Source organism: Melozone crissalis, unplaced genomic scaffold (assembly GCF_028551555.1).
Source record: "Melozone crissalis strain CALT ecotype California unplaced genomic scaffold, PUWL_Pcris_2 ptg000140l_1, whole genome shotgun sequence".
Classification (NCBI taxonomy): Eukaryota; Metazoa; Chordata; class Aves; order Passeriformes; family Passerellidae; genus Melozone; species Melozone crissalis.
In genome coordinates, this window is record NW_026535913.1 from 682,678 (window position 1) to 825,660 (window position 142,983).

The 142,983-nt window shown below is 51.1% G+C and overlaps 1 protein-coding gene and 1 pseudogene across 1 annotated transcript; both read right to left on the minus strand.

The window, feature by feature from the left end:
* Window positions 1-5,782: 5,782 nt before the first annotated feature.
* Window positions 5,783-9,347, minus strand: LOC128948636 (olfactory receptor 14J1-like; annotated as a pseudogene).
* Window positions 9,348-27,666: 18,319 nt separating this feature from the next.
* On the minus strand, window positions 27,667-84,698 carry LOC128948637 (olfactory receptor 14J1-like; the record flags this gene model as incomplete). The annotated part of the gene is made up of 2 exons (XM_054293401.1): window positions 27,667-27,705; window positions 83,979-84,698. Coding segments are annotated over 2 exons (759 nt in total), but the record flags the coding sequence as incomplete, so codon positions are not given.
* Between the last annotated feature and the right edge of the window lie 58,285 nt (window positions 84,699-142,983).

Below are 142,983 nucleotides of genomic sequence, written 5' to 3' on the forward strand. Positions count from 1 at the left end.
ATGTGTGGTAAAGGTGGTAATGAAGGCTGAGATAGAGATATGACGAACCGAAAATGGGAGGAGATGGTATTGACACATGGCATATAAGGGGTGATTTTCACTTTGCAAGCTCGTATGTGATGTTGCAAGGGTCCCAGAACCCTGCTCTCTGTACCCCGTGGTTATCTTTTGCTTATGCACTATTATTGGAACCAAATTATCCCTTATTTTAATTGAATTATATTGTATCAAATTTTATAATTTTTTTTTTATTTTAACTATTCAATTAAAATTGTTACTACTTTTAATATTGTTTGGCTTTTTTTATGATAGGATAATTGGGCAAACATAACAATTTTGGTGCCGACATCCGTGACTCTCTCAACTCCGGGGAGGTGGATAGTTTCTGGGAAGGAGCTCCCCACCAGACTTTTAAGTGGTCCCAAGGCTAGACCACTCTCCCTTGGGAAAAGAGAGGCTTTATTACAATAACACATAAGCAAATTAGTTTTTAATAGCGTGCAAGAGAGGATCCCATCAGAGTGCCGGCTTATAGGAGAGAGAGTACCCATAGAAAACTGCTTTGTGCACGAAGACCCTCGTGAGAAGATCAGGCTGTGAGTATCACGGGGTTTTGGGTCAGGGGGCGGCTGTATGCATGTGTGAGTGTGTGTGGAGTGTCTGAGACGGGGGCTGGGCAGTCCCGGACCCCTGAAGCAAGTGGGACCTCCCTGTACCGCGTTTTCGTGTTCTCCGCGAGGAGACCGGCCGGAAAAGGAGGGAAGTGCAAAGTGAATGAGTGGGGACCCTGGGAGGGTTTGACCCAGGGGGGAAGGAGGGGATCCCTGGTCCAGGCACCTGTGGGAGGGTCCTTGAGCAGGAGGGATTGACTCAGTAGGGAGACTGAGAAAGAGAGTGAATGAATAGGTTCAATTTCCTTGGAGGGGTTGGTAGCAGGCAATTTAGTATGTGATTAGATGGTGAGAGATCGGGGCTAATAAATTGAGAAAGAGGGAGAGATAGGAGTGGAACAAGTAGATTGCAGAGGGAGAGATAGAAGTGGAACAGGTAGATTGAAAAGGCAGTGTGACAGTGTAATAAGTGAGGCAGTTGAGCCACGAGGTGAGTGTGGGAAACTAAGACTTTCCTGGTACTGGGGATTTCTTAGTTTGTTGCCGCCAGAAATGGGTCAGGGAAAAAGTAAGTTCCTTGACCCAGGGGCTGCAGATTGTAGGAAAAATTCGCAGAAGTTTGAGGTATCTGGGAACCTTGAGGGGGGTTCTCAGGGAAGGAGCATTCCTCAGGACAGCCCACTGGGGATGATAATACAGTTTTGGGATGAATGGAAATCACAAAGGGAAGAAAATCAAGGAATTCAGAGGGCAGTGCCTAAGGGACATAATATAGGAAAAGCTTTGAGTGAGCATCAGAAAAAATATGAGTCCCCAGCAGAATGATTAAAAAGATTAAAAAGAGACTTGCAATTATATTCAGGTATAGATACTGATACTGCAGTAGGGCAGGTTCTGTTAAAAATTCAGTTTGTGACCAGATCTTGCAGTGACATCAGGAAAAAGCTGGAAAAATTAGAAGACTGGCAGGACAGGGGACTTCAAGTGTTACTGAGAGAAGCACAAAGGGCGTTTGTAAAGAGAAATGAGAAAAAGCAGAAAGCAGATGCCAGAATTTTGGTTGCGGCGTTCAAGAAATGCAGGCAGCTTTGAATACAGAAGAATCTGCAGGGAAAAACAAACGGCGGATGTCAGGATCTATTTTTAGGAACACAAGACCTGTGCATTTTTCCCGCCACAAGAAAAGATACTTAAAACATTCTTGTCCTACTTTAAAGGATGCGGGACCTACCTGTTTTTATTGTCATAAAAAGGGGCACCTGCAAAAAAATTGCAGAAAGAAACAGCAAGATGAGAAAACTACTCAGGAGAATGAGAGAGGTCAAGAGTTTTGTTTAATGAAGAGGACCGAAATACAACCAGAAGAGGCCTTGATAACAAAACTAAAAGTAGGTCCTCAGAGTGAAGAAGTTGTATTTTTAGTCAATACAGGAGTTTCTCAGTCGACAGTGACAAAATTACCCCAGGGATGTGAGATAAGTCGTGAGTGAGTTTCAGTAATCGGAATTACGGGAGGTGGTTTCCCTTTTCCTGTAATAAAAGGAGTGCAAATTGAAACAGATGGCAAATTTGGAGTAAATGATTTATTGTTGATACCAGAGGCCGAGAATAATTTGTTAGGCAGAGATCTAATAATAGCCTTAAATTTATGGATAAAACCCTGTGAAGGAAAACTTAAAATTTATTCTTTAACTGAAGAAGATAATCTAGAAATTAATGACACGGGTTGGCGTTCAGGTGAAATGGGAAAAGTTTAGGGTAAAGGAGTCTGGTCCCCTTAGTCCCTCCTGGTCAGCACAAGCCTGTGAATTTTATGCATTACTCTGTGCATTATTAATACTAAAAGGGCAAGGAGGGACTATTTATACAGACTCCAAATATGCTTTTAGTGTAGTACATACTTTTAGAAAAATTTGGAAGGAAAGGGGACTTATAAACTCTCAAGGGAAAAGGTTAATACACGGGGAATTGATAATTCAGATACTTGAAGCTTTAAAAGGCTCAAAGAAAATAGCAGTAGTTCATGTAAAGGAATGCCAGAGAGGGAGGGACATTAGAGTCCGAGAAATAATTTGGCTGATGAAGAAGCAAAAAAGAGCAACCTTAAGGAAAAGAGATACTGAAATCATGACCTTACAAAAAATAGAAATTCAGCAGGAGACACTTTCCCTTCCGCTAGCAGAACTGGCAGCTATAAGGAAATTAGGAGCAACATTCAAGGAGGGAAAGTGAGTTTTTCCTGATGGCAGGATTATGATGCCAAAACCAGTGGCATATTAGATCTTAGATAACTTGCATAGACAGACACACTGGGGAACAAGAGCCTTTTGTGATCACTTTTTAAAATTTTATGGGTGCATAAGGATATTTGAAATTGGAAAACAAATTACCCAGGTGTGTCTTACCTGTCAAAAGGTAGATAAGAAAGTGTTAAAGAGCCCTCCCTCTGGACGACAAAAAAGAAGCCTACAGGCTATTTGAAAAGATTCAGGTTGATTTTGTAGACTTGCTTTAAGTGGCTCGGTGGAATATTTGTTAGTTATAATAGATGAATTAACTCAGTGAGTTGAAGCATTTCCAGCAACTCGGGCTACAGTTTAAACGGTAGCTAAAATATTGTTGGAACATGAAATTCCAAGAATGTGAAAATATGGTGGGATTTAAGTAGATTTATATTAACCCTGATTTATTAAGAAGGAACTAAGCATCCTGGAATGGCTGCGAACCGCAATTCCCTTGAGCTCAGAGGCAGAAGAACACCGGTGGAAAAAGAATAAAAGACTTTCTGAATAGGTGGGAACGGCCTAAAAAGATCGAAGATCTCCTCCAGGATCACCCACCAGCAACATTATTAGAATTGATTACAGAACTGCAATTCCAGAAACTGAGATTGATAACACCTGTTGCTAAAAGAGCTCAGAGACAAGTAAAATGTTGGGAGTGCAGTAAACATGGTTTAGGGTGTCATCCCTGGATATGTATTGTTTGCACACTTTGCTTTAACTCGTGGTGGAAAGTAAGAGGGAAGAGAAAGAGAGACAATTGATTTGCTTGTTTTGCTATGGTTATGTATTTAGCCAGCTAACTATAGAACTCATTGCTATTGATTTCTTTGAAATACCTTTGAGACTGGGAGACGGGACTCTTCAAGCAGCAATTGGATTAATAGAGAACTTAGATCAATTGGTTCTTGCTATATTGGCAATAGCACAAATAAGAGAATGAGCAACTCATAATATTATAGACCAGTGTCTCATAATTGATAGTTGTTGTGGAGAAGAAGTCTATATATCACATCATAGGCATGTTTTTGGGGCATATTGGCCCCGGAATTGGAGGCAGAGACTTAATGCACTCCCCGCCCTTGAAGAAAATTTAAAAAAAAAAAATTAATTAAGTCTTAGTGTGGTTGGCATATCTCTGAAATTTTGGAAAATATAAATTTATAGTGTTCCTGCCTAACCTTTTCCCTGTTCTTTTCATTGTAATTATTTCTTCTTAACTAGCCAGAACAGAGAAATGGAATTTAAAAGGGGACAAGCAAACCCTGTGGGGCTATGGGTACCAAGGAAACAAAAAGCACCAGTGACTAGATCCCAGAATATTACCTTTGCTCCCGAGAAGACTGGCATCTCGGCCCTTGGTTGCAACCCAAGGGGCTTTGAGAAAGGTAGAAAGGTAGATTTCCTGAGGATTATTTTCGCTGTGATCATTATGGTACCCTGGACGGTTGGCCAAAGTCAGAGAGCCGCACTAGACCGAGTTTCGGCAATGAAAAAGCAAACAAGGCAAAACCCAAGTCCCAGTAATTTCAACATTTGTGACTATTGCAATCACCCTGTGTAGATTAAGGACAAGATGAAATCTGTGTTTGTGATACACCTATATGTTAGTTCTGCTTGCTACAATCACAGCAGTTTTATAGATGTTTGTATTAAGGAAAGAAAGATGTATTGGGTAAGGAAAAATTTGAGATATAATAGACAAGCTCCTTATCCCCATGATGATCAAATTTGCCCTCAATATGGAAGATTCTTTTGTTTTGAAAGAGATGATAATGGAAACGATCCAAGTACAGGGAAACCAGGCACTAAAAGAAAAATGGAAAGAGAAAAAAAAAAAGAAGAAAAAGAAACAAAGGGGAATAGAGGAAAAAACAGGAGAAAAGAGTCAACAGAATTGGCTGAACTGTATAAACAACTAAAACAGCACTACAAAGATTGGGATTTGCCAGCCTCGAATAAGAATCTGTTTGTGGGATTGATACAAGAGATTGCTACAGAATTGGGATTATCCAAATGTTGGATTTGTAGAGGTCTAAAAATGGCTGAAAGACGGCTGTGGAAAAGTGAGAACTTACCTCCAGAGCAATTTTTAAAGTAGAATCGCACCCAAATTTCTGGAACATTGAAGTGACCTGAAGGATGGATTTTAAGCCATCAAGTAATTAGAATCATTTGTGTAACTCGAGAAAGAAGGAAATTTAATAAAGTAGTGGGGCATACTCTTTGTAAATCCACATTAGTAGTCAATATGGATAATTGTTCAAAAGTTTGGTGACCTGAAACCCCTATAAGATATTGAGGATCAATAAAAAAAAAAATTGTGAATGGGATGAACAGATTAATTTATGCTAGTACAGAAGTCCTGGAGCTAACCCCTACCAATCCATCGACAGCCTGAGGTCATATTGAGAACAACTGGAGAAAACTGATAAGAAATGGAAAGCCTCAGATGGGATATATTGGATTTGTGGGCAACGAGCATACAGTGAGTCACCTCAAAAATGGGGAGGAACCTGTACGTTCAGAGTAATACAACCCTCCTTCTTTGCTCTACCGAGGTCTAGGAGCAATGTGTTAAGAACTCCTCTGTATGAAACCCTGCAGCAGAGTAAAAGGGATTTGAATTTCAACTTTCCAACAGCAGGAGGGAACCAAAAAGGATGGGAGGACGAGTGGCCTGCAGAATGAATTATAGCATATTATGAACCAGCAAGATGGGCTCAGGATGGGTCATAGGGATATAGGACCCCAGTTTACCTGTTGAATCGATTAATAAGGCTCCAAGCAGCAGTAGGGGTAGTGTCAAATCACACCTCCAGTGCTTTAAAAATGTTAGCCAGGCAATATACACAAATGCGGGCATTTGTGTACCAAAATAGGATTGCCCTAGACTATCTGTTAGCAGAAAAAGGGAGAGTTTGTGGGAGATTGAATGAATCTGAGTGCTGTGTAGAAATTGATGATTATGGGGAAGCTATCACAGAACTTGCAGAAGAAATTAAAAGAGTGGCTCATGTGCCCGGTACAAAAGTGGAATTCAATCTTGAAAGCAGATTGGTGGGATAACCTCTTTGGAAGCGTTTGGAAAAAAAAGTTAGAGTTCATGTTGTTATGCTCAATTCTGGGACTTCTGTTTCTGCTTTGTATGATTTTGTGTTTTATTAAGCTAATTCACTCAGTGATTCAGGGGATGCAGATTACAACAATGTCTCTAGATTCAGAATCAGCAGAAAAAGGAAAACCAAGATCTATAATCGAAAAGCTGAATCGACCCCTGTTAAAGAACAAAGACCTAAAAAGATTGAAATAGAACAAGAAATGCTAACTAAACTTGAAAGAGAGTGTGAAAGACTAGAGGCAGTAATAGAAATGCTAGAAAAGTTTGAAGCTGAAAAGAGACAACAAGAAAACCAAAATTCTGAAAAAATACAAAAGATATCAGAGCATAGCTTTATAATAAAGCACAAATCATAATGATCAAGAAGATAAATGGGGGATTTGTGATAAATAGGTATGATTCGTGCTGATAAAAATTGAAACAGTAATTGATATTGATACAGTAATTAATATTTGGGAATAATAAAATAGTTAGAAGTTGTAATGCAAAAGAAGAGAGGGAGAGGAGGGGCTCCACCCTCCCCCTCCTGGCAGATGTTTTCAAGGATCACAGGAAAGAAGCCAAAGATGTCATTGCTAAAAATGAGCAAAAACCTGGTTGGGTCCCAGAAAATGCTAATTATAAGGGATTTAATGCCTTGATATGTAGACATAGCGATATGTTAGTCTTGGCTTACATTGTACTGGCTTGGTGCGCATGTGTAACCCAAAGGTGAATTAAAGGACACAGAGGAAGACTACAGAGCCTTCATCAGTGACGACCCCCAAAGACTTGTGCGACCACCAAACCGAGTGGTGGCGCACGGGTGGTAAAGGTGGTAATGAAAGCGGAGATAGAGATATGACCAACCGAAAATGGGAGGAGATGGTATTGACACATGGCATATAAGGGATGATTTTCACTTAGCAAGCTTGTACGTGAGGTGGCAAGGGTCCCAGAACCCTGCCCTCCATACCCCGTGGTTATCTTTTGCTTATGCGCTATTATTGGAACCAAATTATCCCTTATTTTATTGAATTATATTGTATCCAATTTATAGTTTTTTATTTTAACTATTCATTTAAAATTGCTGCTACTTTTAATATTGTTTGGTTATTTTTATGATGGGATACTTGAGCAAACATAACAAAATTCAATCTGCTATCTTAAAAAAAAAAAAGCAGAGAGAACTTTTTGTCCTATTTTCTTTTCCTTTTTATTGTTTGATAACTACAATCCCCAGTTGATATTGACCCCCAGCACCTTCTAATGCAGTCGGAATATATACAAATATCAGGACCCTTCATGGCTGACAATCAATTGCACTTTATTCCCACCCCCTCTCCACCATTTCTTTTATCCAACCCCTGGCACTCCTATGGATCAAGAATGGTATGGCCAGCAGGAGCAGGGCAGGGATTCTTCCCCTGTGCTCAGCACTGGTTGGGCAGCATCTCGAGTGCTGTGTCCAGTTCTGGGTCCCCCAATTTAGGAAGGACCTGGAGGGGCTGGAGTGTGTCCCAGAAAAGGGCAAAAAGGCTGGGGAGAGGAGACGAAAGGGCAAACAGGGATGGGCTATTTGCCCTTTTCCAGGGCAGGAACAGGGGTGGGCAAAAGGAAGAAATTACTACCAGGGAAGAGTAAAGAAAGCAAAGGTGAAGGCAAGGAAATGCTCAGGGCAGTTTCAGGGTGGCTGCCAGGCAGCCCTGGCTCTGAGCAACAGCGTCTACAGTGGGACAGGAAACTCCCAGCTGATGGGAACAAACTTTCTGGCTGACTGCAGAGGCCAGGACAAAGCTGAGTGGTTTCCCTGGTGTCCCCCAGCCCTTGCTGGCCCCAGGGGCTGATGGCATTTGTGCTCCCTCAGGTTCATGTCCCCACACCAACAGCATGGGGGTGCTCCCGCCTGCTGTGTGCAATGCAAAGAGGGGCTGCTGAGCCAGTGCTGCCGTGTCTGTGCCTGCAAGAATGGGGCACCTGTGTGAGCTGGGGGAGAGGCCAGGGCTGCAGAGGGGGGATGTTGTTGGCAGCTGCATGAGGATGCTCTGGGACGCTGCCCTGGGCAGTCCAGCCCACTGGGGATGGATCAGCCCCTGCTCTGCTGCTCCTTCCTTCCCATCTGCCCCAGGGCCCTTGCAGAGCCCCAGCCATGCTGTTTGCCCCCAGCCTGCCCACGGCCAGCCTGGGGCTGCTCACGGGGGTTTTGTGTGCTGAGCATTGGCCTGGCCGTGTTCTTGAGAGAGCCTGGGCAAGGAGCCTGGAGCCCCCAGGCCCTGGGCTGAGGCGTCAGCACTGCCCCAGCAGTGCCCATGGCCTGTCCCTGCTTCAGCCCCGGCACTGCCACACCCAGGACTGCACCCGGCCCCGAGAGCACTCAGGCCCTGCAGCAACACCAGGGCCACCAGGGCAGCGGGGCAGGGCCACGGCAGCAGCACTGGCAACACCAAGTGCTGCTGCTGCTGCTGGGCACAGCTGCTGGGCCAGCACTGATCTGCCCCCAGCTCTGCACACAGACATTGCTGCTGCAGCTCCAGAGAAGGAACAAAAGGGCATCTCTGCAAAAAACTTTCCTGGGAGATCCTTTAGTTCACTTACAGCCACTGAGAGCACAGCTCCTCATAGAAACAGGTTGTGGGTCACAGTAAAGGAGAAGGGAAACAAAATGAGAAATGGCACAATGACATCACTTTGTAGACAATACTTTAAAATTAAAACAAAGGTAAAGAACCTGCAAAGTGAAACTAACAAAAAGTATTGAAGATTACTTTTATTACAAGTGATTGGCAGAAATAGGCCAGTAGTTTAATGTTTCTGAAAGCATCCAGTCATCAGTGCCCACATGGAAGCCTTGAGCTCCTGGTTCCTCAGGCTGTAAATGAGAGGGTTCAGGGCTGGAGGCACCAACGAGTACAGAACTGACAGGGCCAGATCCAGGGATGCGGAAGAGATGGAGGGGGGCTTCAGGTAGGTAAAAATGGCAGTGCTGAGAAACAGGGAGAGCACGGCCAGGTGAGGGAGGCAGGTGGAAAAGGCTTTGTGTCATCCCTGCTCAGAGGGGATCCTCAGCACAGCCCTGAAGATCTGCACATAAGAGAAAACAATGAACACAAAGCAGCTTGAGGCTACAGAGACACTTACAGCAAGAAGCCCAAGTTCCCTGAGGTAGGATTTGGAGCAGGAGAGCTTGAGGATCTGGGGGATTTCACAGAAGAACTGGCCCAGGGCATTGCCATGGCACAGAGGCAGGGAAAATGTATTGGCTGTGTGCATCAGAGCATAGAGAAAGGCACTGGCCCAGGCAGCTGCTGCCATGTGGGCACAAGCTCTGCTGCCCAGGAGGGTCCCGTAGTGCAGGGGTTTGCAGATGGACACGTAGCGGTCGTAGCTCATGATGGTCAGAAGGGAAACCTCTAATGACATGAAAAACACACAAAAAAAGAGCTGTGCAGCACATCCTGCATAGGAGATGTTCCTGGTGTCCCAGAGGGAATTGTGCATGGCTTTGGGGACAGTGGTACAGATGCAGCCCAGGTCACTGAGGGCCAGGTTGAGCAGGAAGAAGAACATGGGCGTGTGCAGGTGGTGGCCGCAGGCTACGGCGCTGATGATGAGGCCGTTGCCCAGAAGGGCAGCCAGGGAGATGCCCAGCAAGAGGCAGAAGTGCAGGAGCTGCAGCTGCCGCGTGTCTGCCAACGCCAGCAGGAGGAAGTGCCTGATGGAGCTGCTGTTGGACATTTCTTCATTATGGACATTGTGAGCTTTTTAAAGACACATTGACAATTTGGACAAATTACCTTGAGTCAGTTCTATGCTATTTTCTTACACAAGCAATAAAAATTCCTTTTCTTTCTTTGTGGAAATTTCATTTACTTTTTTTTTTTGAGTTAAGAATTCGGCTGCTAAGTAACTGTGTGTTTTTAAGAACGGACAGAAATCCTGTTCTTGGCATTGCTCTCACCCTGAACACTGGGGAGCCCAGAGGGAAAACAGGCCTCCCTGTGCCCCAGAACAGTCAGAGCTGCTCATCCTAAACAGCTGCCCGTTGCTCATTTCACCTCCCTCTAGTACAGAATGGAAAAATTATTAACTGTAGTTATAAAAAACGTAGCCTTTTTGAACACTCCAGTTTCAAAATCAATCTCTCCAAACCCTACACTCTTCCCTGATGCTGTTGGCTGGAGGGATACCAAGGGTTGGCCTGGCTCTCTGCTGCCTCGAGTTGTGCCTACTGGGAGCAGTTTCTCTTTACCCAAGCCTTGTCCCTGCCAGTGCTGCCAGAGCCCAGCCCAGCCCTGGGGGCTCAGCTCTGCCCTGCAGACCGCTCCCAGCACAGGGCACTGCCCAGGGGCATCTCCCTGGCAGCAGGGCCTTAAGGGCAGGCCAGACAAACAGAGATGCTGCAAGCCAAGGTGCTGCTGCTGCTGTCTGTAGGGAGAGAAGGCTGAGGAGGCACTTTCTGAGGGAGATCTGAGGCCCATCTGCTGATGCCCAGGGTGACAGTGCAGGAGTCTCAGTGACACAGGCAAAGCTGACAGCCCCTTTCCCTTCCCTTTAGGAGAAAGCTGAGATCAGCCCTGGCCATGCAGCACCATCTCCACAGCAGGAGGAATCTGCCCTGATGGGGGTGGCTCCTTCCACCTCCAACTTCTCCCCAGCAGCGTCCATGGGAAGCTGCCAGGCAGGCTGAGAGCTGCCCCTGGCAGGTGGCACATGCCCTGGGCTGGCCAAGAGCCCTGAGGGCTGCAGGAGCTGCTCTGCAGGACAACCCTGGCTGCACATGCAGTGCATGTTCATGTCCCAGTCATGCTGTGCTATGGCTGCTTTTCAAGTCTGCTTTGAGCCAAATAAATAGGAGCGATAATATCAGGAAGGGGAAATTCTGAGCTGGCCCTGTTGTGCCTTCTCCTCCTGCTGCCTTTGCTGATCCAATTCTTGGCCAGCCCCCTGGCCTGTTGGCTCAAGATGCTGATCCCCTGGAAAACCTTTTTGTTCCAATGGGCTTCCAACACAGCCAGAGCTCTGAGCCAGGTCCTGGCAGGGCCATGTGCAGGCAGGACCTGGGGGCTGCAGCTGTTTGTTCCATCCCTTACCTGCTTGACTACCTGAGCAGAGTTAAGGACAGTGCAAATCTGGAGAAGATCTGGGTATTTCTGAGAGCTGAAAAGTTCTGGATGTGTCCCAGGCATGTCTGGAATCACTCTGTCTCCAGTGGTTTCCTCCTGTGTTAAACACTTGTCTACAGACAAGGCCAAACTCCCTCTTCCAGACTGAGCTGTGCCAGGAGTTACTGACCTCCTGTGCCAGGCTCTGGAGCTGCTCTCTCATCATGCCCAGATTTCCCTCTGGGAATGTTTGCCTGGCTTGAAACCACTGGCCTGAGCCAGCCTGGCTGAAGAGACCTGGGAGGTGGCCACAGACCCATTTGGTGAGCAGCAGACCATTGCCTCTTCCCAGGCTCAGCATCCAGCAGAGGATCTGACACCAGCCCCAGGCACACAAGCACAGAGCAGATCATGTCCCTGCAGCCCAGCGAGCTGTGATACCTCTGGGAATTTACTGGAAATCCCTACCACCTCTCTAAGGCTCTCAGGAACAACCATGAGGGAAGGAAATAAAAAACAAGCCCTCAGAAAAAACACAAAATGCTGTGTGAAGTACCTGAAATGCCCCCAACAGTTTAACTAGAGCATGGAGTAAGCTGAGAAAATGTATGAACAAACGAATTAAACAAGTGAGCACACAGCAGACAAGTTGGCATGTAGGTGTCTACTGAGAAAGCTTAAGCACAGCAAGGGGAGAAAAAGCAAACTCAAACCAAGGCATAATATCCCTCACATTTTGGAGCAGAGCTCTCAGACCATGTATCAGCCAAACCACTCCAAATTACCATCTGCCAGAATGTCCTTCAAAGAAAACAGGTCCACAAGTTTGCAAAGCAGCAGTTTAATGTTGTCCTATCAGATGAGAGGCTCTCTCCAAAGAAGATTTTTGCACTTGAGTAAGAAACACTACACAAAAGTGTGACTCTCGTGGCCACTGCTACACTGTCAGGTACCATGAGACAATGAATTTTTGGAGTCCTGGCCATGTCATGGCAGGTACATCTGGAAAGAAGCTCTTTAGCAGCCCCTGTCATTTCATAAGTTACCTGCAAATGTTTCCAGATCCTCTGCATGATCTTCTCTGTATGCAGAAAGAGTCTACATAAAGAACCTGAGCAAACCACTCTGGTATTGTTTCAGAGACAAAGATACACCAGAATATGAAGAGCAGGTTTTGTTTCTCATGTATCTTCCTGTCATCCCTAAATCAGGCTCTGTTTCAGACTAGAAGCTGGATCCTTCCCTGGTATAAACCTGGGTACCTGCTCCTGTCCATGAGGCCCATCACTCCACACACGCTGAGGCCCAACTGCATTGCATATGAGATTGCCAAGTAAATGCAGGTCTGTGCATGCACCATGTGTTAGACTAGGCCATAAATAATTTATGATGCTGGAGAAGGTGACTGTATTTTTAGGTGTAGAAATATGCAGATGAAACAGTCCTGACATTCAATTTTCACTCTGCACTTCTGATCCTGAATTTGAGTCCATCCAAAGCATTTCTAAAGCCTCTGCACCTCTGAATGAGCAACACATCCCCTGCAAAGCCCCAAAACCCATAAATCAAAAAAGGGGCACCAGGAAAACCCATGGAGCCCACAGGATACCTCCTGCAGCCAGCACTACACAGGATGCCCCAGCATAAGGAAGAGCAGGCTCCTTCCCCTGAACCTCAAACATTCTGCAGGTCAGTCTCCTCTGGATTCTGGCTGCTGACCCTTATTCCTGACCCCACATCTAATCAACATGCCTTTGATGTCAGAGGCACGTGTTCATGGGGCCCAAATCTCTCTCTAAAGACCACGGGAGCTGCTCAAATCAGCACCTTGCCATCCTGAGGCAGCCCAGGAGCAAGGATGAGGAAGGACAAAGGTGCTCACTGGGGTGCTTGTAACTGTACCCTCTGTTACATCTTCCCCCAGAGAGAGCTGTCAGTGGGACAGAAGGAGAATTATTCCTTCCTTGGACTTTGTAGAAACAGGGAGCCTAGGGAAACCAAGAAACAATCATAGATTCGACACCACATTACTTCTGGATGTGTCCAATGAGCAAGATAAGGACACACTGAGGAGAAGGGGAAACAGATGTTGCAAGGGCAAGGAAGGGGACAAGACAGTTTTGTGGTGTGTCACAACACAGCTTTTGGTCTCTGCTATCAGAAATAAACCAAGGGAGGTGGAGAGAGGCACAGAGCCCAGGTGAGGGCAGGTCTCACCTTGACAGGGCAGCTCCCAGGACAAAGGCAGTGTGTTCCTTCAGCGAGGCCTCGCTGCTGTTCAACCCCTCGATCACCAGCCGGAGCCCACCCATGGACAGGAAATCCTTGGCATTGTCCACCTGGGAGAGAGCAGCTTCCATCAGCACAAAGCCCTAGCCCCTGGAGAACACCTCCCTCCACACCCACAGCATCCCTTCCCTCCTGCTCTGACCAGCAGGGAGTTTTACAAGGGATTAAAAATTCCGAGGGAATGGCTGTGGCTGAGCTTAGCACAGCCCTGCCCATGAGCAGAGATGTCACAGCTGCCCAGGCACAGTGTCCTCATGGGAGGACATTGTCACACTCAGAAGGCATCACTGGAAACTCAAATACTTTGATTATAGCTATCAAAACTGCTCTTGACATGTACTTTGGCAATTCAGGTGGTGTCAAAAACTCAATATATCTGCTGATGTCAAAAAACTCCAGCTCTTTGCTCTCCCCTGAGCAAGCCTTTACTAGGGATCCAGGGAATTGCATGTTTAGCAAATGAAGTTAATTAATTGATGCTGTAATTGTAGCACCAGGAGTCAGGGATGTTTAGGAGCCTGTCAGCATCAACAGGGTGCAAAGGGGGCATGGGAGCGAGTAGCATGGGCATTTCTGGGAGTTCTCCATGAGTTCCATCAACAACTTCCCATGGACAAGGAAGGAAAAAGCCAGTCCCAGCTTGGAGGGGTCATCCAGGAGCTTCCCCAGGGAGCAGCCCCACAATGACTTTTCTAAGCAAACAATAATGGATTAACTGCCAGTAGGGAAAACTTTGCACATTAGTGGGAATTCATCAGCCTCTGGCTCTAAGTGGATCAGGGGCTAGCCAGGCACAGTCCCAGCGGGCATCTGCTCTTGGAGAGGAGATCAGAAAAGGCTCTGAGTGCTCACAGACAAAATTTAGAGAAACAGCACAAACTACTTCAAGTACAAAATTCAGTCCAAAGTCAAATCAATGCATTTTGGTATTCAATGATTTTTTTTTCAGTTTAAAAGAGGATCTGATGAATGCTCAGAACTGCCTGCACAGAAAAATCAGTTTCTGCCTGCACAGAAAAATCAGGTTTAGAAATTCAACATATCTCTCTGAAAGACAGGGACACAACAGCAATCGTTGACTGATGCAAACAGAATATAAAAATGAGTTATCAGCAGGGCAAGCCGACCCCCTGATGAGGTGGAACAGGACCACAAGCCATGCAGGGCATGTGGGACCCTCTTCTAGTCAATGACTTCATGCTCAGTGTTATATGTATCTCAACCATGTACCTTCATCAAAATTGGCCCTAAGTCAGATATTTCAGGTACCCAGGAGAAGAAGAAGCTTTGTGTCCTACAGGTCTGTTGTTACCAACCAAAGCAGGACCTGGGGAGCTCCAGCTCATCTCTGCTCCCCAGTGGGACAATACCCACCTGTCCCTCTGCAAAGCTGCTCTCTGCAGGTCTGCTGGGGCTGATTCAGGATTTGCAGCAGCTTTTGTATCCTTTCAGATGCTGTTCTTTTAACTGTCCCTATAAACCAGGCCTGCCAGAGCTCTCACTTTTCTGCAGACCCATCTTTATCTACAACGAAATCTATGCAGCAACCCAATTTCAGCTGCCAGTGGGTCCTTTTATTACTCAGCCTCTGTAAAAACTGGTTTAGTGCTGGAATCAGACATTGACTTCTGCATGAGAGGGAATATATGGACAGGCAGGAATTTGCATCCAGCAGCTGGAGTGGTAAAACCATCCCCTGCTGTAACCTCAGCAGCACCAGAGTCCTTTGTGCTGCCCCAGCATCAGTGAGACACCACAACAGCAGAATGTAAATTGTGCTGTTGTGCTGTAAAGCTTATTCTGAAGATGTGCTTATCTTTTTTAACCAGAGTCTGTTGTGAGAGCTCCAGTTCTAAAACTAACAAAATCCCCAAACTTAACAACTTGAAGGTATTAACCTCTCTGGGGAGCAGTGTATGCTGCAAGGCAGCAGCTTCTACCTCACTTCAGTCCACTGAAATCAGAACAGAAGAAAAACCAAAGATCAAAAGAGCTCTTGAGTAAAGTACACAGGCAAAGCAGGCGATGGGAGGGATGGGAGAAGAGCAAATATGACAGCAGTTATTCAGGGAGCAGGTTTGAATTGGAGGAGAAAGAAAATAGGGAGGGAAGGTGAGAGAGAAAATGTTAGAAAACAAGAGTGAGGGAAAGCAGCATTTCAACTGCACACGATGGAGAGGAAATTAGCAGAGAGAGATGGTGTAGCATGTCAGAGCAGAGGAGAGGGGAAGATAAGCAGAGTGAATAATTGAGAGAAAGAGCCTGCAATGCCTGAGAATGGGCCTTGGCTCCACACACTGCTGTGCAAGCACCGTGAATGCTGTTTATGAGTTACGCTCTGCCCTCTTCACATTTGCATTTGGGTTTTATGCGTTACAGATAACCCAGCAAGCCAAACCTTCCTACTCCTTCTCCAAGACAGGCTCCCGAACATGCCAAGCTGAATCGTGGCTGAGGAGAAGCAAACTAGAGCTGGCAACCAAAAGCTGAGCAAAGTCAGAGCCCTTGGGCTGACTCTTCAAAGGCAGGAGAGAGCATCTCCCCGGGCTGGGCACCAGCCATGGCTCCCACGGCACGCTCCGAGGCACGAGCTGCCCCGCACCCACTGCTCCAGGGTGACCATGGCAAAAAGCAGGGAGCAGCCTTTGCTTGCACGCCCTCCAGGGCATGGCATTTTCCACTCCACAGGGCATCCTGTGTCCCGGAGACAGCAGCAGGATGGCCGGGAGCTGAACAGTTCGGAAAAGCCACGACACGGCATGGTACTGCTCTGATGGAGGCTGGGGAAGGTGGGACTTGCAAAGTGGCCCTACACAAGTCCTTGGCCACCCACATCTGCAAGGATCCCCTGCTCCCACAGCAGGGCTGTGACTCGCTGCAGAGGAGTCCTGGCAGTTCAGCCCTTCCAGAGTTATGCAGCACCAGCGTCCTTTGGCTGCTGTTCAGTAATTACATTAAGCCACTGCTGCTAAAGTCAGTCCCAAGCAGAGATAATGCTCTGGACGCATTCAACTGACTGGAAGAAGAAAGAGGAGGAAAAGCCATGCTGGCTTAGAGACAAGTCATATTTCTTCTCAGCTTCCTGCCTGACGAGAAGGTGCTGCCCAGCCATCTGCCCCGACAGCGCGGGCACAGAGCAGCGCTGTGATCGGCGCACAAAGGAGCCCCTGTGCTCCTGCCAGCCTCCTGCCATTCCCCCTCTCTGACCCCTTTGATGCTGCATGTGTTTCCCTTTGATGCTCCAGTCCCTGCTCCTCTGCCATTCTGAAATTGTTTGCCCCATCCTGTGCTGCAGGGATTTTCTGCTGGAATAGTCCAGATTGCTATGCTGGAATTCAAGGCATGCCAAGGCATTTGGGGGTTGCTTTTTAGCACAATGGCCTGATGCTCTGGCACCCTTAATCAGGCAAGATTAGCCCTGAGTACAAATATGAAGCTCTTTGGGTGCCCATTGTTCACAGTTATTCTCTGAGTCACACAGATGCTGTCAGTGACACAAAAGCAGGGAGAACAAACAGCAAGGAAGCCTCTGCATGCCCACAATGACAATTCAGAGTGGAAATTCAAGACAAAGAGCCCTGGAAATAACACTTGTATCAGCTGGCACATGGACTCTCTCTCTCACAGCAGCAACACTTCAGCTGCCTGCCTCCAAATACCACATTTGGTTCAACAAGTGCTGTTCCAGTGAAAGGGCTTGCACTGGCACCTCCCAAGAGTTGTCCTATTCACCCTCTGAAATGACAAAGTGCCATTGGAAACTCTCCCAGTGCACTCCAGACTCTCCCCAGTCACTGGGGAGGGAGAAGCCAAGTCCCTTCCCACACGGCAGAGCAGAGGCTGGATGCCCAGACACCCTCCCAGGGGTGGCACCAAGGCAGGCACCAAGCCCAGGGCAGCAGAGCTCTGTGCCTGCAGCTGCATCCAAGGGGAGGTAGGAATGTGTGAGCTGAAAGCAGAGCAAGAGAGATCAGAGAGAGGGGGGAAAAGTGTGAGCACAAACCCCAGGAAGCGAGATGCCAGGAAATATGTTCACCCTCACACAGAGCTAATTAGCACAGCGAGGCTCTGCTTGCCACTGCTTACTCACACCAATGCAAAACAGGGGGTTTTGGGTGGCTGTCACCTTTCCTGGTACAAAGACGTTCTCTGTGAACTGATATAAAGGCACCTACCATCAACCACGGCAGCTTTCCATGGAAGCAGAGAGAAAGTAATTATTTTCGGAGCAACCACCACTCTACTTACCCAAAAATGGCAGCTAAAACACCATTTTGAAACATTAAGGAGATAAAAAAGGAAAAAGAGAAGATAAGAAAACCAGCCTGAGAACAGACAACAAATCAGGCAACCACCAGGATACTGCTGGCTCCTGGCCCAAGGGATGATTAATTCCAACCTGGATATAAAATAAGCCTGCACTAGTCCTCTGCTGTCTGTTATTGTCCCAGGATTATGGTAATTAAGCAATTTGTATTACCTGATACTGATAAGAAAAATAAAGCCCCGTTTATGACACCGTATCCCCTGGATTTTACACGGTAGTTACTGAGGCATTCTTGCTACCTGGTGAACATAACATTCGAGATCATAAAGCGCCGCGACTTTCTCATCCAGCGTGGAGGCAGAGCTGTTGAATTTGCTGATTAATTTAACCATAATTTCATAATCTGTTTCTATCTTCATGTTCAGCTTTTCAAACTCCTCCTTCAGCTGATCTATGGGCCAGAACTTCTTCCTCACCTCTTCCTCTCAGGCCTTGGAAACAAAAGGAGGAAAAACCAGATGTGAGATAACAAGATAGGAGATGAAGAGAGACAAGACAGACACAGAAAGGAATGCCAGCCCCAACATTCACAAAGGGTACCTGGCTGTCTGTGCCAATGGATTTATTGCTCTACATCAGAGGTGCAGGGGCAGGGTCCTTCTGAGAAGCCCAGGAACCCAGTTAGCTGTGATATACCCAAAACATGAGAGAACAGTAGAGCTCTGTGCACCACTTCTACATCTCTACAGCATTTGTGCACTATTTCTACATCCCATTTCCATCCAATTCAACATCAAGCCCACAGGCAGCAGTACTGCTGTTCTCTGCTTGCCTGCAAGTGGATCTTCTCAAAACCTGGCTGCAAAAAGCCCTGAGGCACCTCCCTGATCTTACAGCTGAACCTCTCTGGAACTGGACATGAGGCTGGAGAGCTCCAGAGGTCCCATCCAGCCCAAAGTGCCCAGTGACTCCAATGAGTTCTCAGACACAGACAAAGATGCTTTTGCCTTTCCAAGTGTTGAGCAAATTCCTGGAAGGGTCTATCTCCTAGGGAGAGGTGTGAGGACAGAAGCTGTCAGAAAGGGAGGCAGAAGGAGCAGTGATAAGCTGGGGGCAGCTGACGTGCTGTGCCATGGGGCTTGGCCAGCACACAGCCTGTCCTGAGCTCATCTCCCTCGCAGTAACAGCACCCCAAGGGCTGCCCTGAACAGAGAGCTGACACAAAACATGTGGTGAGGAGGAAAGGCTCTGTCAGAGATCTCAGAGAGCCCCAGAGGTGCAGGAACATCAGCACTGGTGGCACTGGGGACAGAGCCTGCTGCTGCAGGGGACAGAAGCAGCAGAGAGGCCATGCTGGAGCTGGGCTGCTCCAAAGACAGGAGAAAGGCAGAAAGCCCCTTTTGGAAGGCATTTGTCACAAATGCCAAGATGTGTTTGTATGCGGAGTGAGCCTCAGCTGGAGGGTTTGCACTGTCCTGCTCCCCATGAGGGATCAGAGAGGGCTGGAGGAAAACCAAGTGAGCAATGGAGGTGAAAGCTGTGTCAATGGAATGGTAAATTACCAGAGGTACCACACCCAACACATCCCTCCCCGAGCTGCCTCTGCCGGAGCACAGAGGTCCTCAGTGTAACTCCATTTCCTCTGACACTGAGCCTTCAGGGATGGATTTGCTCTCTGCAGGAGTGACTGCAAATGGAATACTTCAGGTTCATTAGATGTAGCTGCTTTTAGCCTAGTTGCTGGGACAAAAGCTATTCTAACAGGGGGTTTTAAAATATGGCTTATTTTCCCCTAATAGAGTATCACTAATTTTTGCATTTCAATGATTCTCATTTCCAGCAGCCCTTTTCAGCAGCCCTGCAATCAATCAGCAATGCTACTATGGAAATAATCTCCAGCAAATGAAATCATGCCCTGCTGCCACATAAGGGAAGAAAAAGCCTTTCTGTGACACCAGAACTTTAGAGCCTTGACTCCTCTTTCAGTTTTTGTTTGAGTGAGCCAAGACCAAGGCAGCAGGAGGAGCGAGGGTTAAAGAAATACTGCTGAGGGGGAGAAGGGAAAGAGGCTCTGATGTACCTGATGAGTCACACATCTTCCCACCTATTTACTTCAGGTAGTGGGTTGTTTTGTAACTAAATGGACAACTTGGAGCTTGTGTAAGGAAATGTCAGCCCCTGCTTCCCCATGGCCACTTGAGTTTTGCTATCCAGAGCACAAGGTTGGAAACCCAAAGCAAGGAGAGTAAAGGGAAATACCCTCTGTAAATACCATCAGCTGCAATCCAGTTCCCTTTGGGGTCTGCAGACATTTTTGTGAATTGAGCTGCAGTGAAACAGATAAATTACATTGTTCAGAGCAGCTGTGGCTGCCCCTGGATCCCTGGAAATGTTGAAGGCCAGCTTGAATGGGGCTTGGAGCAACCTGAGATAGTGGAAGGTGTCCCTGCCAATGGCAGGGGTGGGACTGGATCACCTTTAAGGTCGTATCCAACCCAAACCACTCACAGAATCTTCGAGTCATACAGAAAAGTCAGGGAACCATATCACTAACAGGTTAATAAAGGTATTTTAGGTCCATATTCACTACAAAATTAGTTTGCATAGTGTTTTCCAAGCAATCATTTTAACCATTGTGTTTCAGCAGAGTGTAACAGGGTGTTTTCAGATCCCTGCAATGTGCATTGCTTTAGAAATGGGAAACTCACCTTCCTTTCTGCCTTCTCACTTTCCTTCATTTTAGCCAAGGCCTTTTTAAGCTCCTCAGATGTGAATGAATTTGCATCGAGATCAACCTTGCCCAGCCTTGCAGAAGAAACAAAACAAACAAGAACATGTAATGAGTGAAAAACGGCATCAATTCTATTTTCACTGTGACATTCTAGCAATGGCTAAGGGCAGGAGGAAAGGAATGAAAAAACCTACCATACTCAAGAAAAGATTAGTCTGAGTGCTGGATTCTGTGTCAGGCTCACAGACACCACCCCCTGACAATAAAGGGCTCTGCTGACCCAAATTCTCAGATCCCACCACAATAAAAACAGCTGATGAATTGATACCTCAGAATTTCGTGTTGCCATTGAGGAACCACCCCAGCGCCACTATATAACTGCAGAGGGCCTACAAGCTTCAACTTGCAGATTTCAGCTTATGAACATTGTACAGAGAATCACAGGAGACTTCAGCACCTTTCCAGTGAGGGAAGGGACTACAGAGAAGTGGGAGAGGACTCTTGGTCAGGAACTTTAGTGACAGGACAAGGAGGAATGGGATCAAACTGCAAGAGATGGAAGAGATTTGATGATGGGAAGAAGTTCTTTACTCTCAGAGTGCTTGTCCCCGACACAGGGACCAGTGCAGAGAGGCTGTGGATGCCCCATCCGCAGCAACATCCAAGGCCAGGTGTGACAGGGGCTGCAGCAACCTGCTGTGCTAGGAGCTTGCTCAGCTTGGAACCAGATCATCTTGAGGGTCCCTTCCAAGCCAAACCATTCAAGGATTTGATCAATCTAACATCCCCATCTCCCACTGAGCAGCGGCCCTGAAACTTCAGTGACATCACAGCTCCCAGAGGGTTCCAGGTGGAATATCCAGGACCTGGAAACGAGCACAGCAGACACTTCACTGGTTGCCAAGGGTCAGTTGCTGCCCGCCCTGCACTCTGACCCTCAGCGCTGAGGTGCTGCTGCTGCCTGGGCTTTTCCTGCAGCCAGATCTGGAGCGCTAATCCCAGCAGGACATGCTCTGCTGTGCCCATGGAGGTACAGTGCCATTCCAGGCAGGGGGCACCCGGCTTGGGCAGGCTGCAGCCATGTGGGAATGGATGGTGTGGGACAAGAAGCCCACTGGGAGATTGTGCTGCCCCTTGCAGAATGACAGAGACACTGTGAAGGAAATGGAAGTGGACCAGGGGCTGGATAAGGAAGAAATGATGGAGGTGGACTCCTCCTCTACTTCCATATCCAACCTGGTTGAGGACATGGAAGTAGAGGAGGACGACAACATCGACAAGATGGAGGTCGATGAGGAGGATAACATCAAGGACATGGAAGTAGATGAGGAGGATGAAAACGAGCCCATGGTCCTTGGATGAAGATGCAGCCCCACAGGTAAGACAGGCAGATGCTTCCCACATCCTGCCCACACACACACTGGGTCCCCTGACGCCAGGCTGGGGCTGGGCTGGATGGCCCCGCTCAGGGACACGGTGCCCGCAGGGGGCCTGACTTGTGCTGCCACAAGCACCAGCCCCGGCCTGCCCTGCGCTTGCCTGGGGCCACGCCAGCCCTGCCAGCCCCAGCCCAGCCCCTGGGGCCCAGCTCCCAGCCCTGCTGGGCCCTGTGCTGCCAGCTGAGTCCAGCTCTGCTGCTTCCTTTCTTCCAGGACTCATGCACATGATGGCACAGATCTGATGCCTTTGTAAATACGATCGAAGTTTAGAAGTTCCTTGTAAATATGTTTACTACGTTGGAAGTTTTTTGTAAATACATTTTGAAGATTGTTAGCCCATCAGATCCCATGTCAATATGTTCTGTATGTTTTTGTGGTTGTTGTTATAACAATTGTTATAATGACACATGTTCTGTAAATCCTAGGTTTGCTGATCTTCGGCAAATAAATACTGTTTCTTTTTAAAACCTCACTTCTTTTGGCCATTCCTTTGGGCACAGGCAGCCTTTGCACACTTGTAGGTTCCACTTGTTCCGCCTTCCCGGGGCTGGAGGTCCCTGGGGGTGTTGGAAAAGAAATGAAATTTAGCAAAATGTGTAATTATAGTTTAGTTATGAGTTGTGTGTGAATTGGTTTGTTAAAAGCAGTTTTGCAGTTTTGTAGCCGTTGATAGTGTGTGTGTTGGGTTTGTGCGTAACCTAGCAGGTAGTCTTAGGAATTTAATAAATAATTAAACTAGTGCAGGAAAGTAAGAATGCTAACCTGTCTGGAGGCAGCATACAATGCTCTTAGAATAAGATAAGCAGAAGATTTATGATCTTGCTTGTGAACTAAGGAATGTATTACAAGGGGACCGTGACTAGGCAAGGGGAACTGTTTCTTGGAGACTTTGTTATGAATCGCATGTATAAGAGGGAAGCACCCATACGTGAAATCGGGGGCTCGGGTTTTTTTTGGGACGTGAGTCCCCCCAGCTCCCCGGGCCCTTAATAAAGCACCCACAAAACTTATTCAAGTTTTGTGTCATTTATCAATCGGGCAACAGTTTTTATGGCGACCGCGGCAGGACTCTGAGGGCAGCCGGGGCAGTTCCGCGTCTCGATCCACTCCGAGCCGGCACCGAGCATTTCTCGGGGAGTCATTGGTCGTGTCCGACCCCCGCGCCTGTTGGACAAACTGCATCAAGGTAAGCCCAAAGATGCTTTATATTGGAAAAAGGTGATAATTGGATTTGGATTTAGTGGTTGGTAAAAAAGCCTAGGCTCCGGCCATAAGACGTCTAAGGACGCAGGACCGGAACTCGCCTCCTGTTTTTTTTTTTTTGGGGGAAGGACGGCGAGAAGGTATATTGGTTTAAGGTGTATTGGTTTACTGGGACTAAAGGTGGAATTAAAGGTTGTAATATGATGTCTTGTAAAACTTTTAAAACCTTACTGCAAGCCAATGGTAAAATACCTGGAAATACGCCATTAGGTTGTATATTGAAACGGTGGAAAAGTGAGGGGTATTATCAAGAATTGGATAAAAGTAAAATGATAGATTATTGTAATCATTGGTGGCCTGAATATGAGATTGGGCAAGCAGGATGGCTGGTGAATGGTACACTGGAATTGGGGATAATAGAATCTTTGATGCAATTTTTAAGGAGAAATGAGAAATGGGATGAAATACCATATTTGGATTTGTTTTTCGTTTTGTACTGGAAAGATGAATGGCAAAAGGAGTGTGGTATTTTGGTTTTAGAAGTGAATGATGAGAGGGAGTGAGTGGGATGTAAAGAAAGAAAGGAGCGTAATTTGTATCCTTCAGTTGAGGAAGATTTGTCTTATTGTATAGCACGCCCGAGGGCTCTGGTTGCTCCTAATCTGCCCCCTGCTCCCCCTGCGGATATAGCTATAAAAATGGGATCTAGTGAGAGTGATAGTGATGGTGATAGTGAAAAGAATGAGAGTGTTAAAAGAACTCCGTTAGCAGGGCGGACTTGCAAGGGGAGGAAGGGGGCAGAAGGGGCCACAGTTAATTGTGCCGTTAAGGGAAGCTGTGGGACTACAGGGAGAAAGGATACTTATAAAGGTGCCTTTCTCCCCCGGGGATTTGGTAATATGGAAGCAATCAGCGGGGAGTTATCGGGAGGATCCTGAAAGGGTGGCAAGGGTGGTTAAAATGGTAATAAAGACTCAGAATCCGGACTGGAATGATTTACAGGTATTATTAGATACTATAATGGATTCCACGGAAAAGGAAATGGTTATTAGAGCCACTAGAGAAAAGGCTCGTGAGGAAATTCGGTTGAGACAACTAAATGAAACAGTTGATGAATTGGTACCTAGTGAGGAACCAAGGTGGGACCCAAACTCTACGGGAGGAATAAGGGCTGTAAAACGATATCAGGAATTGTTGGTGGAAGGAATTAGAACAGGAATACCTAAGACTATGAATTGGTCCAAGTTGTATTCGGTCAAGCAGGACAAGAATGAGTCTCCGTCTGCCTTTTTAGAACGATTAAAAGACATGGCTCGGAAGTTTACTAATTTACATGTAGAGGATCAATCAGGAAAACTTCAATGGGCATTGTTGTTTATGGGGCAATCACAAGAGGATATTAGGAAAAAGTTACAAAAGCTGGAAGGAGAGGACACTCGGAGTTTGGATAAAATGTTGGAGGTAGCGTGGAAGGTGTACAACAACAGGGAAAAAGAAACTGCAAAAAGACAACAAGCTAGTATTCTGGCTGTAATGCAACAGACAGGGGCAGGAGGAAGACCCATTAGGGGTCGAGGTCGGGGAGGAGCTAGTCACGGACAGAGGGGGCTGGCAAGAGGTCAGGGAGGATTTGGGTTTGCACCTAACATGGGGAGGTTGGATCCAAACCAGTGTGTGTTTTGCCGACAATTGGGACACTGGAAAAATGAATGCCCGGTTAGAGGAGGTATGGGCATGGGAAACATAGGATTAAGGACAGGTCCAATGGGGAATGCTCCTGTGGGAGGATTCACGGGAGGACCAACAGAAGTCGCTCAAGCACTAGTTTTGGGAAACTATCAGAATCAAAGCTGACTAGAAAAGGATCTTAGGGTAGTTTTAGAGATAGATGGAAAGGATCAAGAATTTATGGTAGACACTGGAGCAACATATTCTGTTCTTAATAGACGATTGGGACCTTTGAGTGACACAACAGTACAGGTGGTGGGGGCAACAGGGAAGCTAGAGGAACAACCATTTTTAAAACCTTTAAATCTTAGGTTTGGGGGGAAAGAATTAGATCACCAATTTTTGTATATGCCAAATTGCCCCACACCCCTTCTTGGCAGAGACCTGTTGTCCCGACTTAATGTGAAAATAATATTTGAGGGAGGAAGGGTGAAATTGGAAATACCTGAGGAACAAATAGCAGGCATTTTTGTGATCAAGGAAGTGGATGCCTCTCCTATTCCAGAAGAAATTGAGCAGGCTGTAATACCCTGGGTATGGGAGTCAGGGGTCCCCGGAAAATCTAAAGCTGCACAGCCAGTAAAGGTGGAACTAAAGGAAGGGGCCCAACCAGTGAGGGTAAAGCAATACCCCTTGAAGCTTGAGGCAAGGAGGGGAGTAGCCCCGTTAATTAAACAATTTTTGGCTCAAGGAATATTACAGGAATGTGAATCGGAGTATAATACTCCAATTTTTCCAGTAAAGAAACCTAATGGTAAGTACCGTTTGGTACAGGACTTAAGGGCTATTAATGAAATAGTGAAAGACATACATCCAGTTGTTGCTAATCCTTATACCTTGTTAACATCTGTATCGGAGGAGTTTAAATGGTTCTCAGTGATTGACCTTAAAGATGCCTTCTTCTGCATCCCACTGGCAGTAGAGAGTAGGAAATATTTTGCCTTCGAGTGGGAGAGTCCTGATTTTGGGAGAAAGAAGCAGCTTACGTGGACGAGACTCCCACAGGGATTTAAATGCTACCCTACTATTTTTGGAAATCAACTGGCCAAGGAGCTGGAGGAATGGAAGATAACCCAGGTAACAATATCCCCATCCTTGTATGTAGTCCTGCAGTAGGTGGACGACGTTTTTCTGGCTACTAAGGAAAGGGAAATGTGTGTGGAATTAACAATTAAATGACTCAACATGCTGGGCCAAGCAGGGTATCGGGTTTCTAAGGAAAAAGCTCAATTGGTCAAAAATAGCGTTAGTTATCTCGGTTGTAAGATCACACAAGGGCAGAGACGTTTGGGAGTAAACAGAATAGAGGCTGTGGGATCTCAGCCTCTCAGAACTGGGGGGCAGAGTGAACGAGACCACCCCTGGGGGGCTCGGGAGTCCTGGAATGTTGCCAGAAATGTCTGGTGGCTGGACTTGGATCCCACATGGGAGATGACATCAGTATGAGGATGGGAGGATTTCACCGGGGTGAACGGTGAAGGGACAGGTTAATTGGAGTGTGAGATACAGGGTTTAAAATTTCTGTACAGGGGGGTCGAGAGAGGTAAGATGGAGGAATTGGGGCGTGCCCTTCTCCTTCTTCTTCTTCCTTTAGGCCTCCATTTTCTGTGGTGATGTTGGCACTCCGGGATTGGACCTTACTAGGGGAACACTGGTTAATAAGGGTAGAGGGTATTGGAGAAAAATGATAAATATTGTGTACGTAACTCCGGGTATAAAGATAGGTGGCCGCCCCAGGGGCTCTCAGTGTGTGCCCATGGCTGACTGCTGAGCAGAACTCTGTCAGGCCAAGAGAAAATCTTTTAGATAAGCATTTAATAAACACCGAGACCGAGAAAAAATCTGAAGTTTCCTCTCGTCCTTTCGAACCCGGGGGCCCAAGGCCATCTTTGGGCTTTTTCCAGACCATCTAAACAGCCCCAAAATCCGACAACTGGAATCCCTGGGCGGGCTATCTCCCACCAAACCTTTCGGGGGGGGGAAAAGCCCTGAAGAGCTGAAGAGCCAAGAGGACAGCACTGATAACTCCTGAGGAGAGAAGCCTGAAGAAAGAAAGAAGAAAAAGAAAAAACCGGCCAGGAGGAACTGCAAAAATCAGCAGTCACTGAGAACTCCATCTCTCAGCTTCTGCTGAAGACAGTTCGTAGCAGAGCGGCCTGGACTGGGACCAGAAAGGTGCCTCTGGACCCATCTCTCGTGATCTGCTGGACGGAGACTGAGGGCTTTCAGACCACTCTGACGACAGATTCGGTAAGAAGGCCAAAATAAGATCATGAGGGCCACACTCTCCCAGGAACAACGGGAAATCTTATCCACCTTACAAAGTGTAGCAGAATTATATACAGAAGGGATCCCAAAGAAAGAATTAAAACAGCTGTTACTATGGGCAAGGCTCAATTATCCACTTGCAGAGACATGTTTGTTGTTCGAAGTGGGGTTTTGGCAAGAAATTAATAGGCATTTATATATTTTAGCAACAAAAAAAGATGAGACAGTGTTAAAGCTACTCTCACCGGCAAGAATCATGTTACAAGGTATCTCAGTGCAGTCTAAAAGACTGGAAAAGCAGCGAGAAGCTGCGGTACCCTCAGAGGTGGGGGCGGAGCGGAGCTCCGGGAAAAAATTAGCTCTGGCTTTAAAAAGCCAGGGGGAAAGGGCTCTCGAAAAAAGAGAGCAGGAAAAAATATTAAACCCCCCGATCAAAAAATGCAACAAACCCCAAGGGCGTCCTGAAACTCCAGAGAGTGTGGAGGAGTCAGGAGCGGAAGGGGGGGAGCAGGAAGATAAGGGATCGGGGGGGGCGCTTGTTCGCGGCGAAAGCGGCGACGCGGCGGCAGCGGCAAACGCGGGCAGCGCGGGTGAAGATGAGGAGACGCGCGCGGAGGGCGAAATTCGCAAAAACCGGGGTGTAGACTCACATACGAGCGCGGGGGCGGCGAAGGCGGGAGGCGGACTAGGGGTAAATGTGCAGCCTCAGAGGGCCACCGTGGTGAGACGCAGGAGGCGCGCGGTTGTGACGTCAGACCCGGTGCGGAGGTCGGCTCGGATAGCGGCGCGAGCTGGGGTGCTGGAGGGAAAGGTGAACACAACGTCAGAGGAGGAGGAGGTGGACTCAGGGACAGACCGAGGGGCGGGGACCTCGGAGGTGAAACGGGGGGGAGACGATGACGTCAGCTTGGGGGACACAGGGAGCGGCTCGGAGAGCACGCATGCGCAGAAAGTAGGGCGCGGGCGAACCCGAGCCCGGTCCCCTGTGACGTCGCGGGTGAGGAGGGGCCGTGTTAGGGATTCTACGTCCCGGGGCTCCACACCATCTCCAGATCCGGTGCCTTTGGTTCAGACCCTCGGAGTCCTAGTCCCTTCCCTTCCCGGGAGACGCCGAGCCGGAAGATGAAGTGGGGCAGTCGAGCTTGCTCCGTCATCCGAGCCAGGGAGGCCGGTGACAGCGCCACCTAGTGGCAGGAGGGCAGAAGTGCACCACATGCCGGGTCGGCTCGGCGGAGCCACAGCGCCATCTCGTGGCGAGACTGCAACAATGCAGCAATTTTTTTCCAACAATATATAAAAAGAAAAGCACCTCGAAGAAGAAAATGTTAACACGACAAAGGGATTATCCATCCACTTCGGAATTTCATGAAGATGATGAAAGCTCAGATGAAGAACAGCTACAAGGGGAAGATGTCATAAGGATCACAGCATCGGAAGGTGTCCCAACATGGATGCTATCAGCAGCAGAAGCAGCAAAAAGCTTCTTGCATTCATTCGATACAGTAAAGAAGAAATATCAACAGGATCCTCGAGTTTCCTTTTCGGATTTAGGAGCAAGGCCAAAAACCTCAAGGCGAAAAATGAGACACCATGAATCACCGATGACATCCACAACACCATTATTCATGCAAATCCCAATGGAGTCTGATGAAGAGGGGTTTCAAGAGCCGGTGAAGACGATGGATTGGAGGCAAATCAGAAAAGCATTGGAAAAGGAAAAGCATTTATTCCCGGGATCAGGGGATTTGACAATGCCAGTGACATATGATGCCCAGGGACAGAATCCAAGGTGGGAAAGGATGGGTCATGAGACACTCAAAGACTTAGGGAAGGCGGCTCAAACTTTTGGGCTGAACTCACAATACTTCAAACAGCTATTAAGAGGGACATTCTCTATATATGATCTCACACCATATGATATTCGAAGTATTGTGGCAATGATCCTCACTGACACACAGAGTCTTATCTGGGAAAAAAGGTGGAGAAAATATCTTGCTGAGTTGCGGAACAGATACCAAGGTGGGCCAAATGCGAACCTCACAGAAGGGCAATTAGCAGGGGATCCTCCAGATGACAATCCAAGGGAACAAGCAGCGCGGCTTCCACGAAGAGTGTTAAGCGACATCAAAGAAGCAGCGCGATTGGCAATCATACAAATTACGCCGACAGGAGCTCCGGATGTTCCGTTCTCTTGCATCAGGCAAGGTCCCACAGAGCCATTCATGTCATTCATCGACCGACTCACGCAAGCCGTGGATCGACAGGTGACAACAGAAGAAGTGAAGAGGCCTCTCTTGGAGAATTTAGCTTTCGGCAATGCCAACCCGGATTGTCAACGGGTGATTAGCACCATGCCAGGACGGCCATCCTTGGCAGAGATGGTGGAGGCATGCAGCAAGGTGGGGACGCCTCAGCACATCGCAGCGATTGTGAAGAATGAATTAAAAGATGAATGGGAAGAACAGCTGAAGGGACGCTCAGAAGGGCAATCAGAGAACAAGACATTGGAGAAGATGTTCGAGAAATTACTCCATCAACAGGACGAAAACATCAACAAAGTTCTTGCGGCAATGCAGAAAGAGAACAACCCCCAAGGAGGACAGTGCTACAGATGCGAGGGAGATCATTAGTGCTTGTCCAGACTGTCAGCTTGTGCAGCCACCTTCTTCTACCGGGGCCATCAATCCGCGGGGGCTGCAAAGTCTTCAGTTGTGGCAAGCTGATGTCACAAAATACCCATCTTTTGGGAGGCTCAAAAATGTTCATGTTTCTGTAGATACATTCTCAGGTGCAGTCTTTGCTTCAGCACATGCTGGGGAAACAGCAGACCATGCTTGCCGACACTTTCTGCAGGCATTTGCAGCCTTAGGTGTGCCTCAGGAGATAAAAACAGATAATGGTCCAACATACACAGGCAGGGTGCTTGACAGATTCCTGAAAAGATGGGGTGTCAGACACACGTTTGGTATTCCGCATTCACCCACAGGTCAGGCAATCATTGAGAGAACACATCACACCCTAAAATCCCTTCTGGACAGACAGAGAAGGGGTGAGCCAGAGGCAACACCTCACATGAAATTAAATAAGGCACTGTATGTGCTGAATTTCCTAAATAGCTCATCCTCGGAACCTGATCCACCGATCGTGAGACATTTTCTAAACAACACACAGGCAAAGCTAAGGGAAAATCCTTTAGTTTTGATCAGAAACCCAGAAACAGGACAAATAGAGGGTCTTTTCAAACTAATCACTTGGGGCAAGGGTTTTGCTTGTATTTCCACAGATCAAGGTCTGAAGTGGGTGTCGGCGCGGCACGTGAAGCCCTTCCGGACGCGAGAGCACGAGAACACTGATCCGAGAAACAAAGAGACGAGTACTCAGACAGAAGTCGAGACTCAGACTGCGAAAAGCGACCCGGAAGAGAAATAAAAAGAAACTAAGAACTTTGGGGGGTTTTCACATAAAAACAAAAAAGATCTTTTTGGTGCAAACAGAAGGGGGAGATGTGGGATCTCAGCCTCTCAGAACTGGGGGGCAGAGTGAACGAGACCACCCCTGGGGGGCTCGGGAGTCCTGGAATGTTGCCAGAAATGTCTGGTGGCTGGACTTGGATCCCACATGGGAGATGACATCAGTATGAGGATGGGAGGATTTCACCGGGGTGAACGGTGAAGGGACAGGTTAATTGGAGTGTGAGATACAGGGTTTAAAATTTCTGTACAGGGGGGTCGAGAGAGGTAAGATGGAGGAATTGGGGCGTGCCCTTCTCCTTCTTCTTCTTCCTTTAGGCCTCCATTTTCTGTGGTGATGTTGGCACTCCGGGATTGGACCTTACTAGGGGAACACTGGTTAATAAGGGTAGAGGGTATTGGAGAAAAATGATAAATATTGTGTACGTAACTCCGGGTATAAAGATAGGTGGCCGCCCCAGGGGCTCTCAGTGTGTGCCCATGGCTGACTGCTGAGCAGAACTCTGTCAGGCCAAGAGAAAATCTTTTAGATAAGCATTTAATAAACACCGAGATCGAGAAAAAATCTGAAGTTTCCTCTTGTCCTTTCGAACCTGGGGGCCCAAGGCCATCTTTGGGCTTTTTCCAGACCATCTAAACAGCCCCAAAATCCGACAGAGGCAATATGTGCTATTCCTTTGCCTCGTAACCATCAGGAATTGAGATCTTTTCTAGGAATGGTGGGATGGTGTCGACTGTGGATCATGAATTTCGGTCTCCTAGCCAAGCCACTGTATGAGGCCTTGAAGCAGCATCGACTGGAGTGGACAACACAGCAAAAGAAGGCCTTCCAGGAATTGAAGCAGGCACTAAAGGAGGCCCCAGCCCTAGGACTCCCTGACCTGACCAAGGAATTCCAGTTGTACGTGAATGAGAGGCAAAAACTGGCATTGAGGGTCCTCACCCAGAAGGTGGGATCCTGGAAGAGGCCAGTGGGATACTTCTCTAAACAACTGGATTCGGTAAGTTCCGGGTGGCCCTCAGGTTTACGAGCCGTGGCGGCAACAATAATTCTTATTCAAGAGGCCCGGAAATTGACTTTGGGGGCAAAAATGAAAGTGTTTGTTCCCCATATGGTCATGGCCATTTTGGAGCCAAAGGGGGGTCACTGGCTATCATCCAGTCGAATGTTGCAATACCAGGCCATCCTGAGAGAACAGGATGATATTGAAATAAGGACTACTAATCATGTTAATCCAGCAGAATTTTTAGGCAGTGATCAGGAGGCTGGGGGACTGGTGCACGATTGCGTAGAGGTAATTGAACAAGTATATGCCAGCAGACCCGACCTAAAGGATGAACCATTGGAAGACCCTGAATGGGAACTATACACTGATGGATCCAGTTTTGTCGAGAATGGGACTCGCTATGCCGGGTATGCAGTGGTAACATTGGATCAGGTAATAGAGGCAAAGGCTTTGTTACCTGAAACTTCGGCCCAGAAGGCAGAGGTGATTGGACTCACCAGAGCCCTGTATTTGAGCAAGGACAAAAGGGTTAATATCTGGACGGATTCTAAATATGCCTTTGGTGTGGTTCATGTACATGGGGCGTTATGGAAGGAAAGGGGGCTTTTGAATTCACAGGGAACTAACATCAAGCACCGGGAAGAAGTGCTACAGCTACTGGATGCAGTACATAGTCCCAAAGCAGTTGCAGTTATGCATGTTAGAGGACATCAGACTGCGGCAGGAGACGTTTACAGAGGAAACCGATTTGCTGATGCTACAGCACGGCAAGTGGCATGGGAAATATGGATTCAAATGGCATTGGTACCGGTAAGAACGAATCCGGCTACCCCATACCTGAATCAGGAGTCCAAATATTCAATAGAAGATGGAAAACTAATAAACTTGCTAGGGGCACAGAGGAATCAACTTGGGTGGTATGTTACACCAATGGGACAAATAGTGGTACCAACCCGCATAATGAAATTTATTTTGGAATCAGAACATAACAAATGTCATTGGGGGGCAGAAGTATTGGTAAAATTTTTGAAGAATGAGATAATCTCTAATCAGATGTTAACAATGGCAAAAAGAGTTAATGCAATGTGCCCGGTATGTTTGAAAAATAATCCAGTAGTTAGGAGACAAATACAAATGGGAAAGCTGCAAGTCGGGTCACAACCGGGAGATTACTGGCAGGTTGATTTTTCTGAATTGCCTAGGGCACAGGGATACAGATATTTGTTAGTGTACGTATGTATGTTCTCAGGGTGGCCAGAAGCTTTTCCATGTAGAACTAATCAGGCTAAGGAGGTGGTAAAAACCTTGTTAAAAGAAATAATACCAAGATTTGGAGTACCTTTAGGATTGTCATCAGATAGGGGTCCGCATTTTATAGCCGGGGTAGTGCAGGAATTAGCACGACTGTTAGATATAACCTGGAATTTGCATACCCCCTGGAGACCTCAGTCTAGTGGGCAGGTGGAAAGCATGAATCAAACCCTGAAAGGACAAATCAAAAAGATTTGCCAGGAAGCTAAACTGCACTGGCCTCAAGCTTTGCCTTTGGCCCTACTCAGGATTTGAATTAAGCCAAGGGAAAAGGTAGGCGTAAGTCCATATGAGATACTATATGGCAAACCATATCATGCAACTGTATTAAAAGGGGAGGTACATGTGAGTGGGGACCAGGCAATTGCAGAGTATGTTATGTCACTTAATAAGATCTTAAATTCTTTAAGAAATACCTTACAGTGGAATAGACTGCTCACGCTGGAGAATTCTGTCCACGACATCCAGCCTGGGGACCAGGTGTACGTCAAGAAGTGGATCACGGATCCGCTATGGGAATCATGGAGCGGACCCCACCAGGTGATGATGATGACCTACACGGCGGTGAAGGTCCAGGGGATGGATGCTTGGATCCATTACACCAGGGTAAAGAAGGCACCGTTCCAATGGGAAACCCAGATGGTGTCTCCAACCCGGATGATCTTCCGCGCAAAGCCGCCTTCTTAATTATATTACTGCTAGTGATCATGAGACTATTACCCGTTCAAGGGTCTACTCTAGTACAGGTTGAAGAAACAAAGGTTACAGTCATGGAAGGGATGGATGTTCAATCAACTTGTGTTATATTTGACAGCCAGAGAGTTGAGGCCGATGAAGTTATTGCAATATGGCAACGGGGGGCTGAAAGAAGCCGAGGCAAGATGGGAGTCGGTTGGGATCAGGATAAACAACAAGGAAACACAGTACTGAATCTTACTAAGGTAACCACAAACGATATGGGAGAATATGTATGTTTGATCAAGATACAGGATAGTGTTGATTAAAAAAGAGTGAGTATGAGGGTTTTGCCAGGGACAGGGGATCGTGCTGAAAACATAAAGGTTGATCCAGTATCAATGACAGCGAACATGTGGGATGGGCCACCCCTTAGAATAAATTGTTCCTTCCTAGTAAGATCAAGATATCAAAGGAACCTACGGGTCAAATGGTGGAAGCAAAATAGGGAACTGACCTGGGACAGAATAGAGGATGGGACCAGTTGGTGGGAGAAGGAAGGCAAAGGTTGTGGGTGGTTGAATGTCACTAATCCCAGAATAGGAAATGCATGGTGGAGGCATGACAGAATGATGTTATCCTTACAGAGACACGGTAGAAGGAGTAGACGGGAGGCTAATGATACAATAGAACGGAATACTGAGCAGGAAAACTTAGTGGTAGGATTAATTAGAGATTTTGGGATCATGCAGAACGTGACTAAAATAACAGCTTGCCTACCATTACCACAGGCTGCAGGTGAACCAATTCCCTGGGGAATAATACCGGTAACCAAAATGCCTGAAACATTCAAGAATGTTTCATGGTCCTGCCAGTCAGTTCCCAAACCAGTAGATGTATGGAGGGATTTGTGTATGACCTTTCGGGCTATGACTAGAGAGGAATGTGAAAAGAAACCCAATCATTACGGTTGGATTCAAAATACCAGGAGGTGTTTGATTGCAACCCCAATAGATGAGCCATGCAATACAGTACGAATAAGAACGAAATCCCACCGAAATGAGATGAGTTGTCAGAATGTCACACAGAATTTTGACACCTGGAATAGTTGGAAGACATTATGGGGACCTAGTGTTTTGGAACACTATAATTACCTTGGGGAAGTACAATGGTGCATCCAATGATCAGGAGTAAAGAATCAGTCACATTGTAGGGCCCTTATCACATCTACATCTTCCCGAGAGTTCAGACCGCAGAAAGAGGATTGGAATTGTACTGAGGTTTTTACATGTGATACACCAGAAGACCGAATTGGATTGGTACCGGTGAAAATGGCATTAAAGTGGGGATGCGAGTGTAGGGGATATGATCATACGGTTAGCAGAGAGTCCATGGAGGGACCTATAGATTGCAGATATACTACTGTGCATAGCCCTGGAAATCTAGTCTGGGTGTTGGGACATGGACAGTGGACCACACATTTACCTCTAGATGGAACAGTAACACAAATCACCCTAGGGGTTCCCACATTGTGTCCATACTGGAAACAGAATAGATTGATCCAAAGGAAAGGACTCAGAAAGAGGGAAGAATCCCTAGAGGAGCAGTGGCGTGAACCTGGCTCAGGAGTACACTTTGGATGGATACTAGTCATTATTCCCTCTGGTAGCAACATATTGAAATAGGGAGATGCTCAACAACTTGTTAGGACAGAAAGGTTGGCAGCAGCTACTAAGAAGGGTTTTAAAGATCTAAATTTGCAATTGCAAGCTACATCAAGAATGACCCTACAAAACAGAATGGCACTGGACTTGCTACTGTTAAAAGAACATGGAGTTTGTGGTTACCTGAGTAGGAGAATAGATCATTGCTGTGTACACATTCCAAATGTTACACTTGAAGTTGAGAAAGATATTTCTCAACTGGCAGAAGTGGAAACAAAAACCAAGGAAATTGAAAAGGAAGCACAGCATAACTGGATAGGAGCAGTATTTGATTCTTTGGGGCTTCACCTGTATGGCTGGATTACGTCTGCTATACAGTATACACTAATGTTTTTAGTATTTTTAGTGACTGTATGGATTGTATATAGATGCCGCTTAGGTGTGATCGAAAAGGAAAAGAAACGATCTCTCCGGTTGCTGAAGGCGATGACCCGCGGGCGGCAGAATGAAGAACACTCCCTACCTCGTTATGAAGATGTTACTGTCAATACTGTTGATTGAGCATCCTTGCAGCAGGACTGAAGGATGCTCAAAAGGGGGGAAATGTTGGAAAAGAAATGAAATTTAGCAAAATGTGTAATTATAGTTTAGTTATGAGTTGTGTGTGAATTGGTTTGTTAAAAGCAGTTTTGCAGTTTTGTAGCCGTTGATAGTGTGTGTGTTGGGTTTGTGCGTAACCTAGCAGGTAGTCTTAGGAATTTAATAAATAATTAAACTAGTGCAGGAAAGTAAGAATGCTAACCTGTCTGGAGGCAGCATACAATGCTCTTAGAATAAGATAAGCAGAAGATTTATGATCTTGCTTGTGAACTAAGGAATGTATTACAAGGGGACCGTGACTAGGCAAGGGGAACTGTTTCTTGGAGACTTTGTTATGAATCGCATGTATAAGAGGGAAGCACCCATACGTGAAATCGGGGGCTCGGGTTTTTTTTGGGACGTGAGTCCCCCCAGCTCCCCGGGCCCTTAATAAAGCACCCACAAAACTTATTCGAGTTTTGTGTCTTTTTTCAATCAGGTAACAGGGGTGCTGGCACGGCGACCCCGGGGCTGGGGATCCCTGTGCACAGGGGCTCCCACTGACACCACTCCTGGCACTGGGCACTGCTGCTCTTCCTGGCCTGGGGCACAGCGCTGCCCCCAAGAGCTCAGCTCTCACCAGCTCTTACACAGGAGGCTCTCCCAGCACTGGCCCTGGCAGCCAGGCCACCAAAGCAGGCAGCAAACCTTCAGCCACCCTTCCTGCTGCAGCCACAGGGACTCCTGGGCCCAGAGCCGCCAGAAGGCCACAGCCATGCAAAATCCACCTGCACGCTCTCAAGGCCACCACAGCCTTGGCAACTGGGCCACCTGCATCTGGGCTGCTGCAGGGGCTGATCTTTAAGCCTTGCAGCCTCCAAAGGCCCTGGGCTCTGCTTCCCAGCCTGCTCTGCACTGCCCTGAGCCCGCTTTGTTCCAGAGACAAAAACCAAGCCAGGGCATCCTCACCCTGCCCGCATTCCTGCTGCTTCCAGCGGCCACTGGCCCCTGGGCCCCACTCAGGTGACAGCTGCAGGGACAGGGCAGCCTGTGCTGGGCAGGGGGAATGGAGCTTTAGGCCCAGGGGCCGCTGCTGCTGCTGCTGCTGCTGGGGGCCATGGGCCAGACAGGGCCCCGAGCTCAGCCCCTTCCCGGGCTGCTGCCCCCAAAGCCCCACACTCCCCAAGCATCCCCATCACATCTGCCAGGGGGAAATCCCACGGGCTTCAGGAAAGAAATTCCCCATAGTGACTAAACCAAGGGGTCCAAGGGGAAAGTCAGCACCAGCTGATGTTTACAGCACCTTGACAGTGGTGGCTGCAGGGTAGGTGAGATCTCCAGCGCCTTTGGCAGTGCCTGCTCTGCACGTGAGGCTGTGGGGCTGCTCCCAGTGGGACACAGCACTGGGCTCAGGACAGCCCTCAGCCCCTCACAGCTGATCCCAAGGAGCAGGCTCACAAAGCAGTTTCAGACCACTGCCTGCAGATATTTCAAAGGACTACATGTCATTCAAAAACCCAAACTGCTGATTTATTTTTGGTGTCGTGGCATGAGAAGCCATGAAGGTGCGTCTAAATGTGCACTCAGGGCACTTCCACTGCCATCCCAAATGGATCACAAAGGACAGGCCTGTGCTTTCAGCACTGCTGAGTTCCTCACCCAGCAAAGAAATCTCAGGAAGATGCAGGAACAAAGTTCACCAGAGAACCTGGCCTCTAATAAAAGGCATGCATCCAGTTGCCGACCCAAACCAATGCCTTACGTTTTCCTACATTTTCCGTCTTCTCTCATCTCTCGTGTCACTTTCCCCATTTTCTCTGACTGGGAACTTGGCTTCCCTGTCCTGTCTGCAGGTCCAGCCACATGTGTGACCCTGCAGGAACAGCCTGAGCCACAGGGAAGTGGAAGAGGACTCTTGGTCAGGAACTGTTGAGACAGGATAAGGAGGAATGGGATCAAACTGCAAGAGGCGGAAGAGATTTGATGATGGGAAGAAGTTCTTTACTCTCAGGGTGATTGCCCCCGACACAGGGACCAGTGCAGAGAGGCTGTGGATGCCCCATCCGCAGCAACATCCAAGGCCAGGTGGGACAGGGGCCGCAGCAACCTGCTGTGCTGGGAGCTTGCTCAGCTTGGAACCAGATCATCTTGAGGGTCCCTTCCAAGCCAAACCATTCAAGGATTTGATCATTCTGCCATCCCCATCTCCCACTGCACAGCAGCCCTGAAACTTCAGTGACATCACAGCTCCCAGAGGGTTCCAGGAATGTCCAGGACCTGGAAACGAGCACAGCAGACACCTCACCGGCTGCCAAGGGTCAGTTGCCACTCGCTCTGCGCTCTGACCCTCAGCGCTGAGGTGCTGCTGCTGCCTGGGCTTTTCCTGCCACCTTCTCTGGAGCGCTAATCCCAGCAGGACATGCTCTGATGTGCCCGTGGAGGTACAGTGCCAAGCCAGGCAGGGGGCACCCGGCTTGGGCAGGCTGCAGCCATGTGGGAATGGATGGTGTGGGACAAGAAGCCCACTGGGAGATTGTGCTGCCCCTTGCAGAATGACAGAGACACTGTGAAGGAAATGGAAGTGGACCAGGGGCTGGATAAGGAAGAAATGATGGAGGTGGACTCCTCCTCTACTTCCATGTCCAACCTGGTTGAGGACATGGAAGTAGAGGAGGACGACAACATCGACAAGATGGAGGTCGATGAGGAGGATAACATCAAGGACATGGAAGTAGATGAGGAGGATGAAAACGAGCCCATGGTCCTTGGATGAAGATGCAGCCCCACAGGTAAGACAGGCAGATGCTTCCCACATCCTGCCCACACACACACTGGGTCCCCTGACGCCAGGCTGGGGCTGGGCTGGATGGCCCCGCTCAGGGACACGGTGCCCGCAGGGGGCCTGGCTTGTGCTGCCACAAGCACCAGCCTCGGCCTGCCCTGCGCTTGCCTGGGGCCACGCCAGCCCTGCCAGCCCCGGCCCAGACCCTGGGGCCCAGCTGCCAGCACTGCTGGGCCCAGTGCTGCCAGCTGAGTCCAGCTCTGCTGCTTCCTTTCTTCCAAGGCTCATGCACATGATGGCACAGATCCGATGCATATGTAAATACATTTGAAAGTTTTGAAGTTCCTTGTAAATATGTTCACTACGTTCCGAGTTTCCTGTAAATATGTTCACGACGTTCGAAGTTTTCTGTAAATACGTTTTGAAGATTGTTAGTCCATCGGATCCCATGTCAATATGTTCTGTACATTGTTGTTCTTGTTGTTATAACAATTGTTATAACGACGCATGTTCTGTAAATCCTAGATTTGCCAATCTTCGGCAAATAAATACTGTTTCTTTTTAAAACCTGACTTCTCTTGGCCATTCCTTTGAGCACAGGCAGCTTTTGCACAATTGTGGGTTCCACTTGTTCCACGTTCCTGGGGCTGGAGGTCCCTGGGGGTGCTGGCACGGCCACCCTGGGGCTGGGGGTCCCTGTGCACAGGGGCTCCCACTGACACCACTCCTGGCACTGAGCACTGCTGCTCTTCCTGGCCTGGGGCACAGCGCTGTCCCCAAGAGCTCAGCTCTCACCAGCTGTCACACAGGGGGCTCTCACAGCACTGGCCCCGGCAGCCAGGCCACCAAAGCAGGCAGCAAACCTTCAGCCACCCTTCCTGCTGACGCCACAGGGACTCCTGGGCCCAGAGCCGCCAGCAGGCCACAGCAATGCAAAATTCACCTGCACACTCTCAAGGCCACCACAGCCTTGGCAACTGGGGCAGCTGCATCTGGGCTGCTGCAGGGACTGATCTTTAAGCCTTGCAGCCTCCAAAGGCTTTGGGCTCTTCTTCCCAGCCTGCTCTGCACTGCCCTGAGCCCACATTGTTCCAGAGACACAAGCCAAGCCAGGGCATCCTCACCCTGCCCGCATTCCTGCTGTTTCCAGCGGCCACTCGTCTCCCTGGGCCCCACTCGGGTGACAGCTGCAGAGACAGGGCAGCCTGTGCTGGGCAGGGGGCACGGGTCTTCGGGCCCTGGGGCTGCTGCTGCTGCCGCTGGGGGCCATGGGCCTAACAGGGCCCCGAGCTCCGCCCCTGCCCGGGCAGCTGCCCCCAAAGCCCCACACTCCCCGAGCATCCCCATCACAGCTGCCAGGGGAAATCCCACGGGATTCAGGAACGCAATTTCCCATAGTGACTACACCACAGGGTCCAAGGGGAAAGTCAGCACCAGCTGAGGTTTACAGCACCTTGACAAAGGTAGCTGCAGGGCAGGTGAGATCTCCAGCGCCTCTGGCAGTGCCTGCTCTTCACGGGAGCCTGTGGGGCTGCTCCCACTGGGACACAGCACCAGGATTAGGCCAGCCCTCAGCCCCTTACAGATGATCCCAAGGAGCAGGCTCACAAAGCAGTTTCAGACCACTGCAGATATTTCAAAGGACCACATGTCATTGAAGGAAGCCACCTTGCATATTTATTTTTGGTGTCGTGGCATGAGAAGCCATGAAGGTGCCTCTGAATGTGCACTCAGGGCTCTTTCACTGCCATCCCAAAGGGAACACAAAGGACAGGCCTCTGCTTTCAGCACTGCTGAGCTCCTCACTACAATGATATCTCAGTAGGACGCAAGGTTTTGGAGGTCCAGGGGCCTATTACAGGAATTATAATACCGCACGACAAAAATGATAAATTACAATAAAGTGAGGCAGCCCTTTTAATGCAATGTTTTATCAGTTTTACCTGGGTATACTAAATGCAGCGTTGACACCCTGAAGCAGCAACAGGGCCCTCTCAGCTGGTGAAGCCCAGGGGATATTTTGAAACATCTGCATCCAGCACCACCAGAGCAGGGTATGTGGGGACAGGCACTTGCAGTGCAGGATCCTTGGGTGATTTTTTAGTCCTGTGGATGGGCCACCCTTTACATCAGTGGCAGCTCTGAGTAACAAATTATCCAAAGCTGAGAGGGACATTTATGTTCCAGTTAGGTAGTCTCTCCTTGCAGAGTGGAAGACTTTTACTACAGGAAGTTGGAAGTCATTTGTTCATTGGCTTTTTACGGAGTTCCCAGACATTTCTGTGTATTCTTTTTGTCTTATAGCATTCTGGGACTGAGTCAGAGAAAGTCTCTATTTTTAGAAAATTCAGGGAGTGATAAGAGTCACAAAATTTTTTCCCAACTTTTCATATGATATATGGAGTTTTCTCAAGGGTTCAAAGTTCTTATATTCAATCCAGTCTTCCAGTTCTTCCCCCCGCATTCCTGAACCGTCTGACACCATTAGGATGAGAGATGGAAACTGCTGTAAAGCACAGACAAGCCACCTTCTGTCTGACATCTCCCCTCCTTCTCTACCCCCTTCCCACCTCTGTAGTGATCACACAGGACTGGATTCTACCCTAACCTATTCTCCAGTACCTCTCCTCCCTGGATCCCCCTCAGATAGCTCACAAAATGGAGTCCCTCCTCTGGAAGGGGTTGTCAATGTCAAACTCCCTCCCACCCCCAGCTCTCTCATCGTGTCATGCCCCTGTGTTGGGTCCCAGCTCTGTGTCAGGTACCACCCCTGCATTGGGATCCAGCGCTTCCTTGCCTACTCCCGCTGGCCTACCCCCTCCAACTCAGCCCCTTGTGGATCCCACACTGTTGGAGCTGGAAGTGTGAGGGGCCGTTACCGGAAGGCCGCCATCTTGGCTACCAAAGGCCCACAACACCGGGCCTGGCCAGTCACACCAAGGCCCCGCTCCTCTGCCAAAGAACAAGTTCCCTCTTCTGGAGAGGAGAGGGAAGGTTCATCTGACGTTCAGCATGAGCCTGAGGATTCTTGGCAGAGGATGCGGAAGCTGGCGGCTGAAGAGGGGGACTGGGAATTGGTAGCTAAAATACAAGCAGCACCGGTGCAGTACCAGAGTGGGGCTAACCCCCAATGGGAAGCTGTCACACACGGGAGATGAAAGACCTTTGTAAAGCAGCGAAAGACCATGGGAGGGGGTCACTGTATTTTAATAATTTGTTAAATGCCACCTTCACTGCACATGTTATGGTGCCTCACGATCTGCTCCATTTTATGCACATCCTACTTTCTCCCACTGAAATTATTCTGTGGGAAGAAATGGGGAAAAAACTAATAAAACAATTATTAAAAGACTATACTAGCGAAGACAGGTGGGCACACCTAACACTAGTCCATCTAGCCAGTGAGGAAGATTTCACAAAACCTCATTCAATAGACCTTCCCAGAGCTCTGTTAGAAGAGATAGAAGTGCTTCAAAGACAGCTCTCATGCAGACACACAATGGAACAACACCTACTCTAGATTTCACAGACATTCTGCAGGGACCTGGGCAAACCTTTCTAAAATTAATTGACCACCTTCCACAAGCAATAGAGAAGCAAGGTGAAAATCCAAAAGCCAGGAAGGTACTCCTTACTAAACTTGCTGAAACAAATGCTAACAAGACTTGTAAAGACATTTTACCTTCTCTACCAGTCACCACAAAGCCTAGCATTGCGCAAATGGTCGAGGCATGCACACTTAGGGCATCCTTACTTTGTCACGCCAGCCTAGCTAAGGCTACCAGTCAGGGTGTGGTAGAGTTGCTAGTAGCCTCCCAAGTTATTCTCTGGCATACACATGAAAAAGGACCTGGCTTTAAGTCTAGGGAGATGGGGCATTTTCAACAGAATTATAAAAATAAAGGCTATTACCAGGGACCTTCTAGCTGTTACAGCCACTGTCCTCACTGCCCCCCTCGTCTACATGCTTTTAAACACCGGCAAAACCAGTGGCCTGCGGGAAAACCCACACAGACACAGAAAGGGCCTGTGCAATGACACCAAACGCAAGGCTGTTCCGCCCTACTCTCCCCAACACTGTGGAGAATCAGCAAAGCGACCTTCTCAGATCCAGCAGGACACCTCGATCACTGCAGAAAACGCGACAAAAGACTGTTCTGCCCTGAAGCCGAAAGACAGCTGGTAGGGGCCTTTTCATTTCTAATCCATGATATTTATGTTCATCATATTCCAACAGGCAAACACAGGCCTGAAGAACGGCCCAGAGACATTTTGATTTTAACCAACACCAGGGAAGGGATGGAGACACTCAGTATACTACCTGAGGTAGTCACCTTGATATCTTTGCAGGAGATAACTGTCCAGGAGTTATGCTTAGACTCTCCCCTTTTCATTCCAAAAGGAACATTTACAGCCAGACCCATCCTCCTACGGGACATGATCACCACACCATCTCATCCAATGGTGATGTGGGCACAGACAACATGCAGAAATAGACCTGTTCTAAAGTGTGCTTGGTCATTTAAAGCGAGAAAGAGATGTCTTTCAGGACTATTAGATACAGGAGATGACATCACCATAATTTCCCACTCTGATTGGCTAAAACAATGGCCCCTGGTTCCAGCTGCTGGGGTAGTTATTAGGTACCAGGGGAGCCACTACCAGCTTCTGGAGTCAAGGTACCATCTGCATGGAAGGTCCTGAGGGCACAGTGGTACACCCGGGCACCAATAACAATTTGAGGAAAAGATTTCTTGTCCCAAAGGGGGACAAGGCTAGAGATCCTATCAACACCTCAGGATTTCTAGACAGGGCCACTGAGCTGCGTGCCACCCTTCAGTCAACCTGGAAGTTCCAAAACCCCATATGGGTGGATCAGTGGCCCCTCCCAGGCAGAAAGTTAAAGGCCCTGCAATCCCTCGTACAGGAGCAGCTGTCTGTGGGACACATTTTTTTTTGTACCATCTACTAGCCCCTGCAATGCGCCTTTGCTTGAAATACGAAAGCCTGGCAAAGAAAAGTGGCAGCTCCTGAGGTCCTCAGGAAAATCAACGAGGTCATTGAGGACATTGGTGCCCTCCAGTCCAGCCAGCCCTCAGCCTCCATGTTACATCGAGTTTGGCAGATGGTTGTTATACAGCTAAATTACTGCTTTTTTGACACCCCCTTGCACCCCAATGAAAACCCCTTGCTCGCCTTTTAATCCATAAGTGGACAAGCACCTTTTACAGAGGTACGAGTAGACCGTATTGCCTCAAAGAATGAAGAAGAACCCAAATACTGATCAATACCTTGGAGCCCAAATTCTCTTGCCCCACTGGAAAAGACAGTCTAATGCTATAATTTTTCATTACATGGACAATACAGTTGTTTGTGCAGAAGCTCAAATAGTTTTGGATGTTGCAGTACAAGATGTCATCACGGTTGTACAGCAGAAAAGTTTTAAGATTACAGCACATAAAGTCCAAAGACAGCGCCCTGGAAGTAGCAAGGCCTAAAAAGCACAGAGAAAACCATCACACCCCAAACACTGCACATCAAGGACAAGCCAAAGACTCTGCAGAGACTCCACCAGCTCTGTGGAAGCATCAGTTGTGTACGTTCACTGCTGGGAATCACCACAGAAGATCTCACGCCACTATTCCTGCTTCTCCTTGAAGGCCGTGAAGGACTCGATTCCTGTTATCACTGACACCAGAGGCCAAAGCAGCTGTACAAAAGGTATCCTGGGTGATTCAAACTAAACAGGTACACAGATACCACCCTAATTTTCCTTTCTCCCTGGCAATCCTTGGTGTAAGTCCAAAATTCCATGCATTATTCTTTCAGTGGGACTATACTATCTCAGATCCTGATAATATTTGAATGCGTTTTCAGAGCACACCAACCTACTAAAACGATTACAATCCAACAAAAAGTTATTGCAGAACTATTGCAGGAAACCTAGAGTGCGTCTGTGCACTCTTGCAGGAATAGACCTTGTGAATATTTACTTACTTCTCACTCCAGAGCACCTCAATTGCCTACTTCAAACATCTGAGCCAGTGCAATACGCCTCAAATCAAATTTACACAGACTAGGATCAGCCAAAAATTCTACCACCAAAATATTCCTGCGCTGCTCAGGATGTTCAAAATTACCTGAGACCTGGCAAGGTCCATTGTAGCCACCTGCCCAAATTGTCAGGAACATGGCCTTGCTTCTGTCAGAGCAGGAGTCAGTCCAAGAGGATTAGAGAGTCTCCACATCTGGCAATCAGACACCACACACTAAGCCCCTTTGGGCACACTAAAATTCATCCACTTCTAAATCAATGTCTTTTCCAGTGTGATTTTTGCCTCTGCCCATGCTGTTAAAAAATCAGAAGATGCTATAAAACATTACTTTTTCGTTTTTTCCACCTTAGCAATCCCACAGGAAATTAAAACTGCTAATGCTCTTGCTTATACCTTGCACTGATTCCAACAAGCTTCTGACCACTGGGGTATAAAACATGTCACAGGCATACCACACTCTGCCACAGGACAGTCCATAGCCGAGAGGGCCCACTGATCCATCAAAAGGATCCTTGATCAGCTGAGCTGGGGAGTCCAGATATTATCTTCCATTGAGAGACTGGCCAAGGCCTTTTACGTATTCAACTTTTTGAACAACCCATTTATGGAGACAACTCCCCCAGTCATCAGGCAGTTTACTAATTCAACTGCAGCCCAATTACAACACCAGCAACCTGTGCTGAGCAAAGAACCTGATTCTAAACAAATTATGGGCCCTTTTCCATTAATTACTTGGGAAAGAAAAGATGCCCTTGTCTCTACAGCAACATTCCTAAGATGGATCCCAGCAAAATACATAAAAACTCTTTCTGGGAACTGTGAGGCAAACACCAGAGCCACCATCAGAAGAACAGAATGAAAGCCTAAGAGAGACAGCAGCAGCCTGGAAAAGAAGAAGGAGAAGGACAGAAGAAGATCTCCTAAGCAGCGTTGACCACACACACCAAGACCAAGATAGCTCAGACACCACTAACTAGGATCTATGTCTTAACATTTGTAAAAACTATATTTTAGCATTGCTCTATGATTGTTGTAATAAGCTGTGTTCACACCCTTGCCTTACAGAAGAGAAAGTTTAGTGGGAACACAACTTACGTTTCACTTTCTACTCGCTTTATCTGTTTACTTTTAGGCCATCAAAGCCTCCAGATAACAAATTATCAAAGTCAGAGGATGCTGCCATTGGTTGCTGCTGCAGCAGGAATCTGGATGCTCTTCACTGAGCCGCATGCTTTCAGCTGGTTGCTTGCACAGACAAGCCACAATTTCTTGTCCATGGCCATGCCTGTCAGGCTTTTGATGGCATGTGTTTTTTCTACCTGCTATCATATAGGGAGTCAGTATACCAGGGCATCCAGCTGCTAAAAGATCAAGGAAACAAGATCCAGATGGAAGGCAACAACGACTGGTTCACTGGACTTTTCAAATATTGGGGGATGAAAGGCTGGCTTCCATCTTTAGTTAAGACCGTTTTGTGGACTTGGTTTATTGTATTCATTGTGTTGGTTATTTTATCCATTTTTGCTAAATGCCTGCAAAATTCTATGGCAGAAGCCTTGTTTATAGGCAACAAAAAGGGGGGAGTTGTGAGGGCCCCGGGGCCTACCATTGGAGCTGTAATATCTCAGGGCAAAGTGACCATGGTAAAAGAGAGACATGGCTCTGAATGCAATGGTGTCGCCCATGGGCATTTGCAGGTTCATGTTGATGCAGCACGTTTTCTCCATATCACCCAGTTCAACTGCTGTATTTTCCATATATGTGTTCCCCTAGACTGTTCCAACTCTCTTTACCGTTTTGCTCCTGGCTTACTGTAATGATCCTGCACTGTTCACCCCCATATTGTGTGCCCAGCCCCATTTTGGTCTCCCTCCCAGGACCCTCCTAATTGCAATCCACATTGGTTAGAGTTCCACAAAAATCCCACACTCACCTTGTTAACAAGCAGTTAAACAAGCGTGCTCCCAGCTCTGGGAGTGCAGGTCCCTCACACAGGCTGGCTGTGGACAGGCTGCAACACAGGAACTGAGTGCACAAGGGAACGTGGCCTCTAATGAAAGGCACGAATCCCACATACCACACAACCCAAACCAATGCTTGCATGTCTCTACTTTTTCCGTCTTCGCTCAGTTCTCAAGCCACTTTCCCCATTTTCTCTGACTGGGTACGTGGCTTTTCTCTCTCCTGTCTGCAAGTTAAGCTACATGCGTAACCCTGCAGGAACAGCCTGACCCACAGGGAAGTGGGAGAGGATACTTTGTCAGGATATGCAGGGGGAGGAAACGGAGGAATGGGATCAAACTGAAGGAAGTGGATCAGATTTAATGATGGGAAGTTCTTTACTCTCAGGGTGCTTGTCCCTGACACAGGGACCAGTGCAGAGAGGCTGTGGATGCCCTATCCCCAGCAACATCCAAGGCCAGGTGGGACAGGGGCCGCAGCAACCTGAGACGTTGCTCAGCTTGGAACCAGATCATCTTCAGGGTCCCTTCCAAGCCAAACCATTCACGGATTTGATCATTCTGCCATGCCCATCTCCCACGGTGGTGTGGCCCTGAAACTTCAGTGACATCACAGCACCCAGAGGGTTCCAGGTGGAATATCCAGGACCTGGAAACGAGCACAGCAGACACTTCAGTGGCTGCCAAGGGTCAGTTGCTGCTCACCCTGCACTCTGACCCTCAGCACAGAGCTGCTGCTGCTGCCTGGGCTTTTCCTGCAGCCAGATCTGGAGCGCCAATCACAGCACAATGTGCTCTGCTCTGCCCGTGGAGGTACAGTGCAATTCCAGGCAGGGGGCACCTGGCCTGGGCAGGCTGCAGCCATGTGGGAATGGATGGTGTGGGACAGGAAGCCCACTGGGAGATTGTGCTGCCCCTTACAGACTGACAGAGACACTGTGGAGGAGATGGAAGTTGACCTGGGCCTGGATGAGGAAGAGATGATGGAGGTGGACTCCTCCTCTACTTCCATGTCCTCCACTGTGGAGGACATGGAAGTAGACGAGGAGGAGACCATTGAGGTGATGGACGTAGATGCGGAGGGCAACATCGAGGATATGGAAGTTGATGAGAAAGATGAGGATAAGTCCATGGTCCTTGGATGAAGATGCAGCCCCACAGGTAAGACAGGCAGATGCTTCCCACGCCCTGCCCACACACACACAGGGTCCCCTGACGCCAGGCTGGGGCTGGGCTGGATGGCCCCCCTCAGGGACACGGTGCCCGCAGGGGGCCTGGCTTGTGCTGCCACAAGCACCAGCCCCGGCCTGCCCTGCGCTTGCCTGGGGCCACGCCAGCCCTGCCAGCCCCGGCCCAGCCCCTGGGGCCCAGCTCCCAGCCCTGCTGGGCCCAGTGCTGCCAGCTGAGTCCAGCTCTGCTTCTTCCTTTCTTCCAGGACTCATGCACATGATGGCGCAGATCTGATACCTTTGTAAATACGTTTGAAAGTTTTGAAGTTCCTGTAAATATGTTGACTACATTAGAAGTTTCCTGTAAATACGTTTTGAAGATTGTTAGCCCCTCAGATCCCATGTAAATATGTTCTGTACATTGTCATTGTTGTTGTTATAACAATTGTTATGACACATGTTCTGTAAATCCTAGATTTGCAGATCTTTGGCAAATAAATACTGTTTCTTTTGAAAACCTCACTTCTCTTGGTCATTCCTTTGGGCACAGGCAGCCTTTGCGCACTTGTAGGTTCCACTTGTTCCGCGTTCTCGGGGCTGGGGGTCCCTGGGGATGCTGGCCCGGCCACCCCGGGGCTGGGGGTCCCTGTGCACAGGGGCTCCCACTAACACCACTCCTGCCACTGGGCACTGCTGCTCTTCCTGGCCTGGGGCACAGCACTGTCCCCAAGAGCTCAGCTCTCACTAGCTCTCACACATGGGGCTCTCCCTACACTGGCCCCGGCAGCCAGGCCACCAAAGCAGGCAGCAAACCTTCAGCCACCCTTCCTGCTGACGCCACAGGGACTCCTGGGCCCAGAGCCGCCAGCAGGCCACAGCCATGCAAAATCCACCTGCACACTCGCAAGGCCCCCACAGCCTTGGCAACTGGGCCAGCTACATCTGGGCTGCTGCAGGGGCTGATCTTTAAGCCTTGCAGCCTCCAAAGGCCCTGGGCTCTGCTTCCCAGCCTGCTCTGCACTGCCCTGAGCCCGCTTTGTTCCAGAACCAAAAGCCAAGGAAGGGCATCCTCACCCTGCCCGCATTCCTGCTGCTTCCAGCGGCCACTGGCCCCCAGGCCCCACTTCGGTGACAGCTGCAGGGACAGGGCAGATTGTGCTGGGCAGGGGCCACGGGGCTTTGGGCCCTGGGGCTGCTGCTGCTGCTGCTGCTGCTGGGGGCCATGGGCCCAACAGGGCCCCGAGCTCAGCCCCTGCCCGGGCAGCTGCCCCCAAAGCCCCACACTCCCCAAGCATCCCTATCACAGCTGCCAGGAGGAAATACCACAGGCTTCAGGAAAGAAATTCCCCATAGTGACTAAACCAAGGGGTCCAAGGGGAAAGTCAGCACCATCTTAGGTTTACAGCTCCTTTACAATGGTGGCTGCAGGGCAGGTGAGATCTCCAGCGCCTCTGGCAGTGCCTGCTCTGCACGTGAGGCTGTGGGGCTGCTCCCACTGGGACACAGCACCGGGCTCAGGCCAGCCCTCAGCCTCTCACTGATGATCCCAAGGAGCAGGCTCACAAAGCAGTTTCAGACCACTGCCTGCAGATATTTCAAAGGACTACATGTCATTCTAGGAAGCCACCTTGCACATTTAGTTTTGGTGTCATGGCATGAGAAGCCATGAAAGTGCCTATCAATGTGCACTTAGGGCACTTCCACTGCCATCCCAACACAGGGAACACAAAGGACAGGCCTCAGCTTTCAGGACTGCAGAGCTCCTCACTAGCAATAAAGTCTCAGGACAGGCAGGAACTGAGTGCACCGGGGAACCTGGCCTCTAATAAAAGGCATGAATCCAACAGCCCATCCAAACCAATGCCTTGCATGTCTCTACATTTTCCGTCTTCTCTCATCTCTCGTGTCACTTTCCCCATTTTCTCTTACTGGGAATTGGCTTCTCTCTCTCCTGTCTGCAGGTTAGGCCACACGTGTGACCCTGCAGGAACAGCCTGAGCCAAAGGAGAGTGGGAGAGGACTCTTGGTCAAGAACTGTAGAGACAGGACAAGGGAGAATGGGATCAAACTGCAAGAGTTGGAAGAGATTTGATGATGGGAAGAAGTTCTTTACTCTCAGGGTACTTGTCCCTGACACAGGGACCAGTGCAGAGAGGCTGTGGATGCCCCATCCGCAGCAACATCCAAGGCCAGGTGGGACAGGGGCCGCAGCAACCTGCTGTGCTGGGAGCTTGCTCAGCTTGGAACCACATCATCTTGAGGGTTCCTTCCAAGCCAAACCATTCACGGATTTGATCATTCTGCCATCCCCATCTCCCAATGCACAGCGCCCTGCAACATCAGTGACATCATAGCTCCCAGAGGGTTCCAGGTGGAATATCCAGGACCTGGAAACGAGCACAGCAGACACTTCACCGGCTGCCGAGGGTCAGTTTCTGCTCACTCTGCGCTCTGACCCTCAGCGTTGAGGTGCTGCTGCTGCCTGGGCTTTGCCTGCCGCCTGCTCTGGAGCACCAATCACAGCACAATGTGCTCTGCTCTGCCCGTGGAGGTACAGTGCCATGCCAGGCAGGGGGCACCCGGCTTGGGCAGGCTGCAGCCATGTGGGAATGGATGGTGTGGGACAGGAAGCCCACTGGGAGATTGTGCTGCCCCTTGCAGACTGACAGAGAAACAGTGGAGGACATAGAAGTTGACCTGGGCCTGGATGAGGAAGAGATGATGGAGGTGGACTCCTCCTCTACTTCCACGTCCTCCACTGTGGAGGACGTGGAAGTAGACGAGGAGGACAACATCGAAGAGATGGAGGTGGATGAGGAGGATAACACCGAGGAGATGGAAGTTGACGAGAAGGATGAGGAGGAGCCCATGGTCCTTGGATGAAGATGCAGCCCCACAGGTAAGACAGGCAGATGCTTCCCACACCCTTCCCACACACACACTGGGTCCCCTGACGCCAGGCTGGGGCTGGGCTGGATGGCCCCGCTCAGGGACACGGTGCCCGCAGGGGGCCTGGCTTGTGCTGCCACAAGCACCAGCCCCGGCCTGCCCTGCGCTTGCCTGGGGCCACGCCAGCCCTGCCAGCCCCGGCCCAGCCCCTGGGGCCCAGCTCCCAGCCCTGCTGGGCCCAGTGCTGCCAGCTGAGTCCAGCTCTGCTTCTTCCTTTCTTCCAGGACTCATGCACATCATGGCAATGATGCCACGCCTTTGTAAATACATTTGAATGTTTTGAAGATTTCTGTAAATACGTTTGAAACTTTAGAAGATTTCTGTAAATACGTTCACTACTTTTGAAGTTCTCTGTAAATACATTTTGAGGATTGTTAGCCCATCGGATCCCATGTAAATATGTTCTGTACATTGTTGTTTTTGTTGTTATAACAATTGTTATAATGACACATGTTCTGTAAATCCTAGATTTGCCAATCTTTGGAAAATATATCCTGTTGCTTTTTAAAACCTGACTTTTCTTGGTCATTCCTTTGGGCAAAGGCAGCCTTTGCACACTTGTGGGTTCCATGTGTTCCACCTTCTCGGGGCTGGGGGTCCCTGGGGGTGCTGGCACGGCCACCCTGGGGCTGGGAGTCCCTGTGCACAGGGGCTCCCACTGACACCACTCCTGGCACTGAGCACTGCTGCTCTTCCTGGCCTGGGGCACAGCGCTGTCCCCAAGAGCTCAGCTCTCACCAGCTCTCACACAGGAGGCTCTCCCAGCACTGGCCCCGGCAGCCAGGCCACCAAAGCAGGCAGCAAACCTTCAGCCACCCTTCCTGCTGACGCCACAGGGACTCCTGGGCCCAGAGCCACCAGCAGGCCAGTGCCATGCAAAATCCACCTGCACACTCTCAAGGCCCCCACAGCCTTGGCAACTGGGCCAGCTACATCTGGGCTGCTGCAGGGGCTGATCTTTAAGCCTTGCAGCCTCCAAAGGCCCTGGGCTCTGCTTCCCAGCCTGCTCTGCACTGCCCTGAGCCCGCTTTGTTCCAGAACCAAAAGCCAAGGAAGGGCATCCTCACCCTGCCCGCATTCCTGCTGCTGCCAGCGGCCACTGGCCCCCGGGCCCCACTTCGGTGACAGCTGCAGGGACAGGGCAGCCTGTGCTGGGCAGGGGCCACAGGGCTTTGGGCCCTGGGGCTGCTGCTGCTGCTGGGGGCCATGGGCCCAACAGGGCCCCGAGCTCAGCCCCTTCCTGGGCAGCTGCCCCCAAAGCCCCACACTCCCCAAGCATCCCCATCACAGCTGCCAGGAGGAAATACCACAGGCTTCAGGAAAGAAATTCCCCATAGTGACTAAACCAAGGGGTCCAAGGGGAAAGTCAGCACCATCTTAGGTTTACAGCTCCTTTACAATGGTGGCTGCAGGGCAGGTGAGATCTCCAGCGCCTCTGGCAGTGCCTGCTCTGCACGTGAGGCTGTGGGGCTGCTCCCACTGGGACACAGCACCGGGCTCAGGCCAGCCCTCAGCCCCTCACTGATGATCCCAAGGAGCAGGCTCACAAAGCAGTTTCAGACCACTGCCTGCAGATATTTCAAAGGACTACATGTCATTCTAGGAAGCCACCTTGCACATTTAGTTTTGGTGTCGTGGCAGGAGAAGCCATGAAGGCGCCTCTGAATGTGCACTCAGGGCACTTCCACTGCCGTCCCAAAGGGATCACAAAGGACAGGCCTCAGCTTTCAGCACTGCTTAGCTCCTCATTAGCAATGATATCTCAGGAGGACGCAGGGTTTTGCAGGCCCAGGGGCCTCTTACTGGAACTATAATACCTCATGACAAAAATGATAAATTAAAGTGAGGCATCCCTTTGAATGCAATGTTTTATCAGTTTCATCAGGGCTTGCTGATTGCAGCGTCGGCACCCTATGGCAGCATGAGGGATGAGGGCTGGCTCAGCTGCTGAAGCCCAGGGGACATTTTTAACACCTGCATCCAGAGCAACCAGAGCAGTGAGCTGGGGGATGGCAGCCTGCACTTCAGGATCCTTGGTTAATTTTTTAGTCCTGTGAGTGGGCCACCCTTTACATCAGGGGCAGCTCTGGGTAACAAATTATCCAAAGTTGAGAGGGACATATATGTTCCAGTTAGGGAGGTTCTCCTTTCATGGGGCAAGAGTTTTATTAAGGGAACTTGGAAGTCATTTGTTCATTGGCTTTTAAAGGAGTTCCCAGATATTGCTGTTGATTCAATTCGTCATGTAGCTTTTTGGGACTAAGTTCGGGAAAGGTTCTTTCTTTTGAAAACTCAGGGAGGGATAAGAGTCGCAAAATTTTACCTAATTTTTCACATGATTTATACAGTTTTCTCAAGGGTTCAATGTTCTAATACTCAAATCATATTTTGAGTTCTGCCCCTGGCATTCCTGAACCCACTGATACCAAGATAAGGGTGAGAGACAGGAACTGCTGTAAAGCACAGACAAGCCACCTGCTGTCTGACATCTCCCCTCCTTCTCTACCCCCTGCCCAGGTCACACAGGCCTGGATTTTACCCTAACCCATTCTCAAGTACCTCTCCTCACTGGATCCCCCTCAGATAGCCCATAAAATGGAGTCCCTCCTCTGGAAGGGGTCGTCAATGTCAAACTCCCTCCCACCCCCAGCTCTCTCATCGTGTCATGCCCCTGTGTTGGGTCCCAGCTCTGTGTCAGGTACCACCCCTGCATTGGGATCCAGCGCTTCCTTGCCTACTCCCGTTGGCCTACCCCCTCCAACTCAGCCCCTTGTGGATCCCACACTGTTGGAGCTGGAAGTGTGAGGGGCCGTTACCGGAAGGCCGCCATCTTGGCTACCAAAGGCCCACAACACCGGGCCTGGCCAGTCACACCAAGGCCCCGCTCCTCTGCCAAAGAACAAGTTCCCTCTTCTGGAGAGGAGAGGGAAGGTTCATCTGACGTTCAGCATGAGCCTGAGGATTCTTGGCAGAGGATGCGGAAGCTGGCGGCTGAAGAGGGGGACTGGGAATTGGTAGCTGAAATACAAGCAGCACCGGTGCAGTACCAGAGTGGGGCTAACCCCCAATGGGAAGCTGTCACACACAGGGAGATGAAAGACCCTTGTAAAGAAGCGAAAGACCATGGGAGGGGGTCACTGTATTTTTATAATTTGTTAAATGCCACCTTCACTGCACATGTTATGGTGCCTCACGATCTGCTCCATTTTATGCACATCCTACTTTCTCCCACTGAAATTATTCTGTGGGAAGAAATGGGGAAAAAACTAACAGAACAACTATTAAAAGACTATGCTAGGGAAGACAGGTGGGCACACCTAACACTAGTCCATCTAGCCAGGGAGGAAGATTTCACTAAACCTCATTCAATAGACTTTCCCAGAGCTCTGTTAGAAGAGATATAAGTGCTGCAAACACAGCTCTCAAGCAGACAGCCAATGGAACAACACTTACTCTAGATTTCACAGACATTCTGCAGGGACCTGGGCAATCCTTTCTAAAATTAATTGACCACCTTCCACAAGCAATAGAGAAGCAAGGTGAACATCCAAAAGCCAGGAAGGTGCTTCTTACTAAACTTGCTGAAACAAATGCTAATAACACCTGTAAAGACATTTTACCTTCTCTACCCCTTAACCCAAAGCCTACCACTGCACAAATGGTAGAGGCATGCACACTTAGGGCATCCTTACACTGTGATGCCAGCCTAGCTAAGGCTACCAGTCAGGCTATAGTTGAGGTGCTAGTACCCTCCCAAGTTATTCGCTGACATACACATGAAAAAGGACCTGGCTTTAAGTGTAGGGAGATGGGGCATTTTCAACAAAATTTATAAATAAAGGCTATTACCAGGGACCTTCTAGCTGTCACAGCTACTGTCCTCACTGCCCCCCTCGTCTACATGCTTTCAAACACCAGCAAAACCAGTGGCCTGCGGGAAACCCCACACAGACACAGAAAGGGCCTGCGCAATGACACCAAACGCGTGGCCGTTCCACCCCACTCTCCCCAACATCGTGGAGAACCAGCACAGCAACCTCCTCAGATCCAGCGGGACAGCTCGATCACTGCGGAAAACTCGACAGAAGACAGCTCTGCCCTGGAACCCAAAGGCAGCTGGTAAGAGCCTTTTCAATTCCAATCCTCGATATTTATGTTCACCATATTCCAACAGGCAAATACAGGCCTGAAGAACAGGCCAGAGACATTTTGATTTTAACCAACACCAGGGAAGGGATGGAGACACTCACTCTACTACCTGAGGTACTCGCCTTGATGTCTTTGCAGGAGATAACTGTCCAGGCTCTATGCTTAGACCCTCCCCTTTTCATTCCAAAAGGAACAGTTACAGTCAGAGCCATCCTCCTACGGGACATGATCACCACACCAGCTGATCCAATCGTGATGTGGGCACAGACAACAGGCAGAAACAGACCCATTCTAAAGTGTGCTTTATCATGTAATGGGAGAAAGAGGTGTCTTTCAGGACTATTAGCTACAAGAGCTGATGTCACCGTAATTTCCTGCTCTGATAGGCTAAAACAATGGCTCCTGGTTCCAGCTGCTGGGGTAATTATTAGCTACCAGGGAGTCACTACCAGCTTCTGGAGTCACAGTAACCTCTGCAGGGAAGGTCCTGAGGGCACAGTTTCTACAGTAAGATCTTTTGTCACCCGGGCACCAATAACAATTTGAGAAAAAGAGACCTCTTGTCCCAAAGGGGGACAAGGCTAGAGATCCTATCAACACCTCAGGATTTCTAGACAGGGCCACTGAGCTGCGTGCCACCCTTCAGTCAACCTGGAAGACCAACGATGCCATATGGGTGGATAAGTGGCCCCTCCCAGGCAGAAAGTTAAAGGCCCTGCAGTCCCTCTTGCAGGAGCAGCTGTCTGTGGGCCACATTGTACCATCTACTAGCCCCTGCAATGTGCCTGTCATTATCATATGAAAGCCTGGCAAGGACAAGAGGCGGCTCCTGCAGGACCTCAGGAAAATCAATGAGGTCATCGAGGACAGTGGTTCCCTCCAGTCCAGCCTGCCCTCAGCCTCCATGTTACCTTGAGATTGCTGATGGTGCACCATGCTGTAGTTGTGGGTAGCAGTTTTTGTAGTCCTCCTATTTTTCGGATATCTTGTTCGACATTTAGGCTGTGATTGATGGAGCCTGAGCATAGGAAGAGCATTGCTTTGAAGATTGCATGGGTAAGATCTGAAGGAAGGCTAGTTCAGGGAGGTTTAATCCAATTGTACCTATGATTACACTGTTATTGGCAGATGGTTGATATAGATCTTAATGACTACTTTTTTGACACCCCCATGCAGCCCAATGACACCCTCCTGGGTTGCCTTTTCCATCACTAAATCGACAAGCACCTTTACAGAGGTACCAGTGGACTGTATTGCCTCAACGACTGAAGAGTAGACCAAATATTTGTCAATTGCTTGATGTCCAAATTCTCTCGCCCTAATGGTAATCGCTTTTCATTATATGGACCATTAAATGAACATCCTAATGCTATCATTTTTCATTACATGGACGACACAGTCGTTTGTGCAGGAGCTCAAATCATTTTGGATGTTGCAGTACAAGATGTCATCACTGCGGTACAGGAGAAAGGTTTTAAGATTGCAGCAGATAAAGTTTGAAGGACAGCCCCTTCGAAGTGTCCTGGCCTAAAAACTGCAGAGAGAACCATCACACCACAAGCACTGCACATCAAGGACAACCCAAAGACTCTGCCAGAACCCCAAATGCTCTGTGGAAGCATCAGTTGGGTACATTCACTGATGGGAATCACCACAGAAGACCTCACGCCGCTGCTCCTGCTCCTTAAAGGCAGTGAAGGACTCGATTCCAGTGATCACTGACACCGGAGGCTTAAGCAACTGTACATAAGGCATCCTGGGTGATTCAAACTAAACAGGCACACAGATACCACCCTAATTTTCCTTTCTCCCTGGCAATCTTTGGTCTAAGTCCAAAATTCCATGCATTATTGTTTCAGGGGGACTCAACTATCTCAGATCCCCTCAAAGAAATTGAATGCGTTTTCAGAGAACACCAACCTAGTAAAATGATAACAACCAAACAGAAAGTTATTGCACAACTAATCAGGAAAGCTAGAGAGCATCTGTGCTCCCTTGCAGGTACAGACCTTGTGAATATATACTTACTTCTCACTCAAGAGCACCTCAATTGCCTACTTCAAACATCTGAACCACTGCAATACGCCTTAGATCATTTTTACACAGGCTAGGATCAGCCAAAAATTCTACCACCAAAATATTCCTGCCCTGCTCAGGATGTTCAAAAACACCCAAGACCCGTCAAGATCCCTTGTAGCCACCTGCCCCAATTGTCAGGAACATGGCCTTGCTTCTGTCAGAGCTGGAGTCAATCCAAGAGGACTAGAGAGTCTCCACATCTGGCAATCACACATCACACATTAGGCCCCTTTTGGCAGACTAAAGTACATCCACGTCTCAATCGACACCTTTTACAGTGTGATTTTCATCTCTGCCCATGCTGGTGAAAAATCAGAAGATGCTACAAAACATTACTTTTTAGTTTTTTTCCACCTTCGCAGTTCTACAGGAAATTAAGTTTGATAGTGCTCTTGCTTATACCTTGCACTGATTCCAACAAGTTTCTGACCACTGGGGTATAAAACATATCACTGGCATACCACACTCCACCACTGGAAAGTCCACAGCGGAGAGGGCCCACTGATCAATCAAAAGGATCCTTGATCAACTGAGAGGGGTAATCCAGATATTATCTTCCACTGACAGACTGGCCAAGGCCTTTTACGTATTCAACTTTTTGAACAACCCATTTATGGAGACAACTCCCCCAGTCATCAGGCAGTTTACTAATTCAACTGCAGCCCAATTCCAACATCAGCCACCTGTGTTGAGCAAAGAACCTGAATCTAAACAAATTATGGGCCCTTTTCCATTAATTACTTGGGAAAGAAAAGATGCCCTTGTCTCTACAGCAACATTCCTAAGATGGATCCCAGCAAAATACATAAAAACTCTTTCTGGGAACTGTGAGGCAAACACCAGAGCCACCATCAGAAGAACAGAATGAAAGCCTAAGAGAGACAGCAGCAGCCTGGAAAAGAAGAAGGAGAAGGACAGAAGATCTCCTAAGCAGCGTTGACCACACACACCAAGACCAAGATAGCTCAGACACCACTTACCAGGATATATGTCTTAACATTTGTAAAAATTATATTTTAGCATTGCTCTATGATTGTTGTAATAAGCTGTGTTCACACCCTTGCCTTACAGAAGAGAAAGTTTAGTGGGAACACAACTTACGTTTCACTTTCTACTCGCTTTATCTGTTTACTTTTAGGCCATCAAAGCCTCCAGATAACAAATTATCAAAGTCAGAGGATGCTGCCATTGGTTGCTGCTGCAGCAGGAATCTGGATGCTCCTCACTGAGCCGCATGCTTTCAACTGGTTGCTTGCACAGACAAGCCACAATTTCTTGTCCATAACCATGCCTGTCAGGCATTTGAAGGCATGTGTTTTTTCTACCTGTTGTCACATAGCGAGTCAGTATACCAGGGCATCCAGCTGCTAAAAGATCAAGGAAACAAGATCCAGATGGAAGGCAACAACGACTGGTTAACTGGACTTTCCAAACACAGGGGTTTGCGAGGATGGCTTTCATCTTTAGTTAAGACCGTTTTGTGGGCTTTGTATTTTGTATTCATTGTGTTGGTTATTTTATCCTTTTTTGCTAAATATCTCCAAAAGTCTATGGCAGAAGCCTTCTTTATAGATAACAAAAAGGGGGAGATGTGAGGGCCCAGGGGCCTTCCACTGGAACTGTAATACCTCAGGGCAAAGCGACCAAGGTAAAAAAAGTCACCGCTCTGAATGCAATGTTGTCGCCCATGGGCATTTGAAGGCTCATGTTGATGCAGCACATTTTGATGGCATCACCCAGTTCAACTGCTGCACTTTTCTTATATGTACTGGCTCGGAATGTTCCAACTCTCTTGTATCAATTTGGTCCTGGCTTACTGTAATGATCCTGCACTGTTCACCCCCATATTGTGTGCCCAGTCCCATTTTGTCTCCATTCCTGGACCCTCTTCAGCGCAATCCACACTATTTGGATTTCCACACAACGATCCCTCTCTTGCCTCATCCATCAGCCATCCAAGCAAGCCAGCTCCCACCTCTGCTAGTGCAGGTCCCTCACAGAGGTTTCTGTGGGCAGGCTGCAACACAGGAACTGAGTGCACCAGGGAACGGCCCTCTAATAAAAGGCATGAATTCCACAGCCCATGCAACAAAAAGCCTTGCATGTCTTTTCTTTTTCCTTATTCTCTCAGTTCTCAAGCCACATTCCGCATTTTTCCTGACTCGGAACTTGGCTTCTCTCTCTCCTGTCTGCAGGTCCAGCCACAGGTATGACCCTGCAGGAACAGCCTGAGCCAAAGGGAAGTGGAGGAGCACAATTCGTCAGGAACTTTAGAGAAAGGATAAGGAAAAATGGGATCAAACTGCAAGAGGTGGAAGATATTTGATGATGGGAAGAAGTTCTTTACTCTCAGGGTGCTTGACCCTGACACAGGGACCAGTGCAGAGAGGCTGTGGATGCCCCATTCCCAGCCACATCCAAGGCCAGGTGGGACAGGGGCCACATCCACCTGGTGTGCTGGGAGGTTGATAAGCCTGGAACCACATCATCTTGAGGGTTCCTTCCAAGCTAAACCATTCACGGATTTGATCATTCTGCCATCCCCATCTCCCATGGCGGAGTGGCCCTGAAACTTCAGTGACATCACAGCACCCAGAGGGTTCCAGGTGGAACATCCAGGACCTGGAAACGAGCACAGCAGACACTTCAGCGGCTGCCAAGGGTCAGTTGCTGCTCACCCTGCACTCTGACCCTCAGCACAGACCTGCTGCTGCTGCCTGGGCTTTTCCTGCAGCCAGATCTGGAGCGCCAATCACAGCACAATGTGCTCTGATGTGCCAATGGAGGTACAGTGCAATTCCAGGCAGGGGGCACCTGGCCTGGGCAGGCTGCAGCCATGTGGGAATGGATGGTGTGGGACAGGAAGCCCACTGGGAGATTGTGCTGCCCCTTGAAGACTGACAGAGACACTGTGGAGGACATGGAAGTGGACCTGGGCCTGGATGAGGAAGAGATGATGGAGGTGGACTCCTCCTCTACTTCCATGTCCTCCACTGTTGAAGACATGGAAGTAGACGAGGAGGACAACATCGAAGAGATGGAGGTGGATGAGGAGGACAACATCGAGGATATGGAAGTTGATGAGAAAGACGAGGAGGAGCCCATGGTCCTTGGATGAAGATGCAGCCCCACAGGTAAGACAGGCAGATGCTTCCCACGCCCTGCCCACACACACACTGGGTCCCCTGATGCCAGGCTGGGGCTGGGCTGGATGGCCCCGCTCAGGGACATGGTGCCCGCAGGGGGCCTGGCTTGTGCTGCCACAAGCACCAGCCCCGGCCTGCCCTGCGCTTGCCTGGGGCCACGCCAGCCCTGCCAGCCCCAGCCCAGCCCCTGGGGCCCAGCTCCCAGCCCTGCTGGGCCCTGTGCTGCCAGCTGAGTCCAGCTCTGCTGCTTCCTTTCTTCCAGGACTCATGCACATGATGGCGCAGATCTGATACCTTTGTAAATACGTTTGAAAGTTGTGAAGTTCCTGTAAATATGTTGACTACATTAGAAGTTTCCTGTAAATACGTTTTGAAGATTGTTAGCCCCTCAGATCCCATGTAAATATGTTCTGTATATTGTTGTTGTTGTTGTTATAACAATTGTATAATGACACATGTTCTGTAAATCCTAGATTTGCCAATCTTTGGCAAATAAATACTGTTTCATTTTAAAACCTGACTTCTCTTGGCCATTCCTTTGGGAACAGGCAGCCTTTGCACAATTGTGAGTTCCACTTGTTCCACGTTCCTGGGGCTGGAGGTCCCTGGGGGTGCTGGCACGGCCACCCTGGGGCTGGGGGTCCCTGTGCACAGGGGCTCCCACTGACACCACTCCTGGCACTGGGCACTGCTGCTCTTCCTGGCCTGGGGCACAGCGCTGCCCCCAAGAGCTCAGCTCTCACCAGCTGTCACACAGGGGGCTCTCACAGCATTGGCCTCTGCAGCCAGGCCACCAAAGCAGGCAGCAAACCTTCAGCCACCCTTCCTGCTGACGCCACAGGCACTCCTGCGCCCAGAGCCACCAGCAGGCCACAGCCATCCAAAATCCACCTGCACGCTCTCAAGGCCCCCACAGCCTTGGCAACTGGGCCAGCTACATCTGGGCTTCTGCAGGGGCTGATCTTTAAGCCTTGCAGCCTCCAAAGGCCCTGGGCTCTGCTTCCCAGCCTGCTCTGCACTGCCCTGAGCCCGCTTTGTTCCAGAGACAAAAGCCAGGCTAGGGCATCCTCACCCTGCCCGCATTCCTGCTGCTGCCAGCAGCCAGTGGCCCCTGGGGCCCGCTCGGGTGACAGCTGCAGGGCAGCCTGTGCTGGGCAGGGGGCACGGGGCTTTGGGCCCTGGGGATGCTGCTGCTGCTGCTGCTGCTGCTTCTGGGGGCCATGGGCCCAACAGGGCCCCGAGCTCAGCCCCTGCCCGGGCAGCATTCCCCCAAAGCCCCACACTCCCCAAGCATCCCCATCACAGCTGCCAGGGGCAAATCCCACGGGCTTCAGGAAAGAAATTCCCCATAGTGCCTAAACCAAGGGGTCCAAGAGGAAAGTCAGCACCAGCTGATGCTTACAGCACCTTGACAATGGTGGATGCAGGGCAGATGAGATCTCCAGGGCCTCTGGCAATGCCTGCTCTGCACGTGAGCCTGTGCGGCTGCTCCCACTGGGACACAGCACCGGGCTCAGGCCAGCCCTCAGCCCCTCACTGATGATCCCAAGGAGCAGGCTCACAAAGCAGTTTCAGACCACTGCCTGCAGATATTTCAAAGGACTACATGCCATTCTAGGAAGTCACCTTGCACATTTAGTTTTGGTGTCATGGTATGAGAAGCCCTGAAGGTGCCTCTGAATGTGCACTCAGGGCACTTCCACTGCCATCCCAAAGGGATCAAAAAGGACAGGCCTCAGCTTTCAGCACTGCTGAGCTCCTCACCCAGCAATGAAATCTCAGGAAGAGGCAGGAATTATGTGCTTGTCCTGGTTTAGGACAAATTAGGGGAAATCTCCAAAAGGGTGTCCCCCCAAAAAAATAAACCTCCAACCACCCCTCCCCCCAATACCGGGTTCGGGAAGGAATTTCTTGGAGGAGCAAAGTGGAAAACAAAACCTGTTTATTGACAAATGACAAAAGAACACTCCCCAACACAAGAAAAGGAGAGAAACCAGTCAGCGTTGTGGAGGGCTCTGAGCTTCTCTCGCAGACTCCGGGGATCCCGGACATCCCAGGTCAGGTCCGGAGCTGGTCCAGTATCTTCAGGGTAGGGTAAGAAAGAGAGGACGAAAGAGAAGGAAAAAAAACAGCACAGAAAGCAGAAAGCAGCAAAGGGATAAAAGGCAGCTATCAGCTAGGGCTAAGGCAGTAGCAAGCAAGCAAAGCGTCAAGCCAAGCAAGCAGGCCAGCCAGCAAGCAAGCAGCAAGCAAAGCCAAACAGCCGAAAGCGAATGTGCCCCAGTCCCCCTCACTCCTCCCTCCCCGCCTCACCGCGGTAAGACGGCCGGGGGGTGGGGGGGAGAGAGAGAGAGAGAGAGAGAGAAAAAACACAGCTGCCAGACCAATACACGATACTGGGATAAAGGCTGTCACCCCATGACACTCCACCCCTTATCCCATATCGTGAACATACAATAAAAAACTTTCATTTTACTTACTCACACCTTTGACACTTACGCATTCCTCTCATCTTACTTGCTCAGACCTTTGACACTTACAGTTTCCTTCTGTCTCACATTCAACAAACAATGACATTCATATATGAGTCTCACCCCACAATCGGGTCTCTCTGAGGTACACACCATGTTGTTCCATCTTTCTGCATTATCCACCATGTATAACCTGGTCCTTGAGGAAAAACAATCCCACGGATGGGTTTGTCTGTACTCGAGGCAGGGTTGATCCATACTGTCTTTCCCAACAAACCTCTGACATGGGCCACTGGGGCTTTATCCCCATCTACTATATTAAGGAGCTCAGACTGAGCAGGACCCGCTCGGTTGGTGGAACCTCGAGTGTTAACTAACCAGGTAGCCTTTGCCAAATGCTGCTCCCAGTTTTTTAAAGACCCCCCACCCAATGCTTTTAAGGTGGTTTTTAACAATCCATTATACCTTTCCACTTTCCCTGCAGCAGGTGCATGATAGGGGATATGGTATACCCACTCGATGCCATGTTCCAGTATGTCCGGTACAGCCGCACTCAGTGGTGGAGTCACTTCATTCAAGGCACGATAGTCCACAGTCAATCTCCATTCTCCGTCAGATTTTCGCACGGGCCAGATAGGGCTGTTAAAGGGTGAGTGGGTTTTACTGACCACCCCTTGGCTCTCCAGCTCTCGGATCATCTTGTGGATGGGGATCACGGCATCTCGATTCATCCGGTATTGCCTGCGGTGCACTGTTGAGGTGGCAATTGGTACTCGTTGCTCCTCTACCTTCAAGAGTCCTACTGTAGATGGGTTCTCTGATAGTCCAGACAAGGTATTCAATTGTTTAATAGCCTCTATCTCCACTGCAGCTATTCCAAAAGCCCACCTGAATCCCTTAGGATCTTTGTAATAGCCATTCCGGAGGAAGTCTATGCCCAAAATACACGGATCCTCTGGACCAGTCACAATCGGATGTTCCTGCCACTCCTTCCCAGTCAAGCTCACCTCAGCTTCCAATAAAGTCAACTGTTGTGATCCCCCCGTCACTCCAGCAATGGAAACAGGTTCTGTCCCCACGTGTTCCGATGGCATTAAGGTACACTGTGATCCATTGTCAACCAATGCTTCATAGTCTTGTGGCTCTGATGTGCCAGGCCATCTGATCCACACCTTCCAAAAAACCCGGTTTTCCCGTGCCTCTTCCTGGCTAGAGGCAGGGCCCCTCTAAGCCAGACTGTCCTTCTTTCCTTGGGCGTATGCCTTAGAAGTTCCTTCAAGGGGATCGGACATGTCATCGTCATACTCAACATCTCAGCTACGAGCAACCAGAGCTGCTCTCTTTTTGGTGATACTTCCTCTTTTCTTCAAATCACGCACCCGTTGTGCCAAAGCAGCGGTGGGTTTTCCATCCCATCTCCTCATGTCTTCTCCAGACTCACGCAGAAAGACCCATAACTCAGCCCATGGGGTGTACCTTCTCTCCCCATCAAAGGAGCGCCAGCGTTGGATACCAGGGCCTCTAATTTGCACAGCTGAGATTTGAATAAGGTCCTCCTTAATCTCTTCCCGGAGTTTCTTATGATTCTCCTCTATTTTGTCCTCTAGTTTCTGCAGTCGGGTTTCCACTGCTGCAATTCTGGCATGAGTTGGTCCATGCACAGCATCTGCATACACTCGAAGCTTCTTCGCCATATCGAGCACAGTCTCATATGTATCATCCCGCTTCATTATTGCTAGGACAGAAGCGTATTCAGGTGGCCCAAGTCGCACAAGTTTCCTCCACATTACGGGTGTGCATGGTACCAGGTCCGGATTCTTAGTTGTTATATCATCTGAGAAAATGAGCTCTGCCACCGCCATCTCTCTCAGGCATTGGATCCCCTGTTCTATGGTTTTCCACCGTGTCTGTTCTATATAGAGATCATCTGCACATAAGTATCTTTGTGCTACACTATCCAGGACCCGTTCCCAGAGGCTGTGAGGGCTAGCCCTGCTCATCATACCTTGATCGATGACAGGATCATGTGACAGGGATCCCAAATGCCTCGCTTCAATACCATCCAAAATCGTAACCTCCCCTGCAGCATCCCAAAGGCGGACTAACCAACTAATTATAGATTCGTCAGGTTGTCGTCTGTAATCCTTTCTTAGGCCTCTGAGGTCCTTCAGAGAAAAGGAGTCAATATTAGCTCCAGAATCTGTGCCCTTTGATGTGGCCTCTGATTTTGGTGAGGGTCCTTCTCCTGCATCATCATCATCATCTTCCACCTTTCGATCGGTCTTGCCTTTACACTTTCCACCTCTTGTATTAGCTGCGACAGCCATGGGTTGAGGCCTATTGTCTGATTCAGCTGCTAGCCTGGAGCCTGGGATGTTAGCTGCAGCCTGGGTCACTGGGATAGTAACTAACTTATCTCCCTGTTCCCTTTCTGCTATCTGCTGCTCCACAGTATCTAGCAGAGTACGGTAAACAAGCGCCAAGACCCAGCTCGCTGCAGTAATCCTTTCCTCCTTAGTATTACCATGGCACTTCTCCCTCAAATACTTTGCCACCTCGACTGGGTTCTGAATTTGATCAGATGGAAAGTCCCAGTCTATAGGATCAGAAAATTCCTTTAAAGTCTGGCCCATATCCTCCCATTTCCCACTCCAGTCAAGATTTTTCCTGCTTTGTTTTACTCCTGAATCAGGAGTCTCTCTAACCCCTCTAGAAATCTCGGCTTTCATTTTATATACACTCCAGACAGTATAGAAAAGGCTTAATAAATTAAATGCCAGAAAGATGGTTTCTTTTAAACTCAGGGGAAATTCAATATTTTCTAATAGAGATGTCAACAATTTGGAGGAGAAGAAGGAAGACAAAAGCTGAGAAGCCCCTTCCCCTTCTTCTCCCCAAACAAACTGAGTACACAGCCATGACAGCAATCCATACATTCCTGAAACAAAGTCTTTCATAAACCTCCGACAAATCAGCAAACATACGACCAGCCCAATGACTATTCTGGTTAGTGCCCCCCGCTTACAATGGTTACTTATTAGGGACAACACCAGAGCTATTTCTGGGTAAGGAAATAACCCTAGGGACCACAAAGGTATTAAAGCTTCAAAAACCCCAAGGGACCAGAAATACCGGCAAGCTTTCACCCCAAATGACATTATGAATTACCAATATGCCCACAAAACAACCAAAACCAAAATATTATTGTTATAGGTTTTTTTCCACTGGCTTTGGCCTCTGTTTCCTGGCCAACGCACCAAAAAGATTGTCCTGGTTAGGACAAATTAGGGGAAATCTCCAAAAGGGAGCCCCCGCAAAAGACAAACCTTCGACCACCCCTCCCCCAATACCGTGTTCGGGAAGGAATTTCTCGGAGGAGCAAAGTGGAAAAGAAAACCTCTTTATTGACAAGTAACAAAAGAACACTCCCCAACACAAGAAAAGAAAAGAAACCAGTCAGTGTTGTGGAGGGCTCTGAGCTTCTCTCGCTGACTCCGGAGATCCCGCCGGACGTCCCAGGTCAGGTCTGGAGCCAGTCCAGTATCTTCAGGGGCGGGTAAGAAAGAGAGGACGAAAGAAAAGAAAAAAAACAGCGCAGAAAGCAGCAAAGGGGAAAAAAAAAAGGCAGCTATCAGCTAGGGCTAAGGCAGAAGCAAGCAAGCAAGCAGGCACGCAAGCAGGCCAGCAAGCCAAAAGCGAAAGTGCCCCAGCCCCACTCACTCCTCCCTCCCCGCCCCGCCAGGCAAGACTGCCGGGGGCGGGGGGGGGACCAGGCAGTGCCACTTGTGCCCTGAGGTGCCCAGCTGGGATTGGATCTCTCCGAAAGCACCTGAGGGAGAGCAGAGCACCTTGCAAGCTGCAGGTCCCTGACAGCCCCGCAGGGCTCCTGTCCCATCAACATCTGCTCTGCTGCAGTCTGAAACAGGGCCGAGCATGGTGCTGGAATCATCAGAGAGCTGAGGTGTGTGCTGGAATTCAATGCCCTCCCCATCCTGCAGCAGCCCTGCATTTCCCTCCTGCAGCCTTGGTCTCCAGCACAGCCATGGAGGCTCTTTGGGCTCTGGACTGTTGCTGCAGCCCCCAAGGGCAGCTGAGCTCTGCCTTTGGCACAGTCAGGTCTGGTCAGCACAGGCCATGCTCAGCAATGTCTTGTGTGAGCCTGGCCTTGCTGTCAGCCCCAGCAGCGGCTGGGCCTGTGCTGGCCCAGCCATGGTGGCCCAGCCCCTGTGCAGGCCCAGCCCAGGCCAGGAGCATTGCGGCTGGGAACGGCCCCTGTGCGGTGGTGCCCACAGCAGCCTTGGGGCTCTGTGCCCCATGGCCTCCCTGCTGGGCAGCCTCTGCCAGCTCCTGCAAAGCCCGTGGCACCTGTGGGGCTGCACAGACAGCTCTGCCCCGGGCTCTGCCAGCCTCTGGGCCAGCAGAGAGGCAGCCAGGGCTGGCCATGACTGGGAACAGGCCCTGAGCCTGCAGGAGGATGGAGCTGGGCCACAGCCAAACTCAGCCCAGGCAGAAGCTGGGCTCAGCAGCCAGGGCTGCAAAGGCCTGGGCACAGAGGCTGGTGCTGACAAATGTTCTGGACCCCCTCCCTCCTCCATCCCTGCCATCAAGGGCACAGAGCAGCCTCCTCTCTGGGCCACTTGCCTGTTTGCAATGCCTTGCACAGGCTCTGGCCCTACCTCACAAGGCCTGGCCTGAGTTCTGCCCCTGCACGCTCAGTCAGGCTGAGATGGACACTGATGTTTTCTAGGCCAGGCTGTCTGAGCCCAGCCCAGCTCCCTGCAAGCTCTGCCAGCTGCCCTGAGCTCTGGGCAGCACCAAGGGCCTCTCCCCAGCCCAGCCCAGCTGGCTCTGGCCCCACAGCTCTGCTCAAGCCAGGCTGCTCTGGGCACTGCCCCACGGCCTCAGCCCCTGGCAAGGGCACAGCAGCAGCCACAGGACTCGGCTCCAGCCATGAGGGAAGGTGCTTGGCCAAGGCCAAAGGAGGCTCCCTGGCTGCCCTGCTCCCCTCGGCCTGAGGTGCTGAGAGCTCTGCAGCCCCTGCTGCCATCCCATCTACCCAGGGCAGCACAAGAGCCCCGGCCTTGGGGACCTCAAGAGCTGCTCTTGCTCCAGGCCCAGGGCCCATGCCAAAGCTGGGGCAGCCACAAAGCTGTGCCCATTTCTGTTCATTGCTGCTCTGATGGAGATGGAGCCTCAGCCACTTGGAGGGTGCTGATGAATTTTACTACTCCAGAGGCCTCTTCTTTCTTGAGCTACTCAGTTGAGGAATTCAGTGAAAAAGGCTATTAAACATTTGTTTAAAACATTTCAACAAGAAAACCCCGTGGGAAATATTGAAGTTTTCAATTGTTCTGTGGTTAATTAGTCAGATTTCAGAGGTGTATTTAAAGTGAATATGGTATATTGAAAACTAAACAGAGAGAACTGGTTTTGTCCAGTTTTCTTTTCTTGTTTATAGATTGGTATCTTGTTTATAGATTGGTATCCAGTTGATATGGATCCCCAGCACCTCTGGACTTCAGGAATTAAGTAAGAAAAGCTCATAAACATTTGTTCAAAACACCCAAAACAAGAAAATCCCATGGGAATAATCTAAGTTTTCAGATCTTCTGTGGTTAATTAGACAGATTTCAGAAGGCTATTCAAAGTGAATATACCATATTGAAAACAATGCAGAGAGAACTCTTTTGTCCTGTTTTATTTTCTTCTTTATAGATTGATATCAGCAATCCCCAGTTGATATTGATCCCCAGCACCTCCTAATGCAGTTTGAGCAGATATGAAAATCAAGACCCTTCATGGCTGACAGTCAATCACACTTTGTTCCTACCCCAACACCACCATTTCTCTCATCCAACCCCTGGCAGTCAGAGCAGCTGAGGAATGGGGTCACATCCAGGGATGTCCCCAGGGCTCAGGATTGGGGCCAGGTCAGCGAAATCTCTTTATTGCTGATCTGGATGAGGCCATTGAGGGTACCCTCAGTCAGTTCCCAGGTGAGCCCAAGCTGGGTGGGAGTGTGGCTGTGCTGGGGGGCAGGAAGCTCTGCAGAGGGATCTGGCCAGGCTGGAGCCATGGGCCCAGGACAATTGGATGAGGTTCACCAAGGCCAAGGTCTGAGTCCTGCCCTCGGCTCACAACAGCCTCCAAATCCCTGACTGTGCCCTGCCCCTGATCCCCAGAGCCTGTCCTGTTTCCTTCATCCCTGCATTGCCAAGAACTTTCTGGGACAAGGGAGCTCTGCTCTGGCTATGGAGGGAGGTGCAAGTGCAGCCACTGGAGTGGGAAACACAACTCATCGGGTTTGTGTCCTTTGGGGGTCAGGAACTGGTGAGACTCAGAGGCACAGAAATTTTCCCTTCATGGCCAACAGACCACAGTTGAACAGGAAACAATTTATTAACAATTATTAAGGGCAGACTTTGGCTTATTTAGGATGCAGATTTGGGGAGTAATGAATCAGGCACTGATTTCTTTTTAAGGAAAATATCCCTTACAAACAAAGGGGTCCAGGAAGGATGGACACATTTCAAGGAAGTAATCTTAAGGGGGAAGGAGCAGCCTGTCCCAGTGTGGCAAAAGATGAGCTAGTGAGGAAAATGACTGGCCTGGCTGGCCGTGGAGATTTTGTGGGAACTCAAGGGTAACAAGAGGTGCATCAACTTTGGACAGAAGGTCAAGCAGCTTAGGAAATGTTTAAGGATGTTGTAAAGTCGTGCAGAAAAAAAGTCAAGAGGTGAAAACTCAATTAGAGTTTAACCTGACCACTTCTGTGAAAAAAAATAGACAATGTTTCCACAATTAAATTAATAGCAAAACATGGGATAAGGAGAACCTCTACTCTTTATTGGATGCAGTGGGGAATATAGTAACTAAAGATAAGGAGAAGGCAGAGCTACTTAACATCTTGTTTCTCTCAATTTTCAATATTAGGACAGGCTGTCCTCAGGACAAGTACTCTCCTGAGCTGCTAGATGGGCACAGGGACCAGAACAGCCCCCCTGGAATCCAGGAGGAAGCAGCTGGTGACCTGTTGAGCCACTCAGATGCTCACAGGTGAATGGGATTGGATGGGATCCATCTCAGGGGGATGAGGGAGCTGGTGGATGAGCTCCCCAAGCTGCTCTCCATCATTTACCATCAGTGCTGGCTCAGCAGGGAGGTCCCAGAGCACTAGAGGTGCCAGTGTGAGCCCATCCTCAAGAAGGACAGGAAGGAGGAGCTGGGGAACTCCAGGCCTGTCAGCCTGACCTGGGTGCTCAGCAAAGTTATGGAACAGATCACCTTGAGTGCCATCCCAGGTCACCCACAGGATGGCTGAGGGGTCAGAGCCAGCCAGCGTGGATTTCAATATCTGCATGGAATGGTCTGGATGACGGGATTGTCTCCAACATCAGCAAATCTGCAGATGACACCAAACTGGGTGTGAGTGTGGATCTGATGGAGGATGGAGGTAGGAAGGCTCTGCACAGGGCCCTGGACAGGCTGGATCCAGGACCTAAATCCAACAAGGTGAGGTTTAACAAGTCCAAGTGCCGGGTCCTGCACTTTGGCCACAACAACCCCTGCAGCAATACAGCCTGGGGACAGAGCGGCTGGAGAGCAGCCAGGCAGAAAGGGACCTGCAGGGACTGATGGACAGCAGGCTGGGCATGAGGCAGCAGTGTGCCCAGGTGGCCAAGAAGGCCAATGGCTCCTGGCCTGGCTCAGGAATGGTGTGGCCAGCAGGAGCAGGGCAGGGATTCTTCCCCTGTGCTCAGCACTGCTTGGGCAGCACCTCGAGTGCTGTGTCCAGTTCTGGGTCCCCTGAGGAGGGCAATTAGAAGAAATTTGTATCAGGAAGAGTAAAGAAAGCAAAGGTGAAGCAGAGGAAATGCTGAGGGCAGTTTGGGGGTGGCTGCTAGGCAGCCCTGGCTCTGAGCAACAGCGTCTGCAGTGGGACAGGAAACTCCCAGCTGATGGGAACAAACTTTCTGGCTGACTGCAGAGGCCAGGACAAAGCTGAGTGGTTTCCCTGGTGTTCCCCAGCCCTTGCTGGCCCCAGGGGCTGATGGCATTTGTGCTCCCTCAGGTTCATGTCCCCACACCAACAGCATGGGGGTGCTCCCGCTGCTGTGTGCAATGCAAACAGGGGCTGCTGAACCAGTGCTGCCGTGTCTGTGCCTGCAAGGATGGGGCACCTGTGTGAGCTGGGGAGAGGCCAGGGCTGCAGAGGGGGGATGTTGTTGGCAGCTCCATGTGGACGCTCTGGGACGCTGCCCTGGGCTGTGCAGCGCACTGGGGATGGATCAGCCCCTGCTCTGCTGCTCCTTCCCATCTCCCCCAGGGCCCTTGCAGAGCCCCAGCTGTTGCTGCCCTCAGCTGCCATTGCAACCCTCAGGACAAAGCGGTGCCAGGGCTGTTCCAGGTACAATTGCAGTGACACTTGTTGGTGCCACCAGGTGCCATGGCAATGGCCATGGGGCCCGGTCCTTGGTTTGGTGCCATGGCAACCAATGCCCAGCCCCGTTGTGATAGTTGGTGGCCATGGAAAGCTGCCCTGGGCCCTTGCTCAGGGCTGGTGTCAGTGCCCAGAGCCAGAGGGGATCCCTTGCTGGGGGCTGTGCCATGGCCACATGCCCTGTGCCGCGCTGGCCGCTCAGGCACCAGGAACCAGCAGCCAACGGCACTGCCAGGGCCAAAGGCCAGGTCAGCCAGACAGAAAGGGGCAGGACTGGGCACTGTTTCCATGGCAATGGGCACTGGGGGCACACCTGGGTCACCCGTCCTGGCAGTTGCCATGGAAACCCCTGGCAGGGACTGAGGGCACAGCCCTGGCACTGAGACACTGCTGGGCCGGGTGCTGAGCACAGGGCTGAGCACACAGAGATGGTTTTGTTCTTGCTGAGCTGCAGCACAGCCAAGGCCTGTCCTGCCCCTCGTCCAGCCACGCTGGGGAGGGGCTGGGGCTGCGGGGGAGCTGGGCAGGGACACAGCCAGGACAGGGGACCCCAACTGACCCCAGGCATAGCCCAGACCAGAGCACATCATGCTCAGGGCGTGAAGGGGGGAACAGGGAGAAAGGGGGGAATTTTGGAGGGAGGGCTTTTGCCTTCCCAGGGAACACCTAGGCAAGAGGGCGCCCTGTTTCACCAGTGGGCAGGGTCACTACCAAAGACACAGACACCAACTGAAGGAATTGTGTCATTTATATCATGCACAGCTGCAAAGATTTACAAAAGGATAAGCTCAGCAAAGCACATCATCATTAGCAGAGAATTACAAAAGAAGCTCAGCAATCCATCAAAACCCATCATTACATTTTGATGACCAATCCCTTGGTGAAACACTAGAGGTGTTTGTGGCAGACAAAGATTCTGGCTGACTATCAAGGTACACCTTACAGACATCAGTAGTACTTTAGTGACACCGTTCTTCATTCTTTTTTCTCAATCATTCGAATTAGGAACAAGAATTCTGTTGTCCATGGAGCTGGCACCTTTTTAATTCCAGAATAATGCCCCAGGACCCTTTGCTGTTCAGCTTTCCCATGCTGTCTGTGGCTAACAAGGCTTGGGGGGCCCTTTCCCCTCTGGCTGGAAGGGGCCGGGTCCCAGTGCCTGAGGGGCACCCAGCCTCCTGGATGGAATTCCTGTGCAAGTCCCTCAGTGTCACAGCAGCTTTCACATGGAGCCCCGTGGATCACAGCATTTTCCACAGGGGCCCTTGGGGCAAACAGGGAGATCTGGTCTGGCAGGATGTGTAAAACAATATCCTGTCAGATCTACTTGTTCTCACACACAATCCTTGGCTGCAGGGACACATTCCCATTGTTCCTGCCCAGGTTTCAGGACTCAGAGTTGTCTTTCCTAGGAGCTGCTCCTTCAGCTGCCTCGGGAGGGCCATTTGGCCTCCGACCCACACTCTGGCTCCATTATTAGGGCTGCTGGATCCAAACCCTTTATCTCCACAAATGGTGGTGACTGGAGCTGGATCTCCTTTTTTATCAATTGCTCTTAGAGTTGCAATATCAATAATTGTGCTACCCTGTCACAGGGTTGAATAATCCAATCTTGTTCATTATTGTTTACAGAATTACTGTAATTTCTCCTGGATATTCTGCATCAATTCCTCCTGCCATGACAGGAACACTTTGCAAGGCCAAGCTCCAAGGGAGCAGTTACCAAAGCAAAGTGTCCTGGAGGAATCTGAATTCCTGTTTCAGTATTGACAGCTCTCATTTGCTTTGAATTTCTCCTAATGAACTCCAATGCATGAAGGCCCAGCCCTGCAGCCTCTGGGCTGGCCCTGCCAGGGGCCATCACAGCCAGAACAATTTCCCAGGCAGCCCAAGTCTCACTGCCCATGGCTGGATTTGCAAATTGGGGGCAGCCGTGCACAGCCAGGGGGTTTCCATTTCCCCCGTGGGCCATTGTTAAGGGCATGGAGCACATCTGGGAGATGGGTTCTCCATGGGCAAAGGTTCCCTTCTCCTCATCTTTCCAACTGCTCTTTTAACAACCCCTTCACCCTTTCAACCAATCCTGCAGCTTGTGCATACTCTGGTACATGAAAAACCCTGCAGACAAAATCGCTGTATTTTTCACAGGAACAGAAAAAGCACTCTGCATCACAGTATCAGCACACCCTGTAAAAATAGCCAATTTCCTCCCTTCCTCCTTTTTCCATTGTATACAATCTCACAAAGTTGACCACTGACATTAGGGTCCTGGCCAATCCTGTTCTGTAGGGTATTTCGTGTTACATCCCTGAGCAGCCAAAGATACCAAATTAGTATTGTCAGCACTATTTCACATTATTATTATATGTACATATTTATATATAAATACAGATATAGACATGTAGATATAGACATATATACATTAAAAGCTATAAATATAAACATGAAGGTCTTATTATACTATAAATATGTATATAGTTATTTGTTATATTGATATTTCACTTGCACAAGGGCATCTGAGCTCAAGATTAAAACCTTCTTCTGTTGCTCCTTGTGGGAGCATTTCAACAATCATTGTTCCTTCTGAAGGTGCTGTTTCCTATGTACTCTCAAAAAATTCATCTTTGTCTGCCCAAATCCACAAGGTCTTTTCCTTTTCCATATACAATTTTTGGATGCATTTGAAGACATCCAGGGGTGCAGCTTCTTTTACCCGACTGCCCCACTGCTCCCACGGGGCTCCGACCTCAGCCCACTCCAGAGCCAGGGAACTCCAGGGAAGGGCTTACCAGCTGGGAATTTCTGATGGCACTGATTCCTCACATTTACACTGAACAAGTGACATTTTGTTGGGATCTGGCCAGACTGTGCCAGTTTTGTTTTACCAGTGGGCAGGGGCAGCACCAAAGGCACAGACTCCAACTGAAGGAATCAGTGTCATTTCCTGCAGTTCAGAGCAGCAAAGAATCACAAAAGGAGCAGCTCAGCAATGCACCCAACCATCCCCACCAAAGATTGCCTGCAGAGATTAACAAAGATCCAGCAGCATTTACCCTCAGGCTTTACCATCCCCCAGACCCACACAGCAGCTGGGGAAGCTGTCACAGCCAAGGGCTGCAGAGCCACTCCTGGGCACTGGGAATTCCTGCAGGTGCCTCCAGCCCCAGGTGAGGCTCCAACCCCGCTGGGAGAGGGCCCAGATCTGACAGTGCTGAACGAACAAACTGACAGCACTGCTAGTGTGGCAACATCTGCTTTCATCCACCTCTTGGGTCCCTCCCAAAGCCTGGCCAGGGCTCAAGGAGGAACCAAGGGAGCTGACTTTGACCATACAGCCCCAAACAAGGCCAGATGTCAGATTTCATGGCCTTGTCTGGCTTCTAAATACACAAAGGTCAATACATGTTTGTTGGAGAGTTTTTCAAGAATGACTTAAAGAAAAGGCCATGAGACATACAATTGAGAGAAAAGTATAGGGGAAAAGTAAAAGCAGTTTCTAACAGCTCTCAGCCTTCTGATTTGTATAAACAATTAGACTCTCTCAGGCATCATTCTATAAACAATGGAGTTCTCAGATTGTCTTCCCATAACAAGTAGAACACCGTCTCTGAGAAGGCCTGCCATCCTGAGAACAGATGTAAACGTTTTGGGAACACTGGTTTCTGTTTTAGTTTTTGGTTTCTGTTTTGGTTTCTGTTTTTAATAAACAATTGTAGGTATTCTAAAACAAAAAGAGTGGTTCGAAATTTCTCTGTTAGCCTATCATGACATTGGATTACAGAATATGCATGAAGTTCGTTAACTTTGTTATTTAAGGTGATTGATTGATCAATAAAATCGGAGTTCGATGCATTAAAGGATGGTCGTCTCCCCCTCATCTCCAACACATGTTTCACTAACGAGTGGCTGCATCTATCTCACTGCTAATGACCATGCATATTTCATCAGGGAGCAGATACAAAGATAACCTTTGCTTGGAAGGTTCATCCAGAGGCCACCTTTGGCTCAGGGCATGCTGTCCAGGCCTCACTCAGGGCTGGTGTCCAGGCCTTGGCACTGCAGGGACGTGGTTTAGTGCTGGGCTTCGCACTGCTGGGTGAGCGGCTGCACTGGGTGAGCTCAGAGGGATTTTCCAACAGAAAGGATTCTGTGATTCCATGATTATATCCACTGCATCCAGCTGGGGCTATTTTAGCAGCATTACTTTGCTCCAAAAGTTCCCTCTTGCCCAGCTCCTGTGGCCTGAGGCTTCAGCTCCTTCAGCTCCTGGTGCTGAACTGCTCATGCTGAACGAGACGCCTCGGAGAGAAGAACACAGTCCATGCAATTCCTTCTGGGACACGGAGAGGGGAGGCTGTGCAAACAGGAGCATTGTTTGGTGGGGCCTCCTCTCTGCCCTTCACACCTTTCAGTGCTTTGAACCAGCCAAGAGCTTTCTCCAAGAGTGCAATGGAGCAGCTGTTCCTGCTCCCGGGCCTGGCTCTCTCCAGTCTCTGCCCTTGCCTGGTTCTGTCCCTCGTGCTGTGCCCTCTGTTCCCCCAGGGCTCAGTGGCTGCTGCTCAGGACTGTGGCACTGGCACAGATCCAGTGCTCCAGAGCCTCCTTTCTGTGCCCTTGGAGCTTCCTGGGCACAGCCGCCTTTTCCATCTGGAAGCTCCCCATGGACAGGGAGTGCCCAGCTCCGTTCCCTGCACAGCCTCCAGGAGCCCAGGGCTGCCATCTCCAGTCCCTGCTGGCACTGGGGGCTCCCAGGTGCCTCGGGCTGCTGTGACACCGCTGCACACGGGAGGGAAGAGGGGCAGGGGCTGTGCTCAAAGTCAGCTCCATCTGCTGCTGCTGCTGCTGCTGCTGCTGCTGCTGCTGCTGCTGGTGCTGCTTCTGTGGGGTCATTTGTGCAGCCCTGGCCTAGAGTCAGGGATCAGATCCTGCCAGTCTCTTCCAGTCCTGGCTGCTCAGAGTTTGGGCCTTGGAGCCTCAGGTGGCCAAAGGCAGCTGCTGCTGGTCCCTCTGTGTGCCCGTGTTCAGCAGTGCTGCTCCATCAGTCTGTGCCCAGCAACGGGGAAAAGCCGGGCTCTGCCTGACCAGCTCAGCCAGCAGGAAGGGAGCTGCTCCACACAGGAACGAGGAGCAAAGGATGTTCCTTTTGTAGGACATGTTTTCTATTGAAAGGAAAAAAAAGGACAAAGGGAAAAATAGGTAAATGGTAAAAGATAAGAGTAAAATCCAAGTGTTAGTGAAAAAAACATAATGTTAGTGAAAAAAAACAAAATATAAAGGCAAAGTTAAATTCTGTGCATTAAGAGGTAAATGATCTTTTTAAAAAGATAACTCAGTTATTTACATTGAAAATGTGCTGATGGCATGCATCCATCTTACTGACCTCAGCAGCCTTTTAAAAGATTTTGAGCTTTGTTTCCAACATTGGTATTTGAAATTGTGGTTGAAGCACAAGGAAATTGCTTTGTGCCCTTCCAGCTCCAAGCAGGACTGGGAGTGGAAACTCTGTCAAACCCCAAATCCTTTAGAAGATGACCTTCCTTCTCAGCCTGGAAATGAGCTGCACATTCCCTTTGAAACTGTGTCTCTAAGAAATCCCTGACAAAGTCCCACTTACAGCTTTTTGCTCTGGTTTGGCAGTGCAGAAGGGCAATTCTCCATCCACCAGCTCCAGACTCCACTGCCTCAGGAGCACGGCCCACTCGCCAGCTTTGGCCCACTTGTGGCACTTCTAGAGGAGGAAGAACGTGCAATTGCGTAATTCCAGCCAATAAAGAAGGAAGAATGGGACAGACAAAAGAGATCCAGGCATTCAGCTGGGACTGTGGAGAGTTTGGGTCCTTGCCAATTGGATGTGTGTCCCCAGGTGCAATCTCTGGGCCTGCAGCAGAGTCTCACTCACCTGCCAAAGCAGAAAGCTCAGGCACTGTGCTCGCAACAGGCTCGTCTGATGCAGAGCTGTCAGAGCAATGTGAGGGCAGAACCAGCCCAGCTGGGCCCAGGGCTGAGCCCAGCAGAGCCCTGGCAGAGCCCAGAGCAGCCTCAGCACCCGCAGAGCCCGGCTGCAAGGAGAGAAAGCAAAAAGTGCCCGTCAGCTGAGAGCTCCTGTGCCCTTGTGCCAAGGCCTGCGGTGCCCAGGCCATGCTGGCTGTGCCCAGAGCTGTGCCCAGAGCTGCCCATTCCTGCTGCCTTTGGCAGCAGAGAAGGAGGGCAGCACATGTGCCCAGCCTGCAGCCAGCCACGGCACATGCAGCCCTCAGTAGCTTCCTAGAGTCAAAAGCAGCTGGGCAGCTGACTGAAGAATTCATTACATCTGCCCCAGCAAAGGGGGAACCTTTGGTGCCCAGCCAGGCTGTGCCATGCCCAGATCAGGGAGCATCCCCCTGCCTGTGGACTCACCTGCGAATTGGGCCTGGAGCCTGGCTTTGAAGAAGGTGCCAGAATCCAAGTCCATCATCTTCAGCTGGCCAGGCTGGGAAGAGATTGTCATCCTTGAGGTTGTCCTTGGTGTCTCCAGCAGCAGCCCCACCTGGAACAGCTTCTCCAGAGGCTCCTTCTCCTGCCCTGGGGCCAGACCAGGCTGTCAGGGCTCTGCCCAGGGCCCCAGCCATCCATGAACAGGACAAACAAAACCAGGGGGATGGTGGTCACCAGTGCTTGCCACACCAGGTCTGCAGCTCAGCTCCAGCCCAAGAGCTGCATATTCCCTTCTGCTGACCCCTGCTCAAAGCTACAGGCAGGACAAAACCAGCCTGGTTTGCTTTGTCACTGATTGCCAAGAGATGCGTGGAGCTGGTACCTGCCAGGCCCCTGGATCCAAATGTGCACATGGATCTCTCCCATCTTCTAGGGCAGAGGAACACCCTTCACCCAAGGATGACAGAAAAGATCTTCTAAGGATGGCCTCTCCGAGGGCTGCATGGACAAACACCTCTTAATGATATCCTGGCAGTCTGGGGAGAGAAACCAGAAATCATCAGTCAGTTGGAGAAGTTGCCCCCCTGTTCCCATGCCCAGGCCATGCTGGGTGTGCCCAGAGCTGGGCCTAAACTTCCCCATGGATGTTCTGTTTGGAGGACAGCAGGAGAGCAGGACATGTGCCACCTCCTCAGCAGCTGCCAGAGCGGGATGCCCATGAGCCTGCTCCTGTCTCCCAGCAATGGTACTGCCCCCGTGCCCAGAGATGAGGATCCACCTTGAGAGAGCCATCGTGGGAACAAGATCCGCCCCCGGATGATCTCCTGGCCCCTCCTGAACGGGTGATTCCCCATGACCAGGTGACACAGCAGGAGGCCCAGGGACCAGATCGTGGCTGCCTCGCCGTGGTAGCGTTGGTGCTGGATCCACTCTGGTGGGCTATAGGACAGAGTTCCTGTGGAACACAGACAGAGATCAGCAGGGGGATGCTGCTGCTCCCAGAGCCTGGCCCCAGAATCCCTGGGCATGTGGGGGCTGCCCCAGAGGCACATGGAGTGAGAGCTGCCCTCTCGCCAGCACCTGGGACTTGTGCACAAACTCGGGGCTGGAAAAGAAGCCACCGGTGCTGGAAGAGGGCAGCACAATCCCTGGGAAGGCCAAACCATGACACACAAAGAAGAAACCCACCCAGTAGTGGAGAAAACTCACTCTCCTCCCCACCTCCATGGCCCCCAAAAATGTTAATAAGCCAAGGCAAACAAGGAGAGCGGAGCAGTCCAGCCCTTCCTCGCCTGCACACCAAACCATCCGGGGCACGCGGTCAGGCCTCCCTCTCTGCTACCCCCATGGGGGTTTGTGTTGGGCTGGCTGCCCCAGCTCCAGCCCCAGCCCAGGCCACAGTGGCTGCTGAAGGCTGTCAGCAGGGCTGGGAGCTGGCCGCCCTCACACCCCACCCAGAACAACTCGGCTCCAGCATCAATCCTATCCCGGCTGCAATAGGGGGAAGCCCCAGTGCTGCACCCAGGCTGGGCCACAAGATGCCCAGGAGCATCCCCTGCGAGGGCTCACCTGCAAACTGGGTGTAGGCTGTGTCTTGGAGGAAGGCGCCACAGCCAAAGTCGATCAGTTTCAGCTGCCCACTGGCCAGGTCGAGCAGGACATTCTCGGGCTTGATGTCCCGGTGCAGGACCCCGCAGCTGGTGCAGTGCCGCACGGCCTCCAGCACCTGGCGGAACAGCCCCCGCGCCTCCTCCTCGGGCAGGAACCCCCGCTCCGCCAGGAAACCCGAGAGTTCCTGGCACCGCTCCGGACGCTCCAGCACCAGCAGGAAGCTGTCGGGGAGCTCAAGCCACTCCAGGAGCTGAATAACACCACCACAGCCACGGGACACCTTGGCCAGCAGCACGATCTCCAGCGGGGCGCTGGTGCCGTCGGGCTGCAGGAGGAGCGCGGTGCCGTCAGTGGGGCCGAGGCCGTGCCGGGGCTCTGGGAGCCCTCAGCCAGCCCGGGATGCTCTGCACGCCCCGCTCAGCCCACGCCCGCTCTCCCCGCAGGGCTCCCAGCGGCTCCCACCCTGCCGGGCCCCGGCTCCTCGCCGCCTGGCACGGCCCGGCTGCTGCCGCTGGCCCTGCTCACTCACCAGCTCGCCCCAGTGCCGGATGCGATCCCGCGGCACGCGTTTGATGGCCACCTGCGAGCGAGGGAGAGCAGCGGGCTGAGCTGGCCACCCGTCCCGCCGCGCCCCGACCTTCTCCTCCTCCTCCCTCCTCCTCCGCCCCCTCCTCCCGCGCCCGCCGCCGGCCCCGCCGCTCACCGGGGCGCCGTCCGAGAGCCGCGTGGCCGCGAAGACGCTGCCGAAGCCGCCGCGCCCCAGCAGCGATCCCAGTCGGTACCGCTCCTGCAAGGCCTCCTGCGCCTCACCTGCGGGCGAGACGCGGCTGTCAGCGCTCGGCTCGGGGCCAGCAACGACCCCCGAGCGCCCCTCACCCGCCCCGGGCCCGGCATCCCCACCCGCCCCGGGCCGCGGCGGCTTGGGGCTGGCGGCCGCGCTGCCGAGCGGCAGAGCTCGGGCCGGGGAAGCCGCAGCGGAGGTGGCGGGAGCGGCCGCGCCGCGTGTGTCCTCCGCGGGCCCCGGGAGGAGCCGGGGCCGGGGCCGGGGCCGGGGCCGGGGCCGGGGCCGGGGCCGGGGCCGGGACTGGACCCTGCGTCGGGTCCGGAGCCGGGCTCGGGCCAGGCGGAGCCGAAGGGCGGCGATGCCGCCCCCGCACCAGGCACTAATGCCCGCCCAGCAGCGCCACCGCCAGTACGGCCAGAGCCAGGCGGAGGCGAGACCGCGGCGGGACGGCCGGGGCCGGGCTCGGGGCAGCCCCGCCCGGGGCCGGGGGCGGGCCGGGGGCATGGCCTGGCCCGGCAGGGGAGAGGGAGGCGGAGAGAGGAGAGGGACGCCGGGCAAGGGACCGTGAGAGAAGGGTGCCCGACAGCGGGAAAGGGAGAGAAAGAGAAAGAAAAAGAGAAATGGAAAGAGTGTTGAAAACTATCTGTTTGCTGCTGCTGCTGTCGCCGCTGCTGCTGCCGCTGCTGCTGCCGCCGCTGCAACTGAGGCACCGGGGCCGTTTGTCCCCGTGTCCGTTCCCCGCTCGCCCCACGAGCCCCACGTTCGAGCCCCGCGCGCCCCGGAGACAGCCCCTCCGTCTGTCCAAACACGGGAACTTTGCAGCCTTGAGCCCGGATGCAGAGCCCTGACTCCTGCACACTGGCACAGCGATCCCCTCGCCTGCTGCTGTGCATTGTCCTTGCTGAGGGTCAGACACTGCCGGGCCACCTTCCCTTGGGGTAGGATTCCTACCTGAGCCCAGCACTGCACTTACATGTTCAGTGTTTCTTTCCAGTAAAAACAGGGGAAGGAAAACAGTGTGTGGCTCATGGTATTTTAGAATGCCTAAAAATCCCTAAGTCACTGATCTTAGAGGTGAGGTACATCTGGAATTACTGGGATGCAACATGGAAAAGGGGAGCATAGAAATAAATAGAGGAAAACATCTTGGATTGTTTCTTCCATTTTCATTTCACTTCTGGAAAGCTGTTTCAGTTTTCCAGGAATCTTCTCCTGTCTGCTCTTCCCAAGAATTTCTCATGGAGAACAAGGTCAAGCTTCTGTCACAAGATTTGCCACCAGGAAATTGTGCCACTGGTGAAGTTTTCATTGTGACTGTTTGTGCTGGCTTAGGGCAAATTTTGGGAGGAAACCTCCAAAAGGTTTCCATCTAGAAAGGAAGTTCAAGCAGCCCCTCCCCCTACTAGTTCAGGAAAATACTTCCCTCGAGAAAAGTGAAAAAAACCCCAGTTTATTAAACAAGTAAAGTATTCACAAGCATGAAAAATGAATAATATTAAATAAAACCTCGGACAGTGCTGAAGAGATGGAAAATTCAGAAAGTCCTTGTTGTGGGTTGTAGTTGGCTCACTCAGTCTCTTCTAAGTCCCTCTGGTGCTGGAATGCAGCGTCCCAGAGCTCAGGGGGCCACAGGTGTGAGCTGCCGGTGTTTGTCTGGGTTTTCAGTCCAGAGCAGGTTTAAACAGTTCCAAGAAAAAGGAAAGTCACAGTCCGAGGAACTTCTCTTCCTAAGCTAGCTAAAACCAAATTGCTGGACCTGGGCTGTGAAGGCATTGGGAAATTTCCAAATCTGTGCACTGGCAGTCTCAGCAAACACTAGATCTGGATGGTGCTGGAGTCAGAACCTTGAAATTTCCAAATTTTAGATTTCTGTGCCAGCAAATCACTGGACTTGGGCTGTGCGGGCACCAGGAAATTTCCAAATCTGGGTACTGGGGCAGCAAACACAAGACATGGGAGGTGCCTGACCCAGTAGCAGAAAGTTGCCAGGTTTTGGATTTCTGTGCCAGCAAATTGCTGCACTTGGGCTGTGCCAGAATAGGGAAATTTTCAGGTCAAGGCACTGGCAGTGCCAGCAAACCCCACATTTCAGGAAGGATTGGATCTGGACCCTTCCCTTCCCTTCCCTTCCCTTCCCTTCCCTTCCCTTCCCTTCCCTTCCCTTCCACAAGGTGTCAGAGGGGCTGGACAGCAGCCAGGCAGAAAGGGACCTGCAGGGACTGATGGACAGCAGGCTGGACAGGAGCCAGCAGTGTGCCCAGGTGGGCAAGCAGGCCAATGGCTCCTGGCCTGGCTCAGGAATGGTGTGGCCAGCAGGAGCAGGGCAGGGATTCTTCCCCTGTGCTCAGCACTGCTTGGGCAGCACCTTGAGTGCTGTGTTCAGTTCTGGAGCCCCCAATTAAGAAGGACATAGAGGGGCTGGAGCGTGTCCAGAGAAGGACAACAAGGCTGAGGATGGGTCTGGAGCACAAGAGCTTTGAGGAGTTGCTGAGGGAGCTGAGGTTGTTTATCCTGCAGAAGAGGAGGATCAAGGGAGACAGGGCAGTGTCAGGGCACAGGGTGGACTTGATGATCTCCAAGGTCTTTTCCAGCCTTGCTGATTCTGGGATTCTCTGGAACCACCCTTGGAGCAGTTGCAGGAGGAGCCCTGGGCCTCCTCTGCAGAAGCTCCAGCAGCCCAGGCCCCTCAGCTTCTCCTGCCAGCCCCAAAGCCCATCCTGTCAGTCCTGCAGAGCCTCTGCAGCTCCTCCTCACTGCCCAGAACAGGGAGCCCCAGAGCCAGACACAGCAGCCCAGATGTGCCCCCCTGGCCTGGGGTGCCTCTGGCAAGGGAGCAGCACCAGGCACTGCAGGAGCCTGCAGACAATTCCTGCAGCACTTGTAGGATGATCCTGCTGCCCAAGGGACGTTCCCATGGTGCCAAGTCAGGAACTGCAATGGGGAGTGGGGCCAGAGAGAAAAGGGCAAACAGGGATGGGCTGTTTCAGGGGAGGGGACAGGGCTGGGCAATAGGAAGAAACTTGCGGCAGGAAGAGTGAAAAAAGCAAAGGTGAAGTCAAGGAAATGCTGAAGGCATTTTGGGGGTGGCTGCTAGGCAGCCCTGGCTCTGAGCAACAGCGTCTGCACTGGGACAGGGAACTCTCAGCGGATGGGAACAAACTCTCTGCCTGACTGCAGAAGCCAAGAAAAAACTGAGTGGTTTCCCCGGTGTCCCCCAGCCCTTGCTGGCCCATGGGGCTGATGGCATTTGTGCTCCCTCAGGTTCATGTCCCCACACCAACAGCATGGGGGTGCTCCCTCTGCTCTGTGCAATGCAAACAGGGGCTGCTGAACCAGTGCTGCCGTGTCTGTGCCTGCAAGGATGGGGCACCTGTGTGAACTGGGGGAGAGGCCAGGGCTGCAGAGGGGGGATGTCATTGGCAGCTCCATGAGCATGCTCTGGAACGCTGCCCTGAGCTGTGCAGCCCACTGGGGATGGATCAGCCCCTGCTCTGCTGCTCCTTCCCATCTGCCCCAGGGCCCTTGCAGAGCCCCAGCCATGCTGTTTGCCCCCAGCCTGCCCACGGCCAGCCTGAGGCTGCTCACGGGGGTTTCTGTGCAGAGCATTGGCCTGGCCGTGTTCTTGAGAGAGCCTGGGCAAGGAGCCTGGAGCCCCCAGGCCCTGGGCTGAGGCGTCAGTGCTGCCCCAGCAGTGCCCATGGCCTGTCCCTACTGCAGCCCTGGCACTGCCACCCCCAGGGCTGTGCCCGGCCCCAAGAGCACTCAGGCCCTACAGCAACACCAGGGCCGCCAGGGCAGCGGGGCAGGGCCACGGCAGCAGCACTGGCAACACCAAGTGCGGCTGCTGCTGCTGGGCACAGCTGCTGGGCCAGCACTGATCTGCCCCCAGCTCTGCACACAGACATTGGTGCTGCACCTCCAGAGAAGGCAACAAAAGGGCATCTCTGCAGAAAACTTGGCTGGGAGATCCTTTAGTTCCTTTAAAGCCACCAAGACTGCAGCCCCTCCTTGACACAGTCTGTGGCCACAGGAACTCTTGAGATACACAAAATGTGAAATGGAATGAACTGTGGCTTTTCTTTTGGAAAATATGGAAAAACTACAATCAAGGGAAAAAAAACCACCAGCAAGAAAACCAACAAGAGCTATCTAAGATGACTTTTATTACAAGTGATTTGCAAAAACTGTCATCTAATTTAGTCTTTCTGAATGCATCCAGCCATCAGTCTCCACACGGCAGCCTTGAGCTCCTGGTTCCTCAGGCTGTAGATGAGGGGGTTCAGGGCTGGAGTCACTACCGAGTACAGAACTGACAGGGTCAGATCCAGGGATGGAGAGGACATGGAGGTGGGCTTTAGATAGGAAAATATACCAGTGCTGATAAACAGGGAGACCACAACCAGGTGAGGGAGACAGGTGGAAAAGGCTTTGTGCCGTCCCTGCTCAGAGGGGATCCTCAGCACAGCCCTCAAGATCTGCACATAGGAGAAAACAACGAACACAAAACAACCAAAAGCTAAGGAGGCAGTGAAAACAGAAACTCCAAGTTCCCTGATGTAGGGTTTGGAGCAGGAGAGCTTGAGGATCTGGGGGATTTCACAGAAGAACTGGCCCAGGGCATTGCCATGGCACAGGGGCAGGGAAAATGTATTGGCCGTGTGCATGAGAGCAGTTAGAAAGGCACTGGCCCAGGCAGCTGCTGCCATGTGGGCACAAGCTCTGCTGCCCAGGAGGGTCCCGTAGTGCAGAGGTTTGCAGATGGACATGTAGCGGTCGTAGCACATGATGGTCAGGAGAGAAAACTCTGCTATGATGAAGAAGAGAAAGAAAAAGAGCTGAGCAGCACATCCTGTGTAGGAGATGTCCCTGGTGTCCCAGAGGGAATTGTGCATGGCTTTGGGGACAGTGGTGCAGATGAAGCCCAGGTCAGTGAGGGCCAGGTTGAGCAGGAAGAAGAACATGGGCGTGTGCAGGTGGTGGCTGCAGGCTACGGCGCTGATGATGAGGCCGTTGCCCAGGAGGGCAGCCAGGGAGATGCCCAGCAAGAGGCAGAAGTGCAGGAGCTGCAGCTGCCGCGTGTCTGCCAATGCCAGCAGGAGGAAGTGCCTGATGGAGCTGCTGTTGGACATTTGCTGATCCTTGGCATGTGGACCTGTTCATGGAGAAAAAGACAGTGTAGAGATAGAGGAGACACCCGTAAGCAAAATCAAAGCAATTTCCCATACGCTGTCCCCTGTAAGTGACACAGACCTCCTTTTGTGTTCAAGTGTTCTGCAGTTTTCTTTTTAAGCTCCCTCCATGTCTGTCTTGGTATTCTTGGATATCATAAGCCCTCAGCATTTTTGCTGCCCCCCGCGAGAATAGAGTGATTTCTCTGAGACAAAGTGATGAGTGGAGACTAAGGGGAGGTGTTCTTTCATTCTGATCTGTTCAGATTTTGTCAGGGGTTTAAACTTTAGCAGGTGGAGGGTGATCAACTTCCCATGTTTATTCCCAAAAATGCCTTAGGTACTGCTGAGAGCAGATGGATCCACCACAGCCCAGCTCCACATTTGTGGCCAAGGGCTCTCTTTGCTCATTTCACCAACCCAGCAGCATTTTCAGTGTAACAACACCGCTGCCTTTCCCCACCAATCTTATATCTCAGAGATACTCCAGGACAGGTTTGCGCCCTGGATTGAAGCTCCCAGCTTGGACTGAAATCTCAGGGACACTTCCAAGTGTCCTTATGATGGTATTGGATGAAGGGAGATGCAGCTCCTTCCCTGGCTGCACTGACAGCATTGCCCAGAGCCGGGCACTGGGGACAGCGTCACCCTGAGCCAGCAGTGCCCCCTGCCAGAGCCCCCAGGGCCGGGCAGATGCTCCCAGCCCTGTGCTCTGCAGAGGGAACTGGGCCCGGGGCTGCAGAGCTGCCCCACGGCTCTGCTGCAGTTCTGCCTGCACAGGAGGGGCTGCACACCTTGGAGCCCCGGCCCTGAGGGCAAAGGCTTGGCTGGGGCACAGGAGGGAGGGGGCTTGTTCAGAGGGAGGGGCTGCACTGGAGGGGATCCTGTGGGCATCTCTAAACTCTCCCTGCCACAGCATTGCTGGGTTTTGTTTTCTTTCATTCCCTGATCTTCTCTCTGCTTCCTGCAGATTTCCCTGCTGCAGGTGTTTCCCTGTGCCTGATCTCTCTGTGCCAGCACTCACAGACCCCAAAAAATCTCTGTGCACTCTCCTTGGTCCTACAGAACCCTGCCTGTTTGCAGGGCACTGGATGGGGCAGGTTCTGTTTGCAGCTTGGAGAAAGGACAGCTCAGACTGAGCCTGATGGGTCATGCAAAGGTGATGCTGGTGCTGTCCATGGGCAGAGGAGTGGCTGAAAGTACATTAGGAATCTCCTGTGAACCTATTGATCACTAAAAGTAACAGTTCAGATTTCTCAGGTACTTGTCAAAATTCATAATCATCCTTTAATATTTATACCCCCTCCCCGTCATCCTCCAATAGTAGGAAACGGAATACAGTCTTAGGAATTTTCCTCATTTTTATCAAAATCCTTGTCTTGGAAATATTCTGTGACTGATCAGAACCCATCAGTACATCAGAGCTTCATGAGCATTTCACCTCCCCTGCACCAGAAATACCCAGAGTTGTACTCACAGAGTCTATAGGCATTGGAATGGTCCAGCTTTAGGAGATGGCTCCAGGAGCTGCAGCTGCATTGTCCTGCAGCCAGAGGTTCCTGTGCCAAGGGCTGGCAGTGATTCTGCCCCAGGCACTTCTCAGCACCTTCCCAGCTGTGACTGATTGAAGCTCTCTGTGCCTCTGTGCTGTGCCTGGGCTGGCTGCAGGCAGTGTCCCAGCCCTGCTGGGCTGGCAGAAGAGCTGCTCATCAGGAGAAATGTGCTTTTGAAGCTCTTCTTGGTTATCAGGAGCTGCATCTGTACCAGGAGCCCAGCTCAGCTCAGCAGCACAGATACAGGACTAGGACTGTAATGAGCCTCTGGGGCTTTGTGCTCAGGCCCTGAACATCAGTCCCTGAGAAGGAGCTGAAGAAACCTCTCCAGAACTCCAAGTCAGAATCCAACTCCAAAGTTTCTTGGACTTGTAATGAGTCCCACTGAGGGACACGACTGAAAAAGTGTCCCCAGACCCCAGGCAGAGCAGAGAACTGGAGGCAGTGATGACAGGTGGGGACAAAGAGAAGCCAAGTCTTGGTGCCCTGGGGCACAGCAGGGTCTGTACCACCAAGGCCTGGGAGGAGACACCTTGTCCTGAGGCCCTGGGGCCTCCTGGCGCAGCCCCAGCCAGGCTGGGCACTGGCAGCCCCTTGTCCTGCCCTCAGCATCCCCCCCTAGCCCACATCCCAGTGGCCTCAAGGATCTGCTGGAAGGAGTCCCTGGGGAGCCTTGCTCAGGAATGGGGACTCCTGAATGCTCCCTGCAGGGATTGCAGGTTTTTCAAAGGACTTTGGGTTTGGCTTTTGCCTTGGAGTCTCTGAGAGCTTTGTGCAATGATGGCCTCCAATTATCTGCTGTAATTAGTCCCTGGAGAGGCTTTGTCAGTAACAACACTCAGTGGGGCTCATTAATGCTTCAAGGTACTTCAGTTCTTTTAAGGTACTTGGTGTTTCTGTTTTGATACAGACTCTGTGAGAGGTTTGTGCAATCATGACCCCAATTATCTACTTTAACAAGTCCCTTGGGAGCTTTGTACTGACACTCAGTGGGGCTCATTAATACTTTGAGATACTCAAGGTTTTTAAGGTACTTTGGAATTTCCTTTCCACGCTGAGTCTCTGAGAGGTTTTTGTGCCATTCTGGCCTTCAATTCTGTCCTCCAAGGAGTCCATGAGGAACCTGTGTTGGGGATGGACCTCAGTGGGAGCCATGAATGCCTTGAGACACTTTGCGGTTTTCTTCTGACTTTGACTCCTGGAAAGGTTTGTGCAATCTCCTCTCAGGCCCTAAGGTTCAAGGGCTCAGCTCCAAATGCACAGTGAGGCGCATGAGGATCAAGCAAATCCTGACAAACCATGGCTCTGCCTTGATTTCCCTCTGCTCTCATGGAGCTCATCAGGAAGCTGTCTGTAGTGGTTTTTGTTCACTAATTTGAGATTTCTTGGAGAATACAGCAATGATTGTGGTGGGTTCAGTGTTGGCTATATACCAGTACACTCACTAGATTATACGTACTTATTTCCTGCTGTGAGGTAGGATTAGGAGAAAGGCAAAGTAGCCTCAAAACTTTAAAAGGGTATAAAGAAAAGTTTATTACCAGTAACTAGAAGAAAGAGTAATATGAATGCAAAAAAAACTTTTGGAACACTTCTCCTCTCCCTGCAAGCTTTTCTTTCTTACTGACAATGAAAGAGACAAAACCTAAAATTTTCAGTCACTTTGCCACCTCTAGAATAGTTTTTCTTCAATTCACGTAGGGAAAGGAGTCTCTCTTCCATGCTATGGAAGCTTTACAAGAAAACATATTTCTCGTGGCTCTCAATTCCCATGAACATCAGCCTCCCAGAAAATCTGCAATCATGAAGTCCCTCCCATTTTTTCACATCTTTTGCCACATCTGTGTTTATGGGCATGTTAGTTTATGGGGTATTAGTTTAAAGATGAGCTGCTTAGGAACAAAGGTTCTCTTCATCTATTTCTGAAATCATCTTCATATCTACAAACAGAGGTCTTCTTCTCTTCATGAGGCACAGGGTCTCATCACTAGTCTCTCTTTGTTCAAATTTCTCATGGGATCATAGCTACTTCAAGGTTTGCTTACTTTAGCATGGAGGTTTTTGCTGAACAAGTCATCTTCCCATGCTTTTCAATGCCTTATAGGGAAAAAGAGAGTCTGATGTATCAATTACATCCTTCTCCATTGCTTTACAAGAGCATTTCAGCTCCAAGATCAAGACATCTCCTCGTCCCTCCTATCTGGGACTCAGCTTCCACTTCACTGACCTCCATGTCTTTGTGCTGCTCATGTATGTATCTGCACTTTGTCCTTTTCTCTCCCTCGAGGGAGGATGGAAGCACTGAAAGAGTTCATATCTCACCCGGGGCCTGCAGATGGTTCTGTGACCCCAGCCGGGCTCGGTGCTTGTGGCCGGAGCTGTTTTATGATGGAGGTTTCTGCAGCAGCTGCGCTGGGCCTGTGTCAGGATGGGCCGCGCTGGGGCAGGGCCAGGATCTCAGCAGCCAGGCCAGAACTCAGCAGCAGCAGCATGGCCGGGGCCGATGGCTTCTCCTCCCCCTGCCTGGGGCTTGCGGCTGAACCCCAACGGTGGCAGAATCTTGGCCGAGCCGGCCCGGCCCAGGGCTGCTCCTGGGGCCCGGTGGATCATGGCTCAGCCTGGGCTGGCGGCGGGGCAGGGCTCAGCAGAGCCCAGATGGTCACAACTGCAGCCATGGCCCGGCCGGGCCTCAGCCCCGCGGCCTCCCCTGCCCTGCCCAGCAGCCAATGGGGCCTGGCGGGGTCCCTGGGAATGGGCCCGGCCCCACGGCAGGAGCCGCCTGGCCCGGCCTGGCTGAGATGGGGGCCGGGTCGGCCTTGTTACCTCTTTGCCAGCCAGAAGGGAAAGAGACCCTCTGTCCTGGTTTGAAAAGCAAGTGAGTTTTTTGGGATGCTGTAGTTAAACCAATAGGTGCCCAGATTTGAATATTGGCACGTGGTGTGGCCACTGAGGACATGGATACGCCTCTGAGAACACAGGGGGTTAAAAGCAGAGAACTGCCAAGAAAACTTTCTTTTGGTTCTGGTGGGTGAAAGAAACCTATGCTGTTAGCTTTTTCTGCTATTTGAAATATTCCTGATTGTTGGATCCAAATTATTCCTAATTGCTGTAAGTTTCTTGTTCACTGCATGTATTATTTTGCTATGATGTTTCATCATACTTATAAAAAAAGACATGCATCTCATTCTTAAAAAACAAAAAAGAAGAGGAATGAACGCCTTATGAACATTCAAGTAATGCAATATGTACATGAGAAATTTGGACAACTAATCATTTTGAATAATGCAATATTTACATGAGAAATTTGGATAAAAGATCATCACATCTAAATCCCAATTGAGTGTACCACAGTGAAGCCTAATTAATTCATTAACTTCAGGAGAAGATGTGCCTGTGTTTTATCATCAGCAGTTCAAAGCAGTCACCTGTTCATTCCATCAGATACTGATCAGTTCTGAAAAAATGAGGCCCAGTGAAAGGAGAAATAACCCCATCACCTTGCAGCCTTTGTGGCCAGAGCAGGAGCAGAAGGAGCACTGCCAAGACATGGCTGTGGCTGGAAACTGACAGAGGCAATTTGCCAACAAAAGCCTCATGGCATCCTCATGGTACAGTGCTCCTACGAACCTTCTGCAGTTATTCCCTGTTCCAGTGCCCAGGAGGACATTCAGTGATGTCAAAGATCAGCATTTCCAGCTCACAGACTTTCTCATCCTTCTCAACTAATTGGAAACAATGGTCATTTCTTTTCATTTCCCTAAGAGACATTGGACATTTTTCTTTGGTTTTCTCATGCTGCAAAACCCTGTGTCAATGACTTGATAGAATTTGGTAAGTTTTGTTGATTGTAATTGGTCATTTATCTATCTTATCCCATATCTAACAGATAACCAGTGACAACTGTGATGAGATAATACCCTCACAAGAGTGAGCTGTTTCAACATCAGAACATAGGAGCCTTTTTTAAATGAACGAAAAGGAGGAGATGTCATAGACCAGTAGAATAATGATAAAAGAAAGGCCTTTTGAAATCAGGCCTTCTTCTGCCATATTAATAGCTGGCCTGTCATCTCTTCTGAGTGCAGCTAAGCAGTTACAAGTTCCCATGTGAAGCTATTTGGAGAATGAGACTTTGTGAACAATCTATTCTGAGGGTGAAAAACTGCAAAAATGCACCTGCAACAACAAGGGATTAGTCCCATGAGACCCGGTGAAGAGAACAGTTAAACAATACAATAGAGAGATTTGATGCACAAGTAAAATCTAATTTATTAACCAATAACAGAAGAACTGCTAAGAAATCTATGAACTAACTAATGTTGCACACGAGGTCTGTCAAACTGTGTAAAATGAATTTTGTGAATAAAGAGTAAAGAGTTCTCCAGCTCAGCTGGGTCTTCTGGGATTGCAGTTCCCCCCTTCTTTAGGGCTTTGCTTTCGCACTTCTTAGGGCTTTGGTTTCGCTCTTCTCTGGAGCTTTGGGTTCCTTCTTCTTTAGGGCTTTGGTTTCCTTCTTTTCTGGCGCTCTGGTTTCCTTCTCTGGGATTTTGGTTTCCTTCCTCTCTGGGAATTTGGTTTCCTTCTTTTCTGGGATTTTGCTTTCCTTCTTCTCTGGGATTCTGCTTTCCTTCCTCTGTGATGCTTTCGCATGGGCTTCTTTCTTCTCCCAGGTCTTGGTTTTCCCCTTCGCTGGTTTTGGAGCTTGCTTCCCAACAGAGACACTCTTCTTTTCCTTCTTCTGCCTCTCTTCCTCCTTCCCCCTGTCTTCCTCCTCTAAGGCCTTTGCCTCCTCCTCGACCTTTTGAGCTGGCTCCTTCAGCTCCCTTCTGCAGACAAAACAGAAAACATGGCTGAGAGTCCCACCAGAAACTTGGGCTCCCTAGTCCTGGCTGGCCCTGCACTTCATTCCTTGACCCTGAGGCCATTTCCATGAATTCTCCTCAACCCACAGAGGTTGGGAACATCCCAAGTGAGGGCATGGGTGGAAGGGGACCTCCAGGACCAGCCAAACCTGAGCTTTGCCATCATAAGGTGTTGACTGTGCCAGCTCCCTCTGAAGGCACAGCCAGACCCCTCCAGCCCCTGCCAAAGGCTGATCCAGCAGCTCTCTGCGCTGGTGCCTGGAAACGCCCTTTGTCTCTTGGCTTCCCAGTTTAAAGCAGAGCACAGATTGCTGACATCTGCTTAGCTCTCCTACAGTTCTTACTCAGCTCATTCAGCTCCCTTCTCCCTGGGCATAGCTGAAGCATGATTTTAAAGAGTTCAGATTTCAGCTGAGGGTTAGAAGCAATTCCCATTCATCAGGATGTAGGTTAGATAGGCAGACCATAGGTTAATGATTATGAGATGCTTAAGCTGGAGCTGATTGTGCTATTGTATACCATTAGGAGCTTCTTTCTAGAAGGAAGTGGAGGAAGTGAACTGTTATAAGAACATCTTGAAACCAGAGAACAATGGTTAGCACCTGGGCTTGATGTTAATCAATCACTAAGTTGGGGACCTTGGATGGTGCCAGAGGGTCACAGAGACCTGATGAAGACATTCCTGACTTCATCCCTTAAGACCACTGACCCAATTCGAGACCACCAACCCAATTCAAGGGAAGAATTGCACAGGAGTGAAGGACCAATGACCTCATTTGAATACAGAGCAGGGATGGGAGGTGCTGGGGTTGTGCAGATGTATTGTATGTAAGATCTTGGGAAATAAAGAGAGGGCAAAGAACCTTGGACAACGCGGGCACGCCTTTTAGGGACGGCTCTGGTGCCGCCCGCCGGTGTTAATAAACATCCCACTGTCTAACTTTAATTAGTTAGAGAGTCTCTGTCCGTGATCTTTGGTTTTAACGACTCCTAGACTGCTCCTTCATGAGCACAATCCTATCAGTCAGAAAGCAAAGGCTGCAGGAACTCCTCTCCTGCAAGACAGGCTCGTGTCAGGCAGATTTCCTGCTGGAACCCAGCTGGGACCAAGCAAACCAGTGCTGGCTGCCATGGAAACCATTGGAAGCAGCCTCGTCCGTCTCCTCCCCATGAAACCAACTTCAGTCTGCCCTGAAGAAATCCTGATGCACAGGCTTGCTTTAAGCAGCCTCCACTCCCAGCTCCACACTTGTGCCTGTGTGTCCTGAGCTGGGCTGCCTTGCTGGAGCTGAGCTTCTCCTGTGCTTGCCTACAGCTGCAGCTGCAGGGGAGCCTAAAGGACAGGAGCTTTTCTGGCTGCTGCGCCACCATAAGGAGAACCCTGGCAGATCAGCAGTGCAAGGACTTCATCTGTGGCAGGAGCAGGACCCAAAGCAAGGTTTGCTCTGTGCCCCACGCCTGCCCATACCACAATCCCACTGTTCTGGTGAAGAAGGCAGATGATGAAGAAGATGCCACTCAACACCATGGACTTCAAGACACCTCTAGATGCGGTGCCAAGGCAAGCCCAGAGCCCAGCTCCCCACAGACGGCAGCTAAGCCAGGAGGGCTCAGCACTCAAATAGAGAAGAAGATGTTCTGTCTCAACAGAAGAAGGTCCTTCCTCTCTTGGCAGCCAGGGAGCTCAGAGTGGCCATCCCTGTGTTGCTGCTGGCCTTTGCTCTGCAGCTCCTCTGAGCTCAGAGGCCTTGGAGCAGGGAAGCCCTGCAGGGACAATAACCCATGGCAGAGCAGGAACCCACGGAAGGCTGACTCACCTGTCCCTGAGAGGGGCCTGTGAGCCACAGCTGATCTCCTGGGGGCTCAGGGAGGAGCTGACACGTGAGGCCGCCCTAGGCACCAGCACCTTGGAAGTGGAGCCTGCCTCCATGTGGCACAGCTCCGGGACATTGCAGGTGGTGTTGAGGTTGCCAGAGAAGGTGGAGGAGACCTGCTGGCTCTCTCCTGGCTGCAGCACACCTGGCAGTGGCAGGATATTGAAAGCCTGGATGGAAGACAGGAGAGATTGAGGTGTTGAGCATGGAAATGGATCCAATGGAGCATCTTGGAGCAAAGTGCAGCTGTAGCCAGAGGGGCCTATTCCCCAAACACTGCCAGAATCACCCTCACCTCATCCTGCATCCATGCCATTGACCAGTGCAGGGACCATGGGGAAAATCTTCTCCCATACTCATGGGTCAATGCATTAATTAGTACATGACATGAAAGTGAACTGGGATGGCTCCTGGCAGTAGAAATTCTCTCTGATGCCCAACTTGCCTTTAAAAAGTTTCAAAACTACCTGCTTTTAGAAAAGGAGGAGACTCAGAGTGAGAGCTCTTGGAGCTGAGGGAAGGAGTCCAGCCCAGCTCATCTGACTCCTGAGGCTCTTCCCCTCTCTCTCTGATTTAAATGCTTCTTTCTCAAGGTGCTACAGCAAAAGCTCCTGCAAAAATTTCCTATGGAGCACCTGAGGAGTTCCAGGGGGAGCAGTGCCCTCCACAGGTGCCGCACAGCGTCCTTGGACAGCCCTGCAACGTGTCCTGCATGGCCTCTCCAACAAGCAGCTGCTCCGGCAGCACTTTGTGATGGGCCTGCAGGGATGGGAGGCCCCTCTGTGGCCAATGCTGAGGGCCCCCAGTGGCACTGGCAGCTCCAGCCCTGCTTGCCACACTGACAATGGGCAAGGGAGACAGATTCCCTCTTGCCTTCTCTGCTCCCAGGGCAGTGTGCGCCACGTCCAGGGAGCACCTGAATCCCTCCAAGCCTCGAGGGAGGTGAGGGTGCTCAGCAGTTGGTGCTGGCACCCAAAAAACAAGCCACTTTCTATGCTGGGAGGAAGAGACAGCCCCTCTGCAAAGTCTCCCTTTGTCAGACAGCTCCAGGGCCAGCAGTGCAATAGCAGCTCTGGGTGAAAGCAGAGCCCTGCAAACAGGGAGTCTGGCTGCCTTGGGAAGAGGCTCCATGGAGATCAGGATCACCCCAGCTTGCTCTGGGAGGGAAGCTGGAGGTGTTACCATTATAATGCAGAGAAAAGCCTCATCTTACATTGGGAAGGAAACAAGGCAAAAAATCCCACACTCAGCACAGGCCTGTAGGATCTGAGTCAGCTTCTCCAAGGAAAACTCTCCTATTTCTACCTCTCCCTCAGCCCATGTCCAGCCACTGGCCCTGCTGCCCAGCCCACTGTCAGGGCACAGCACAGCAGGGCAGCAAAAAGGGAGCTCAGCATGAGCAGGACTTAGTGCTGGCAGGCTGGGGAGGCAAAGCAAGCAGTAGGTGCACAAGAAAATCTACCTCTGCTCCTGAAGAGTGGGTAAAATCCTGCACTTCTTTCAGGGCTCTGGCTGCCTCCTCCTGTCCAGTCCTGAAGTGCCTCCATCCAGTTGCTGCACAATCCAGACTGGTTCTTCTCTCCTTCGGTGGCTGGGGTTTGAATTTAGGTGGGTGGAGCTCATCTCTGGAAAATAAATAACTATGAACAGGGACCTGCAGTGGGAGGGAGGGAGGGACACCTGCACGAGCAGCTCCTGGCCAGGATGCAGCCCCTGGCTGAGTGCTCGCACGTTGAACTGAGAAATGGTTTGATCCAGCCCTTCCCAATCCAGGCTGGGGCAGGTCTGTTCTAAAGGCAGCCCAGGGATGACACTGAGGTGCTGCAGCAGCTGCAACTGCTTGCATTGAGCAACTACAGAGGACAGGCATGAACACCTGGTGGGGATGCAAAAAGCACAGTGGGAGAGGAAAAGACAGAGAAGGCAGCAAAAAGGTGAGATTTGAGACACCGAGGGGCAGACTCAGCCAGTGCCCAGCCAGCACAGCCCCCCCCAGTGCCCAAGGCCAGAAACTCTGCAGCTCCACCTGGGATTTATCAGGAATGTTCCCCTGACACTGCTGGTGGGTTGGTTGACATTTTCCAACACTCCAAGGTGACTCAGGTCGCATTCCCCATCCATCCATCCTTCCATCCATACATACACAGGCTGTGGTGCTGGGATCCTGTCAAGCTCTGCCAGCCTTGGGCTTGGGGAGATTTCTGCCAGCCGTCCTGAGCTCCGTAATTATGCCCTCTGTTCCAGGAAGCAAGCAAGAAAGATTTTAAAAAACCCAAAACAAACCACAACAGAGAAACCTAAAAAACCTTCAACAGCTCAACCCTGCTCAAGTTATTTCTTTAGGGACAGCTACCACTCTCCAGCTGAAATGCTGGGCTTTTGGGGAAAAAGAAAATTACATGTTCACCTCCAAATCAAAAAGGATTAAGGTAAGAGAACCTTTCAAACTAAAAATTATTGGCCCAAAGCTTTAATCTTTGCAAAAAATCTCTAGGTAAGACCAGCCTGACAGTTAAACAACTGGTTCTTCTGGTGGGGAGAAACCCTCCTCTTTAAGAGAAGCAGCCTGATAGTTGAAAGCAACTGTTTGGTCAAACTTCAGGCTCCCTGGCACAGCCTGCATTGCCTTTCCTTCCTGTTCACTGATTTACAGGCAGTGCCACAATGGCCCAGGTTCAGATGTTTGGTGCCATCCAAGGAATTTGGCATTGCCATTTCCATATGTTTTAATCGAAGTTTCAATCCTTTCAACCAGTCTTCAAATGCCAGCTTTCCTTTCTTTTACAGAAAGCTCAAGGTTCCTAGAAGACTTTTGACATCCTCTTTTGTGCTCAGAGAGATGACATTTTCAAACAGATGTTTCCAAAGTTAACAGCATTTGAAAGAATAATGAACTCAAATGCCCCTGGATTCCAGCTTCGCCCAACTCCATTCTGTGTCAGACACTGAGATTCCCACCTCTAAGGCAGGAGCTGTTTGTGCCCCCATCCCTCCTGTCCTTCTCCCCAGCAGCCTGTGCCTGTTTTCCCCGGCAGAATCCCTGTCCCTGTGCACCCTGCCAGGAGCAGCTGCACACAGGCTCACATCTCCCCTTGCCCTCACCAGGGGGTTTCTCTCATCCCCGAACACGCCGATGAGAATGTTGGTGCGATGAGTGCCCAGGGCCTGCACTGCCACCACAACTGGGATCTCTGCTGTGCTCTGGGGCTGCACAATCCCACAGGGCTTGGGGCTGGAGTAGAGCACAGCAGAGTCCTCCTTGCGTTTCTGGAAGGGACACAATGAAATGCAGATTCAGAGGGACCTCTCAAGAAACTTTAGGCTCCTTAACATCCACCACAACAGCAACTTACACACACCTTTAAAACTCCCCAGGACAAAGGTCAAAGGCACAAACAAGATGCAAGAATTGTAGGGTAAGCACTCCCAGGGCATCCTGCAAGGAGGCTGCCAGCACAGGCACTGGTGTCTGTGGGTGCAGCAGCTTTTCACAACCCTCTAAGATCTCCCACAGGAAAACGCCCTGAGGACTAGAACATCAACTGTTTCCTCAGGAGCTTAAACTGCCTCCTAAAGTTTACAGTTGGGTAGGATCCTGTTCTCAGCAGATCTTTAGGACTGATTAGAAACCAGCAAGGTCTTATCCAAACCCTTTTTTCCCTTAATAATCTCCTCAGGAATATTTGATAGGAGGAGGTGGATGTGATGCCAAACCTGGGGAATAAGCCCGTAGCAGCCAGGAAGGTGGCTGGGATTCCTAATGAAGATCTTCCTCTCATAGGGCACCTTCAGGTGGCACTCATCACACAGCAGCACTTGGGGGGACACTTGGAGCTCAGGAACGAGACATCTGGGCAAAGAGATGACCCCAGGACAATCAGAGATACTGAGAGAATGGAGAATGCCTACCCCCAAAGATTGTGAAATGGAGCAGAACACATTGGTCACTGTCAAATGCACATTGAAGAGCCCTACAGGGATAAATTGCCTTCTACCTCTTCCCACTCCAACATGTCTTGCCAAGGAGGGGCAAACCCTGCGAGGCAGCACCCAGAGGCTGCCAAGTGCCCCAGGCAGAGCACTTTGCCCCACAGCTGCCTCAGCCCCTCCTTTACCCAAGAAGGCTTGCAAGGACTCCTGGAAGAGTCCCAGTGACCCACGAGCTCTGGGGGAGCCTTCCCAACAAGGATCAGTGCTCCCTAAGGCTCAAGGAACACACAGCTCCAGGGTCTCAGTAAAAATGACTCCCTTCTCTGCCATGGTGCTGTTGCCCTGCCTGAGAACTCAGCTCTTTGCCCCAGCCCTGGAGGGCACAAGACAGCAGCTGCCCCACAGAGGGGTTGATCAGCCCCTGCCAGGCCCTGCAGCTCCCTGGCTCCTTCACTGCACAGCTCCAGGCACTGCCTGGCCCCAGCTCCACCTGCTGTACACAATGGCAGCCCAGGCACTGCCTGGATGGCTCTGCCTGGCACAGCGAACAGCACCAGGGAGCTGCATCCCTCTGGGCATCACACTGACACCCACAGCAGCACAGCAGCATGGAATTCTGCTGCACCAACGACGACTTTTGGTCTCAACTCTGACAACATTAAAGGTCAAAATGGGAAGCAGAGGGAAGGACAAAAACTGGAGCTGACCTGCCTCATCAAGGGCTGCTTTCCCCTTGTCAGACCTTGCCCTCCCCACTCTTGCTGGGAGCCACTTCCCCCCTGCCATGTGCCCCCACAGACAGAGCCAGAGCCTGACTCTCAGCAGCTGCTTGGTGTGGCCCAAACCAGTGCACGGTGCTCACAACCAGCACAACCCCACCTCTTGCAGCCTGAAGGAGAGGAGGCCCTTGGGAAATTTGTTCCACCTCAAGCACCAAAAACAAGGCCAATCAATGATATCATTCCTGGTGCCTTTAGAAGAGGGCCCAGGACCATGCTGAGCTGTGAGCAAACGTGCTTTTCACCACGGGCTGCGGCCCAAGCACTGCTGTTCTCGTGTCCAGCTGGCACAACATGAGGGCATTCAGCAGCACTTCTCCTTGGCAGCTGCAGCCAGCACAGCCTGGGCAAGGCAGTGCCTGCGGGAGGCCAGGCAAGGGCTGGTACCTGGCTGTGATGATCAGGGCTGCCACTCCCTTGCCAATACCCTCCAGGTCCACCAGCAATCTCCGGTAGAACTCCATCACTGTGTTGGAGCACAGGGTCACCTGGTGGAAGAGAAGAACAGTCAATTCTTCCTTCCAAAAGCTCATTACCCACGGGTGATATCCTCCAGTTCCTGAGGGAGGATTTGCCCTTCATTCTTCTGCTGCTCCATATGTAGAGCACAGTCTCAGAGTAACAAAAGCCTTCTGGCAATACCAGATTTGTTAAACACACCTTGCTATCAGGGCACAGGTCAGCTACATTAAAACATTAGACTACAGCTCCATGCACCACTGCATTCAAATGAAGGGGCCAATTGCTCATCTGACTACAAAGACATCCATGCAGAGGAAATCTGACTTGACCACAATGAGTTCAGCTTTACAGCAGGAGGCTGAGGGCAAAGTGTGGCCCAGCAGGTGCTGGGCAGTTCATGGCTGCCCTGGGACCCCGAACCCGGGCTGGCTCTGAGAACTCCAGCCCCAAGCCAGGAGTGGGGAACTGTGCTGGGGTGGGCATTGACCAGAGGCAGAATCCTCAGAACTGCCCCAGGCTGGGCATTGACCACAGGCAGAACCCTCAGAGCCTCTTGCTCTACGCCGCAAGAGACAAGCCACCAACGGGACCAGGCAGAGAAGAAAGGAGAAGGATCTCTGTCTTGAAGTTCCACAAGGAAGGGTTTATTCCAAGCAAAAGGATCAGAGCCAAAAGAGCCCTGGACACTCCGGTGCAAGGAATTTTGTACAGACACAAAGCAGGGGGTGGATACAAACAGCAAACCAAAAGAGAATCCTCAGCAGAGCACTGAGGGGATTACATCAAGTGTCTGGGGCCACTTTGGGTAGGAGGGTGGGGAGGATGGCTCACATGGGCCAATGGGGCCTCCAGGAATAGGGGAATTCCAAAGGGGTGTTGCAGACAGGGATTGGCTCCAGGTTAAATTGGCAAAGAAGGTTGGGGAACAAAAGGGGCTGGGTTTGACAGGAAGGAAGAGAGCTGGAACAAGGGGCAGGGAATGGCATGAGGGACAGCTTTGTGGGAGGGTAAAACCCAGGGGTAAACCCACTCGGGGAGAACACGGGGTACCACAGAACAAACCGCTTAACAAGGAATCAATACAATAAATTTGAACCGCTACACATGGCTGCAGATTTTTTGTCTCCACTGGAGCTTCCTGCAGTGAACACAAATCATTCTGCTCCCCAGGAGGAGGGAAAAGAAACCAAGAAGAAAAGCTAACTGCTTTATACAATGACATCTCTCTAACAGCCACCTTCTGCCCTCATCCTTGCTCTGCCCCGTTGCAATCAAATCAATCGCTCTCAAAAACACAAGAATGGCTTCAGGCCTTGGCCATAAGGTCTGTGAGCTCAGCATATGATTTTGGAAAGCAAACAGTGCTCCCTGAGGAACATCCCGAGTAAGCCAGCCAGCAGAGGCCTCCCAGCAGTGCAGATCTCTCAGTGCCAGGATGCTCCAAGCTGGCACCAGAGCTAAAGCCCTCCCACCCTGCAGTGCAGCTCCAGCCCTGGTGCTGCGGTGTCAGTGGCTGGGCTCTTGCCGTACCTCGATGTCCTGGTGTCCCTGGGGGAGGATGGTGCCTTGGCTGGGATTCATGGTGAACTCCCTGGGCTCCACATGGAAATGGATTCCCTTGCTCCAGGCCGGGTCGGTGTCCCTGCGGATCTGATCCACGCTGTCCACAGCCGGCTGCGTGCCATCGTCCGACATGCGGAGCTGGAACGCCAGGGGCACCGCGGAGCTGTTGGTGAGGCGGCAGCGCTGCGTGTAGGGAAAGCCTGGGCAAGGACACAAATATCCATTCAGGCACCCAGCAGGGCATGATCCTGGGGGCAAGATACAACAGCTCACCTAGAAGCTGCATGAGGAATTAATCGTCACTTAGTTCCCTTTGACACAGATTCCAGACTGCAGCCTTGAAAATGCCCACTCCTAGCCCTGCTGAACACTGCAAGCTTCTCTCTTTGGGATGGGAACCAGCTCCCTCACCTGCCCCAAACCAGCACCAGTTCTCTCTCATTGATGAGTGTGCACCCAGACCCAGCATTTACTCTGAGAATTCAAGCTGTCCAATTCCCTGCTCAGCCTGCCAACACTCCCACCTTTTTCAAGACATATAAAGAGTGAGTTGTCAGTGAGAAGAAGCTACAGCGAAAGAAAGTGAGGATGGAATCAGGAACTAGAACGTGATGCAAAGCACCCTAATGCAGCTTCTCTCTGCAGGACCCTTAAGGCATCTCTTGCTTTGGGCCAAACAGACTGAGCACGTGACAGCTCAGAGCCCACTCAACTGGGGACACAGACAAGCCTTGCTTTGAGATTAGCAATTAGGAACCAGGTCCCACCTCAGCCCACAAACAGGGACATCACAGCCATGCTGCTCACTGAGAGTGCTGCCTGCAAGGCTTCACCCCACTTTGGCTCTGAGATTTGCTTTCCATCCTGCAAAGCCAGAGATACAGCCACTCATAGTGGGGATGTCCTGCAGAGCGCGCAGAGCAGCCACAGCCTGCTCTGCACTGCACATCTGGCTGGGCTGACCAGCTCTGTGGGGAGGAGACTTCTCCCCAGGCCTGCTCACCAAGAGTCACTGGGACACAGATGGGGAGAAAAAACAACTGCAGCTGCAGCCCAGAGCTTCTCTGTGCCCATCCAAGTGACCACTGCCAGCTCCAGCAGGGACTCCAGCAGGGAGGCAAGAGAGGCACAAAAAGGACAAACCCAGATGTCAAAACCTCCAACGAGACTGAGGCCAGCACATGCAGACAACAGTCAACAGTTACAAAGAAGCAAAGATACAACAGCTGCCTTCAGCCCAAGAGCCCTTAGGAATGAAATTGGATTCAGCAGGATCTGAATCTCCTGCTTCAGACCCATATTTCCATCTCTTGCCTTTCGTGTTTCATTCCTTCCAAAGGCAACTTGACAAGCACCTCCGTGGTGATGCAGGCTGGGGAAGAAGCAGCTCAAAAAAGGCAATGAGTTTCCTTCAGAAGTTCATGAACTTCATTGTTCTGGGTTTAGGCTTGGCAGTGAATGTTGCCCTTGGTCTGGGAAGGGGGATAGCGGTTCTGGGAGGTTCTGGGGGGTTTTGGCCCTGGGCTGGGCTTTTCCCTTGGGGTTTTTTGGCAGTTGTGGCGTGATGCCGTGGGCGGCTGTGCAGTGGGAGCTGAGGCTGGGCAGGGAGCGGAGCTTCCCTTCCTCCCGCTCCGGGGTCGCAGCTCGGCCGCTGCTGCTGCGGGAGGTTTGTGCTTGGCCCGGGGCTGCCCTGGCTGCAGCTCAGCGCTGGCACTGACCCTGCCTGCCTGCCCTGCTGCTGCTGCTGCTGGGCACTGCCCACATCCCCGTGCCCTCTGGGGCTGTGCAAAAGGAGCATTTCCTCCTTCCCTTCCCTTCCCTTCCCGCACCGGCTGGGGGGGGGATCACTGCCCTGCCAGAGCCCACAGCTCCTCCTGCTGTGACCACAACTCCACCAAAGGGGAAAAACAGGACTTGGCATCTGGGAAATGTCTGTTCTTGTCTTGTCTGTGCTCTCCTGAGATAGTCTAGCAAAGAACTGTTATTCCTTTTCCCACAGTTTTGCCTGGGAGCCCTGTCATTTCAAAGGGATAATCATTTGGAGGGAGGGGCTCATCTTTCCATTGCAGCAAGATTCCCACCTTCCTTGGCAGACATCTGTCTTTTAAAGCAGCACAGAGACACCAGAAAATACTGCCTTTCTATTCCTTGCTTCCATTGGATCTCACAATGGCAAAATGCCCCCTGAGGCAGCAGCAGCAGCAGCAGCCCTGCAGTTCACAGCCTGAAGAGACTGCTGGGGCAGAGCAGGAGTGAGGGATGCTTTGCTGTTGGAAGGCACAGAGCCCTGAGGCTGTGTCCCAGCCCAGGGAACACTCACCAAAGGAGATGTCCCCGAAGTCGAGCTCAGCCAGGTCGAAGTGTAAACTCGGTGCAGTGACGCTGCCCCTGGAGGCCGAGGACAGAGCAGGCAATGGCTCGGTTAAAGGCACAAGACTCTGTGCTTTGATGCTCAGGGACAGCTCATGGGAAATGTGCTTCTGCCCAGCAGCTGCTGGGCTTTGTGCCCTTCTACAGCCCCAGTGAGGAAACAAAAGTTCCTGGCCCTGGTGCTTTCTTGCTGGTCAATCTGTCACTTCAAATGTGTTCTGGGGACTTTGCTGATGAATGCATCACACACAGAAACAAAGAGAACATCTGCCAAGCTGAACTTTGTTCATGTCAGTAGTAACAGCTGATGAACTCACTTCAGGTTCTGCTCATTAAGGACCTCTTGCTGTAATTATGGGCTGACCTGTTCCCATTGCCACTGGTGAGAACATCACTGCTGGCTGATGGAGAAGCCTTGGGCCAGCAATGTTCATGTGCTGGACGTGCGACTTTGGAGGCAGGGGAGGAAAGACAAGGCCCCAGCAGCCCCAGAGCCAGATCAGTGCTCGTGCTCCTGCATCTGCCCCGGGGCTGATGCCAGCACGGCTGCAGCTCTGCTGGGGCTGGGGGGATCAGGGCCTGCTGGGGGCAAGGCACAGCATTCTGTTCTTAGTCTTTGGCCAGAAATTTCACCACAATAGAGAAGCTGCCAGTTAGGGGAATCCCTGGCCAAGCTTCAGCACTACCTTCCATTCCATTCCCTTCCCACTCCTGCCCCATGTTACATGCTCCTGCCTTCAGGTGGCAGGATGGGAATAACATTCCAGGGATGACTTCAGGGCTTGCCTGAGAAAGAAGGTGTCTTCTTCTTTTCAAATTATCAGGAGAAGAGGATCCAGCCAAGTTCAGGACTCAGCCGTCAGCACTGAAAAACTGAGTGCAAATCAGCCCCCGCATCTCTTCAATCCCTGGGCGGTACCCACCAGACTCCTCTGTTCCTGCTGTAGCACTCATCTCTCACACACACCTGGCTCCCCAAGACCCAAAGACACAAGCTCTACAAGTCTACAGCTAAATGTAACTCCTCTGAATTTCAGCCAACACCACTAAATTGTTCCCTGAGCCCACAGCTAGAAGAGCTGTGAAGGAGACATCCCTGACACTGTAAGAACCAAAGGAAAATCACTGCCAAGAGATAGGCCTGGAAAGCTAAATTTTGGGCTTTTCTCTGTTAATTGTGAGCTGCTCCTTAAGACACTTCTCATCCTGTTAGATCCATCCTCTCAATGAATCACTGCTGCACCTGACAGGCAGAAAAGATAAGGTATGGAGGGGTTTTAAAAAGGTTGTTTTCTTCTGCTTTTATAACTAGGTCCATTGACATGTTTGTTTTCTTGTATGGCATCTAAAGACAGGTCCATGTCTCCCAATGGCACCTTGCAACCCCCAGACACTGCTCTTGCTTTGAGCAGTGTGTTTGCTCAGATGATTTCCAGAGGCCCCCTCCAGGACCACTGCAAAGCCACGTGCCTGTGGCCTCCCAGAGAATGGCTCTGTTTGGCTGACAGTGCTGAGGAAGCATTTCAGAAGCTGCTTGTGCTCAGCAGGGTGCAAGCCAGCTCCCAACATGTTCCAGCAGCCTCCAGGGAATCTGGGACAGAGAAAGCTCCAAGGCCACTGAAAGCAAGAGCAGATGCCTTCCATCCTGCTCACTTCCAGCCAGGCTGCAGGGCAGCAGATCCGATGCTTGGTTCCGTCTGTAGCTCTTTCCCAACTCCGCTCTCACCCAAAGGTGTTTGCACAGGGACAGATGAGCTGCCTCACCTCTGGGTGCTCAGCTGGTACCGAGCTGCCCGGGCACCGACATTGCGCACCAGCCGAGTCTGCTGGGCGCTGACCTTGACGGGACACTTGGAAAAGTCCAGCTGGGCAGGGAAGTCCAGCACAGCTCGGGCACCAATGGCCCGAATTGGCACAACGATCCTTTCCCTTGCAGTGAGGCACACCAGCTCGTGGCAATAATCCTGCAGGAAAAGAAACTGGCTCAGCACAGGACATTTAGTGCCATCCCCATGGCAGAAGAAAAACCATTTCCTATACCCCTTCAAGAGCATCCATTTACCTATTGCACCCTCAAATGAACACTAAGTTCTACTACTATGTCACATTTTAAAGGCACCAGTGCACTTTGCAAAATCTGTCTCAGTGGCATTAAGCTCTTGTGTCACTTGAGTCATACAGATAACAGCCCTAGGCCACCATCATTCCTACTCTAAACTTAAATGATGTTAAAGAATTCCTAAGCCCCTTCTAAGCAGCATGGAGCTGGGGAACACAGGACATTGCTCTTTAGGCTTCTATATTCCCACTGTCTGAGAATAGGACAAAGTGTTCAACTGACTCTAAGCAGCAAAAGGAAGAGGAGAAAACAGCTGCACCCAAAGACATCCTGCACCTCTGGCCTGGTGCAGAAACATCAGTTGGCTCACAACTCCCCTCTAACTTTGCCTGTCCAACCAAGTCAGGAGAAGAACAGTGCTAAGAGGTAGCAGGATGCTGTTGGAAAGGGCCTCTCTTTGTTTCCCTGCAAGGCTTCCTCCCTTCCATGCATGCCCTCAACCCTTCTGTATGAACAAGCCTCCAGATCAGAACATGAACCCTCCAGATCCCCGCACTGAGATCAGATTTGCCAGGGCCTCAGTACTGCCGTTCAAACCTCCCCACAAAAGCACTTTTGGCACGGAATGGGTGCCAGCTGACAGAGCAAGCACAGCGACAGGCATGAAGACAGAGCCCCAGCAGTGTCACTGCCACGGGCTCTGGGCTCACAGCTCTGCCTGCAGCTTGTACCTGCCCTACACCAGCTCCTTCAGGCAGGTGTTCAAGTCCCCTGCAGCTCAGCAATCTCCTGCTGACCAAGGGCACCCAGAGCCCAGTGTGCCTGTGCCAGGCCGGGCTCACAGGCACAGCACATCCTCTGCCCTGGCCCTGCAGCTGTGCCATGCTCACTTGTGCTCTGGGACAGCACAGCTGCAAGGCTGCACAACAGAGGGAGTGAAAAAGCACCGGCTTTGCTCCAGCCCAGGGGCAGGCAGGGAAGCTGTTGGCAGTCCAGGAAGGAGGAAAGCTCTCTGACCTCTTTGTTCCTCTGGTGTTTTCCATCAGAATGAAACCCCTTCCACTGCACCTAGAGATGGCCCAACATCTATCAGCAGCCCTCTGTCATTTTCATCCTGTTTCCTGTGCATCTTCCCTTGGCAATGCTCAGCAATGTGCAGGGAGGGGAAGCAGAGCCTCTCAGGCCTGGCTGCAGTGCCTGCCAGCAGTGCCAAGGTGTGACTGGCTGCAGGCTGCCTGCCCACGCCTGGAGCCCAGCTCACAGCATGCAATGGGCTGGAGCCAGAGTGCAGGGAAAACAATGGCTGTGGAGATCATTGTGTGCTGTGGCTCCTCCAGCCTCACCTTGTTCTTGCTGGGGGTGAAGCGGATGCGCACAGGGGCAGAGGCGCCCGGCGGCACGGCACGGTACGCATCGCTGGAGCTCACCAGCTGGAAGTAAGGTGAGCTCTCCATGGAGACCTTCACCACGTGAAGAAACTGCAGCAAAGACATGAAATTTGATTTTGCCACTTGTGGAAACAGGACGAGAGGAGACCTGTCCATGCCCTGCTACCATCCCTCCCTTGCCCCTTTTCCAAAGCACTTTCAGCTGAGCAGGCACAGGCACATCATTCACAAGGCTGAACTTGAATCCCTTCTCTCTGGCTCCAGCGTTTTGGCCAGGGGCAGTAGGGCAGTGCCTGCTGGGAAGGAAGGGCCGAGCAGGTCAGCACCAGCAGGATGGAGACACAGCATCTGAACCAAGTCACCTGCGTATTCAACAAGGCCAAAAAAACCTGCTGGCTTCTGCCTGCACACAGCCATGAAGTTGTCATGTTCCAGAGGGGGAATGTGCTACCTAAAAGCAAACCAGCACATTACTGTGGGGCAAGGAAGAAATTCCCTTCCAGCAGATCAGGTTTGGGTAGGGACCTTCTGGGGATACAGTCAGGCAGGCAGAGCAGCAAGACAGGAGACCAAACACTGTGGTCTTACTGGGAATAAAAGCAAACCTGAAAAGCAAAAGAAGGAATGAACACAGCAAGACAATCCCTAAAACAAGGAGATGGCAAAGAGAATTTAAATGGGCAGTAAAGCAGCAAGGAAGAATCATAAAACCATGAGAGCAACCAGCTTGCCAACAATGACAGAAACAGAGACAGGCGGTGTCTATTGACCATGGGGCTTCAGAGGCATTTTCTGCCTGGAGAAACAGGACCAGCACTGACTGACAGTGTGGTTCCAGTATGCAAAGCCAATCTTGGCTCTCCAGGGCTTCCTGCTGCCTGTGAAGGCAAGCTGGGCTGCTGGGCATTCCTGCCTGCAGCCAGGAGGCCAGGTTCTGCCCTCTGGGGTACCCATGCACAGCACACATGCATTTTCTAACACACTGATATCATCAACCCCTGAGCACCAAAATGCTCTCCAAAAGTCTAAACCAGATGATTTGGACTCCCTCCTGTCTCCTCCCACCAGCCCACTCTTGGCACAAGCCTCACTTGAGAAAATGTTTCCCTGACTGAAATTCAAATGGTCTCAAGTTTTCCTCTTTACAGTGGAACACAACTGACATTTTTCAACTTTTTCCCTCTCAGCTCTCTTGGGAAACTGCAAAACAATCCCAATTTCTTCAGGTGAAGGTGGAAACCTCCAGGAGCACATGGCTTTGGATGTGCTGTGCTTCTGCAAAGGGAAAGCAGAGCACCGTGTTGCTTTTGGAAAAGCTGAGCAGAGCTGGATGAAGCTGAGCAGGAGCCTCAAGTGGCACCTAAAGGCCTCTCACTGCTTCTGCTCCATCACTCTGATTGCAGGGCTCTTGCAGAACACGGTTCCTGCAGGGCCAATGCTATTAATGAGAAGTGATTCCAGCATAAAGTGCAGAAGGCTCAGCCCCTGAGCTTTGCCTGTGAGCTGCATCAAGGGAGCCAAACTGGTTGAGAGAGGCAGAGATTCCTACCAGGAGCCAAGAATAACCAAGGACACACAGGGTGTGCTATAGACCCAAGGCAAAGCATGAGAGCAGGTAAGAACTGTACAGCCCTCAACATTCCTGTCAATCCAGAGCTTTCGAGAGAAGGAAACTCCTTTGGGATAGACACCATCAACGCCTGGCCAAAATCTGGGCACAATTCCCAGCACAGGAAGATTTCCACCATCTTGCAGAACAAGGTGCTGAGACATTTTCTTCTGCATGTGCTGCAGCAGATAACTTGCTTTGCTGTACACTGAGGGAATGACAGCACTCTCCTCTTCCAGCACAGTGTTAAAGCTCTGGGTGCCAGCACTTATCTTGTCCTTATTCATGAGAGACAGCACCATTTCAGAGACCTCCCGAGCGACGAAGTTCTGAAATACCAGCTCTGGTGGGGAAACCCCAAACCAGCTCTGTTTCGGGGCAGCTGACGGCAGCTGGAGAGGAGAGAGAGCAGGGAGAGCTTCAGCTGCTGGGAGGAAGGTTCATGCAGGAGAATCTTCCACTGATCCCCAGTGAAGTACAGACTCTGGAGGAGCACGTCTGCCCAGCCCACACTGGGCAAACAGTGGCTCACCCACCTCTGCTCTGAGCTGATCCACAGCTGCTGGGCCACACAGAGCAGGCTCAAGCCAAGCTGCTTTTCTGGCATGGATTTCTCCAGGTCTCTTTCTCCAGAATGCCAGGCAGCACTTTCCTAAAATACAGCCCTGTGCCCACGTCGTCACAGAGCTCTGGGGCACTGACTGAGCACTCATGGAGTAAGTAAAACCCATGAATTTACAGGAGACTCCATGGGAAAGGATTTGGGATGTCTTTTACTCTGAGACAGGGAAACCAAGGCCCACACAACTGCAAATCTCTTTTTTGCTCTACAACTTAGACATCAGTAAGAAGAGCACAGGACCAGAGGAGGTTTGAGAGATGAGGTGACACTTGGCTGAAGCCAAAAGGTTATTAAGCAAAAGAATGGAATTTGTTGGTTCTGTGTGTTATTTCTGGTTTGCATTTGTTCAGGTTGGTTTGTTGAGTGTCACAGTGAGAGGGACAGGGTTGAAGACCTGACCAAAAGGAAGGAGGATGAGAAGGGAGGGCACAGAAAAGTTGGTGCTCAGTAGAGAATGGAAGATCCTGAGTACCCATCCAATGGCAAAGGGCACAGGGACCGCCCCAGCCGGGTACAAAGGGGATACAAAGATTGCCATTTTCTCAGAGGGTGTGTGTGTGCGCTTGGCTCTCAGGGAGGGAGACAGCCCCAGCTCAGCTGAATCCTTACTAAGAAACACTTTTCCTTTGCTTTGATGATTTTGTTCCTTTTCATTGTATTTAAAAGTTAGTGTGTTCCAAAGAGAGGAAAAGGCAAAAATAAAAAGACAAATGAGCTGAAAATAAAAAGACAAGTGAGGTGAATGCTGAATGAGGATAAGTTTCAGTTATTTTCTCAGCAACTTGGGTAAAAGTAGAGTTGGTATCTCCTTTTTCAGTGGCCTTTAAATGGGTGCTTTCTTGTCATTACTGCGATCTTATTTCATGCCATTCTAGAGGCACGTCTGGAATGACACGACAACAGCAAATGCTTCTGGAGCAGAGACATTGCTTGGAGAAAACTCTGCCCTGCTTTCTCTGCCTTCTCCAGCCACACTGCTGTCACTGCAGAGACACAAGCAGGTCTCCTCTGTGACTTCACAGCAGACACATTCTGCTGAAGGGAGTGGCTGCAGCACACTGTCCCTTAGCTGTGCCCTTCCCTGAGGTGTTCCCAAGGCTCCTCTCCAGGACAATCCTTTACCTGGATTGTGTTCCATGTCTCTTGCTTCCCATTTCCTACTCAACAGCCCACCTCAGTCACCTACCCGTTTGGACTGTGCTTTATACCAAGCTAGTCCTGCCAGAAAAGCAGCTTTAAACACACCTCTGAGTAGGCACTGATCCAGACAAAGCACATCCATTCCCCTCTGCCCAGGGCCAGTCCCCTGTACATCTGGCAGCCTGCAAAATCTAACACCCCGTCAGGGTCCAACACATTGTTCCAGCCCAAAGCAGTAATGCAATTTGTTGTGTTCAATCTGAAGTAATTCCTGCAGATCCTTGGCCTTCAAAGGCCAACGCTGCCACTCTGCAGCGAATCCTGTGACCCCGAGCATTTGATGGTGACCACACCAAAGCAAGAGGTGGCTCCTTCAGCAGGAGAATGGCAAAGGGCAATTTTGGGTCTCTGTGTCCCCAGCCTTCCTCCCCTTGTTTTAGCAATGGCAGCTGCACTCCAGCACACCCCAGCAGCTTCAGCAGAGGGTATTTGTGTTGGCTTAGTGCAGATCAGGACTCCCAGTCCACCACTCCCAGCACTTTGCAATGACAGCAGGACCTGGACACTGAGGTATTTTGCTGGAGGCAAGCCTGTCACAAACACACACCCTCTTCAAACTTCATGTGAAACAGAAAGGAAAAGAGCAGGAAAAGGCTACCTTTGGGCGAGTCTCACTCCTGTCTAGAAATGGGCCAATTCTGGGCAGAATACTCCCCCCAGTGCTGGCCTCCTTCTTCCTGCTGAGAAACTTCTCCCTCTGGAACTTAGAGGGAAGCAGCTGAAAGGCAAAAGTAAACCAGCTAGAGCCTCAGAGTTGTGCTTGTTCAGAAAGGCTTTTCTTGAACAAGTGGCACTGCTGAATAACTTGTGATCACAGCCACTAGGACATTCCTGGAAGCCCTGGGGGTTTCCTGCTGAAATACTTAGCATCAGTGAATTAATACAATTAATAATACAGAGTGGAACACACATACTCCAGCCATATGGCTCTGTCCCATTGCCTTCTCCATGATTGGATGGGACATGGTTGGGGATTTCTGCTCTTTGGGCATTTGTTTCCTCTAACGTTTCATTGGATTGAGGCAGTGACCTTTCCAGAGAATGGGGAGGAGCTCTCAGAACTGCCTGAACTCCATCCCTGCACAACGCTCAGAACTCACAGCAAGGAGATATCGCTGCTGGATGAGTCCAAGAGATGCAAGAAGGGAACACTGTACCAAGAGTGAGGTGCACAGGAATGTGTCTAGGTTTTAGTTCTCCCTGTTGATTGTTTTCTCTTTCTGGGCTGACAGAGCCCTCCACAGAAGAAAACAGAGGCATCTCCTTGACAGAGCCTCAGCAGTGGGGCATCTTCAGCCAAGTGAGCTTTGTGGCCCTGGCTCCAGCGCTGCCTGCAGGGCTGCATCTGTGCCCACACAGGAGCTGGGAGAGAACAGCTGCTTTGGAAGCTCTTCCAGCTGGGACCAGCCGTGGCTCTCAAGGCTTTGGGCAGAGTTTGAGCTTCCCCCCACCACATGCCCAGGTGCCCAAGGGCAGGATGGTCAGAGCAGCACAGGTGAGTGCCCAGCCTGACAGAAGGAATTCCTGTGGCAAAGGGAAAGGGACAGAACACATGCTCAGGCCTTCAGCTGTGCATTGGTTTCACTTGACTCTGCTGGCACAGCCAGGCAAGACACAGCTGAAGCATCCCACAGTGTTCCCTATTGCACCAGGACATCCCCAGCAACAGCAGCACAGCACAAAGGGCTGGGCAGGGGCTCTGCAGCTTCACAGCACTGCTGGACAACAGGGGCAGGGAGAGCAGGGACACCAGGGCACTGCCAGCCTTAACACAGCCCCAGTGGGTACTCACAGTATTAGGCTTCAGCCCTTCCCTGGACAAAAGACGAGGTGTTGTTGGTGTCTTCTTTGGCAATCCAGACGCCATTTCCAAGGGACGATGTCGCAGGTGAGCGACAATGCCTCAACAAAACTGGAAGGAGCAACAATGGAACTCTGAAAATCCACAACCCAATTCATGGCAGCTTCAAGGCATATTCTGGTGCTAAAAATGGTACATTACTTGAAAGTAGCTAAGTGCTTGGTTGGTGTAAGCAGCTAGCTAGTATAGTAGGCCTCTAGTTGGACTTTATTTGAACTACATGGCTACCTTGTGCAATTCAAAGTTAGATCATACTGAAACCTGGAGCTGAAAATCTGAACATTCATAACAGTTCGAAGAGACAAAACTGTAGCCTAAATATTACTCAAAAATAGCTAGAGTGGGCCTCCTCTTCTTTAGGCTAAAGCACCCTTGCTCTCTCAGCTGCTCCTCACAGCTGAGACACTAATGAGAGACTGGAATGTTATGGCTAATGGCTTAAATATCATTATAAAGGACTTTCTGCCCATTGTGACAAAACTGTATAAAGAAGCTGCGACCACCCAAGCCCACCCCTCCTGACCCTGACTGGAACTTGGCACTGTGAGTTAAGCTGCCTAAGGGAACTTGAGACAAGATCAAGATGATACTATTGTCTCATTAGCTCAGGTCTGGGGAGAAGTACACAAGGCTGAGGAGAAAAACCTATCCACAACAAAGCCAAACCCAGCAGCTGTCCTGAAAATCAGCTCTGTCTGGGTTCAGGCTGGGGAAGTCATAGCCACAGACTCTTCTGCTGAGGCCAGGTTTGCACACAAACCTCCCAGCTAAGACCTCCACAGTGCCTCCAGACCCATTCCTGAGGCCTTGCACCAGACGACTGCAGGGCATGCAAAGCAACACAACAAATCAGAAAATCCAGAACCCAACTCATGGCAGACTCAAAGGATATATGGGTGCTAAAGATTTTACATTATTTGAAAGTAGCAAGAGACAGATTCCAACTTGCCCCACCCCTGGGAGGTACCTGGGCAAGGTATCACCTTGCCCAAATCTGCATTAATCCACTGGAGTCTTACATTTTGCCAGACCTCACCACAGAGAAGACCAGAAGAGGATTTAATGGTAGGCCAATGGGATCCATGGAATGGTGATATTTTTTACTAAATCTCTCTCTGTCACTCTCTTTCTCCTCCCCCGCTTCCCAACCTCCATCCCCCTCCCACTTTTTCTTTTCTTTCTCTCTCTTTCTCCCTCACATTTACTGTTCCATAAAATCCAGACCATTGACTTTGGCATATGGTCTCGTCTGCACCTCAATACAGAGGCATCTCCCTAAAAATTTTAAAACCCAGATGATAAAAACCCACTGAAACTTGAACAGAACTCATTCACCTTTAAGCAGTTTAAGCAGTTACCATAGGGAAAAAATTTATAGACTACTATCTTTAGAAAACGTTGCACTTCTTCAGTAAAAAAAGCACAATCAGTAGTCCATTTATTGTTCATCCTCTCAGGTGTACATGTCACTGAACTACTGCGCCAGAAGACTGGCATGATCACATTCTCTGTATCCCTTTGGCATTCTCTTTCAGAGCACAGATGAAACAAAACCAAAAAGTTCAACTTTAGTCGGTCTTTACCTTCAAATGAAATTCAGGACTCCCTAGCAGACACCAGTGTTCTGCACGCTGCGGAGCTTTTCGCAGAGGCCAATGCTCTGCACCTTTAGCAATTCTCTACGCCGATAGTTCCCCTGGCGAATGGCCCGGTGCAGCCGCCTGCAGGAGCCCAGGCTGCGCACACCCAGCCAGGGCCGCGCCCTCAGGCAACTGAGGCCGCGCCGCTGTCACAGACGCTGAGGGCCCGGGCGCGGTTACCGGGCAACCGCGGCACCGAGTGCGGGGCCGGGTGGGGCCGGGCCGGGCCGAAGGGATTTGCAAAGGAGATTGGCACTGCAGCGACGGACTGCAGTTTGGGGCTTCCCAAGAGTCTTTCTGTAACTAATGAAAGGTTAAAATGTGGTGACGAAGGCACCTATGCCAGGTCTGTACATTGCTCTTTGCAGCACTAGTATCCGACTCTGGCTGGAACAGCAGGAGGGGCTGAGGCAGCAGGGAAGGGGGCTCAGCCTGGAGGAAAGGAGGCTCAGGGGGGACCTTCTGGCTCTGCGCAACTCCCTGACAGGAGGGGACAAGAGGCTGCTGCAAGTTCAGGCAGCGCCGGAGCCGCCTGGCTCCCCCTCTCCTCCCCCGCTCCGCCTCTTCCTCCCTCCCTCCTCCTCCTCCTCCGCTCCCGCAGCCCTCGCAGCCCCCGGGAGGGGCGGGGATGGAGCCGGGACAGGTCGGAACGCAGAGAGGCCTGGGGGAATGCCAGGACTGGAAGTGACTGGGCTGTACTGGGATCATCCTGGGAGCAGCTCCTGGGTGACTGAGTTCTACTGGGATCATCCTGGGATCACACTGGCAGTGAGGAGGAGCAGCGCGATGGCTCCAGCCCTGGGGCTGAGGGCGCTCCTCTGGGGCCAGGGGCGAGTGGGACCCCCGGCACCGGGACCCTGAACCGCCACTGCCAGCACCGGGACCCCCCTGCTCCCCTTAGCCTGCACAGGAGCCCCCTGAATCCCCCTGTTGTGGACATCAGGACCCTCTGCTCCCCTTTTCCCGGGCATCCCATGGCTCCCAGCCTCCAAACTTGGCGTAGGCTTGACTCTGGGACAACCTGGAGTGCCTTGGTCTCCCATTCCTGCCTTTCCCAGGCACACCTTTCTGCAAAAACAGAGACCCCCTGAACTCCCCCTTTCTGAACATCCCGGGTGTCCCCACTCTGGTCTCCACTTTTTGGGAAACCCTGGACTCCCCTTTCCTGGGCTCAAGGACCCCCTGGTACTCCCTTCTACCTCTCCACGTCCCTGCCCACCCCCCCATTCCCATGACCCTGAGACCCCCCTGGCACCCCCATTCCTGAAAACCCAGATGACCTTTTACCCCTTTGCTCAGTACTGAGACCCCCCTACACCCCTTTATCCGGCACCAACTCAACCTTTTCCCAGCCCCTTCTTCATTTTTTAGAAGCACAAGACTACTCTTTCTCTGTTCGAACTTCTCATGGGATTACAGCTATTTTAACATCTGCTTACTTTAACATAGAAGCCTTTATTTGATATCAATTTGAACACTTTAATCTCCTTATAGTTTTATGCGTTATGAAGAAAAAGAGTATTTTCTTGTTGTTAGGAAAATTAATCCAGAAACACCAGACGTTTATGTTCACAAAGGAGACAGAGGAGTCCTTTCTGGCTTTGTTCCAATAAAGGGAGAGGCCATGGGGCATTCCCCTGGGATCTCTTGAATTTTTGGAGGATGCAACCTTCTTTTTATCCTAATTTCCTGGCCACATTTCCCTTTTCTCTTTCCCCTTGGCTGAGGTGCTTCAGAGGTACAGATGGCCTGATACGCCTGACACCGAAGATTTCCCAAAGATTTCCCTCTAATGTATAACCCTCCCTTTTAGTTTTTAATTCTTACGGAGTTTAGGGGTTTTTCTTCCCCATTGTTTCTTTCATTTCTCAATGGCTTATTTCGTTTATCTGCAAACCTAAAGTGTATTTGTAAAAGCAAATATCTTTTTCCAATCATCGATCAGTGGAATCCTTCCCATTGTTTCTTTTATTTTCCAGAGCTGGTTTTATCTACGAGCAGATCCACAGATTGTTAGTAAAAACAAATCCACTATTCCTCTCCTTTACAGCTTACAAGAAGATTTCAGCTCTAAAAACAAAGCATCTTCTCAGCCCTCTCATCTAAGACTTAACTTCTTCTTTATTGACTTTAGTGTCTTCATGTTGTTTTTTATATACTTGCATTTTGTTCTTTTCTCTCACTTAGAAGAAGACTGAAGTACTGAAAAACTTAACATCACGCATGAGGCCTACCTAACCCACCAATTACTACTAACAGAAAGCTGTGGCTCAGTTGTGTTCAGATCAGCTTTATAGTTAGTGTTTAGTTTTCTACACCAGCCACAGAAGTCTCTGGTCTCAGCCACGCTAAGAAGAAGAAGCAGCAGCCTGACAGCGAGATCTTCACAGCCACAGCCAGCCCTGCTCTGGCTAAAGCTCCGCAGCCTCCCCTGTCTCCTTGCCCAGCAGCTGCTGAGGCCCAGCGCGGCCAAACCAGAGCCCATGGAGAGAGAAGCCAGCAAGCAGCCCAGAAAATAGAAAAGAAGCCCAGCCTGCAGCAAGACTGCCCAGCCCAGCCCAGACACAGAGCAGAAGCCAAAACCCAGCAGCTCCCTGCCGACCAACAAAGAAAAAAAGTTTCTGAATTTTTTCATCTTTACCATGTGTGTTTCACAAAAGCACATCTAGCTTTTCAGTAGCTCAACAGACTGTCAGATACACAAGAAACTTTGCATCACTTCCCTAAATTTCCTCCCACTCCAAAGCATAACACAGGGCCGCTGGGAGCAACTGGGATCAGACTGGGAGCAACTGGGAGCAACCAGGACCATACTAGGAGCAACTGGGATCATCATGGCATCAGAGAAGGATCATACTGAGAGGGACTGGGTCTGTGCTAGAGGCAACTGGGATCACACTGGGAGGAAATGGGGACATGCTGGGGACCAATGGGATCATACTGGGAGCAACTGGCACCACACTGAGGGTGACTGGGATCCTTCTGGAATCATACTGGAAGTGATTGGGAGCAGGCTGAGGGCAACTGGGACCATGATGGGGCAACTGGGATATACAGGAAGTGACAGGAATCATGTTGGAGGTTACTGGGAGTGGTTATGAGCAACTGGAATAATGCTAGAAACTACTGGGAGCAACTGGGAGTGAGTGGAAACACATTAAGGACAACTGGGATATACTGGGGGAGACCAGGAGTGACTGGGATCACAGAGGAAGCTTAAAGTTACTGGAATAATACTGGGAGTATCTGGGAGTGACTGGAATCCTACTGGGGGCAAATGGCACTGTACTGAGAGTGACTGGGTTCATATTGGAATCATACTGGGAAGGACTGGAACCATACTGGGAGTGCCTGGAACTATGGTAGGGGTGAATGGGAACAGCTAGGACTGTGCTGGGACCATGCTGGGATCATACTGGGATCATGCTGGGCGTGACTGGGATGATACTGGGATCACACTGAGTGTAACTGGAAGTGACTGGGAGCCACAGGGCCCATGCTGGGAGTGACCTGGGGGGAACTGGGGGAACTGGCCCAGCTGGGGCTGAGGGTTGTTCTCCCCCTGGCCTGCCCTGCGTCCTGCTGCTGTCCCTGGCCTCACAGAGCCGAGGGACAGGGGACAGCTGAGGGACAGGAGACAGGGGCAGGGACGTGGAGAGGTAGAAGGGAATTCCAGGGGGTCCTTGAGCCCAGGAAATGGGAGTCCAGGGTTTCCCAAAAAGGGGGGACCAGGGTGGGAACACAACAGTCGAGATGTTCGGGAAGGGGGAGTTCAGGGGGTCTCTGTTTTTGCAGAAAGGTGGGGCTGGGGGCTGGGAAAGGCAGGAATGGGGATCCAAGGTGCTCCAGGGCATCCTAGGGTGACGCCCATTACAAGTCTGGAGGCTGGGAGCCATGGGATGGCCAAGAAAAGGGGAGCAGGGGGTCCTGATGTCCAGAATGGGGGATTCAGGGGGTCCCTGTGCAGGATAAGAGGAGCAGGGGGGTCCCGGTGCCGGGGGTCCCACTCCCCCCTGGGCCCCCAGGAGCGCCCCCAGCCCCAGCACTGGAGCCATCGCGCTGCTCCTCCTCACTCCCAGGATGATCCCAGTAGAACTCAGTCACCCAGGAGCTGCTCCTAGTATGATCCCAGTTGCTCCCAGTCATTCTTTATTATGATGCAATTTGCCCCTGGCACAGTTCCAGTTGGTCTCAGTTGCTCCCTCTTTGATCCAGTGTGTTCCCAGTTCTCCCAGTTACCCCTAGTGTAGCCCCAAGTAACTCCCAGTATGATGCCAGTCTCTCCCAGCAGGGCCGCAGTCATTCACACTTGCCCCCAGTTGCCCCCAGCATGGTCCCAGTTCCCCGCAGCACGCTCCCAGTGGCTCCCAGTCGCTCCTAGTCCAGTCCCAGTCATTGCCTGCATGGTCTCAGGCACTCCCAGTATATCCCAGCTGCCCTGAACATTCTCGTAGTCATTGCCAGGCACTCCCAGTTACCTCAGCATGGTTCAGCTGCCCCCAGTGTTATCCCAGTCACTGCCAGGACATCCCAGTTGTCACTAGCATGCATCCTGTCATTCCCAGTTGCTCCCAGTTCCTCCCACTGTGTGCACAGAGAGCTCCCAGCATGGGCCTGGTAGCTCCCAGTAACCCCAGTGTCACAATCCATCCTTATGAACGGGTTTCGTGATTGTTCATGGATTGATCTCAGGGTGCAAAAAGCCGACACAGTACAGGGGGATTTGCAGTAATAATCAAAACAAATGCACCTTTATTGAATGACCACAGCAAAATGCGATAGAGGGATTAAGGGAGAGAAAAATACAGAGAAAGAGAGAGAAAAGAGAGCGAGAGAGGGGGGTATAGCTACCAAACGTAAAGATGAAGTCCTTTGGTCCAGTCCAGTTGAGGATCCGCCTGTTACGTCAGGGAGATCTCAGAGGCACAGTTCATCTGGACCCCAATTATACTCTTTTTCAATGGGGGAAGGGAGAATGAATTTTGCAACTGAATCAAAGGTAGTTTTGGGGAAAGAATGGTGTTTTGAAAGGGTACACACAGTCCATGTTCGGCAGTGGGCGTGAGCCATTGTTTTTGTGGTCCAATGCTCACACCTGCAACATCCATCTCGCTTTGGTCAGCTTGCCTCTCCCCACACACCTCCCCCGGGTTGGGGGTCTCAGTCCCAGTCCTTGGAAAGTATAAGAGGGGGCTTTCTCACATGGGGGTTTGATGTCTCGGTCTCTTGATGAAGAGGCTTCTTACATCTCAGTCTGTGTGTCACGGTGGTTGCAAACGAGTGAGAGGGGTCTTCTGCAGGGTTCCAGCACTCAGGAGAAGTCCAGCCAGACCGAGAGGTGGGGCAGCTTCCAAGGCTGTTGATGCAAAAAGGGCACGGTGCCCCCTTCTTGTCATTGGGCTCAGTGTAGCATACAGCAAACAACACCTGTGGAAACAGTAGCTTAGCAATGCTCTCAGGTCTCAGGGCCTTGTGGCATATGACTTTCTCCTACAGAGGAGACAGGGGGATCTTCTCTTCAGTGGTCCTCAAATGAAGATCGTGAGGCAGATGAGGGAAAATTCGGACAGACTCTTACACCTGCTCAAGGGGAGGTCTCTGTCCCTGTCACTCCCTTGCTCTCCCTCCCTTTTCTCTTTCTTTCCATCTCTCTCTCTACCTCACATTTACTGTTCAATGAAATCCACTTTGGAATTGGTCTCGTTAGCGCCTTAATTGGGGCTGAGGCATCTCTCTAACAATTTTCTTAACCAGATTGCGACATGATTTTGGCACAGTGAGTTCAGGGCACTGTTGTCTGTCCCCAAGTGCCTTTGACAACAGCATGGTTCCCGTCCTCTGAGGAGGTTGTGGTTCTCTCTGGAGGAACTCTTGGAAACTTGGATGTAAGTTGCTTCCTCTGAGCAACTTACGAGAGAACTGATGAGGAAAATGGCTGTTGTGGGTGGCCAGTGAAAAGAAAATATTTTGTTGTCCTTCCTTGAAAAGTGTGTTAAAATCATTGGAGGAAAGGGAGCAGATGTTACCAGCGAGACTGACAAGGTTCATTCACCCCACGGTGAGGAACACAAGGCTGCTGAAAGTCCTACAAGAAGCCCAGCTCAAGTACCTAAATTCCCGAATATCTCCTGAATTCCCAGGCTTGGGTTCTTTGCTAAATGTGAGAATGAATCATTTTTCTCTTGATCCCTGTTACCTTTGTGGCAGCTACACAGAACACAGCCGGACATGGGGGGACACAAAGCAACACAAAGGGGACACACAACGGGCACTGTTTCCCGTGTCCCCATTGCCGCAGAGCAGCGCCATGTGCGGGACTGGCACGGACCCGGGCACAGAGGAATGTCTGTGCTGTCACCGGAGAAAGGACACGGCAGGGGTGCTGCTCACAGATGAGGGTGCTTGGGGCTGGGGGGGCTCTCCGACCTTCTCACACCTGCGGAGGTCGGGGCAGTCTCTGTCCCTCTCAGCCCTGGTGTGACCCCACCCAAACATCATCGGGGTCAGAGGGACAGAGACACCCGCAAACCCCCAGAACGGCAGAACCTGGGATTTGGTTTGGGGCTGAGGATTTAGGAAAGGGCTGGAATTGGGGCTGGGTTGGAGTTGGGGCTGAGATTTGGATTAGAGCTGGGATTGGGGTTAAGGCTAGACATGGGATTGGCTTTGGGCTGGGGTTGGGTTGTGGTCTGGGGCTAGACAAGTTTGGAATTGGGATGTGATTAAATACAGAACTGTGTGTGTGTGTAAACCTGGAGTGAGATTGAGACCAGAATCAGGGTCAGGTTTGGGACTGAGCTCATCCAGAGTGGGACAGAGGGGATGTCACTGCAGGATGTCCCTGGCATCATCCTAGCCCTCCTCAGGCACCTCCAAACATGAGGGGCAGCTGGGTGCCCCAAGATCCAGGTGCTTGCACACTGCCCCTCCATACCAGGCAAGCATTCCCTGAGGGCAGCCCTGACTGTGACCCTTAGGGCTCTGGGATCAGCCCTCATATCCCTGTGGGAGAAGATGCAGACAGGATGAGAGATTTTCCCCCCCTCTTCCCTGTGGAAAGAGGAAGCCCAGCTGCCCTTTCCTTCCGGTGACTCCTCCTCTCCTCAGCTGAGGATGTCAAACTTCCCAGGAGCAGGAAAATCCCCATTCCCTGTTTCCTTGTGGCTGCAGATTGGAACACCCACTCAGAATTAAGGACTTTCTGACAGCCCTGCTGAAGGACACAGGGAGGAGATTTGTGAGAAAGGGAGGAAATTGTATTTCAATAGTAAATAAAAGGTGCAAAATTATTCCTTTCTGTCACATTTGTTTTCAGTCAATTGCACTTGTGGGAAGAGAGAAGGGTGGGGCTGGGGGCTGGGAGAGGTGGGGGGTGAGGAAAACGTTGCGTTGGTGCTCGATGAAGAGATGCAGGGGGGTCTGGGTTCTAAGGAATGGGGGTGCCAGGGGGGTCTCAGGGTCATGGGAATGGGGGGTGGGGTGGGCAGGGACGTGGAGAGGTAGAAGGGAGTACCAGGGGGTCCTTGAGCCCAGGAAAGGGGAGTCCAGGGTTTCCCAAAAAGTGGGGACCAGAGTGGGGACACCCGGGATGTTCGGAAAGGGGGAGTTCAGGGGGTCTCTGTTTTTGCAGAAAGGTGGGGCTAGGGGCTGGGAAAGGCAGGAATGGGAGACCAAGGCGCTCCAGGTTGTCCCAGAGTCAAGCCTATGCCAAGTCTGGAGCCTGGGAGCCATGGGATGCCCGGGAAAAGGGGAGCAGAGGGTCCTGATGTCCACAACAGGGGGATTCAGGGGGCCCCTGTGAAGGCTAAGGGGAGCAGGGGGGTCCCGGTGCTGGCAGTGGCGGTTCAGGGTCCCGGTGCCGGGGGTCCCACTCGCCCCTGGCCCCCCAGGAGCGCCCTCAGCCCCAGGGCTGGAGCCATCGCGCTGCTCCTCCTCACTGCCAGTGTGATCCCAGGATGATCCCAGTAGAACTCAGTCACCCAGGAGCTGCTCCCAGGTCCTGGCATCTCCCCAGGCCTCTCTGCGTTCCGACCTGTCCCGGCTCCATCCCCGCCCCTCCCGGGGGCTGCGAGGGCTGCGGGAGAGGAGGAGGAGGAGGAGGAGGGAGGAAGAGGCGGAGCGGTGGAGGAGAGGGGGAGCCAGGCGGCTCCGGCGCTGCCTGAACTTGCAGCAGCCTCTTGTCCCCTCCTGTCAGGGAGTTGCGCAGAGCCAGAAGGTTCCCCCTGAGCCTCCTTTCCTCCAGGCTGAGCCCCCTTCCCTGCTGCCTCAGCCCCTCCTGCTGTTCCAGCCAGGGTCGGATACTAGTGCTGCAAAGAGCAATGTACAGACCTGGCATAGGTGCCTTCGTCACCACATTTTAACCTTTCATTAGTTACAGAAAGACTCTTGGGAAGCCCCAAACTGCAGTCCGTCGCTGCAGTGCCAATCTCCTTTGCAAATCCCTTCGGCCCGGCCCGCCCCGCCCGGCCCCGCACTCGGTGCCGCGGTTGCCCGGTAACCGCGCCCGGGCCCTCAGCGTCTGTGACAGCGGCGCGGCCTCAGTTGCCTGAGAGCGCGGCGCTGGCTGGGTGTGCGCAGCCTGGGCTCCTGCAGGCGGCTGCACCGGGCCATTCGCCAGGGGAACTATCGGCGTAGAGAATTGCTAAAGGTGCAGAGCATTGGCCTCTGCGAAAAGCTCCGCAGCGTGCAGAACACTGGTGTCTGCTAGGGAGTCCTGAATTTCATTTGAAGGTAAAGACCGACTAAAGTTGAACTTTTTGGTTTTGTTTCATCTGTGCTCTGAAAGAGAATGCCAAAGGGATACAGAGAATGTGATCATGCCAGTCTTCTGGCGCAGTAGTTCAGTGACATGTACACCTGAGAGGATGAACAATAAATGGACTACTGATTGTGCTTTTTTTACTGAAGAAGTGCAACATTTTCTAAAGATAGTAGTCTATACATTTTTTTCCCTATAGTAACTGCTTAAACTGCTTAAAGGTGAATGAGTTCTGTTCAAGTTTAAGTGGGTTTTTATCATCTGGGTTTTAAAATTTTTAGGGAGATGCCTCTGTATTGAGGTGCAGACGAGACCATATGCCAAAGCCAATGGTCTGGATTTTATGGAACAGTAAATGTGAGGGAGAAAGAGAGAGAAAGAAAAGAAAAAGTGGGAGTGGGATGGAGGTTGGGAAGGGGGGGAGGAGAAAGAGAGTGACAGAGAGAGATTTAGTAGAAAATATCACCATTCCATGGATCCCATTGGCCTACCATTAAATCCTCTTCTGGTCCTCTCTGTGGTGAGGTCTGGCAAAATGTAAGACTCCAGTGGATTAATGCAGATTTGGGCAAGGTGATACCTTGCTTAGGTACCTCCCAGGGGTAGGGGAAGTTGGACTCTGTCTCTTGCTACTTTCAAATAATATAAAATCTTTGGCACCCATATATCCTTTGATTCTGCCATGAGTTGGGTTCTGGATTTTCAGATTTGTTGTGTTGCTTTGCATGCCCTGCAGTCGTCTGGTGCAAGGCCTCAGGAATGGGTCTGGAGGCACTGTGGAGGTCTTAGCTGGGAGGTTTGTGTGCAAACCTGGCCTCAGCAGAAGAGTCTGTGGCTATGACTTCCCCAGCCTGAACCCAGACAGAGCTGATTTTCAGGACAGCTGCTGGGTTTGGCTTTGTTGTGGATAGGTTTTTCTCCTCAGCCTTGTGTACTTCTCCCCAGACCTGAGCTAATGAGACAATAGTATCATCTTGATCTTGTCTCAAGTTCCCTTAGGCAGCTTAACTCACAGTGCCAAGTTCCAGTCAGGAGGGGTGGGCTTGGGTGGTCGCAGCTTCTTTATACAGTTTTGTCACAATGGGCAGAAAGTCCTTTATAATGATATTTAAGCCATTAGCCATAACATTCCAGTCTCTCATTAGTCTCTCAGCTGTGAGGAGCAGCTGATAGAGCACGGGTGCTTTAGCCTAAAGAAGAGGAGGCCCACTCTAGCTATTTTTGAGTAATATTTAGGCTACAGTTTTGTCTCTTCGAACTGTTATGAATGTTCAGATTTTTAGCTCCAGGTTTCAGTATGATCTAACTTTGAATTGCACAAGGTAGCCATATAGTTCAAATAAAGTCCAACTAGTGGCCTAACTATACTAGCTACTTGCACCAAACAAGCACTTAGCTACTTTCAAGTAATGTACCATTTTTAGCACCAGAATATGCCTTGAAGCTGCCATGAATTGGGTTGTGGATTTTCAGAGTTCCATTGTTGCTCCTTCCAGTTTTGTTGAGGCATTGTCGCCTGCGACATCGTCCCTTGGAAATGGCGTCTGGATTGCCAAAGAAGACACCAACAACACCTCGTCTTTTGTCCAGGGAAGGGCTGAAGCCTAATACTGTGAGTACCCACTGTGGCTGTGTTAAGGCTGGCACTGCCCTGGTGTCCCTGCTCTCCCTGCCCCTGTTGTCCAGCAGTGCTGTGAAGCTGCAGAGCCCCTGCCCAGCCCTTTGTGCTGTGCTGCTGTTGCTGGGGATGTCCTGGTGCAATAGGGAACACTGTGGGATGCTTCAGCTGTGTCTTGCCTGGCTGTGCCAGCAGAGCCAAGTGAAACCAATGCACAGCTGAAGGCCTGAGCATGTGTTCTGTCCCTTTCCCTTTGCCACAGGAATTCCTTCTGTCAGGCTGGGCACTCACCTGTGCTGCTCTGACCATCCTGCCCTTGGGCACCTGGGCATGTGGTGGGGGGAAGCTCAAACTCTGCCCAAAGCCTTGAGAGCCACGGCTGGTCCCAGCTGGAAGAGCTTCCAAAGCAGCTGTTCTCTCCCAGCCCCTGTGTGGGCACAGATGCAGCCCTGCAGGCAGCGCTGGAGCCAGGGCCACAAAGCTCACTTGGCTGAAGATGCCCCACTGCTGAGGCTCTGTCAAGGAGATGCCTCTGTTTTCTTCTGTGGAGGGCTCTGTCAGCCCAGAAAGAGAAAACAATCAACAGGGAGAACTAAAACCTAGACACATTCCTGTGCACCTCACTCTTGGTACAGTGTTCCCTTCTTGCATCTCTTGGACTCATCCAGCAGCGATATCTCCTTGCTGTGAGTTCTGAGCGTTGTGCAGGGATGGAGTTCAGGCAGTTCTGAGAGCTCCTCCCCATTCTCTGGAAAGGTCACTGCCTCAATCCAATGAAACGTTAGAGGAAACAAATGCCCAAAGAGCAGAAATCCCCAACCATGTCCCATCCAATCATGGAGAAGGCAATGGGACAGAGCCATATGGCTGGAGTATGTGTGTTCCACTCTGTATTATTAATTGTATTAATTCACTGATGCTAAGTATTTCAGCAGGAAACCCCCAGGGCTTCCAGGAATGTCCTAGTGGCTGTGATCACAAGTTATTCAGCAGTGCCACTTGTTCAAGAAAAGCCTTTCTGAACAAGCACAACTCTGAGGCTCTAGCTGGTTTACTTTTGCCTTTCAGCTGCTTCCCTCTAAGTTCCAGAGGGAGAAGTTTCTCAGCAGGAAGAAGGAGGCCAGCACTGGGGGGAGTATTCTGCCCAGAATTGGCCCATTTCTAGACAGGAGTGAGACTCGCCCAAAGGTAGCCTTTTCCTGCTCTTTTCCTTTCTGTTTCACATGAAGTTTGAAGAGGGTGTGTGTTTGTGACAGGCTTGCCTCCAGCAAAATACCTCAGTGTCCAGGTCCTGCTGTCATTGCAAAGTGCTGGGAGTGGTGGACTGGGAGTCTTGATCTGCACTAAGCCAACACAAATACCCTCTGCTGAAGCTGCTGGGGTGTGCTGGAGTGCAGCTGCCATTGCTAAAACAAGGGGAGGAAGGCTGGGGACACAGAGACCCAAAATTGCCCTTTGCCATTCTCCTGCTGAAGGAGCCACCTCTTGCTTTGGTGTGGTCACCATCAAATGCTCGGGGTCACAGGATTCGCTGCAGAGTGGCAGCGTTGGCCTTTGAAGGCCAAGGATCTGCAGGAATTACTTCAGATTGAACACAACAAATTGCATTACTGCTTTGGGCTGGAACAATGTGTTGGACCCTGACGGGGTGTTAGATTTTGCAGGCTGCCAGATGTACAGGGGACTGGCCCTGGGCAGAGGGGAATGGATGTGCTTTGTCTGGATCAGTGCCTACTCAGAGGTGTGTTTAAAGCTGCTTTTCTGGCAGGACTAGCTTGGTATAAAGCACAGTCCAAACAGGTAGGTGACTGAGGTGGGCTGTTGAGTAGGAAATGGGAAGCAAGAGACATGGAACACAATCCAGGTAAAGGATTGTCCTGGAGAGGAGCCTTGGGAACACCTCAGGGAAGGGCACAGCTAAGGGACAGTGTGCTGCAGCCACTCCCTTCAGCAGAATGTGTCTGCTGTGAAGTCACAGAGGAGACCTGCTTGTGTCTCTGCAGTGACAGCAGTGTGGCTGGAGAAGGCAGAGAAAGCAGGGCAGAGTTTTCTCCAAGCAATGTCTCTGCTCCAGAAGCATTTGCTGTTGTCGTGTCATTCCAGACGTGCCTCTAGAATGGCATGAAATAAGATCGCAGTAATGACAAGAAAGCACCCATTTAAAGGCCACTGAAAAAGGAGATACCAACTCTACTTTTACCCAAGTTGCTGAGAAAATAACTGAAACTTATCCTCATTCAGCATTCACCTCACTTGTCTTTTTATTTTCAGCTCATTTGTCTTTTTATTTTTGCCTTTTCCTCTCTTTGGAACACACTAACTTTTAAATACAATGAAAAGGAACAAAATCATCAAAGCAAAGGAAAAGTGTTTCTTAGTAAGGATTCAGCTGAGCTGGGGCTGTCTCCCTCCCTGAGAGCCAAGCGCACACACACACCCTCTGAGAAAATGGCAATCTTTGTATCCCCTTTGTACCCGGCTGGGGCGGTCCCTGTGCCCTTTGCCATTGGATGGGTACTCAGGATCTTCCATTCTCTACTGAGCACCAACTTTTCTGTGCCCTCCCTTCTCATCCTCCTTCCTTTTGGTCAGGTCTTCAACCCTGTCCCTCTCACTGTGACACTCAACAAACCAACCTGAACAAATGCAAACCAGAAATAACACACAGAACCAACAAATTCCATTCTTTTGCTTAATAACCTTTTGGCTTCAGCCAAGTGTCACCTCATCTCTCAAACCTCCTCTGGTCCTGTGCTCTTCTTACTGATGTCTAAGTTGTAGAGCAAAAAAGAGATTTGCAGTTGTGTGGGCCTTGGTTTCCCTGTCTCAGAGTAAAAGACATCCCAAATCCTTTCCCATGGAGTCTCCTGTAAATTCATGGGTTTTACTTACTCCATGAGTGCTCAGTCAGTGCCCCAGAGCTCTGTGACGACGTGGGCACAGGGCTGTATTTTAGGAAAGTGCTGCCTGGCATTCTGGAGAAAGAGACCTGGAGAAATCCATGCCAGAAAAGCAGCTTGGCTTGAGCCTGCTCTGTGTGGCCAAGCAGCTGTGGATCAGCTCAGAGCAGAGGTGGGTGAGCCCCTGTTTGCCCAGTGTGGGCTGGGCAGATGTGCTCCCCCAGAGTCTGTACTTCACTGGGGATCAGTGGAAGATTCTCCTGCATGAACCTTCCTCCCAGCAGCTGAAGCTCTCCCTGCTCTCTCTCCTCTCCAGCTGCCGTCAGCTGCCCCGAAACAGAGCTGGTTTGGGGTTTCCCCACCAGAGCTGGTATTTCAGAACTTCGTCGCTCGGGAGGTCTCTGAAATGGTGCTGTCTCTCATGAATAAGGACAAGGTAAGTGCTGGCACCCAGAGCTTTAACACTGTGCTGGAAGAGGAGAGTGCTGTCATTCCCTCAGTGTACAGCAAAGCAAGTTATCTGCTGCAGCACATGCAGAAGAAAATGTCTCAGCACCTTGTTCTGCAAGATGGTGGAAATCTTCCTGTGCTGGGAATTGTGCCCAGATTTTGGCCAGGCGTTGATGGTGTCTATCCCAAAGGAGTTTCCTTCTCTCGAAAGCTCTGGATTGACAGGAATGTTGAGGGCTGTACAGTTCTTACCTGCTCTCATGCTTTGCCTTGGGTCTATAGCACACCCTGTGTGTCCTTGGTTATTCTTGGCTCCTGGTAGGAATCTCTGCCTCTCTCAACCAGTTTGGCTCCCTTGATGCAGTTCACAGGCAAAGCTCAGGGGCTGAGCCTTCTGCACTTTATGCTGGAATCACTTCTCATTAATGGCATTGGCCCTGCAGGAACCGTGTTCTGCAAGAGCCCTGCAATCAGAGTGATGGAGCAGAAGCAGTGAGAGGCCTTTAGGTGCCACTTGAGGCTCCTGCTCAGCTTCATCCAGCTCTGCTCAGCTTTTCCAAAAGCAACACGGTGCTCTGCTTTCCCTTTGCAGAAGCACAGCACATCCAAAGCCATGTGCTCCTGGAGGTTTCCACCTTCACCTGAAGAAATTGGGATTGTTTTGCAGTTTCCCAAGAGAGCTGAGAGGGAAAAAGTTGAAAAATGTCAGTTGTGTTCCACTGTAAAGAGGAAAACTTGAGACCATTTGAATTTCAGTCAGGGAAACATTTTCTCAAGTGAGGCTTGTGCCAAGAGTGGGCTGGTGGGAGGAGACAGGAGGGAGTCCAAATCATCTGGTTTAGACTTTTGGAGAGCATTTTGGTGCTCAGGGGTTGATGATATCAGTGTGTTAGAAAATGCATGTGTGCTGTGCATGGGTACCCCAGAGGGCAGAACCTGGCCTCCTGGCTGCAGGCAGGAATGCCCAGCAGCCCAGCTTGCCTTCACAGGCAGCAGGAAGCCCTGGAGAGCCAAGATTGGCTTTTCATACTGGAACCACACTGTCAGTCAGTGCTGGTCCTGTTTCTCCAGGCAGAAAATGCCTCTGAAGCCCCATGGTCAATAGACACCGCCTGTCTCTGTTTCTGTCATTGTTGGCAAGCTGGTTGCTCTCATGGTTTTATGATTCTTCCTTGCTGCTTTACTGCCCATTTAAATTCTCTTTGCCATCTCCTTGTTTTAGGGATTGTCTTGCTGTGTTCATTCCTTCTTTTGCTTTTCAGGTTTGCTTTTATTCCCAGTAAGACCACAGTGTTTGGTCTCCTGTCTTGCTGCTCTGCCTGCCTGACTGTATCCCCAGAAGGTCCCTACCCAAACCTGATCTGCTGGAAGGGAATTTCTTCCTTGCCCCACAGTAATGTGCTGGTTTGCTTTTAGGTAGCACATTCCCCCTCTGGAACATGACAACTTCATGGCTGTGTGCAGGCAGAAGCCAGCAGGTTTTTTTGGCCTTGTTGAATACGCAGGTGACTTGGTTCAGATGCTGTGTCTCCATCCTGCTGGTGCTGACCTGCTCGGCCCTTCCTTCCCAGCAGGCACTGCCCTACTGCCCCTGGCCAAAACGCTGGAGCCAGAGAGAAGGGATTCAAGTTCAGCCTTGTGAATGATGTGCCTGTGCCTGCTCAGCTGAAAGTGCTTTGGAAAAGGGGCAAGGGAGGGATGGTAGCAGGGCATGGACAGGTCTCCTCTCGTCCTGTTTCCACAAGTGGCAAAATCAAATTTCATGTCTTTGCTGCAGTTTCTTCACGTGGTGAAGGTCTCCATGGAGAGCTCACCTTACTTCCAGCTGGTGAGCTCCAGCGATGCGTACCGTGCCGTGCCGCCGGGCGCCTCTGCCCCTGTGCGCATCCGCTTCACCCCCAGCAAGAACAAGGTGAGGCTGGAGGAGCCACAGCACACAATGATCTCCACAGCCATTGTTTTCCCTGCACTCTGGCTCCAGCCCATTGCATGCTGTGAGCTGGGCTCCAGGCGTGGGCAGGCAGCCTGCAGCCAGTCACACCTTGGCACTGCTGGCAGGCACTGCAGCCAGGCCTGAGAGGCTCTGCTTCCCCTCCCTGCACATTGCTGAGCATTGCCAAGGGAAGATGCACAGGAAACAGGATGAAAATGACAGAGGGCTGCTGATAGATGTTGGGCCATCTCTAGGTGCAGTGGAAGGGGTTTCATTCTGATGGAAAACACCAGAGGAACAAAGAGGTCAGAGAGCTTTCCTCCTTCCTGGACTGCCAACAGCTTCCCTGCCTGCCCCTGGGCTGGAGCAAAGCCGGTGCTTTTTCACTCCCTCTGTTGTGCAGCCTTGCAGCTGTGCTGTCCCAGAGCACAAGTGAGCATGGCACAGCTGCAGGGCCAGGGCAGAGGATGTGCTGTGCCTGTGAGCCCGGCCTGGCACAGGCACACTGGGCTCTGGGTGCCCTTGGTCAGCAGGAGATTGCTGAGCTGCAGGGGACTTGAACACCTGCCTGAAGGAGCTGGTGTAGGGCAGGTACAAGCTGCAGGCAGAGCTGTGAGCCCAGAGCCCGTGGCAGTGACACTGCTGGGGCTCTGTCTTCATGCCTGTCGCTGTGCTTGCTCTGTCAGCTGGCACCCATTCCGTGCCAAAAGTGCTTTTGTGGGGAGGTTTGAACGGCAGTACTGAGGCCCTGGCAAGTCTGATCTCAGTGCGGGGATCTGGAGGGTTCATGTTCTGATCTGGAGGCTTGTTCATACAGAAGGGTTGAGGGCATGGCATGGAAGGGAGGAAGCCTTGCAGGGAAACAAAGAGAGGCCCTTTCCAACAGCATCCTGCTACCTCTTAGCACTGTTCTTCTCCTGACTTGGTTGGACAGGCAAAGTTAGAGGGGAGTTGTGAGCCAACTGATGTTTCTGCACCAGGCCAGAGGTGCAGGATGTCTTTGGGTGCAGCTGTTTTCTCCTCTTCCTTTTGCTGCTTAGAGTCAGTTGAACACTTTGTCCTATTCTCAGACAGTGGGAATATAGAAGCCTAAAGAGCAATGTCCTGTGTTCCCCAGCTCCATGCTGCTTAGAAGGGGCTTAGGAATTCTTTAACATCATTTAAGTTTAGAGTAGGAATGATGGTGGCCTAGGGCTGTTATCTGTATGACTCAAGTGACACAAGAGCTTAATGCCACTGAGACAGATTTTGCAAAGTGCACTGGTGCCTTTAAAATGTGACATAGTAGTAGAACTTAGTGTTCATTTGAGGGTGCAATAGGTAAATGGATGCTCTTGAAGGGGTATAGGAAATGGTTTTTCTTCTGCCATGGGGATGGCACTAAATGTCCTGTGCTGAGCCAGTTTCTTTTCCTGCAGGATTATTGCCACGAGCTGGTGTGCCTCACTGCAAGGGAAAGGATCGTTGTGCCAATTCGGGCCATTGGTGCCCGAGCTGTGCTGGACTTCCCTGCCCAGCTGGACTTTTCCAAGTGTCCCGTCAAGGTCAGCGCCCAGCAGACTCGGCTGGTGCGCAATGTCGGTGCCCGGGCAGCTCGGTACCAGCTGAGCACCCAGAGGTGAGGCAGCTCATCTGTCCCTGTGCAAACACCTTTGGGTGAGAGCGGAGTTGGGAAAGAGCTACAGACGGAACCAAGCATCGGATCTGCTGCCCTGCAGCCTGGCTGGAAGTGAGCAGGATGGAAGGCATCTGCTCTTGCTTTCAGTGGCCTTGGAGCTTTCTCTGTCCCAGATTCCCTGGAGGCTGCTGGAACATGTTGGGAGCTGGCTTGCACCCTGCTGAGCACAAGCAGCTTCTGAAATGCTTCCTCAGCACTGTCAGCCAAACAGAGCCATTCTCTGGGAGGCCACAGGCACGTGGCTTTGCAGTGGTCCTGGAGGGGGCCTCTGGAAGTCATCTGAGCAAACACACTGCTCAAAGCAAGAGCAGTGTCTGGGGGTTGCAAGGTGCCATTGGGAGACATGGACCTGTCTTTAGATGCCATACAAGAAAACAAACATGTCAATGGACCTAGTTATAAAAGCAGAAGAAAACAACCTTTTTAAAACCCCTCCATACCTTATCTTTTCTGCCTGTCAGGTGCAGCAGTGATTCATTGAGAGGATGGATCTAACAGGATGAGAAGTGTCTTAAGGAGCAGCTCACAATTAACAGAGAAAAGCCCAAAATTTAGCTTTCCAGGCCTATCTCTTGGCAGTGATTTTCCTTTGGTTCTTACAGTGTCAGGGATGTCTCCTTCACAGCTCTTCTAGCTGTGGGCTCAGGGAACAATTTAGTGGTGTTGGCTGAAATTCAGAGGAGTTACGTTTAGCTGTGGAGCTTGTGTCTTTGGGTCTTGGGGAGCCAGGTGTGTGTGAGAGATGAGTGCTACAGCAGGAACAGAGGAGTCTGGTGGGTACCGCCCAGGGATTGAAGAGATGCGGGGGCTGATTTGCACTCAGTTTTTCAGTGCTGACGGCTGAGTCCTGAACTTGGCTGGATCCTCTTCTCCTGATAATTTGAAAAGAAGAAGACACCTTCTTTCTCAGGCAAGCCCTGAAGTCATCCCTGGAATGTTATTCCCATCCTGCCACCTGAAGGCAGGAGCATGTAACATGGGGCAGGAGTGGGAAGGGAATGGAATGGAAGGTAGTGCTGAAGCGTGGCCAGGGATTCCCCTAACTGGCAGCTTCTCTATTGTGGTGAAATTTCTGGCCAAAGACTAAGAACAGAATGCTGTGCCTTGCCCCCAGCAGGCCCTGATCCCCCCAGCCCCAGCAGAGCTGCAGCAGTGCTGGCATCAGCCCCGGGGCAGATGCAGGAGCACGAGCACTGATCTGGCTCTGGGGCTGCTGGGGCCTTGTCTTTCCTCCCCTGCCTCCAAAGTCGCACGTCCAGCACATGAACATTGCTGGCCCAAGGCTTCTCCATCAGCCAGCAGTGATGTTCTCACCAGTGGCAATGGGAACAGGTCAGCCCATAATTACAGCAAGAGGTCCTTAATGAGCAGAACCTGAAGTGAGTTCATCAGCTGTTACTACTGACATGAACAAAGTTCAGCTTGGCAGATGTTCTCTTTGTTTCTGTGTGTGATGCATTCATCAGCAAAGTCCCCAGAACACATTTGAAGTGACAGATTGACCAGCAAGAAAGCACCAAGGCCAGGAACTTTTGTTTCCTCACTGGGGCTGTAGAAGGGCACAAAGCCCAGCAGCTGCTGGGCAGAAGCACATTTCCCATGAGCTGTCCCTGAGCATCAAAGCACAGAGTCTTGTGCCTTTAACCGAGCCATTGCCTGCTCTGTCCTCGGCCTCCAGGGGCAGCGTCACTGCACCGAGTTTACACTTCGACCTGGCTGAGCTCGACTTCGGGGACATCTCCTTTGGTGAGTGTTCCCTGGGCTGGGACACAGCCTCAGGGCTCTGTGCCTTCCAACAGAAAAGCATCCCTCACTCCTGCTCTTCCCCAGCAGCCTCTTCAGGCTGTGAACTGCAGGGCTGCTGCTGCTGCTGCTGCCTCAGGGGGCATTTTGCCATTGTGAGATCCAATGGAAGCAAGGAATAGAAAGGCAGTATTTTCTGGTGTCTCTGTGCTGCTTTAAAAGACAGATGTCTGCCAAGGAAGGTGGGAATCTTGCTGCAATGGAAAGATGAGCCCCTCCCTCCAAATGATTATCCCTTTGAAATGACAGGGCTCCCAGGCAAAACTGTGGGAAAAGGAATAACAGTTCTTTGCTAGACTATCTCAGGAGAGCACAGACAAGACAAGAACAGACATCTCCCAGATGCCAAGTCCTGTTTTTCCCCTTTGGTGGAGTTGTGGTCACAGCAGGAGGAGCTGTGGGCTCTGGCAGGGCAGTGATCCCCCCCGAGCCGGTGCGGGAAGAGAAGGGAAGGGAAGGAGGAAATGCTCCTTTTGCACAGCCCCAGAGGGCAGGGGGATGTGGGCAGTGCCCAGCAGCAGCAGCAGCAGCAGCAGCGGGGCAGGCAGGCAGGGTCGGTGCCAGCGCTGAGCTGCAGCCAGGGCAGCCCCGGGCCAAGCACAAACCTCCCGCAGCAGCAGCGGCCGAGCTGCGACCCCGGAGCGGGAGGAAGGGAAGCTCCGCTCCCTGCCCAGCCTCAGCTCCCACTGCACAGCCGCCCACGGCATCACGCCACAACTGCCAAAAAACCCCAAGGGAAAAGCCCAGCCCAGGGCCAAAACCCCCCAGAACCTCCCAGAACCGCTATCCCCCTTCCCAGACCAAGGGCAACATTCACTGCCAAGCCTAAACCCAGAACAATGAAGTTCATGAACTTCTGAAGGAAACTCATTGCCTTTTTTGAGCTGCTTCTTCCCCAGCCTGCATCACCACGGAGGCGCTTGTCAAGTTGCCTTTGGAAGGAATGAAACACGAAAGGCAAGAGATGGAAATATGGGTCTGAAGCAGGAGATTCAGATCCTGCTGAATCCAATTTCATTCCTAAGGGCTCTTGGGCTGAAGGCAGCTGTTGTATCTTTGCTTCTTTGTAACTGTTGACTGTTGTCTGCATGTGCTGGCCTCAGTCTCGTTGGAGGTTTTGACATCTGGGTTTGTCCTTTTTGTGCCTCTCTTGCCTCCCTGCTGGAGTCCCTGCTGGAGCTGGCAGTGGTCACTTGGATGGGCACAGAGAAGCTCTGGGCTGCAGCTGCAGTTGTTTTTTCTCCCCATCTGTGTCCCAGTGACTCTTGGTGAGCAGGCCTGGGGAGAAGTCTCCTCCCCACAGAGCTGGTCAGCCCAGCCAGATGTGCAGTGCAGAGCAGGCTGTGGCTGCTCTGCGCGCTCTGCAGGACATCCCCACTATGAGTGGCTGTATCTCTGGCTTTGCAGGATGGAAAGCAAATCTCAGAGCCAAAGTGGGGTGAAGCCTTGCAGGCAGCACTCTCAGTGAGCAGCATGGCTGTGATGTCCCTGTTTGTGGGCTGAGGTGGGACCTGGTTCCTAATTGCTAATCTCAAAGCAAGGCTTGTCTGTGTCCCCAGTTGAGTGGGCTCTGAGCTGTCACGTGCTCAGTCTGTTTGGCCCAAAGCAAGAGATGCCTTAAGGGTCCTGCAGAGAGAAGCTGCATTAGGGTGCTTTGCATCACGTTCTAGTTCCTGATTCCATCCTCATTTTCTTTCGCTGTAGCTTCTTCTCACTGACAACTCACTGTTTATATGTCTTGAAAAAGGTGGGAGTGTTGGCAGGCTGAGCAGGGAATTGGACAGCTTGAATTCTCAGAGTAAATGCTGGGTCTGGGTGCACACTCATCACTGAGAGAGAACTGGTGCTGGTTTGGGGCAGGTGAGGGAGCTGGTTCCCATCCCAAAGAGAGAAGCTTGCAGTGTTCAGCAGGGCTAGGAGTGGGCATTTTCAAGGCTGCAGTCTGGAATCTGTGTCAAAGGGAACTAAGTGACGATTAATTCCTCATGCAGCTTCTAGGTGAGCTGTAGTATCTTGCCCCCAGGATCATGCCCTGCTGGGTGCCTGAATGGATATTTGTGTCCTTGCCCAGGCTTTCCCTACACGCAGCGCTGCCGCCTCACCAACAGCTCCGCGGTGCCCCTGGCGTTCCAGCTCCGCATGTCGGACGATGGCACGCAGCCGGCTGTGGACAGCGTGGATCAGATCCGCAGGGACACCGACCCGGCCTGGAGCAAGGGAATCCATTTCCATGTGGAGCCCAGGGAGTTCACCATGAATCCCAGCCAAGGCACCATCCTCCCCCAGGGACACCAGGACATCGAGGTACGGCAAGAGCCCAGCCACTGACACCGCAGCACCAGGGCTGGAGCTGCACTGCAGGGTGGGAGGGCTTTAGCTCTGGTGCCAGCTTGGAGCATCCTGGCACTGAGAGATCTGCACTGCTGGGAGGCCTCTGCTGGCTGGCTTACTCGGGATGTTCCTCAGGGAGCACTGTTTGCTTTCCAAAATCATATGCTGAGCTCACAGACCTTATGGCCAAGGCCTGAAGCCATTCTTGTGTTTTTGAGAGCGATTGATTTGATTGCAACGGGGCAGAGCAAGGATGAGGGCAGAAGGTGGCTGTTAGAGAGATGTCATTGTATAAAGCAGTTAGCTTTTCTTCTTGGTTTCTTTTCCCTCCTCCTGGGGAGCAGAATGATTTGTGTTCACTGCAGGAAGCTCCAGTGGAGACAAAAAATCTGCAGCCATGTGTAGCGGTTCAAATTTATTGTATTGATTCCTTGTTAAGTGGTTTGTTCTGTTGTACCCCGTGTTCTCCCTGAGTTGGTTTACCCCTGGGTTTTACCCTCCCACAAAGCTGTCCCTCATGCCATTCCCTGCCCCTTGTTCCAGCTCTTTCCCTGCCTGTCAAACCCAGCCCCTTTTGTTCCCCAACCTTCTTTGCCAATTTAACCTGGAGCCAATCCCTGTCTGCAACACCCCTTTGGAATTCCCCTATTCCTGGAGGCCCCATTGGCCCATGTGAGCCATCCTCCCCACCCTCCTACCCAAAGTGGCCCCAGACACTTGATGTAATCCCCTCAGTGCTCTGCTGAGGATTCTCTTTTGGTTTGCTGTTTGTATCCACCCCCTGCTTTGTGTCTGTACAAAATTCCTTGCACCGGAGTGTCCAGGGCTCTTTTGGCTCTGATCCTTTTGCTTGGAATAAACCCTTCCTTGTGGAACTTCAAGACAGAGATCCTTCTCCTTTCTTCTCTGCCTGGTCCCGTTGGTGGCTTGGCTCTTGCAGTGTTGAGCAAGAGGCTCTGAGGGTTCTGCCTGTGGTCAATGCCCAGCCTGGGGCAGTTCTGAGGATTCTGCCTGTGGTCAATGCCCAGCCTGGGGCAGTTCTGAGGATTCTGCCTCTGGTCAATGCCCACCCCAGCACAGTTCCCCACTCCTGGCTTGGGGCTGGAGTTCTCAGAGCCAGCCTGGGCTCGGGGTCCCAGGGCAGCCATGAACTGCCCAGCACCTGCTGGGCCACACTTTGCCCTCAGCCTCCTGCTGTAAAGCTGAACTCATTGTGGTCAAGTCAGATTTCCTCTGCATGGATGTCTTTGTAGTCAGATGAGCAATTGGCCCCTTCATTTGAATGCAGTGGTGCATGGAGCTGTAGTCTAATGTTTTAATGTAGCTGTTCTGTGCCCTGATAGCACGGTGTGTTTAACAAATCTGGTATTGCCAGAAGGCTTTTGTTACTCTGAGACTGTGCTCTACATATGGAGCAGCAGAAGAATGAAGGGCAAATCCTCCCTCAGGAACTGGAGGATATCACCCGTGGGTAATGAGCTTTTGGAAGGAAGAATTGACTGTTCTTCTCTTCCACCAGGTGACCCTGTGCTCCAACACAGTGATGGAGTTCTACCGGAGATTGCTGGTGGACCTGGAGGGTATTGGCAAGGGAGTGGCAGCCCTGATCATCACAGCCAGGTACCAGCCCTTGCCTGGCCTCCCGCAGGCACTGCCTTGCCCAGGCTGTGCTGGCTGCAGCTGCCAAGGAGAAGTGCTGCTGAATGCCCTCATGTTGTGCCAGCTGGACACGAGAACAGCAGTGCTTGGGCCGCAGCCCATGGTGAAAAGCACGTTTGCTCACAGCTCAGCATGGTCCTGGGCCCTCTTCTAAAGGCACCAGGAATGATATCATTGATTGGCCTTGTTTTTGGTGCTTGAGGTGGAACAAATTTCCCAAGGGCCTCCTCTCCTTCAGGCTGCAAGAGGTGGGGTTGTGCTGGTTGTGAGCACCGTGCACTGGTTTGGGCCACACCAAGCAGCTGCTGAGAGTCAGGCTCTGGCTCTGTCTGTGGGGGCACATGGCAGGGGGGAAGTGGCTCCCAGCAAGAGTGGGGAGGGCAAGGTCTGACAAGGGGAAAGCAGCCCTTGATGTGGCAGGTCAGCTCCAGTTTTTGTCCTTCCCTCTGCTTCCCATTTTGACCTTTAATGTTGTCAGAGTTGAGAGCAAAAGTCGTTGTTGCTGCAGCAGAATTCCATGCTGCTGTGCTGCTGTGGGTGTCAGTGTGATGCCCAGAGGGATGCAGCTCCCTGGTGCTGTTCGCTGTGCCAGGCAGAGCCATCCAGGCAGTGCCTGGGCTGCCATTGTGTACAGCAGGTGGAGCTGGGGCCAGGCAGTGCCTGGAGCTGTGCAGTGAAGGAGCCAGGGAGCTGCAGGGCCTGGCAGGGGCTGATCAGCCCCTCTGTGGGGCAGCTGCTGTCTCGTGCCCTCCAGGGCTGGGGCAAAGAGCTGAGTTCTCAGGCAGGGCAACAGCACCATGGCAGAGAAGGGAGTCATTTTTACTGAGACCCTGGAGCTGTGTGTTCCTTGAGCCTTAGGGAGCACTGATCCTTGTTGGGAAGGCTCCCCCAGAGCTCGTGGGTCACTGGGACTCTTCCAGGAGTCCTTGCAAGCCTTCTTGTGTAAAGGAGGGGCTGAGGCAGCTGTGGGGCAAAGTGCTCTGCCTGGGGCACTTGGCAGCCTCTGGGTGCTGCCTCGCAGGGTTTGCCCCTCCTTGACAAGACATGTTGGAGTGGGAAGAGGTAGAAGGCAATTTATCCCTGTAGGGCTCTTCAATGTGCATTTGACAGTGACCAATGTGTTCTGCTCCATTTCACAATCTTTGGGGGTAGGCATTCTCCATTCTCTCAGTATCTCTGATTGTCCTGGGGTCATCTCTTTGCCCAGATGTCTCGTTCCTGAGCTCCAAGTGTCCCCCCAAGTGCTGCTGTGTGATGAGTGCCACCTGAAGGTGCCCTATGAGAGGAAGATCTTCATTAGGAATCCCAGCCACCTTCCTGGCTGCTACGGGCTTATTCCCCAGGTTTGGCATCACATCCACCTCCTCCTATCAAATATTCCTGAGGAGATTATTAGGGGGAAAAAGGGTTTGGATAAGACCTTGCTGGTTTCTAATCAGTCCTAAAGATCTGCTGAGAACAGGATCCTACCCAACTGTAAACTTTAGGAGGCAGTTTAAGCTCCTGAGGAAACAGTTGATGTTCTAGTCCTCAGGGTGTTTTCCTGTGGGAGATCTTAGAGGGTTGTGAAAAGCTGCTGCACCCACAGACACCAGTGCCTGTGCTGGCAGCCTCCTTGCAGGATGCCCTGGGAGTGCTTACCCTACAATTCTTGCATCTTGTTTGTGCCTTTGACCTTTGTCCTGGGGAGTTTTAAAGGTGTGTGTAAGTTGCTGTTGTGGTGGATGTTAAGGAGCCTAAAGTTTCTTGAGAGGTCCCTCTGAATCTGCGTTTCATTGTGTCCCTTCCAGAAACGCAAGGAGGACTCTGCTGTGCTCTACTCCAGCCCCAGGCCCTGTGGGATTGTGCAGCCCCAGAGCACAGCAGAGATCCCAGTTGTGGTGGCAGTGCAGGCCCTGGGCACTCATCGCACCAACATTCTCATCGGCGTGTTCGGGGATGAGAGAAACCCCCTGGTGAGGGCAAGGGGAGATGTGAGCCTGTGTGCAGCTGCTCCTGGCAGGGTGCACAGGGACAGGGATTGTGCTGGGGAAAACAGGCACAGGCTGCTGGGGAGAAGGACAGGAGGGATGGGGGCACAAACAGCTCCTGCCTTAGAGGTGGGAATCTCAGTGTCTGACACAGAATGGAGTTGGGCGAAGCTGGAATCCAGGGGCATTTGAGTTCATTATTCTTTCAAATGCTGTTAACTTTGGAAACATCTGTTTGAAAATGTCATCTCTCTGAGCACAAAAGAGGATGTCAAAAGTCTTCTAGGAACCTTGAGCTTTCTGTAAAAGAAAGGAAAGCTGGCATTTGAAGACTGGTTGAAAGGATTGAAACTTCGATTAAAACATATGGAAATGGCAATGCCAAATTCCTTGGATGGCACCAAACATCTGAACCTGGGCCATTGTGGCACTGCCTGTAAATCAGTGAACAGGAAGGAAAGGCAATGCAGGCTGTGCCAGGGAGCCTGAAGTTTGACCAAACAGTTGCTTTTAACTATCAGGCTGCTTCTCTTAAAGAGGAGGGTTTCTCCCCACCAGAAGAACCAGTTGTTTAACTGTCAGGCTGGTCTTACCTAGAGATTTTTTGCAAAGATTAAAGCTTTGGGCCAATAATTTTTAGTTTGAAAGGTTCTCTTACCTTAATCCTTTTTGATTTGGAGGTGAACATGTAATTTTCTTTTTCCCCAAAAGCCCAGCATTTCAGCTGGAGAGTGGTAGCTGTCCCTAAAGAAATAACTTGAGCAGGGTTGAGCTGTTGAAGGTTTTTTAGGTTTCTCTGTTGTGGTTTGTTTTGGGTTTTTTAAAATCTTTCTTGCTTGCTTCCTGGAACAGAGGGCACAATTACGGAGCTCAGGACGGCTGGCAGAAATCTCCCCAAGCCCAAGGCTGGCAGAGCTTGGCAGGATCCCAGCACCACAGCCTGTGTATGTATGGATGGAAAGATGGATGGATGGATGGATGGATGGATGGATGGATGGATGGATGGATGGATGGGGAATGCGACCTGAGTCACCTGGGAGTGTTGTAAAATGTCAACCAATCCCCCAGCGGTGTCAGGGGAACATTCCTGATAAATCCCAGGTGGAGCTGCAGAGTTTCTGGCCTTGGGCACTGGGGGGGCTGTGCTGGCTGGGCACTGGCTGGGTCTGCTCCTCGTGTCTCAAATCTCACCTTTTTGCTGCCTTCTCTGTCTTTTCCTCTCCCACTGTGCTTTTTGCATCCCCACCAGGTGTAAATGCCTGTCCTCTGTAGTTGCTCAATGCAAGCAGTTGCAGCTGCTGCAGCACCTCAGTGTCACCCCTGGGCTGCCTTTAGAACAGACCTGCCCCAGCCTGAATTGGGAAGGGCTGGATCAAACCATTTCTCAGTTCAACGTGCGAGCACTCAGCCAGGGGCTGCATCCTGGCCAGGAGCTGCTCGTGCAGGTGTCCCTCCCTCCGTCCCACTGCAGGTCCCTGTTCATAGTTATTTATTTTCCAGAGATGAGCTCCACCCACCTAAATTCAAACCCCAGCCACCGAAGGAGAGAAGAACCAGTCTGGATTGTACAGCAACTGGATGGAGGCACTTCAGGACTGGACAGGAGGAGGCAGCCAGAGCCCTGAAAGAAGTGCAGGATTTTACCCACTCTTCAGGAGCAGAGGTGGATTTTCTTGTGCACCTACTGCTTGCTTTGCCTCCCCAGCCTGCCAGCACCAAGTCCTGCTCATGCTGAGCTCCCTTTTTGCTGCCCTGCTGTGCTGTGCCCTGACAGTGGGCTGGGCAGCAGGGCCAGTGGCTGGACATGGGCTGAGGGGGAGGGAGAAATAGGAGAGTTTTCCTTGGAGAAGCTGACTCAGATCCTACAGGCCTGTGCTGAGTGTGGGATTTTTTGCCTTGTTTCCTTCCCAATGTAAGATGAGGCTTTTCTCTGCATTATAATGGTAACACCTCCAGCTTCCCTCCCAGAGCAAGCTGGGGTGATCCTGATCTCCATGGAGCCTCTTCCCAAGGCAGCCAGACTCCCTGTTTGCAGGGCTCTGCTTTCACCCAGAGCTGCTATTGCACTGCTGGCCCTGGAGCTGTCTGACAAAGGGAGACTTTGCAGAGGGGCTGTCTCTTCCTCCCAGCATAGAAAATGGCTTGTTTTTTGGGTGCCAGCACCAACTGCTGAGCACCCTCACCTCCCTCGAGGCTTGGAGGGATTCAGGTGCTCCCTGGACGTTGCGCACACTCCCCTGGGAGCGGAGAAGGCAAGAGGGAATCTGTCTCCCGTGCCCATTGTCAGTGTGGCAAGCAGGGCTGGAGCTGCCAGTGCCACTGGGGGCCCTCAGCATTGGCCACAGAGGGGCCTCCCATCCCTGCAGGCCCATCACAAAGTGCTGCCGGAGCAGCTGCTTGTTGGAGAGGCCGTGCAGGGCTGTCCAAGGACGCTGTGCGGCACCTGTGGAGGGCACTGCTCCCCCTGGAACTCCTCAGGTGCTCCATAGGAAATTTTTGCAGGAGCTTTTGCTGTAGCACCTTTAGAAAGAAGCATTTAAATCAGAGAGAGAGGGGAAGAGCCTCAGGAGTCAGATGAGCTGGGCTGGACTCCTTCCCTCAGCTCCAAGAGCTCTCACTCTTGAGTCTCCTCCTTTTCTGAAAGCAGGAAGTTTTGAAACTTTTTAAAGGCAAGTTGGGCATCAGAGAGAATTTCTACTGCCAGGAGCCATCCCAGTTCACTTTCATGTCATGTACTAATTAATGCATTGAGCTGTGAGTATGGGAGAAGATTTTCCCCATGGTCCCTGCACTGGTCAGTGGCATGGATGCAGGATGAGGTGAGGGTGATTCTGGCAGTGTTTGGGGAATAGGCCCCTCTGGCTACAGCAGCAGTTTGCTCCAAGATGCTCTTCTGCCTCCATTTCCATGCTCAACACCTCAATCTCTCCTGTCTTCCGTCCAGGCTTTCAGTATCCTGCCACTGCCAGGTGTGCTGCAGCCAGGAGAGAGCCAGCAGGTCTCCTCCACCTTCTCTGGCAACCTAAACACCACCTGCAATGTCCCGGAGCTGTGCCACATGGAGGGAGGCTCCACCTCCGAGGTGCTGGTGCCCAGGGCGGCCTCACGTGTCAGCTCCTCCCTGAGCCCCCAGGAGATCAACTGTGGCTCACAGGCCCCTCTCAGGGACAGGTGAGTCAGCCTTCCGTGGGTTCCTGCTCTGCCATGGGTTATTGTCCCTGCAGGGCTTCCCTGCTCCAAGGCCTCTGAGCTCAGAGGAGCTGCAGAGCAAAGGCCAGCAGCAACACAGGGATGGCTACTCTGAGCTCCCTGGCTGCCAAGAGAGGAAGGACCTTCTTCTGTTGAGACAGAACATCTTCTCTATTTGAGTTCTGAGCCCTGCTGGCTTAGCTGCTGTCTGCAGAGAGCTGGGCTCTGGGCTTGCCTTGGCACCACCTCTAGAGGTGTCTTGAAGTCCATGGTGTTGAGTGGCATCTTCTTCATCATCTGCCTTCTTCACCAGAACAGTGGGATTGTGGTATGGGCAGGCGTGGGGCACAGAGCAAACCTTGCTTTGGGTCCTGCTCCTGCCACAGATGAAGTCCTTGCACTGCTGATCTGCCAGGGTTCTCCTTATGGTGGCGCAGCAGCCAGAAAAGCTCCTGTCCTTTAGGCTCCCCTGCAGCTGCAGCCGTAGGCAAGCACAGGAGAAGCTCAGCTCCAGCAAGGCAGCCCAGCTCAGGACACACAGGCACAAGTGTGGAGCTGGGAGTGGAGGCTGCTTAAAGCAAGCCTGTGCAGCAGGACTTCTTCAGGCCAGGCTGAAGTTGGTTTCATGGGGAGGAGATGGATGAGGCTGCTTCCAATGGTTTCCATGGCAGCCAGCACTGGTTTGCTTGGTCCCAGCTGGGTTCCAGCAGGAAATCTGCCTGACAAGAGCCTGTCTTGCAGGAGAGGGGTTCCTGCAGCCTTTGCTTTCTGACTGATAGGATTGTTCTCATGAAGGAGCAGGCTAGGAGTCATTAAAACCGAAGATCACGGACAGAGACTCTAACTAATTAAAGTTAGATTGTGGGATGTTTAATAACACCGGCGGGCGGCACCAGAGCCGTCCCTAAAAGGCATGACCACGCTGTCCAAGGTTCTTTGCCCTCTCCTTATTTCCCAAGATCTTACATACAATACATCTGCACAACCCCAGCACCTCCCATCCCTGCTCTGTATTCAAATGAGGTCATTGGTCCTTCACTCCTGTGCAATTCTTCCCTTGAATTGGGTCAATGGTCTCGAATTGGGTCAGTGGTCTTAAGGGATGAAGTCAGGAATATCTTCATCAGATCTCTGTGACCCTCTGGCACCATCCAAGGTCCCCAACTTAGTGATTGATTGACATCAAGCCCAGGTGCTAACTATTGTTCTCCTGGTTTCAAGATGTTCTTATAACAGTTCACTTCCTCCACTTCCTTCTAGAAAGAAGCTCCTAATGGTATACAATAGCACAATCAGCTCCAGCTTAAGCATCTCATAATCATTAACCTATGGTCTGCCTATCTAACCTACATCCTGATGAATGGGAATTGCTTCTAACCCTCAGCTGAAATCTGAACTCTTTAAAATCATGCTTCAGCTATGCCCAGGGAGAAGGGGGCTGAATGAGCTGAGTAAGAACTGTAGGAGAGCTAAGCAGATGTCAGCAATCTGTGCTCTGCTTTAAACTGGGAAGCCAAGAGACAAAGGGCATTTCCAGGCACCAGCGCAGAGAGCTGTTGGATCAGCCTTTGGCAGGGGCTGGAGGGGTCTGGCTGTGCCTTCAGAGGGAGCTGGCATAGTCAACACCTTATGATGGCAAATCTCAGGTTTGGCTGGTCCTGGAGGTCCCCTTCCACCCATGCCCTCACTTGGGATGTTCCCAACCTCTGTGGGTTGAGGAGAATTCACGGAAATGGCCTCAGGGTCAAGGAATGAAGTGCAGGGCCAGTCAGGACTAGGGAGCCCAAGGTTCTGGTGGGACTCTCAGCCATGTTTTCTGTTTTGTCTGCAGAAGGGAGCTGAAGCAGCCAGCTCAAAAGCTTGAGCAGGAGGAGGCAAAAGCCTTAGAGGAGGAAGAGAGGAGGAAGGAGGAAGAGAGGCAGAAGAAGGGAAAGAAGAGTATCTCTGTTGGCAAGCAACCTCCAATACCAGCAAAGGGGAAAACCAAGACCCGAGAGAATAAGGAAACCAAAATCCC